Below are 144,179 nucleotides of genomic sequence, written 5' to 3' on the forward strand. Positions count from 1 at the left end.
TTTCCAGGTGAGTGGTGAAGTCTGTCTGTATGGTGGTTACTATCCAGTGTGTCCAGGTCTCCATATATTTCCCAGTGGTATTGGTGGCTCCTGAGTGGAGTTCTTCTATAGCCCTGAGGTCCTCCATTTGGTTGAACCAGGCTCTTAGGGGTGGGGGTCTGTCCTGTCTCCAGTATTGAGGGATGATCTGCTTTGCTACATTGAGGATCCTAATTGTCAGGGATTTTTTATACCTAGATCTGGGTGTTGTCGTGTGGTGTAACAGCATCGCCGCTGGGTCCAGCGGTGGTGGTGCATCTGACAACCTCGACAAGATATCGTGAATAGACTTCCAAAATGGTGTTATCTTACGGCAGTCCCACCATAGATGTAGTGTGGTGCCTGTAGCCTCTCCACATCTCCAACACAGGTCGGAGTGTGAGGGGTCTATGGCATGTAATCTGTGTGGGGTGCGGTACCAGTGGCTCAATAGTTTAAATGCCGTCTCTTGCGTCTTCGAAAAGGTGGAGCAGTGGTGTGTTAGATAGCAAATTTTGTCCCATTCTGTCTCTGTAAATGTCCTCCCCAGGATCGTTTCCCATGTTCCCTTAAAGGCTGGAGTCTCTGTGGGGGTCTCCCTCTGTAGCAGTGAGTACAGGATAGAAATGCTGTGGGGAAGGGGGTCTGGTTGGATACAGTAGTCCTCGAAGGTGGTCGGTTCCCTAGCGTAGTTCTGTCCTCCGGGCAGTGAGTCAATGTAGTTCGAAAGTTGTTTGTATTTGAAAGTTTGCATGAATGTGGGGTGTGTACATTCCGTCAGTTGTGTGAGTGTTTTCCGTCCGTTATGTGTGTGTATGTGGTGTAGTCTGGGGATTGGGTTGTGTATGAGGTCTCTGAAGGCCTTTGGATCCAGCCCGGGTGGAAAGTCTCGGTCATGGATGAGTGGTAGTAAGGGTGAGGGGTGTCGGGTGAGGCCATGTACCCGGGACGCTCTGTGCCATACCCGTAGGGTATGTTGCGCCAGAGAGGAGCATCCCCGACCCAGGCCCCCTCCGGAGCACCATGGTAGGGTCGACACCGGCCCTGCTGTCTCCGTCTCTTCCACCGTTTTCCATTGTTTGTGGACGTTGGTCTTGGTCCAGTCTAGGACCCTCCGTAGGTGTCCAGCCGTGTAATATAGATAGAAGTCGGGGATGGCCAACCCCCCCCCTCTCCTTAGGTAGAGTGAGGGTCTGGTACTTGAGACGTGGTCTTTTCCCGTTCCATATATACGCGCTAGTCAGCGTGCGTAAGGCAGTGAAGAATCTTTTAGGGATTGTTATGGGGAGTGTCTGGAATAGGTAGAGTAATCGTGGGAGAAGGTTCATTTTAATTACCTGAACCCTTCCCAGACACGATATATGTGGGTGAGACCATTCGGCTAATTCCCTTTTGAAAGTGTTCAGCATAGGGGAGAAGTTTTCTCTGTATATGTCTTCTTTCTGTCTAGTTAGCCATGTGCCTAGGTAACGTATTTTATGTTCTGCCCATTGGAATGGGAAGCTGGGGCGGATGGGGGTAATTCTGTTGTCAGGTAAGTCTACATTCAGTATGTGGGATTTGGAGTAATTTATTTTGAGGTTGGAGATGTGTCCGAATGTCTTGAAGGATTGCAGAATGTTGGGGAGAGAGATCTCCGGTTTCGTAACGTAAAAGAGGAGGTCATCCGCGTATGCGGCCACCTTGTGATGTGTGTCTCTTGTGCGTATGCCCGTTATGTCGTGGTGTTCTCTGATGGCTATCATAAAGGGTTCAAGGGCAAGGACGAAGAGCAGTGGGGAAAGTGGGCAACCCTGACGGGTGCCGTTGTATATCGGAAATCCGTCCGTCAGTGCCCCGTTTACTATGACATGAGCCGTGGGCCCATCATACATGGCTGTGATCCAGTCCTGCATGTGGGGTCCCAGACCTATTTGACCCAGGATCTGGAATAGGTACTCCCATCCCACTCTGTCGAAGGCCTTCTCCGCGTCCGTGGACAGAAGGAGAAGGCCTCCGGCGTCACAGGTCTTGTTGTGCATAAGGGCAAGGGTTCGAATGGTATTGTCTCGCGCTTCACGGTCTGTGACAAAACCGACTTGGTCGGGGTGCACCAGTGCGGGGATGTGTGGTTGCAGGCGACCGGCAAGCATCTTCGCCATCAACTTAATGTCGCAATTGATGAGGGAGATGGGCCTGTAGTTCCCGCAGTGCTCCGCGTCCTTGCCCTCCTTTGGAATGATAGTAATGTGTGCTGTCAACGCCTGTTTGGGGAAATGGTGACCTTCTCTAATCGCGTTAAAGGAGGCCAGCATAGGTTGGTACAATTTGTCTGCGAAGTGCTTGTAGTAGCAAAGAGGCAGGCTGTCGGGGCCCGGACTCTTGCCAGGTTTAGTTCCTTTAATCGCCCTTGATAGCTCCTCAATTGAGAAGGGTTCATCAAGCTGGTCGGCCACCTGTTGATCTAGTACGGGTAGTTTATGGGTCAGCAGATATTGTCGGATGGAGTCTTTTAGGTGGGCGGCCGCCATCTCCGACTTCGGTCGGGGAAGCGAGTAGAGTTCTGAGTAGTAGGTTTTTATCGTTTGCATGATTTCGGATGGTAGGCGGCGCGTCACTCCCTGTTTGTCTCGTATTTTATTGATGTATGTCATTTGGCGCCGTTTCGCCAGCATCCTGGCTAAGAGCTTGCCGCTCTTATTGCCGTGTAGGGAAAAAAAGGCCCTACGTCTAAGGGCTTCTCTATGGTGTTTGGACTGGATCAGGGAGGTCAGGTCTCGTCGCAGTTGTAGGAGTTGTGTGTGAAGGGACGGGGATTGGTTTTGTTTGTGAAGCGTGTCGTGTTTGTGTATGTCTGTTATGAGTTCTGTGATTCGGGCTTCCCGTTGTTTCTTGAGTTCTGCACCCTTTTGTATGAAGTGTCCCCGTATGACGCTTTTGTGTGCTTCCCATCTGATTGTCGGTGAGGTGTCCTCTGGTGCGTTGTCCTGAAAGTATTCGGTCAAAACTCTGTCAAAGTGTGTGGTCATGTCTTGGCGTGATAGCAGGTATTCGTTCAGTCTCCATTTGGTCATTGCGGGTCTAAGAAGTGGGGATCGGAGGGTGATAAGGACTGGAGCGTGGTCTGACCAAGTCGCTACTCCAATCTTTGCGTCTCGTATTAAGGAGAGGTGATAGTGTGTGGTGAGAAAGTAGTCTATGCGAGTGTATGTCCGGTGGGGGTGGGAGTAGAATGTATAGTCCCGTTCGTCCGGGTGATGTGCCCTCCATCAGTCAATTAGTCTGTGTCTATTCAGTAGGGAGGTTATTGCTCTAAGGTGTTGTCTGGGGAGGTGGGAGGTGCCCGTGGAGCTGTCCCAGGTTGGGACTATGGCAACGTTTAAGTCGCCCCCTATTATGAGGACCCCCTCTGTGAAAGCGTGAAGTTTCCGCAGAGTGCTTTTAAGGTAGCGGTGGTGTTTGTAGTTCGGTGCGTACAAAGTGGCAAAGGTGTAAAGGTGGTCGGATATTGTGCCTTTTACAAAGAGGAATCTCCCTTCCCTGTCGGTCATGCTTGCCTTCTCCACAAACGGTATTTTCTTATTAAATAGTATCGCCACCCCCCTGGATTTTCCTTCGTGGAAGTCACTGTAGTATCCTGTTGGGAAGTGATGGTTAGTCAGCTTGGGCCTGTCCCCATCTCTAAAGTGGGTCTCCTGTATCATTACTACAGATGCTTTCTGCGAGTGAAAGTCCCTCAGTGCCCCTGACCTTTTCTCCGGTTTGTTAAGCCCTTTGGCATTTATGGAGAGGACAGTGAGGTCGCACGGTAGTAGTGGTCCGTCGGTCATCGTGGGGTGTGTGTACTTGTCTGTGTCGGGTCCGGTCAGTGCGTGTCGTGGGTCAGTCGGGTCGACCGGTAGAGGAGGGGAAGGAGGGAGGGGGAAGGGGGGGGGAGGACAGGTACGGGGCAGGAAGGGAAAGGGAATCTAGGTGGGGAAACTATGTACAGTGAACCAAGCAGCCACTCGGTGGTGGCTGTTTAAAGGTCGAGCGTCGGGGGACAAGGAGTGGTGGGGTCCACCAGTGGTCCACCAAGTCCCGTCCACCTATCTGTGGGCGCTCTATTCCTATTGGGGAAAACGGAGGAGGTCGAGGGTCTCCGTGTGAGTCCCGCCCGGGATTCCCGGGGTTGTGTGGCCTCCCGTGCCCTCACACCCCTGGCTCTCGTGTGTCGGGTCTCACCTGGAACCTCCAGCCCCCCTACGGCTTCAAATGTGGGTGGTGGGTGAGTGATTGTTAGTTTCATCCTCGTCCTAAACTCGTATCGGCCTGAGGCCCTCAGTGGGTAGGGTTTGTTTCGTTGGGCGTTTGGTATTGGTGTGGCGTGTGGCCCGGTGGGCAAGTCAGTGAGCATCAACAAACAATAATAGTTGAAATAAACACATTAAGTAAGTATAACAGTTTAAATGAACTTATTAAACAAGCATATTGAACAATTTATCTACCTTAGAAAAAGTCCCGCTTCCCCATTCCTCAGGATTGGTTTCGGTTTTCCCATGCTACTCTACGGTTATAAGTCCTATTCTGTTCCCTTGGTTTGTGAGGAGGTTAGGACAGTATGCGACTCTCATGGTGTGGGTGGGAGGGGGTACCCCGTCCGTGATTTTAGCGGTTGTCGGGGGTGGGTTCAGATTCCAAGTTTGCATTCTTTAGCGTCTCGCACCCATCCCTAGGTCGAGGTAGGCCCTGTACTCGTCCTCCGCCCTCTGGTTTTGGTGTTGAGTTAACTCCCCTGTTGCTATCAAGGAGGGGGGTCGTGCCCCGGGTGAACCGCACCAGCATCGGCCCCCGCCTCAGCTCCCCCACCGGTTCCTTGCAGGGCGGTATCACCTCCGCGGTACGGTCCAGCCAGGGACGCCCCCCTCGCCCCTCCGCCAGGGGGGGTTCGCTAAAGTCGACTTAGGTCGTGTGTCTGGGCTAGGGGGTAGTGATGGTGGGCCGGTTAGGATTTGCTCGGGTGTGAGCTACCTGTCTCTCACGGAATTGTATCTCTAGCGGGGTCCCAGGCTGCCTCAGGGCATGTAGCTGGTTACAACTACATATCTAACAAAATATACACAAGGTGTATAGTTGTGTAGGCGCTTCCAACTTAAAATAGACAATAAAAGTAAGTGTGACAGAAAGGTGTAATCCCTTAACACCTAAAGGTAAAGTGAAACAATTAAAATAATTCACACCCACTTAGAAAAATATACAGAGTAAAAAGGATATACCACCTATTGCAGATATAAATATGGTGGTTACATCTGTAAAACAAATGAGACATACATAGTGTTTTCCATATAAGTAAAAACAAACAATTGTATCATATAAGGATTGAACTCACAAGGATGGAGCCTCTTAGGCTCTATGTACTTCGCTCTCGGGTGCCTATTCAGGCTTTCGATAATTTTCAGTTGAAGACCCAGACTCCACAAATTCAAGAGTAAATAAGGGTTTATTAATTGATGAAATATTATATTAAAATATTAATAATATAGGACAAAAAATAGGCAGATATATGTATAAAATACAGCGTGGTATGGTACTGCAATAATGGCCAAAATTAAAAGCAGAAAAGCACCACAGCATATACACAAAATAACAATACCGCCAAATGAAAGTCCCTTTTTACTGGGACTCCCTTTTTACTGGCGGTATTGTTATTTTGTGTATATGCTGTGGTGCATTTACTTGGTGGAAGTTTATTAACACCTCCCTCGGATTTACTTTTATTCCATTCTACTTTGCATTCAACACACATGACTTCTTCTATATAATCCTTAACCAAGGAGACTGAACAACAGCAACCTATTTAAGTATATATTATTGTTTCTGTCTAGTTCTATTTACTTGTTTTCTTATCCTATTCTGGGGCATATTGCCTATTTTCTGTTTTTCCTATAATCTCTCTTAAAAGGTTTATCCTCTTTTACTGCCTATAACTTCTTTTATAGGTTTACCTTATTGCAACTTTATCTAGAACCTATAATCTCTTATAGGTTTATCCTCTATTACTGCCTATAACTTTTTTTTTTTTTTTTAATACTTCTTTATTCAAAAATTTTGTTTTTATATTACAAAACAGTTCAAAAAAATACATACATACAGACATACATATTACATATTACACCAGTTAATATAAGTAGATCATACTATGTAGAGAGAATACATTCGTTGGGATGCAACAATCCATCGCCCATACAAAAAAAACAAAAAAAAAATAAAACCAGGAAGTCATTAATATGTAATAAACAAAAGTCTGTGGAAATATAGTAGGAAGTATATCCCTGAAAATAAACACAAATTTAGATACCATGTCCATGTGGTAATTTCTACTGACTGATTGGAATTGCATCATCCAGACCCCTATCACCCCCCCATCACCTAAAAAATGTATGAATTACCATAAAGTAGGGAACAGTTTTTTAGCCAAAATGAATACCAGTCTCTTTTTTTTGAGACCACTGACCGGGTATTAAGAATATCATTTTCCATTGTTAGTTGAAATTTAACTTGATTAATTAGGGAAACCTTCTGAAAAGGCTCAGAAGATTTCCACTGTCTCGCTATGATAATTTTGGCTGCAATAAAGCAATGAGTAGCTAAACAACTATATTTACTTGATTTAAAGGGCCAGTTCAGATGGAGGAGGGCCGAGGCTGGGTTTTTGTTTATATCGTTAAATGATGCCTCATTCAGAGATATTTCAGAAAAGATATTAAAAGTCCAGGCCCATAATGGCTTAAGTGCTGGACAAAACCACCATATATGGATAAATGTACCTGAATAGGTGCCACATCTCCAACAAGTTGAGTCTTGAGAAGTATACATTTTGGCCAATCTTGTCGGAGTATAATACCATCTGTACAGTAGCTTAAAGTGGCACTCAGTCAGGTTTAAGCCATGGACAAATTTGTTTACCAAAATTAAAGAAGAAAACCAGTCGTTTGGGGAAATCACTAAATTAAGTTCATTTTCCCATAATTTAACCAGTTTGTGAGGAAAGGAATCTAAACCTTTAAAAAGCGAGTTAGCGGGGGCGGGGCCGGACCGCCGAGCTGGATGGTCGCATGCCAGACCAGCTCCTGCAGCCTAAAGCGAAATCCCACGGAATCTTACCGTTTTAAGGCACAAAATCGACCAGCGACGGCGGCCCCCACCGGGCGGAGCACCCTGGAACCAGGGTGAGGCTGGCCCAACGGGCTTCAGTCCCCTGGAGGAGGAAGCCGATCTGACTCCACTGCGGCCTACTCCGGAGGCGAGCGGGGCGGACGGCCGCTGCCCTGCCGCACACCGTCCAGCGCTCAGAGTCAGACCAACGGGGAAACCGGCCCCGCACCCCCCCCTATGGACCGGGGGGGTGATCCCGGTCCACACCCTCGGGACCCGACCACCGATAGGTATAACTGTTGAAGCAGCAGGGCCACCATAACCCGCGCTCCAGACACAGACACCAAGATGGCGGAGGCCACGTGGGATGGAGTGCTGATCAAAACCTCCCCAGGCTGCTCATACACAGCGGCGGCTCACCACAGGCACAAGTCCTCGTAGCACAAATACACCTGCAAGCACCCCTGCATCTCAGTATGCTGCCTACCTCGCAGAGACAGTACCCTCAGAGGCCTACCGCAGGTCCCCGGTGTGCCTTCACTCCTCCAAGCAGGGCATCACACCGCCCCACAGGGACATTAAGAACCCATCACTACCGCTGCACTGGGGGGCCCACCGGCACAGGAAGAGGGAAAAATGGACCGTCCACATTGCCGCTGTCAGAGAGAGTCTCGCATGCAGAGAGGGCACAGCGGAGATCTCGCCAAGCACTACAGCATGTACGCCCTGATACCACACACCAGCAGCTGCAGAGGGGAGACATTTCCCGTCCATCTGAAGAGGGACTTGTTCTAAATGAATGACTTACCTTTCGCCACCTTTCCCTCCGGAACCATATGATGCCTGGTGCTATGCCCCATCACGATGCCTGCCTATGGAACACCATAATTATGAACACCCAGCTTGTGGATCTCACCAGCTTGTCTCTTACAGACTGTCACTTATTACAATCACAAACATATGTTTAACTGATGTTTATCCCGATCAATGACAAATGCAGGATTTGAATAGGCACACTTAATTTAACTAGGCAACGCGACTTCACTAGAGACGGTCACAATATTCAACACACGACCCACCAGTTTTACTTTACTTATTTACTTTACGACCTGACTGGTCGGACCGCCTGTCACTGCTCCCTACCACGTGAAACATGCACGCCATACCAGAGCACAGTTAACCGAGTAAAGCAAGACTGCAGCTAGGGCCCGAGGTTTAAGCGACGAAATCCAACACACTCACCAACCCTAAGCTAATGTAACCAAACGACTGAAGAATACACTATTGCTGACCAGCACGCACTCAGCTTGATTTTTATATTTTCACTTTATGCTTTGTTTGACTCTCGTACAATAGTCGACCTAGAAAGGCATTACTGACGGAACAACATGTTCATAACTTATCAAAAAAAAAAATGTGCGGAAAACCTCATGCCATAAATGTAAAACTACTATGTGTATGCCTTTTAAAATGCTGTTGTGGCACTGATAAATGCTATGTTATTCCTTGCACAAAGAAAATAAAGAATAAAAAAAAATAAAAAAATAAAAAGCGAGTTAGCAACCGAAATAATCTTGGGTACAGTTTGGAAAGAAAATAGAGTTTGCAGCTCTTTAGCCCATGGAAAAGAAGATTGGACAACATGTTTCAGAATATAATGTTTGATACGGAAGTAAGTAAATAATTCTTTAGATGGTTGTAATGATATTGATGTTACAAAGTTTTGGAGTCCAGTAGCCAGATCAGCAATGTTTTCTGCCAGAGGTAGCCACTCGTTACCCAGGTGGTTGAGCCCCTGAGCCTTGAGTGGCCTTCTGGTCTTAAGCAGAGATGGGAGACTGGAACAGAGAGATGATAATCGTTGTGAGGCAAGCCGAGGTCAGTGGGAAGGAGAAGCAGCAAAGTCAAAATGGTCCAAAATCAGCAACAGTTAGGAGAAACAGGAACAAGCTTGATTAGAGAGTACAGGAACCACAATAATCTGGCAAAGGTACAGAGACAGGAAGTGGCTTTTATAGGCCAAGAACCAGACACATGACCAGACACAGCTGAAGAGACTTGTCACTGATACCAATGCTTATAGAGTCAAGGTTACCAGATCTCAGGTTTAGCAGCATGTAAACCAGGGTTCGAAACCCAGCAGAGTCAGTTCCTCACAATGGTATATGAAAGTTATCTGCTATCTGTTGAAAGGGTAGAATATTATCACCCATCATAATATTCGATAAAGTTAGTGTATCTTTGTTAGGCCAGTGTCTCAATGATAAATCCTCTACATTGGTTTCTAATATATTTAATTTACATGTTCTAGGGATTAAGTTAGTTAAACCCAAAATTTTCTTAATTTCAGCCCATGTTTCCAGAGAGTGGGCCAACCATATTAAGCAATTAGGCAAGTCTCTCAAGGATCTGACCAAATATAAGAATAGAGACTAGAAGCATGTAAAGCTTCGGATTCCATTTTATGCCAGGGTTCAGAGAAAAATTCTGGTTCTTGTAAAATGTATATATGTCGTATAGTATTCGCATAATAAAGATTAGTGATGCTTGGGAAGTTTAGCCCTCCCTGGGACAGTTTTTTTTAGATATTTTTTTTTACTTATTCTAGGCTTTTTATTTTTCCAAATGAATTTATTAATAGCAGATTGGATCATTAATAGCCAAACCTTAGGGATTTTGAGAGGGACCATTGAGAACAGATACAACCATTTTGGTAAAATATAGGAATTAATAATATTATTTCTACCTGTCCATAGGGTTTCTAAGTTTTTCCATTTTTAAAAGTTTTGATTCATTTCTTTCATTAACTGCATAACGTTCCTCTCCATTATGTGGGAGGCGTTAGCCGGGAAACTGAGACCCAAATAATTGATTTCTGTGTCACTCCAAATAAATTGATATTTTTGGGATAACCTTTCAACCTGTATCGGAGATAAATTGATGGTTAAAGCAGTGGATTTTGATACATTTAGCTTAAAATTAGAAATATTAGAAAAATCATCTATTTCTTTCATTAGTGCAGCTAATGAATCCTCCGGAGATGTAAGAATGACCAAAGCATCATCGGCATATAATGCGATCTTTATGTCCTGAAATTTAGTGGGGACCCCCTTTATTAAGTGATTGTTTCTAATGTTAACCGCGAGAGGTTCGAGAGATAGAATATACAGAAGCGGTGAAAGGGGACACCCCTGTCTTGTTCCGTTTTTAAGATCGAACCAGGTCGAAATAATATTGGGACCTACGGTTCTGGCAGAAGGAGAAGAGTACAGTACCATAATTGCAGTATATATCCAACCTTTAAAGCCATATGCCTTAAGGAGTTCTCTCAAGTAGTCCCACCCGACCCTGTCGAACGCTTTTTATGTGTCCAAAGACAGGGCCAGGAGGGGCTCCTTATGGACTTTAGCTAAGCCGATAATATCAATGAGCTTTCAAGTGTTATTTGATGCCCATCTTCCGGGGATGAACCATATTTGATCTGGGGGAATCAATTTAGTAATAACAGATTTCAATCTCTCAGCAATAATGGCGGAATATATTTTCATGTCTACATTGATTAGTGCAATCGGTCTGTAGTTTCTTGGGTCCCTACTATCTTTTCCAGGTTTTAAAATTGGGACAATATTTGATTGTAATAATTCCTTTGGTATGGCCTCATTTTCTGCGGCTTGATTAAACATTTCAGTAAGAGGTTTAAAAAGATAAGATTTCATATATTTATAATATAAGTTTGTAAAGCCATCAGGACCAGGAGTTTTATTTGTAGCTAATCTATCAATTTGGAATTGTACTTCTTCAAGTGAAATCTTTTTATTCAAATTGGTCAGATCCTGGGAAGAAATTCTCGGAATTTGGGAACTTAATAAATATTCCTTGGTGTCCTTGGTTTCTGGGGATAGCCTTAGATTGTACAAGTCTTGATAGAACTGGTTAAACTTTTGTCTAATCTCAGATGGGGTGGAGTATACAATTTGGTCAACCACCAGTTTTTCTACCCTATTTTTAGCATATTAATTACGTAATCTCCTAGTTAGACCTTTACTCGCTCTATTGCCCTAGATATAATGGTTTAATTTTAGTTTATTTATATTTAGCTTATTTTTTTACTCTTCTTTTAAATTGATTTGAGTTTGTAAATCTTTTAAATGAGTTCTCAACTCCGGAGAAGATTGTAATTTATTCTTTTTAGAGCATGAGTAGAATTCAATATATAAATCAGGCAATTTTGTGCCGTTCTTTTTCTTAAGAAAATGGTCTATTTTAATTATATAGCCCCTCATTACGTATTTATGAGTGCACCAGTTTATTAAAGGGGAGGTATCTCCCAGATTATTTTCTGCCCAAAAATATTCCAATAATTTGGTTAGATCCTCCCTATTACTTGAGTCCTTTAAAATGGTGTCATTCAGTCTCCAAGTATTGCGATGAAGAGGAGGAGAATTACCAAGATCAAAGAGGACAAAACTATGGTCTGACCATGTGTTTTTCTTAAGATTAATACGATTAAAAAGCGGAATTGTATTGGCATTTGTTAAACAGAAGTCAATCCGGGAGTAAGTACCATAGACCCCAGATAGATGGAAAAAATCTTTTTCGGAGGGGTGCAATAATCTCCACATATCGTATAAATTGTATTGCTTACAGATATTATTTAGTTTTTTAGCTTGTTTAATAGGTCCTTTGTTATTAGACGAGGTGGACAAAGTAGTTCTATCCATGGATGGATCACTAACACAGTTAAAATCCCCGGCAATGATCAAATGTCCCCTATTAATTTTATCAACTTTATCCATTATCAGGGAAAATTTGGTCATTGGGTCAACATTAGGTAAATAAACATTGACCAATGTAAAGACTCTATCTTCGATCTTACATACCAGAATTATAAACCTCGCTTCTGGATCTAATTCAATATGTAGAATATCGAAATTGATGTCTTTTCTAAATATAATTGCCACACCCCTTTTTTTTATTATTTGTTAGTGAGGCCTGGATCACAGTTACAAAATTTTCTCCACCCCATGTTTGTTTGGTATCTTTAAGCCAATGCGTTTCTTGTAGAAAAGCTACCTGTATGTTTAGTTTTATCAACGAGTCATACAATCTATGCCTTTTCTTATTTGTGTTAAGCCCCTGGACATTCAAGGATAGAAACTTCAACATAGGAATACATAAAAACAATATTTTTTGACTTCCTGAAAGAAACAAAACCAAAAATAACGTATCACACTGAAAAGGAAAAAGAAAGAAAAATAAAACCCAACACATATACTATCTGACGTAGGGCACTGAGTAAGACCCACATCAACAGTCATCCATTTAGGTAAAAACCTAATGCTGTAGTAATCATTGAAAGCCATATTGGCGCAATGAAAATCGAGTAGCAAAACTACACAAGAGTGGAAACCCCAAACCATGCCTGAGTTAGAAACCTGCCACTGAGATGCCCTCCCTCTTTCATAGTGTCACTCTCCCTTATATATGGAGGAGGGGGAGAAAAGAGGAGAGAGAAGAAAAAAAAATCAATAATTTTTAATTTAATTTGTAGATACCTTCATTGGTCTATCATTGTCTTATAGATGGTGCATATAGTATAAATCTATTATGTGCAAGCTATAATAGCTAATAACTTAAGCTTGTGAAAGAATTAATACATTTGTGATATATTAATATACCTGAAGCAACAAATAAATGTTGCCTTTTGAGGTGTTAGTTAATTCGCAACAATTTTACTTTAGATCATATACAGTGATAGTGAGACTGCTTAAACATGAATATCCTTCTTATAATACAACACAGGTAGAATACCTATAGTAACTGGTTAACCTATTTAATAAAATTATATAGTATAAAAGCACCAAGAGTAGTAAATAAATATTGCTTTTTCAGGTATTAATTACTACACAAAAGTTTTACCTTAGTGAATATAAAGTAGAAGTAAAATATCTCGTAAATAGATATATTTCTTATGAGAAAAAAAAAATATATTTTTAATTACATTTGGAAATGCCTTCATTTGTCTATCATTACGTTAATCATAGTGCATGTAATATAAATCTATTTTGTGTTAGCTATTAATAGGTAGTATATTAAACTTGTGGAAGGATTCAAAGATTTGTGATATATAGAACCACCTAAAGCATCAAATAAGTGTTGCTTTTTAAAATATTGGTTAGTTCGCAAAAATGTTGCTTTAGTGCATATAAAGTGATAATGACATTACTTAAACATGAATATCCTTCTAGTGGAACGACACAAGGAAAGTGCCTGTAGTGACTGGACTAAACTAATTAGTACAATTATAAAAGCACCAAGAAAAACGAGTGAGCATTGCTTTTTCATATGTTAATTACTTCACAAGAGTTTTACCTTAGTGAGTATATAGTGAAAATAAAATGTTTCATAAACGATTGCTTTTCTTATAATGCAACAGAGAGGAAAACAAAAAAAAAGAAATCTACAAATTCCCTCCCTTCCCTTTATCTTTTTTTTCACTTTTTCTCTTACTCTACTTTCTGACCTCCTATATTTACATTTACCCCCTACAATATAAAGTTATAGATCTACAGCAGTAATTTGTTATTTTTGAGCCAATCTGTTAAAGACGCATTGGCCTCAAATATTTCTCTTTTGCCTTCATATGAGAGGCTAAGTTTTAGGGGGAAAAGCCACTTGTATTTTATATTGTGGCTTCTCAAAGATCGGGTGGCAAAGCTGAATGCTTTTCTTTTTGTTCTGGTTTCAAAGGATAGATCCTGAAATACTTTGACTTTCTGAAAGGGTCCTTCGGAAACTGGATTGGTTCTTGCAAATTTCAAAATGGTTTCTTTGAAATCAAACGAGAAGAAACATGCAATAATATCTCGAGGAGAATCATTTTGAATTACTTGTGGTTTAAATGTCCTGTGGCATCTTTCTATTATCAGATCTGAAGATTTAAAAGGGACACCCAATATAGATAGGTACTCCATCACAGATTGCTTTACGTCCTCTTGTCTGCCTTTTTCTGGAATGTCTCTAAAGCGTAGATTTTTTCGCCTAGATCGGTCTTCTAAATCAGATAATTTATTTTGTAAATTTACAATGTCCCGGTGTGTCTTATCACAATCTTCTCTTAAATTTTTAACTTGAAAATCTAATTGTTTAAGGTGGTCTTCAAAAATTTCCATTTTTGCAGCGAGAACTTTTATTTCAGTTTTAATATCCAGTTTGATTTCTGCGGCAGTTGAGGCCAGTTCAGCTTTAAACTCATCAAGATTGAGCTTAAGACTAGTTTGGAGCAAGGAGATAGTTATTAAATCTTTATCAGGATTTCTTATTGGATCTGGCTCCAGGCTTTTCGAAGTCAGGCCCATATCATTTAATCTCTGTTTGGAGTTCTTTTGTTGCTGGGGAGAGAAGTATGTTGTTAGTGATTTATCATGAGTTTATCTTGGGTGGATTCTTTTTTGTCTTTCCTTGTAGAGGGTTTGGTTTCGTGTGTTTTTTTCGTAGCCATATTGTAGCAATTCACCGCTTATGGAGAGAACAAGCCCCTACCAGTCGATCTTTATGCAGACTTGCTATTTTATGGGCTTCAAATTTTTTACACGTTTTGTTGAAATTTTCTCTTATTCTCCTCTCTTTCTCTTCTTATTTCTTGTTTCTTCTTTCTCTCTTCTCCTTTTTCTTTTACTTTCTCTTTCTCCCTGCTGCCTTCTGTTTCTTTCTCTTTTTCTTTTCAGCCCCTGTCCTCCTTTCCTTTAAGTTTCTTTTAAATGTGGTCTTTTTTTTTTCTGTTAACTATGGTATAATTAGCTGTTCTATTTCTTTTAGCCTTTACTCCTTATTGCACAACTATAAGTGTCTCAATTAAGTCTAGATACCTGTAGCCTTTTTACATTACGGTGTTTCTCTCGTTTTTTTTCCTCCTTCCCCCCTTTTTTTTTTCCCTTTTCCTTATTGACCTGAACTGAGCTGAGGACACAGAATGTAAATGTCAGCACTTTGAGTTTAAATTTAGTTTCACCCAATTGAAATATAAGTTTATACTCACTGCCACAAAGAGCAGCTAGAATGTGGAGGTTTGAATTATAATATGCAAAAATCTACTTCACCATGTTGTTCCTGGCATTTGTATAAAAACACACGTGATTCTCTCTCGACGGTACTTCCATACGATTACAGAGTAGAGAAGTAAATAAAAAATGTTTTCGGAGTGCAGCGCTCAGAACCTTGAGCGTATAGTTTCGAGGTGTATCGCAAATGCTGTTGTTTCCCTTTCCTTCGTCACCAAACCTCCCTGAAGACAATCAATTGGGGAGAGAAACTGTTTGTGTGATCTTCTCTTACACGGCAGAGAGAGAGGCATTCAGACGCGGCTACCTCGGCAGTGCATGGCGGGCTCCCCTCCTACTCCGTCATCCCGGCGAGCGTACATACGCACGTCCACACGTCATGACGCCAACTGCCTATAACATTTTATAGGTTTACCGTATTGCAACTTGGGGCATATTACCTAAATCCTGTTTTCCTATTTCTCCTGTATATCGAATCTATAATCTCTCTTATATCTACAATTATATGATATCCTGTGTTTACTAGTATGTCTAAAAGCTCTAATAAAGACCCTGCAATTAACCACAGTTTAAGTCTCATCCCTGACCTGCACAAGATCATGACAACACTGCTCAGTGCTACATACAACCCTGCAAGCATGGGCAAATGGTAGAGATCCAGCTGCCAAAGCATTGCTGGAGTTGCACGACAGATAGGGATCTACCTTTTGCCCACCCTTGCAATAGTGGGGCCCAAAACCATTATTGCACCAGGGCCCTTTCTACTTTAGTTCTGTAACTACTGATGGGAAAGTTGATTTCCACTGGTGAGATTTTTTGTTGTTGCTTGTTTGGCATATTTTGTCATAATTTTTTTTTAAAAAGGGAAGTGACCTCCAGCATACAGCGTCCTTTAATTCTATCTTTCTGTCTATTTGATGTCCGTAACTTTAAAACATTTTTTTAGTATTGTATGTTTAAAAGTTCGACACAAGATGTTGGCACTGGGGTGCACCTGCAGCTGGAGCCCAAGATGTAAGCAGGGGCCACAAGACGTATTTACAAATCTGCAGTACTGACTGTTCAGTGCTACGTGGCTTCTAGGCACCACATACATAAATAGCAAATATACTGAAAACATTTACAATGGTGTTGTGCCCCCCCCCCCCCAATTCAAATGTGGTACTGACCTCTCTGAGTAGAGGTGCTAAGCCACACCCTCATTTTAAGCCCCACCCTCATTGCGCCTGGTAACCTGACTGAGCTGGAAGGTGAGCAGACACAGGTGAGGGGGCTACATAAAGGCACAGGAGAGGGACTAAAGAGGCATAGGAAGGAAGGAGAGCTACATAATGGCATGGGAGGGGGTGGGACTACATACAGGTACAGGAGGGAAGAGGGCACAGGTGGGGAGGGGTGGGCTAAAGAGTGCATAGGAGGGGGAGCACAAAGACACAGGTGCTGGGGAAAAGGGCTCACAGAGGGTCTGGGGGGCATAGAGCGACACAGGAGCTAAGGGGAGACAAAGTCACACAGAGTGTCTGGGGGCACGTAGACATACAGAGGGGCTGGTGGGACAAGGAGGAACCTAGAAGTACTAGGGTGGGGGGTGGGGCAAAGACGCACAGTGGGGCTGGGGAAGCAAAAAAAGACACACAGAGGGTCTGGGGGCAGGTAGACACCCATAGGGGCTGGTGGGACAAGGAGGAACCTAGAAGTACTGGGGGGGGGGGCGGCAAAGACGCACAGTGGGGCTGGGATAGCAAAAAAAGACACACAAAGGAGTTGGGGGAAGAAACAGACACCTGCTGGCGGAAGAGAGAGGCCAGCCGGCTTGCCACAGCAGCCAGACTGCCTGCCAACCACAGCAGCCAGCCCGGATCGGCCCTGGCGAGACACATGGTCTGCAGCTCTGCACCTGGCGGAGTTACGGACTGAATATCATGGCCATTGGTATTTTAGGTATTTTAGTCTGGGAAGGTTTCTCACTTAAATAGCCTATCATTCCACACAGTATCACCCCCTACACACACATTGTCACATTGTTTTTTTTGATTTAGCCCTGACTCCCACACTAAAAGAGCCCACAAAAATGGCCAGATTTACTTTTAAGGAGTTAATCCAACCAATAATAATAATAATTAATAAACACTGTTCTTAGATGGAGTAACCCTTGCTGGCGTGCCTTCCCAGCAATTAAAGGATCACTATAGTGTCAGGAAAACAAATCGGTTTTCCTGACACTATAGTGCCCTGACGGTGCCCCCACCCTCAAGGTCCCCCTCCCGTGGCGCTGAAGGGGTTAAAAACGCCTTCAGCCACTTTCCTTAATCCAGCGCTGGGCTCCCTCGGCGCTGGTGACCTCTCCTACCCGTCTGACGTCACCTCATCCCCCCCTGCTCCTACCTGAACCCCCCAGTACCCACCTCAGCCCCCAGTACCCACCTCAGCCCCCCTGTACACCCACCATGGCCCCCCCAGTACCCGACTCCTACCTCAGCCCCCCAGTACCCACTTCAGCCCCCCGTACCCACCTCAGCCCCCCAGTACCCACCTCAGCCCCAGTACCCACCTCAGCCCCCCCTGTACCCACCATGGCCCCCCCAGTACCCACCTCAGCCCCCCAGTACCCACCTCAGCCCCCAGTACCCACCTCAGCCCCCCTGTACCCACCATGCCCCCCCAGTACCCACCTCAGTCCCCCAGCTCCTACCTCAGCCCCCCAGTACCCACCTCAGCCCCCCAGTACCCACCTCAGCCCCCCAGTACCCACCTCAGCCCCCCAGTACCCACCTCAGCCCCCCAGTACCCACCTCAGCCCCAGTACCCACCTCAGCCCCCCCTGTACCCACCATGGCCCCCCAGTACCCACCTCAGCCCCCAGTACCCACCTCAGCCCCCCAGTACCCACCTCTGCTCCCACCTCAGCCCCCCTGTACCCACCTCAGACCCACTGTTCGTACCTTAACCACCCTGAGAGACAGGAATTAGGGTATTGGGTATTGTAAGTTAGGAGGTCTGCTCTATCTTTTTTGGTGATGGTATTTATAGTGGTGTTGAGGCGGGTTGGTGAGTAATTTTTATAAATACATTTTTCTTTTAGATAATTTGATTGTTTGTTAAAATCTTCTATTTGGGAGCAATTCCTTCTGAGACGAAGGAATTGGCTTTGAGGGGCACTTTCCAACCAAGGTTTGTAATGGCAGCTAGATCTTTCGATAGCTGTGTTGACGCAGACCTTTTTAAAGAATGTTTTGGTGTGGATGGTGTTGTCTGTAATGAAGATGTTGAGGTCTAAAAAATTTATAGATTCCTTACTTGTTTCGTGGGTTAGGGTAATGCCTCTATTGTTGATGTTGAGGTGGTGGATAAAAGAGTAAAAAGAGCTTCTGTGCCATCCCAGATAAAAAACAAATCGTCTATATATCTAAAATATGTTACAAGGTTCATACACCAAGCTTGCCTTCCCCATATGGCTGTGGATTCCCAGTCGGCCATAAAGAGGTTGGCGTAGCTTGGCGCGAACCTTGTACCCATCGCAGTGCCTTGTTTTTTGTTTTTTTTTAAATCTTTCTTTTTGTTGTGCATGGTATGACTTTATGGTGACAGCCACAATAGTATTCGTAAGCGGAAACAGGCATAACATTCAAAGCATGGCATACAAATATACTGCACAATTTTTTTAAGTTTTGTTGAGAAAAAGCGTTTTTACAAGTATGACATTTGAGTATTGGCACATTTTTAAGATGTCAAAAGAAGTACAGTATTACCAGTGGAACACACATATGCTGAAATAAACCAAGAAATTCTCATACACCTTTAGTGAGTACCCTTCGCCCTCACAACAAACAGAATATACATACAATATAAGGTGGAGTATCTTCTTGTTTAAAATGGATTTAAAGTAACCTAGAGATGAAACAAAAAAAGACACATAATGGTGCAATATTGTCTAAATCTCCTATGAATATCAGGGAAGTATGTGGAAATAAACTCACAAAGCAGGAGCCTATAGTGTAAGGCTCAATCTTCCAGCGTTGTGGGATTTAGGTTCCCACTCCCTTCTTTATACTGCCCGGAGGTGATGAATAAGGTGATATCCTCTCACAGGTAAGTTATAGTAGTAAAAAGTGCTTTATTGATAAAGTGCACAAAAAATATAAAAATCACAAGACCTTACTGTTGAAGGAAATCTTGTAGAGATTGTCTCTGATAGCAAAACGCGTTTCGCCTCCTATGGAGGCTTCCTCAGTTGCTGTGGATCTTTGCTGTAAGTGTTCTCTTATGTAGTTTGAATTTCGCGCCCTTTTTCCTGACTTGATTGTTTGATCGCGGCATTTTTCCTTCCGCGTTCCACGGGTGGAACGCATTAGTTCGGGCATTTCCGGTTTCGGCACTTGCGTTCCAACAGTGGAACGCATGCGTTGTGATTCCGATTTTCATGTGATGGAATATGTCTCTGCGATCTACTTTGCTTCATTTTCGGCTAGCAGTTCATTATGCCCATAATCAGTCTCATGAGAAGCTGGCAGTCCATTTTAAACAATTATTATGGTGCAAGTAAGTCTCTCAAAAACTGAGTTTTAGTAGAGAGAGTAAAAATGAAGTAAATACATATACTGGATTCAAAATTATGCAAAATACAAATATAGAGAAACTTTTAAATGAACAGACAATATAAAAATACGCTGTAAAATTACTATATAGATCTGATGGTATAAAAGAAAACTAAATAGATAAGACATATGGGTAAAAAGAATATTAATAGTGAAGCAAGAATAAAATAAGCTTAAAAGCATTCCTAAAATAGACTTAAAATGAAAAACCTTTATAAAGAACCTGCTATAAAAGGAACTGGGTGTTTAAAAATGGCAAACCTCAAAATCTAAATTCAGGCCATGGGGGATAAGAGTTTTAAAAGTGTATATAAATTTCATTTCTTCTTTCCCTAATGTTTTAATATAATTGCCCCCTCTCCAGTCTCGTTTCACTTCCTTAATCGCACAGAAAAATAAATTCTCTGGGTTTTGATTATGAATTTCTTTAAAATGCTGCGACACACTATGGGTTTCCAAGCCATTTTTAATGTTACGAATGTGTTCAGCAATTCTCACTTTGAGAGGTCTAATAGTTCTCCCTACATACAGGAGATTGCAAGGGCATTTTAAAATATATATAATACCCTTGGAGTGGCACGTGAGGTGGTCTTTGATAGTATACGGTTTCTGAATAATACTTTCTAAGTCCTCAAGGTGTCTTCTTGTTTGTTTAGTTGTTCTACATGGGAGGCATGTGCCACAACCATAGAATCCTTTAAGATCCTGAATAGAATGCTTAGGTTTAGTGGGGTTTAGGTGACTCTTAACTAATATATAGAGTATGTGATCCTAGGTTTTGAAGGTAAAATTTTATATAAAATTGGATCGTCTTTTAATAAGTGCCAATATTTATTTATGGTCTTATGTATACGTTTATTGTGTCCGTTATAGTTACAAATGAAAGGAACTTCGTTGGTGTTGGTTAGTATTTTCTTTGGTTTGTATTGAATGAGTTGGTTTCTTTTTAGTTTACCTACATCTTCTAGATCCTGATTCAAAGATGTTTCGTTATATCCCTTTTCCATAAATTGCTGTTTAATGTACTGGGCTTGCTCTAAGTAGTCACTATCTAATTTGCAGTTCCGACGAATCCTTAAAAATTGGCTCCTAGGGGCATTACTTAGCCAGGGTTTATGGTGACAGCTTTTAGTATCGATATAACTATTGGCATCCACTGGTTTGAAGTAGTTTTTGGTGACTATCATGGAATCTTGAATCCTGATAAAAATAATTCATTTTATATCTTAACACTAACGACTACGGAATCAATTTAACCAGCACTTATAGTGAACATAATATTAATTTTATGGACCTTGACATCAGGATTCAAGATTCCATGATAGTCACCAAAAACTACTTCAAACCAGTGGATGCCAATAGTCACCATAAACCCTTAGATTTTGAGGTTTGCCATTTTTAAACACCCAGTTCCTTTTATAGCAGGTTCTTTATAAAGGTTTTTCATTTTAAGTCTATTTTAGGAATGCTTTTAAGCTTATTTTATTCTTGCTTCACTATTAATATTCTTTTTACCCATATGTCTTATCTATTTAGTTTTCTTTGTACCATCAGATCTATATAGTAATTTTACAGCGTATTTTTATATTGTCTGCTCATTTAAAAAAAGTTTCTCTATATTTGTATTTTGCATAATTTTGAATCCAGTATATGTATTTACTTCATTTTTACTCTCTCTACTAAAACTCAGTTTTTGAGAGACTTACTTGCACCATAATAATTGTTTAAAATGGACTGCCAGCTTCTCATGAGACTGATTATGGGCATAATGAACTGCTAGCCGAAAATGAAGCAAAGTAGATCGCAGAGACATATTCCATCACATGAAAATCGGAATCACAACGCATGCGTTCCACTGTTGGAACGCAAGTGCCGAAACCGGAAATGCCCGAACTAATGCGTTCCACCCGTGGAACGCGGAAGGAAAAATGCCGCGATCAAACAATCAAGTCAGGAAAAAGGGCACGAAATTCAAACTACATAAGAGAACACTTACAGCAAAAATCTACAGCAACTGAGGAAGCCTCCATAGGAGGCGAAACGCGTTTTGCTATCAGAGACAATCTCTACAAGATTTCCTTCAACAGTAAGGTCTTGTGATTTTTATATTTTTTGTGCACTTTATCAATAAAGCACTTTTTACTACTATAACTTACCTGTGAGAGGATATCACCTTATTCATCACCTCCGGGCAGTATAAAGAAGGGAGTGGGAACCTAAATCCCACAACGCTGGAAGATTGAGCCTTACACTATAGGCTCCTGCTTTGTGAGTTTATTTCCACATACTTCCCTGATATTCATAGGAGATTTAGACAATATTGCACCATTATGTGTCTTTTTTTGTTTCATCTCTAGGTTACTTTAAATCCATTTTAAACAAGAAGATACTCCACCTTATATTGTATGTACATTTTTAAGATGAACCACAAAGTTTCCACAATAGTCATAGCAGCTTGCATCGACATATATCAGCATATAATGGAGTTTAAACAGTGGCATGCATAGTCACACAGGTTTCTCTCTATATTTATGCAGGGTACAACAGTTATCGGTTATTGTCTAGCTAAACAAAACATCCAACTTAACCTTTACGATAAGGCACTGTAATATTGTAACACGCTTGGTATGAGTTAGGTTTTATATTTGAGGAACCAACAGAGTAGTATGTGTGGCTTGGAAATATAATTTGAGATTAATGCTAGACAGCGCTGCTCGGTTGTCTCGAGTGTGTTAGGGAGGGGGATGAACAAGGGACGTATATTTCCTACGCTTCATGGAGGGAGAGGGGGGACAGGTTGTCATTAGCTGGAGAACATAAGGCAAACAAGCATCAAACTTAACCATGTCCCTAGTCAATAAGGCAATCGGGTCCGGCATGTCGGGTACTTCTGGCGTGACCTGTGCAGCAGAAGGTACATCCGCGATCAGCCGACACCCATCAACGGGAAGTGCAGAGACCTTGGTAGGTGAGTTGCAAAGTCCCACAACGCCGTCCGAGTGATCTGCCATCGGTGTGGAGGCTTGCACATGTAAGCACTGGTCAGCTGTATCGTCCCTGATCCGGGCTGTAACGCAGGTTTGGTGTTAGCTGGGTGTGTGCCGGTTGGCCGTTCGCCCCTGCTCGTCAGTCTTGCCTTAGTGGAGCCGGCGGTGCGGTGAGCGGGAGATGACTTTGGGCTTCCATTTTGATTGTGGTGCCATGTTGGTTGTGGGCATCTGTGGCCCTGAAGGGTGGTGGACGGTCCGCCGGAGCTTCCCGTGGGTGGCTGTGGTGCCTTTGCATGGCTTCCAACAGGCCGCTTCGTGCGGGTAATGCCCTTTTGTCGCTTCATCTGCTGAGTTCCAGCACCCTGCACGCTCCTCCGCATCGGCAGCGCTGTGCATGGGTGTCCCGGCTGCTTTTTAGGGGGTGCGCTATGATTCTTTGCCGGTGAAGAAGGCATCGATCTGGGATGTGAGCGCCTTGCCTCCATTCGTTCCCAGAAGCGCAGGCAGACAGCATCAAATTTAGCCTTGAAGGCCGTCGCCCATTCCTCAGCGGTTTGCTGCTGCAGGTCAGTAACCCCACCGTCGGCCATCATGGCTGGGCCTCGTGGGCCAGACTGTGTGGTGTGGCGCTGAGTTGCGTCCCAAAGGTGGGTGCTCGCAATATGCTGGTGGACTGGGATAACCCCCACCGGTCCAGAGGGGGGGGAACTGGGACCCTTCCATACCGAGGTCCTCACCCGTGGTGGGGGGAGAGCGGCCGCCTCTCCCGCTCCCACCGGTTGGGTAGGCCTCCTTCGCTTGTCCGGTATCTTTTGCTCATTTCGCCGCTTGATGGGTATCATTGCCCTCCGCTTGATGTTCCCTGTCTATTGCTGGGTCTTTTGACCCGATTAGTCTCCGTTTTGGACGGGAAAGGTGGCTTAATTTTCAGATTTGTGCCGGAGCTCCTGAGGTTGTCAACCACTCGGCTCTGCGGCCAGGCCCCGCCCTCGCAGTGCCTTGTTTTTGTAGGTAAAAGGAGTCAAAAAAACAAAAATAGTTGTTGGTTAAAATTATATTACTACCCCAATAACATCAACACTCATTTGAAAGAAAAATCCAAATTTTACCCTTCCTACTGCAAATCTGCACCCCTCATCATGTTCGAAAAACTTGTGTTAAAAGACTTTGAAAAAATTAAATATAACAAATATGACTCACACAACCTCACCCATGCCGAGCGCAACACACTGAAACAACTACAAGAAGACAAAGATATTGTCATAAAGCCGGCAGATAAAGGAGGTGGGATCGTTATCCTATCTAGCAAGATGTACATAGATGAGGCACATAGACAACTACACGATACGGAAACATATAACCAACTACCCTCTGACCCCACCCCTACCATCCAAATTACCCTATCCACTTTTTTACAAAAAGGCTTGGATTCTGTCATCCTAACCAAAAACAAATACAACTATCTTAATATCAAATACCCTAAACTCCCTGTCATATATTTTTTTACCAAAGATACATAAAAATATTAATAACCCCCCTGGCAGACCCATTGTGTCAGGGATAAATTCCCTACTCTGCAATCTGTCAGAATACATTGACATACTCCTCCAACCATCCGTTAAATTAATGCGCTCTTACCTAAAAGACTATGTCACTACTACGTTTTTTAGACAAATTCAAATGGCAAACTAATTAAATTTTAGCTACTTGTGATGTCCAATCCCTATACACGATTATACCCCACCATATAGGATGCCAGGCAATCAGAGACATTTTAACTAAAGAAAACAGAATCCCCCCAGCCCAAATAGATTTTATTTTAGAAGGTATTAATATAATTTTAACCAACAACTATTTTTGGTTTTTTGACTCCTTTTACCTACAAAAACAAGGCAATGCGATGGGTACAAGGTTTGCGCCAAGCTACGCCAACCTCTTTATGGCCGACTTGGAATCCACGGCCATATGGGGAAGGCATGCTTGGTGTACGAACCTTGTAACATATTTTAGATATATAGACGATTCGTTTTTTATCTGGGATGGCACAGAAGCTCTTTTTACTCTATTATCCACCACCTCAACATCAACAATAGAGGCATTACCCTAACCCACGAAACAAGTAAGGAATCTATTAATTTTTTAGACCTCAACATCTTCATTACAGACAACACCATCCACACCAAAACATTCTTTAAAAAGGTCTGCGTCAACACAGCTATCGAAAGATCTAGCTGCCATTACAAACCTTGGTCGTCTCAGAAGGAATTGCTCCCAAATAGAAGATTTTAACAAACAATCAAATTATCTAAAAGAAAAATGTATTGAGAAAAATTACTCACCAACCCGCCTCAACACCACTATAAATACCATCACCAAAAAAGATAGAGCAAACCTCCTAACTTACAATACCCAACCCACCACCAACCCCATGCCCCTTTCTGTTGTTTTCAATTTGAATAACAAAAGTGGCCATGTCAAAAAAATTATCAAAAAACATTGGCACCTCTTAAAAGAAGACAAAGTACTTAAAAATATTATACCTGACAAACCTAATGTTGTCTTTAGAGGTGCCCCAAACTTCAAATCCATTTTAACCACCAATTTACAAAAGAAACCAAACCTACTTTTAATTCTTTTATGCCCAATACCAGTGGCTTTTATAAATGTAAAAGATGCATCGTATGCAAAAACACAGACCCCTCCGTCCCTTCCAAAACCACCAGTTTTAAATCTAATATCACTAACAAAACCTATAAAATTAAAGATTTTATCAGTTGCGATACCAAAAATGGCATCTACTTGTTGGAGTCCCCTTGTAGTCTCCAGTATGTAGGCATGACCACAAGAAGTCTTAAAGTGAGACTGAGTGAACACTGTAGAAATATCAAATAAGGCTACCTGAATCACTCAGTCTCCAAACACTTTTATACACATAATAACGACATAAGACACCTTAAATGCATCGGCATAAAAAAATGTATAATACCATGGAGAGGTGGTAACATTAAGAACATATTAGGTAAAGCTGAGATGGAATGGGTTTTTAATCTAAAAACTCTTACCCTATCTGGTTTAAATGTTGATTTTGACCTGTTCAATTTTATTTAAATTTCTATATACAACCCTTATCTACATGCTTTTATTCTTTATGTTTGGACCTAACCAACCCTCATAATAATATTTTTTAATTTTTCATCTATGCCTTTCCATTTATGTATCTTGTATTCTGTGTTATTTTTTATTTAATTTAATTTGTATTTTATCTATTATTTTCATTTAACATCTGTAATATATTATTACTCTGGGGTATAATTTAACCCCTATTTAAATCATTATGTTTGTGATTATATTACCCCCTTTTCATGCATACTCCATTTACATATATCTCTGTATCTCTGTACCTTTAAACCATCTACTTATGTGTTATTTATTTTTTCGATATGTGACGTATTTTTTTTTTATATTTGTTTTTTATGAACTTTATAAAACAACTTTTTTTTTTTTTTTACTTTTAAAAAACAACTTTCTCACCCTCGTTTTTACATTTAAATAATTTAAATGGACTCATCACCTTTATAACATCACTCCCATACTTTTGAATCCTAATTTTTAAAAGTGTTTTAAAAAATTGTCTCTGATTGGCCAATTACAATTTTGGCGCAATTTTCTAATTAACATAGCCCTATTTAAACAACCCCTGCAGGTTACTACTTTTATCCCATTCTGAAGAAGCCACTTATGGTGAAACGCATTTATGGGTATTAATTCTGTATTTTATTGTGTATTTTAGATCAATAAAAGTTTTTTGGCTACTTTATTGTACCAATCCTCTTTTTATTGCACTCTCTATGCACTTTAAACTTTTTTTTTTTACCTATTCCTGGCATTTTAACCTCTCCTGGTTACTTTTACTTCCACTGGCAATTTTAAAGTTCCAGTGCTCCAAGAAATCCTAGGTGGGGATCATACCACCAGCGCCTATCCATAGAGCAGTACCTCTGCTCTATCTTTGTATTATTTTATTTCCTCTACTACTCTCTTAACCTATCACAATTGAGAGCACTATTGCTGCTTTTTATTCTTCTATATTGGAGCCTTCAAATGTGAGTTTTTTACCTCTACTTATCTGCACACTGAACCACATCAAAATTGAGAGCACTATTGTCGCTTTCTGTCTTTCTTTTCCGAGTTCTGGACTACCAGAAGTTCTGGACTACCCCCTCCCTACATATCCCATAAGTGGGGATTATACCGCTGTACGCAAACCACACCAGAGCTGGCCATAGCTCTCTTGAATGTGAGTTCTCTACATTTTGTTACCTATCACACCCTGAACTTTCCTACTATACCATTAGTCGCCTCTACCTCTCTTGTATTTACATATACCGAACGGTCTACACTAGACGCATCCACAGAGGAACTCTATCAAGTATCCTAGACCATCTATTGGCACCCTAGCAATACTTTACTTGACTATCTACCCTTATTTGGCGCAGCCCTTCCATATCTTTTTATAATAGACAATCAGTCTGCTTAAACTAATAACACACAAAGAATTACATGTTGCCATGTTTTTATTGAACACACCATGTAAACATTCACAGTGCAGGTGGAAAAAGTATGTGAACCCCTAGAGTAATGACATCTCCAAGAGCTAATTGGAGTGAGATGTCAGCCAACTGGAGTCCAATCAATGAGATGAGATTGAAGGCGTTGGTTACAGCTGTCCTGCCCTATAAAAAACACACACCAGTTCTGGGTTTGCTTTTCACAAGAAGCATTGCCTGATGTGAATGATGCCTCGCACAAAAGACCTACGATTAAGAATTGTTGACTTGCATAAAGCTGGAAAGGATTATAAAAGTATCTCCAAAAGCCTTGCTGTTCATCAGTCCACGGTAAGACAAATTGTCCATAAATGGAGAAAGTTCAGCACTGATGCTACTTTCCCTAGGAGTGGCTGTCCTGTAAAGATGACTGCAAGAGCACAGTGCAGACTGCTCAATGAGGTGAAGAAGAATCCTAGAGTGTCAGCTAAAGACTTACAAAAGTCACTGGCAAATGCTAACATCCCTGTTAGCAAATCTACAATACGTAAAACACTAAACAAGAATGGATTTCATGGGAGGATACCACAGAGGAAGCCACTGCAAACAAAACATTGCTGCATGTTTACAGTTTGCACAAGAGCACCTGGATGTTCCACAGCAGTACTGGCAAAATATTCTGTGGACAGATGAAACCAAAGTTGAGTTGTTTGGAAGAAACACACAACACTATGTGTGGCGAAAAAGAGGCAGAGCACAACAACATCAAAACCTCATCCCCCCAGCATACAGAGAGCCCGCGCGGGAGGAAGCATGGAGTCAGAGTGGGAACTCTGACTCCCATCAGGCTGAGCCACCACAGGACCCCAGAATTATGTACGGGGCGGGGCCTGACCGGGGAACCGAGCAGACACGCTTTTCGTGAGCTCCCGAGACTGGACCCGATTTTCGGCGTAAAACGAGGGGAAACCCACCCAATCTGGACCCTCAGCACACCTAAACTGCCACTGAGACAACTGGGGTACGGAGGGGCACTTTTCAGACCCATTAACCCGCTGGGAATCCGGGCTAAGACTTTGGGGCCTACATCGCATGGTGGTGGGGAGAGACGGCTGCTCTCCCAGCCTACCAAATTAAGCAGCACCCCGCAGCATCGGGCCCTTCTACCCCCCCCCTGGGACCAGTGGGGGTTATCCTGGTCCATTTAAGCAAACACCTTAAGCTAAACTCGGCTGCAGCAGGAGTACACTGTTGAATGCACGAGACACTGCGACAAGCAGACGCACCTAAAATGGCGACTACAGGCCATGCGGCAGAGCACGCTCCCACTCAACCTCATGAGCGACTGGACGCATTGTTCCGCCGATTCTGGGAGAAGCTGTACAGCCGGACGGCACCTTTGACCCCGCAACACGGAGAGAAGGTGAGGCGGCCTCAGACAGAGAGACAGGGCGGGCTGACCCCGAGGAAAGCCCCTGTGCACCGACAGACGGCCCAACCATCCAGGCAGGGGAACAGAAGGAGATCCCCTCCTATACACCGGCCACACCGCAGGAGAGCCGCCCGCCGCTGGCGGCGGTTTACCACCTGGGCCCTCCGTAGCGCCCGTCATGGGAATGACCCGGCCCCGAGTGGCAACCGCGTTCGTGGCCACATGGTGCGTACCCCACTTGCTGCCAGGAAAGAGGGAGAAGCCCCCTACCGCAATCACCTCCACTCCCTGATGACCCATCTGAAATCTCTGCCGGAATCCAGGACCAGAGACATCCCGAACGGCCGACACGCGCCCGACCGCACTAAAAGAGCCTTCAGAACGGGCATAGGGTGAGGCAAGTTGGACTTATACAGGCCCCGGCCCACAACCAACAACCCAGCATAAACCGCAGAGACTTACTTTATGCCGAACTGAATTAAAGAATTTCTTGCATGCCTCCTTTAGTGGTAATCAGACCAAGCCGCATGTATCACAAACCACATACCTACCAAGGGAACACACTCACCTGTCACAATCAGCAATTTGCAGGCACCACACAGACAGGTAACGCACCAGCTGGAACCCGAGAATGCCCTGCTCAGCAAACTCGGATAGTGTAACTCCACTCACAAGAACAGCGGTAAAGCCGCAGCATGCTCACACATAGTATAACACACATGCATTACTCTTTTTGTCACGCATTGTCGCAACCTGATCTAACGAATGCTTGTGCTCCATCACCTAGGCAGCGATTTAATTTAATTTAATTATCATAACGTAATAGCTAGTTATGCCCTTCTTCTTGTTACTAAGCCTGTTGTACAGTGTTAGCGAGTTTTAATCTATGCTATATCATAACAGTTACTCGCCTGTTGCTGTTGAGAACAGATGTTATTAAGCCATGTCTATCACATTGAATGTTCATCACCTTGACCTTTTTACTTTTTTATGTACTCTCTCTTAAGCGACAACTGTTTAAGCGACAACTGTCTAAGCGACAACTGTCTAAGCGACAAATGTCTAAGCGACAAATGTCTATCATTCTAATTTTTTATTTTTTATTTTATTAACCACGCTTGTATAAACCTGTTTACATGACGTTCTAAAAAAACAAAAAATATGGCAGTCTTTCTCAGAGGTGTATTGTCCACCACCTTGTTATACTAACCTGTGTTACCCCACAATGCTTCCTCTTTCTCTTCTGTACCCCATGACGCATATGCCATAATAAAAGAAAGATTTACAAAACCTCATCCCAACTGTGAAGTATGGTGGTGGGGGCATCATGGTTTGGGGCTGCTTTGCTGCGTCAGGGCCTGGACGGATTGCTATCATCGAAGGAAAAATGAATTCCCAAGTTTATCAAGACATTTTGCAGAAGAACTTAAGGCCATCTTTCTACCAGCTGAAGCTCAACAGAAGATGGGTGTTGCAACAAGACAATGACCCAAAGCATAGAAGTAAATCAACAACAGAATGGCTTAAACAGAAGATAATACGCCTTCTGAAGTGGCCCAGTCAGAGTCCTGACCTCAACCCGATTGAGATGCTGTGGCAGGACCTCAAGAAACCAATTCACACCAGACATCCCAAGAATATTGCTGAACTGAAACAGTTCTGTAAAGAAGAATGGTCAATAATTACTCCTGACCGTTGTGCATGTCTGATCTGCAACTACAGGAAACGTTTGGTTGAAGTTATTGCTGCCAAAGGAGGTTCAACCAGTTATTAAATCCAAGGGTTCACATACTTTTTCCACCTGCTCTGCAAATGTTTACATGGTGTGTTCAATAAAAACATGGCAACATGTCATTCTTTGTGTGTTATTAGTTTAAGCAGACTGTGATTGTCTATTGTTGTGACTTCGATGATGATCAGATCACATTTTATGACCAATTTGTGCAGAAATCCATATCATTCCAAAGGGTTCACATACTTTTTCTTGCAACTGTAGTCATTTTTTAATAGTCCTTAAGAAATTTCCTGTATAGAAATGAAATGTTGATCGTTTTATTTACTTATTTACATGAAATAAAGGAATACAAAGATGGCCTATCCTATTAAAATATATATTTTTCAGAGGAAAATGCTATTATTTTAATATCTTACTAAGTAAAACTCCCTTAAAATCGAAAAATAGATCCAATTTATTCCTTACTAGGGAAATATTCAGTGAGTATAAATGTCAAACTTTGTTCATTAATAAATAAAAAATAAAAATAGCGTCTGTACCATTTGATCAGGACAGTAGATAGAACGATACCTATTGCGCACTAAAACTGTAACAACGTAACCAGAACCTTTTCTACAACACTCGCCATCTTCTCCCATTACAGCCATCATCTCCAGAGACATATCAACCCTAGAACCAGCAGCCACCAAATCCATCTCATTCTGTATTTCTAATGTATGCCAATACCCATCACTCTAAGCTTCTCAGACAGGTTATTCACTAAATTGAGAATTGTCAGAATTAAAGTCAATTAAAATGTTCACTTTAAAGTAGCTGAACTCAAAACAAAGCCGAAATGCAAAGTTTTTCCAGTTGAGTTATTTTTTTTTTTTTGTCAATCTTTGTTTTTATTGAGGCGTATGATGGTTCAGTACAGAAAGTAAAGTAATTGGTTAATGCATGTAAAACATACAGTTTGCATAAGTGATGTACACAATAGTTGCATGTATTCCCAAGAATAGCGGCCTCTCTTTTTTTTTTTTTTTTTTTATATATTTTAACAGTAGAGTTGTCATTACAGGTTAAACAAACTAAGCAATTAAAACAATGAAGGTGTGCTGAACGAAGTTGAATGTGACCTCGTTGGTAGAACAGTAGCACTATTACTAGCAGCAACACTACCAGAAGTATCATTATTACAGGCTAAGCAAGCTAGACAATGACGGTTCGGTTAACTGAGTGGAATGTGACCTCGCTGGTAGGACAGTAATATTATTGCTAGTGGTGTCGTCACCATTAGTATCATTATTACAGACTAAAGCAAGCTAATCAAGCTAAACAATAAGGGTCCGTTTAATTAAGTTGAATGCGATCTCGTTTGAATAACATTAGTATTATTACTAACAGCATCATTACCAGACTTTGAGCTATGCGGAGGCTAAAGATTAAGTGGCTAGGAGGCAGAGAAGGAAAAACAGGGGGAGCATGCAGACATTATATACTGTGTATGATTTGCTGGGCACATGCTTAGATGTGAGGTGGTTAACATCACCCCTTAGGCCCTTATAGCTGCACCTAGAGGACAGTAGTAGGGCTGAAGCGTTAAGACAGGAACATTTTATATTGTACAGGCTAACCCTTGCTGAATCCTGCCTATCACAAGGGGTCATGAGAGGGACAACAGAATCAGCAAAATTAAGGTTTCGCCGTTTAGTGTGGGCTGAAGTATATTCACACTGAACTAATCACAATTAGAAAATGTATGCAGAAGTCCCAATATACACAGTAATTGCTTAGGTTAATTATGTCCCGCTTGGTGCTGCATGTTGCCCAGTGTAACATGCCCGCTACGTCCCGGTGAGCATAGGTCCTGCTAGCTGCGCCCCGTGGTGTGTGTGGTTAGTCAACCATGCTGATAAAAGTAGCTTACATAGATGTTTCGTCCGGCTGTTTCAAAGATTTTGGCCCAAGTCCAGGTTAAGCACTTGTAAGTCCGCGTGGTAGTAGCTAGCGTGTCCGTTACTTATCCCCTGCCCGTCTGTACACTCAACCGGGCCTGCTGTTGCGTCTCGAGGTGGATATTGCTAGTCTTCAAGTTTCCCCAGTGTTGTGGTGGCGCTTTTCAGCCTTCAGCCTGAGGCCTTTATAGGCGCTCGTGCCCTTGATCCCTTCAGCAGGATCGAGGGCCCTGGGTTCCGATCCCATTCTTCCCCCAGGGTGTATGGCAGGCTTCAGAGGGGTTCCTCTGTGTGAGCACCCAGCCCAGAAGAAGGGCGAGCGGTCTCGTGGGCGGTGTCGTCCTCGTGAGTAGTGCAGCGTGCAGGGTCTTCGGTGCTTTGTGCCTGGAGTGTCTCCGGGCTTGAGTCCTTCGTTACAGTGTGGGCCGTCATATGTGTGCCGCTTTGTGTTCCATGCCAGGTGGAATCTGTAAACAGCCTTAGACTCCGCAGGTCGGACCCAGCACACGTGGCCTCCGCCATCTTGGCTCTGGGTTTGCATGGTGGTCCAGTAATGCCTCCGAGTGTAGGCTTGGAACTAGGACCGGGATAACCCCCCCGGTCCGGAGGGGGGGGGAACAGGACCGGGTCCGCCGTTGTGCCTTGTGCATGACGGGCTCCGTGGGGCAGGATAGTGAAGCGGCGGCCGTCCGCTCCACTCACCGCCAGGCCGGATCCCGCTGGTTGCTGCAGGTAATCCTCCTCCGGGGGACTTGAGCTCCGGGAGCAAGCCTCTCCCCGGCTCCGGTAGCCCCTCTTCATTGCAGGTCGCAGTGCTTGGTCGTCTGGGTCCGAGAAAGCCACAGTTTATAGCGTGGATGGGGCATGTTAAGCAGGAGCTGCTCTCCCCTGCGACCGCTCGGCTCGGCGGCCCGGCCCCGCCCCCTAGAGTTATTTTTTGTTATACTTTTAATTCACTATAACTGAATTATAAATAAAAGTGTAGAATCTGCATTTGGCCACAGCAATAGGCAACATGCACAACATCAGCTAGAGCACCAGATTGCACCCACATCATCATATTGCACCCACAGGACTTTTCACATCACAGCACCAGGTTGCACTCACAACCTCCCACAGCACTTTATAAATGCCAGAAATAATAATAATGTGCCCCAGAGAGGGTTCTCACTAACAGAGGCCATCTCAGTATTAGAGCAGAGCTTTCCAAACTTTTCACATTGGTGACACACTTTTTCAGACATGTATCCATTTCCGACACGGTGATGGTCGAGACAGCGTTTTATTTCTTCTCTTCTATTTGCCCTTCTTTAGATCCCCTCTCCTGAGCCCTTGTTCTGTCCCCCACCCCTCCTATGCCATTTTTTAGTCCTCCCTTGCCCCTTGTGCCCTTGTTTTTCCCCTTCCCTATGCGTGCTCAAACTCACCTCACTCCATGTAGAGTGGCCGAGCAGGTGGACCACTCGTAGATGAGCTTCTGTTTCTCCTACCCAGTCTGATAGGAAGCAGTTCTGTGCTCTCAGTGAGCACTTCCTGTTAGACCAGCTCGGCCACACTACATGAAGCGATAGCAGGAGGGTAACTCTGTGCAATGTGCTCCCCTTTCTGTCGGACACCTCTGTGCGACACATTCAAACAGTGTGGCCGACACATGTGTTGCACCACAAAATTCAGAAAGCTGTGCATTAGAGTCTTTTATAAAAATAATCCATCTTCACCTGTGTGTCTCTTAACTCCACTTTTGTGTTTCTTATCCCATTTTTCTAATGTCTTAACTTGTATCTTACCACCCATTTAGTGTATGTTATCCTCCATTTCTTTCCCCATTCTGCCCACAAACATTCACCTTTTTCTATATTCTTCCCACTTTGTGTCCCCTAACTTCTCTATTATAATCAGACATACAACAGTATACAGCCAGCATTTTAATCGTATTTGCGGTCGTTTCATTAGACACACACCTACCACTTTCTTCATATCCCACCAACTTCTGCCCCTTTTCCCATATCCCCTTAACACACACCTTTAACTTGCTCCATATTTTGCACCACACCATAAATTGCTCCATATGCCCCCTCACCTTTTCTAATACTTCCTATGGAGGATCCACGAAGGACAGCAGGAGTATGGGGAAGGAGGAGCCAAGCATGACAGCAGGAGGATCCGGAAGGAGGAGCCAGGCAGGACAGCAGAAGGATGGGGTAGAAGGAGACAGGCAGGACAGCAGGACAATGGGAAAGGAGGAGCCAGGCAAGACCGCATTAGGATTGGGAAAAAGGAACCAGGCAGGACAGCAGGAGGATGGGGAAAGTGGATTCAGGCAAGACAGCAGGAGCATGGGGAAAAAGAAGCCAGGCAGGACAGCAGGAGGATGGGAAAGGAGGAGCCAGGCAGAACAGCAGAATGATGGGGAAAAAGGATTCAGGCAAGACCGCAGGAGCATGGGGGGAAAAGGAGCCAGGCAGGACAGCAGGAGGATTGGGAAAGAGGAGCCTGGCAGGACAGAAGGAGGATGGGGAAAGAGGAGCCAGGCAGGACAGCAGGAGGATGGGAAATGAGGAGCCAGGCAGGAAATCAGGAGGATGGGGAAGGAGGAGCCAGGCAGGAAAGCAAGAGGATGGGGAAGGAGAAGCCAGGCAGGACAGTAGAAGGATGGTAAAGGAGATACCTGTCATGACAGTAGGAGGATGGAGAAAAAGGAGTCAGGCAGGAAAGCAGGAGGATGGGGGAAAAGGAGCCAGGCAGGATATCAGGAGGATGGAATGGAGGAGTCAGGCAGGACAGCAGGAGGATGGGAAGGAGGAGCAAGGCATGTCTTAACTTGTATCTTACCACCCATTTAGTGTATGTTATCCTCCATTTCTTTCCCCATTCTGCCCACAAACATTCACCTTTTTCTATATTCTTCCCACTTTGTGTCCCCTAACTTCTCTATTATAATCAGACATACAACAGTATACAGCCAGCATTTTAATCGTATTTGCGGTCGTTTCATTAGACACACACCTACCACTTTCTTCATATCCCACCAACTTCTGCCCCTTTTCCCATATCCCCTTAACACACACCTTTAACTTGCTCCATATTTTGCACCACACCATAAATTGCTCCATATGCCCCCTCACCTTTTCTAATACTTCCTATGGAGGATCCACGAAGGACAGCAGGAGTATGGGGAAGGAGGAGCCAAGCATGACAGCAGGAGGATCCGGAAGGAGGAGCCAGGCAGGACAGCAGGAGGATAGGGAAGGAGGAGCCAGGCAGGACAGCAGGAGGATGGTAAAGGAGATGCCTGTCAGGACAGCAGGAGGACGGAGAAAAAGGAGTCAGGCAGGAAAGCAGGAGGATGGGGAAAATGAGTCAGGCAGGATATCAGGAGGATGGGAAGGAGGAGCAAGGCAGGACAGTAGGAGGATGGGGAAGGAGAAGCCAGGCAGGTAAGCAGGAGGATGGGGAAGGAGGAGCAAGGCAGTGCAGCAGGTGGATGGGGAAGGAGGGGCCAGGCAGGGCAGCAGGAGGACAGGGAAGGAGGAGCCAGACAAGATATATCAGGAGGACAGGGAAGGAGGAGCCAGACAAGATATATCAATAGGACAGGGAAGGAGGAGCCAGGCAGGTTATAAGGAGGATGTGAAGTAGAAGCCAGTGAGGAAAGCAGGAGGGTGGGAAGGAGAAGCCAGTCAGGACAGCAGGATGGTGAGAAGGAGAAGTCAGGCAAGACATCAGGTGGATGTGAAGGAGGAGCCAGTGAGGACAGCAGGTGGATGTGAAGGAGGAGCCAGTGAGGACAGCAGGAGGAATGAAAGAAGAAGCCAAACAGAAGAGCAGGAGGATCCTATGTGAATAAGTTTTCCCCTCAGGATGTACTACAAATCAGCGATAAAGTATTACATGCATTTACAGTAAAATAAACACCAGTACCCAGTATGCATACCTGGATGGTCAGGTTGCACTTCTCTTGCTGCTCCCCCACTGGATCCACATCACCTGAGAACAGAGCACAGCACAGAAAAAAAAATAGCGGCCTTTGCATTGCTGGCATTTCTGCAATATCGGCACCGGCCATACAACCTTATATACCGGCTGTAACAGATCCACTGGCACCCCGACTGGGTACCTCCGTTGAAAGATGCTCCTAGCGCTTCCAGAGGACTCCAAGCACTCCACCAGACACCATAAGCACCGCAGGTTGCAGCTATCTCTTCAAAACGAAGCAGGAACAAGCTCTTACAAGAGCTCAGTGATTATAGCAAGGGAATATGCCTAGCATAGCAATCCCTTGTAGCAGATTCCCCCAATAAGAGACAGGACTCAAGTTGAGGGTAAAAATAGAACTCTCTGGCTGCTAGCTTGCAGCCCTTTTTATTAGGTGCTCCCATGAAGGGGAGGGACACACACAGTAATGTACATTAACCAATCACACAATAGTTACATCCCACACATAGCCCTCCCCTCTACCTGTAAACTAATTATCTGTACACACAGGAAAATACAATTATCCTAGGTAGGGAAAATACAGTTTTTACACAACATTCATAACTCCCAAAATATACATCACATTCGCATAAAAATACATATTCACAATCAATCCATTCAGGGGAACAACATACTCAAAAATCATACGAATTGGACCAGGGGTTCAAAAGTTAGTACAAATGTGCATTTGACCTTCTGGAAGCATGGTTTTTAGAAGCTCAAACTAGTTCCCCAGAATCCTCTATCCTGGAGACAATGGAGAAGCTGATTTAATTATATCCAGGGACAAACACAGCCTCCATTAAGCACATGTTACCAGCAACCACCAAAAGACATAAAAATACATAACTCCTGTTATACTAAACAGAACCCCCACATTCAACCCATCCCCAGATGGCTTGGATCTGAGCGCTCAACATATCCAAACAGCGTTTAGATGCCACAAACACAGTTCAAACGCCATGGGGTTTAAGTTTCGTATGGGCTGATGAGAGGGCCCATAATCCTGGGGCAGCCCAATAACCCACAGTATGCCCAAATACCGTGCATAAAGGGCCAAATCGCCCAGGGACCGTAGTCACAGGGTAAGAGGCGGGCAAGCAGCCCCCTCCAAACCACAGTGGCGAAGTGGCTTTCGCTACATATCTTCCCATTCGGGGATAGACTAACCAGGTACCTGACCTTCTGCCGGTCAGTACCTAGATTAGTCGGGCAGCCCACCCATAAAACAAAATTAGCAGAGTAGCCCACCCACAAAACAAATTTAGCAGTGTAGCCCCCCCACAATAAAGAATTCACAGAATGGCCCACCCACGGTACATAGTTCACAGAGGGTCTAACCCACAAAACAAATTTAGCAGTGTAGCCCCCCCACAATAAAGAATTCACAGAATAGCCCCCCAACAATAAGTCATACTGGCCTGTAGGTCCCAAGTTGTGGGGTGAAACTGTGGCACCCTCGGCCTTGCTGGGCAAATGGCTGTGAGTACTTGGGGGCCAGATGCCCGATGTGCTCTGCTCCGGGGTCAGAGCTGGGGTAGTCTCAGGGTAAGGAAAAAAGGAAGGACAGAGGCCAGCGGCGCTCTGCCCAGTTGCCAGCTCTTCCGCTGAGGCAGCCTGTAGAAAGTCAGCCTCAGGGGAAGGAAACAAGGGAGGACAGAGGCCAGCGGCGCTCTGCCCAGTTGCCAGCTCTTCTGCTGGGGGGTCAGGGAACAAAGGAGTTGACTGGGGAGGAGAAATATCACTTACCTCCCCCTGGTACTCCGGCTGCTGCTGGGGGGGGAGGTCGATGCTCTCCACTTTCTGTAACTCCAGCTCTAGTTGGGGATCTGGGCCGGTTGCCCAGCATCCCTGTAGGGCCGGTGGAGAGATTCAGGGGAACAACATACTCAAAAATCATACGAATTGGACCAGGGGTTCAAAAGTTAGTACAAATGTGCATTTGACCTTCTGGAAGCATGGTTTTTAGAAGCTCAAACTAGTTCCCCAGAATCCTCTATCCTGGAGACAATGGAGAAGCTGATTTAATTATATCCAGGGACAAACACAGCCTCCATTAAGCACATGTTACCAGCAACCACCAAAAGACATAAAAATACATAACTCCTGTTATACTAAACAGAACCCCCACATTCAACCCATCCCCAGATGGCTTGGATCTGAGCGCTCAACATATCCAAACAGCGTTTAGATGCCACAAACACAGTTCAAACGCCATGGGGTTTAAGTTTCATATGGGCTGATGAGAGGGCCCATAATCCTGGGGCAGCCCAATAACCCACAGTATGCCCAAATACCGTGCATAAAGGGCCAAATCGCCCAGGGACCGTAGTCACAGGGTAAGAGGCGGGCAAGCAGCCCCCTCCAAACCACAGTGGCGAAGTGGCTTTCGCTACACCGGCTGTGCTAGTAAAATACCAGTTAGGTGGCAACCCTACATGTGAGAGATTTATCAAAGAGTCTGTTCTAAAGAGTGGTACAAAAATGGAAAAAGGGAGGAGTCACCATTAGAATATGCCTGCTGGTTCCAGTGGTTTCATGATGATTGCCCCAATTCTAGTTCTTTTGACCACTCTTTATAACAGAACACTATGATATATGTTTTCTCCACCAATGCAGTGTGTGTCCTGTCTGCACCTGAACTGGATTGTGACGATATTTGATAAATCCTAAATATAATGGATTGGCTAGTGATGCTTCCTTGGTCCCCTATGATAGGATGCTTTAGTGTCTTAGTTCTCGATTACTTGAAGATACAAGTTCCTAAAAATCCACTTATCCATCTTTCTATATAGCTAGCTAAATATGCTTTCCAGCTTGGGCCATATAAAATTATGTATATCTGTTGCTACAGTCGAAATAAAATATAGTTAAAATACTATATAAAGGCTCTGCACTCACTACTAAATCCAGAATAGAACCTATGTGATCAAAAGAGACACAGTGGTGGTAATGGGGAGAAAACAGGGTGTAACCCCTAATTAAAGGACCACTATAGGCACCCAGACCACTTCAGCTTAATGAAGTGGTCTGGGTGCCAGGTCCATCTAGGATTAACCCTTTCTGCTGTAAACATAGCAGTTTCAGAGAAACTGCTATGCTTACAAATGGGTTAATCCAGCCTCTAGTGGCTGTCTCATTGACAGCAGCTAGAGGCGCTTCCGCGCTTCTCACAGTGATTTTCATATAAACTCATATAAACTCAAAACAAAAGCACATGTGGTATACTAAAACATATAATTTTAAAAAGGCCAATTTCAATAAATTAAGAGCAGCATTACAATATATTGACTGGCATAAACTAGTGAAAAAACAACACTGAGGATCAATGGATCATCTTCCAACAAATATTAGAAATGTACATTTCTCAGTATGTACCATTGGGAAATAAATATAAAAGAAACAAATTAAAAGAAATGTGGCTTAGTAGAGAAGTAAAACAAGAGATTAAAAATAAGAAAAGGGCATTTAAAGCATTTAAATCGGACAAATCTGATGCATCTTATAAAAGATATAAGGAAGCAAATAATGCGTGCAAAAGGGCAATTAGATTTGCTAAACTTCAAAATGAAAAAATGATCGCTAAAGAGAGCAAAACCAACCCCAGAGCATTTTTTTTTTTAATACATAAATTCTAAAAAAAAAAACAAGAATGAAAGTGTAGGTACACTAAAAACTGAAACGGGGATGTTAGTTAATTAAGACAAGGAAAAGGCAGGAATTTTAAATAACTTTTTCTCCTCCGTATATATTAAGGAAGAACCCATGGCTATAGATGTGTAAATGATTGCTACTAAAAACTTGCAGAATAATTGTAATTGGTTAACTCAAGACAAGGTGCTGCAGCAACTAAAGAAAGTTAATATAAACAAAGCTCCAGGGCCTGACGGTATCCATCCACGGGTACTTAACCCCTTAAGGACCAAACTTCTGGAATAAAAGGGAATCATGACATGTCACACATGTCATGTGTCCTTAAGGGGTTAAGGAACTAAGTGTAGAAATAAGTGAACCTCTGTTTTTAATCTTTCAAGATTCTTTTCTTTCAGGAAGTGTTCCGGAGGATTGGAGGAAGGCAGATGTGGTTCCTATATTCAAAAAGTGTTCAAAATCCTTGCCTGGAAATTATAGACATGTGAGCTTAACTTCTGTGGCTGGGAAAATATTTGAAAGGTTATTAAGGGATAATATTCAAGAATTCCTTGAGAAGAACACGTTTATCATCAAAAATCAGCACGGTTTTATGAAGCACAGGTCATGTCAAACTAACTTGATTGCGTTCTACTCAGAAGTAAGTAGAAGTATAGATCAGGGTGTTGCAGTGGATATGATCTATTTGGATTTTGCCAAGGCATTTGATACAGTTCCACATAATAGATTAGTGTTCAAACTCAAGGAAATCGGTCTAGATGAAAATGCTTGTTCTTGGGTAGAACATTGGCTTAAAAACACAGTACAAAGAGTTGTCATTAATGGTAAATTTTCAAGCTGGACAGAGGTGGCAAGTGGTGTCCTTCAGGGGTCTGTTCTGGGACCCCTTCTATTTAACATGTTTATAAATGATCTTCAAGACAGCGTTGAAAGTCATGTTTCGGTGTTTGCAGATGACACAAAACTCTGTAAAATAATACAATGTGAGCAAGATATTACTTTGCTGCAGAGGGATTTAGATAGACTGGGGGACTGGGCACTCAAATGGCAGATGAAATTTAATGTTGAAAAATGCAAAGTTATGCACTTCGGCGTAAAGAATACACTAGCAACGTATACCCTTAATGGAAGCGAATTAGGGAGAACACGAAAAGGACTTGGGAATTGTTATACGACAAACGACAAACAGACGACAAACTATGCAACAATGTGCAATGTTAATCAGCAGTGGCCAAGGTCAGTAAGGTATTGTCATGCATGAAAAAGGGCATTCATTCTCGGGGCAAGAATATAATTTTGCCTCTTTATAAATCACTGGTAAGACCACATATTGAATATGCTGTGCAATTTTGGGCACCTGTTCTAAAGAAGGATATTATGGCACTAGAAAAAGTGCAGAGGCGGGCTACAAAATTAATAAAAGGAATGGAACATATCAGCTATGAAGAAAGGTTAACAAATTTAAACCTATTTCGTTTAGAAAAACGTCGCCTGAGAGGGGATATGATAACAATATACAAATATATTTGGGGCCAATACAAACCATTGTGTGGAAATCTATTCACAAACCGGACTTTACATAGGACACGAGGTCATGCGTTTAGACTGGAAAAGAGACTATTTCGTCTAAGGCAAAGGAAAGATTTTTTCACTGTAAGAACAATAAGGATGTGGAATTATCTGCCTGAAGAAGTGGTTTTATCAGAGTCCATACAGATATTCAAACAGCTACTAGATGCATACTTGCAAAAACAGAATATTCAAGGATATCATCTTTAAATGTAGGGTAATAACTGCTTGATCCAAGGATAAATCTGACTGCGATTCTGGGGTCAAGAAGGAATTTTTTTCCTAACTTGTTGCAAAATTGTGCTTCAAACTGGGTTTTTTTACTTATTTTGGATCAACAGCAAAAAACAAATGTGAGGAAGGCTGAACTTGATGGACACAAGTCTCTTTTCAGCTATGTAACTATGTAAGAAGACGCCAGCGTCCATAGGAAAGCATTAAGAATGCGCATTCAGCCGATGACGGGGAAAGGAGGAGTAGAGTTCCCCGCGCCGAGGGAGCCTGGCGCTGGAAAAAAAGGTAAGATTTAACCCCTTGCTCTCCATCCAATGCGGCAGGGGCATCCTCAGAGCACTATAGTGCCAGGAAAACGAGTATGTTTTCCTGGCACTATAGTGGCCCTTTAATTGGTAGGTAGTAAAAAGAAACAATGCTAAAGAAAAAGTGAAAAAAAAAAAGACAAAAACTACCAGCAGGTGTCTCCCAGGAGATGCAATTAGTAAGTAATATCGAGGTGAAGCCTTTTCACTGTAACATATAGTGATTATAAAACTTAACTTATAAGGTTTATAGTTAAAGGGATTCTCCAGTGCCAGGAAAACATATCTGTTTTCCTGGCACTGGAGGACCCTCTAGTGCCCCTCTACCTCCCACCTTGTCTTGAGTTAACCAATTACAATTATTCTGCAAGTTTTTAGTAGCAATCATTTGCACATCTATTGCCATGGGTTCTTACTTAATATATACGGAGGAGGGGGGCGGAGCCTGCGCTCGAGCTGAATGGCCGCATAAGGAAAGAGCTCCCCGGCTGAAGGCTGAAAAAACAGCATATACAGCGGCTAAACAGCACAAAACCCCGCCGAATAACCGGTGCACCTACCATGTCACAACGAGGGGCACGAAAAACGGCAGAAGCTAAAGAGAAGCACTCCTTCTTCACGGCCAAACCGGCTAATCCAAAAGCCACGGTGCAGGCGATCCAAGATGGCGACGGAAGTGGAGAGGAAGAAGATCGCGACAGGCCACAATCCCCTCAAAACACTATCCGAATCCATGGGGAACAGTTCCAGAAAATGTTGGATGATATGGCGATCAAGATCCAAGCTACAGTGAAGTCCGCTATTGCAGATCTCCGCCGCGACATTATGGAACTCGGAACCCGCACAGCCCACATGGAAGGCAAAATGGCGGACTTTGCCGAAGCCCACAGCAATTTAGCTGCAAAAATGGAGGAACTAGAAGACCGGATTGACAGACACGAAATAAAAGCTATGGATCTGGAAGATAGATCGCGACCCCAGAACTTGCGGATAAGAGAGGTCCCGGAAGATGTCCCACCGATAGAACTAATGGCGTACCTCACGGGACTGTTCCAAGCCATGGCCCCCGACATACCACACAATATGTTTCTTATGGACAGAGCCCACAGAGTACCGAAGCCCCAGCATTTACCTGCGTCCACTGCACGCGATGTACTAACCAAGCTTCACTACTATCATGTCAAAGAGGCCCTTCTCCGGTCCAAAAGACCGACACAAGCCCTGCCGGAGAAATACAAACACATCCAAGTGTATACAGACCTCTCCGCAGAGACACTCCGACGTCGAAGATCTTTCCGAGCTATAACCACAGAACTGCGGAATAAGAAAATACTATACCGCTGGGGCTTCCCGATAAAGCTACTAGTATTGAATGAAGGTAAAACTCATGTCGTCTCGGACGAGGCAGCGGGCATCCGCCTGCTACGAAGCTGGGGCATTAACATAGAGAAACCGGCTGAAAGGCCCAAAAGATCAGCAGACATTCAGCCAGAATGGCAAACGGTCAAACACACTAAATCCTCCAAGACGCCAACGGGCAACTGAAGGCGTTAAGCAGAGCCCTCCCGACCCTCAAAGATCCAAACCTCGGCACAGACCATCATGAACTTTTACGCTATATTGGTCCAAGCGGACAGTGCATTTATATGCATCATGGACTCTAGTCGGAGATGGGTAATATGTCAGAACAATTCAACGTGTAATGGTTGTATTAATTGTATTATTTGATATGTGGAAAGTAAAAAAGGGGGCAAACATATCCACCATGAGGGAAAACGGGAGAGCAAGAAGGGAAAACGGGGCGGAACACTGTAATTAGAGCGCAGCGACAGTGTCCCCAATAAGGCCATTGTAAGGCCATTGTTAGGCCCGGGCCACATCAACCCTAACTCCCTATTAACAGCCACAGGGCACATAGTTGTTTCCCCTCCCATTACAGAAGATGTCCGACGGGCTTGCAACATAGTCACGGAGAGCGCTGCATATACCAGGCCACATATTCGAAGCCAACAGGTGGGACAGGGCATATGCATGTCCGTGGTTCAAAACCAGAAGGGGTTTCTATCCTATAAACGCAGACAATTCATTTCTTTAATTAAGCTACAATTCAGAGCCAGAGGCTCTGGGGCACGGGTACCAGTGCGGCCGGCAAGCTAGACCTGGACCCCATCACCCCCTCGCAGGTTAGAGCTAGTGGGAGAACTAGCGGGTTAACTACATCACTAGGTACCATTAGGGTATATACGTACCAGTTAAATTTATGTTTATGTTTATACTTGTGTATATATGTTAACTGTTTTTTTCATATGGTCACGACAAACAACATAGGAGTGACAACCTATATTAGGTTGCTATGGGGCAGAGGAGAGGGAACGTATGTAGAAGGGAATTCACGCATAGTTATTTCCAGAATAGGAACACGCAACAGGCATATATGGAATATAAGGACTATCTTTAATGAGCACACAGGCTCCAGCCAACTACAGGGGACCCACCTCAAGGGCGTCCCACAAAATTTACATAGGACACAGGTTTATGACACCGCGCTTATACACCGTCAACATTCAGTATGAAACTATACTCCCTCAATACACAGGGTTTGAATATCCCGTACAAAAGGCATGTTCTAGACAGAGAACTTAAAAAGACACAGGCTGATGTGGTTTACCTGCAGGAAACCCACTTTAGGACAGACGCACACCCACAACTGAACTCACGCTTATATCCTCACCAGCTTCACGCCACTACAACTCAGAAATCCAAAGGGGTCTCCATACTCCTGAGGACCTCACAGTAGTATCACACAGCCACATCCTAGACCCCGGGGGAAGATACATCATCTGGCAGTGCTCCATAAATGACGCAGACTACACGTTAGTAAACGTTTACTCACCTAACACCAACCAGAGAAATTTCCTACACGGGGTTCTCACCAAAGTGGAAAGGGTGAGGAAAGGCACCCTCTTGTTGTGCGGAGACTTTAATCACATATTTGATCCTTTGTGGGACTCCACAAGACCATCCTCTTCTCCAAATTATAGCTCCCTAAAAAAACAAAGCAAGGCCCTTAGAAACCTAGTATCATCATTCGGTCTTAGAGACGTGTGGAGAGCCCTCCACCCAGGGGAAAGGACATACTCACACCACTCGAGAGTACATAATACGTACTCTAGAATAGACGGCTGTCTAATGCACGACTCCGCTATGTCCAAAATAATAGACTGTGAAATCACAGCAATAAACTGGTCAGACCATGCACCAGTGACACTAACAATCGCTAACACATACGACTACAAACATAGGAACCCGTGGCGTCTTAATGAACATTTGCTGAACGACACACAATTTTGTACACAAATGGAGGAGGAACTAAAACATTACTTTAACACGAACTGCACATCAGTTCAAAACCCCCACACACTCTGGATGGCACATAAGGCGGTGATGAGGGGCACATTAATAAGTAGAGCTTCTTACATTAAGAAACAAGCCGAAAAAGAATTATCTCAGTGTAGTCAGCAATTGGAGAAGCTACATAGAGTTAATCAAACACAGCCATCGCAAGAATGCAAACAGAAAATAGCGTCCCTACAAAATAAACTTAATGGGATCAGACTACAAAAGTTTGGTCTCATGCTAAAAAGGTTAAAATCACATTCATATGTACAAGGCAACAAGGCGAGCAAACTTTTAGCCCAACATCTAAGGGAGAGACAGCAACAAACTCGTATAGCCCACATAATAAATAAAGATGGACATAAACTTCACATGCCCACCGAAATTTGCCAAGAGTTCGCGCAGTACTACGGCCAGCTCTATAACCTCAAAGACGACCCAAACACCCCAAACCCCACGACGTCAGGCATACAGGCCTATCTAAAGGAGATCCCTTTACCTTCCCTGAATGACACCCAAAAATCAGTACTAGCAGCCCCTTTCACAGAACAAGAAATATTAGACTGCATTGATTCCCTCCCCACAGGAAAAGCCCCAGGCCCAGACGGCTACACAAATGCCTATTACGCAAAGTTCAAGCACCTCCTAGCTCCCTACCTCGCCACAGCATTCAATCATGCGCAACGCACAGGCGCTTTCCCCCCGGAATTCCTGGCAGCTAGAGTGATAACCCTCCCGAAACCCGGCAAACCTCCAACAATCTGCCAGAATTTCCGCCCAATTTCCCTACTGAATTCAGACACCAAGCTATATGCAAAAATACTAGCCACCCGACTTAAGACCATTCTCCCTACCATTATTTCAGACGACCAAGTGGGATTTGTACATGGGAGACAGGGGTCGGACAACACACGGAAAGTAGTAGACATCTTACAGACCATACACATGGACCGGACTCAGGGGCTTATAGTTTCTCTTGACGCGGAGAAAGCATTTGACAGACTGAATTGGCTTTTCCTAGACGCTGTTCTGACGAAATTTGATTTCCCCCACGAATATCAAGTGGCGATTAAGGCCCTGTACAGCTCCCCAAATGCTTCAGTATCAACATCAGGATTTCAGTCCGCCCCGTTCACCATATCAAATGGTACACGTCAGGGGTGTCCCCTGTCTCCTCTCCTTTATGTCCTTGCCCTTGAGCCATTGGCGGAGGCGATCAGACGCAATCCTAACATACATGGTATAGTGATTGGCGAGCGGGAGTATAAACTCAATCTATTTGCGGACGATGTCCTGCTAACTCTGGCTCAACCAAACATATCACTCCCAAACCTACAGAAAGAAATACAAAACTACAGCACCCACTCCGATTATAAACTTAACGTTAACAAAACACAAGCGATGGGAATAGGCATCGAGGGCGACACCATGGAGCGTCTACGTAAGGCGTTTAAATATGACTGGAGACAGGACTTCCTAACCTTCTTAGGCATAAAGTTGACGAAATCCCCCAACTCTCTTTTTGCAACAAACTATCAAAAATTATTCAGGGAGATAGAATCTATACTAAAATCTTAGGAAGGGAAATACATAACATGGGTGGGCCGCTGCGCAGCTATAAAAATTGTGATACTCCCAAAGATACTATATTTATTCCGCACACTACAAATTAACGTTCCCGCGAAATTCCTCAAAGCCCTGCAGACAACCCTGTTGAGATTTAGCTGGCAGCACAAGAAACCAAGGGTTCCTTGGAAACTTCTATCCCGCACGATCCGTGACGAAGGACTGGGATTCCCTGACGTTCGAGAATATCACAGGGCCACACACCTAGCCAACATCATTGGGTGCCACACGCAGCCCCATACCCCACAATGGGTGGCTCTGGAATCCCACAGACTAGGAGGGAAACATCTCCCTTATTATCTATGGGTGCCAAAGGAGCTACACCCTTACACCCCCAAAATACTGCCGACCACCAGACTGATGCTAACTACTTGGGATAAACACAGACTCAGGGTTTGTTCGACATCCCAATGGTCTCCGGCGACACCTCTGAGAACCCTTCACATACTGAACCCTTCGTTCAATTTTAAGATATGGGCGGCACACAATATAACCCACTTGTATCAGGTAACACACCGAGGGGCTCTTAGAAACTTCCCAGACTTGAAAACAGAGTTCCATGTCCCACAAACAGCACACTTTTCGTATCTACAGATGTACCACACACTTAAAGAGGAGAAACATCAGAACAAGGGGATGGTTGGGATGTCACAGATGTCGAGGTTCGAACACAAATGTTTAAAAACACAGCAACAGAAAAAAACCCTCTCATTCTGTTACTCCACACTCATAGAAGAACCACAAACACAACTCTGGGGGTTCCAAAGAGAATGGCACAAAGATCTTGAAAGAGACCTGTCAGCTCAAGAGTGGGAAAGGGCCTTTACAGCACATAAGGGTTTATCGGCTTGTGCCTCACACCTGGAGCTGTCAAGGAAACTTTTATACAGGTGGCATCTGACCCCCAGCAAATTGTCCAAAATGTACAACACATCAAATAATAGATGCTGGAGGTGCCAGAGAGCCACAGGGGACACAATCCATATATGGTGGAGATGCCCACAGATCCAACCTTTCTGGGAGAGAGTAGCAGACATAATTTCACACAGTACAGGGAGACATATCCCACGCACCATAGAAACGTACCTGCTGCACATCATACCACTTGACCTGCCGAAACCAACACGTAAACTGACGTTCCTCATACTAATAGCAGCGGCGACGCTACTAGCAAGAAACTGGAAGTCAGAGAAGGTACCAACGACAGAGGAACTGATGCACCTAATCTCCACAAATGTGGACTACGAAAAGTACACAACGACTCAGACACTTACAGGACGCACCAAGTCCCAAATGCACGACTTATGGCAAACATTCAAAAATGACTCCCCTGGAACCATTAGAGTCAACGCGTATGACCCCATCTAAGCATGCTAGGACAGGGTACTTTGATGAGCTTGAATACGGGGCCAAGTTTTGCCCAATATATGATGCAGATCAGGAGACTGAGAGGTCATCGAAAGGCAATGGGTCAGGCTGGTAGTAGCACACTCGCATGGGTAACATAGCCACAGAACCCCACAGGGCAGTCGCATGAATCACACCACAATGACCATATGTTGTAGGTTAAATTTGTTATCTGTAAATAGTTTAAATATAGTATGTTTTATCAAAAAATAGTATGTTTTATCAAACTGGAGACAGAATCTGAGTGGGCTACCATCATTACCAAACACGGATGCATAGGTTGAAAATGTGTTAACACTTGAAAATGTGTTGCCTCCTGGGGCAAGAAACATATGACTATGTACTTAATCTCTGTACTCAGCATTGATACCCCTCTCCCTTTCTTACTTCTGTACCCCTAATTCCGATTGAAACTCTGCAAAACATACAATAAAAATTGTTGATTTAAAAAAAATATATACGGAGGAGAAATAGTTATTTAAAATTGCTGCCTTCACAAAACTCTTCACCAAAATATTAGCCACCCGACTTAACAACCTGATGCCTACACTAGTGCACCCCGATCAAACAGGGTTCATACCGGAGCGAGAGGCTCGAGACAGCACCCTGAGAGTCCTCGCTATACAACATTTAGCGAGACAAAACAGATCCCCACTCCTTCTATCCACGGATGCCGAAAAGGCGTTCGACCGAGTAGACTGGACATTCTTGAAAACGGCGATACGTCTCTTGGGGTTTAACGTCAACATACAGAAATGGATCGGAGCGATCTACAGCACCCCGACGGCGGCGGTACGCGTCAACGGAGCCCTGACGGAGTCCTTCCCAATTCGAAACGGTACGAGGCAGGGCTGCCCCCTATCCCCGCTATTGTTCGCACTAACATTGGAACCCCTGTTGGAGGCAATCCGACGAAATATTAATATCTCAGGCTACACTGGGAAAACCGCCACCCACAAGGTTGCAGCGTACGCTGACGACATGTTATTCTTCATTACACGCCCAAGACTCACCTTACCTTGCCTAATGGACGAACTTGAAAAATACGGGCACCTCTCGGGCCTCAAACTTAACCTAAGCAAATGCGAACTGCTCAACATCACGGACCCGACGGGGGAACACAGAGATATAGCCTTGACCTTCCCGTTCCAGTGGTGCCAAACCCAAATGAGATACCTGGGGATATGGGTGATGGCGCACCCCAACACCACCTACCAGAAAAACTTCCTTCCACTCCTCACGCGCATCCAACATGATCTCCGAACATGGAATTACCCACACATATCGTGGTTCGGCCGCATAGCGGTCATCAAAATGAATATACTACCCAGACCTATATTTGTTCCATACCATCCCAGTGGCATTTCCGATGACCTTCTTCGCGACACTAAAAACCGCATTCCTGACCTACGTCTGGAGAGGATGCAGACCACGACTAAGATATGAAATACTATGCAAGACCAGGAGACAAGGCGGGCTGGCACTCCCAGACTTACGCAAGTACCACCAAGCGACAGCCCTACAACGGATACTGGAGTGGCACACTAACCCAAGATACAAACAGTGGGTTACCTTGGACAAGGAATCATGCGGCCGATCCATTTTCGCATCCCTATGGAATCAGAAAACGCCACGAAACAACTATCCCTGCGCACCCTCCCCGGCGAGCCAAACCCTCCGAACATGGTCAACAATGAGGAATACGGCGACCATCTCCCCAACACCCAGCCCGATGACCACGCTAACGCACAACCAAACACTAGGAGGAGGACTACCGATCAAGGCCTGGGACTTTCTACAAGGGGCGGACTTCATCCCACTCGCTAACCACCACTGGACTGACCCCCCTGGAACAACTGATGGAAGGCCCACCAACGCCCATGCGCAGATTCAGATACTCCCAGCTGACACATTTCTATCACACACTACTGAACAAACAAGAGGTGCACAGAACCCTCACGTGGTTTGAGGACATCTGCGACAAAAAAACACCAATCCAGAAACCAACGGCGACGCTCTACCAATACCTAATCACGGATGGTCAGCAGGCAACACGAAGAAAATAAAGAAAAATGGGAAAACATCACCGACCAAGTCTTCACCGACGCACAATGGGACAAAATTCTCATCTTTCATCACAAATCTACGATTAGTTCAAAATACCAAGAAATGAACTATAAGCTATTGACATTCTGGTACAGAACCCCACATCGCACATACAAACAACTCAGCTGACTGAATTACACAAAGCTAGGACATAAGACACATGAAGGAGAGGAGGGAGAACAACATAACTGGGATGGACCTGGGAGCCCATCACACACTGAAAACAAACGCCACTCGCTCCAACCACCCACGACTACAAGACAACCTTGTCACGAGAGCTACACCTACATATCAATTACTGTTTACCCAAAAATACACTGCGCAGAATGCAGTTTACAAAGGAGCACAAATTAAGGGATCGGAACCTCGGAGCCCTTAGGAACCACCGACATATGTGCCCATATGGATATTTCATACACATCACTAATACCTTTATATGCAAACCCAACATAGGACCTACGTAACCCACACGATCCATACTGCGAAAGCATATTACAACCAGATAATCTTAAACAAAAAACACAACAGTGTACCCCACCTGAGAAGACCTAATCTCCTCATGAGAAGATAAACCTCTATTAGGACCTGCGAGTCCACTATATTTCAGATATATGCTCTCATATGTGACCTGTGTGTCACCACACTGTATTAAGATACTCAATAATCCTCCTAATTGAACAAAATCGCAACACTCATATGGGACCTGCGAGTCCACACTGCTTTTCGAAGTAATGATGAGAAATATACAATAAAAATATATTTACGAAAACACTTGGGAAAGCCACAAACACCAAAAAAAACAAGTTGCTCACTGCAGGGTACCACAAGCAATTAGAACTGAAAGAGACAAAGCAACAATACCTAAATCGGACTCCAGATGCTTAAGAAGTATAAATATACACAGTCCTGTAAAAATACCCTGTGGCATTACACTTTGTATAAGTGAATAATAGGTTTCAACTCTCATCTCTGATTATTAAACGGTTAATTGAAATTGCTGCCTTTTCCTGGTCTTCATTAACTAACACCCCCGTTTCAGTTTTTAGGCCGCCATTCGACAAACGAACATGTGGCGGCAACCATTTTAATTCAGCTGAAGTTTTACCTTCTCCAGACTTCAATGCATTCGACAATTTGAATGCCGTTCGACAATTCGAACACCATTCAACAGTTCATTCGACAATTCGAATGGTTGGCGTTCGTCTGTTTGAACTGACTTTAACATGGAAAATAGACCGGTGTTCTATCATTTCACTATAACTTGTCAGAATTCTATACCGGAAGTGACGTTTCCCAGCTGGAGGAGGAGGAGGCGTAGAAGGTCAGGTAGGTGAAATTTTCAGCCACAGTACGGGGAGAAGAGGCCGCCCATTGCGCATGTGAAAAACCAAGCAGTCGTCCACCGGGACACACTGTGCCTGGACCAACAAGAGGGGGTGTGCGGTAGGGGATGTAACGGGCCAGTGTGCACGCCGGCTAAGTACTCCCGTCATGCACACAGAGCGGGATACACCGCATGTGCGCACCAGCGTCCAGGGAGAGCCGAGCATTTATCCAATCTCCCTGCCCCACACTGCAGACGCGCCTACCCAGCAAGGACAGCCTCGCGCACAGACATCGCACGTGCGCAGTATGGGGGTAGGGAGGTCTGATGGTCCCTTTCACTGTCAAATCTCTATACCCCATACTGCACACGCGCGCACAAAATCAGCTGTGGCTTGCCTGCGGACACCGCGCGTGCGCACTTAGGGGTATAGATATCTGATGGCCATTTGTGCTTCTGAGAAATCTCCTACCCCTTAGTGCGCATGCGCTGTGTCCGATCCTCAAGTGCATCCTGACATCTATCAGGTCAGTCTCGCTCCCAACACTCAGCCATCCGGGGGAGGGGGGTCTGTGCAGTATGGGGGGGGGGGGGGGTTGTGCAGTGTGAGGTGGTCTGTGTAGTATGGGGGGGTCTGTGCAGTATGGGGGGGTCTATGCAGTATTGGGGTGGTCTGTGTAGTATGGGGAGGGTTTGTGCTGTATGGGGGGTCTGTGCAGTATGGGGTGGTCTGTGCAGTATGGGGGGGTTGTGCAGTATTGGGGGGTCTGTGTAGTATGGAGGGGTTGTGCGGTATGGCAGGGTTTGTGCAGTGTGGGGTGGTCTGTGCAGTGTGAGGTGGTCTTCTAATTCTAAAATTATGGGGGGTGGTCTGTGCAGTATGGGGGTGGTCTGTGCTGTATATTGGGGGGTTTGTGCTGTATATTGGGGTGGTCTGTGCTGTATATTGGGGGTGTCTGTGCTGTATATTGTGGGGGTCTGTGCAGTATATTGGGGGGGTCTGTGCAGTACATGGTGGGCTTTGTATTAGGGGGCTGTGCGTTAGATGTAGGAGGCAGTCTATTAGGGTGCTGTGCGTTAGTTGTGGGGATGGGTGGTTGTGTGTTAGATGTGGGGGGGGGGGGGGCAGTGTACTAAATAGGGGGCTGTGCAGTATGTGGGGCCTGTGTGTTAGATGTGTACAGCCCTAATTTGACTACAAAACATTTATTTCAGAGATCTCAGACGCCATGGCCTGCTTTTTGCTACAAAAGCCCAGCCATCTAGTCACTCAGCAGGGGTGGATGAGAAACTGCACCCCAGCCAGAGGGACTGTCCCACATCTGCAACCAAATCCGTCTGTCACTGAATTCTGTAATCTCCGTGTCTTTGTGCATTATGTATGTATAGTACTCCCAATTCTTATATTTAATATGGTGTGTCTCTCACAATCTTTGTGTCTGTCTGCTGTAAATATGTGGCACGCAAGTCTGCATGCACTGTGTCTGTTATGCCATTTTACTCTAACCATTATATTTTTGTGTATGTCACAACTTTGACAAGCATGTTCTCCTATGGGGCACGAAGTACATAAAGAGGAATGAAGAAGCCCATGTTTGAGGCTCGCGTCCAGGGATGGATTATTGAAGTGGCACCTGTCATGTGATAAGTTTCTCCTGTTTGCATGGCGATATCAACATTGTGTACTGTGATCAGAGGTAGGTAACCTTAGGCAGTCCAGATGCTGTAAATTACATCTTTGCCAGCATTATGGGAGGTGTATTCCAAAACATCTGGAATACCGAATGCGTATGAAGTATGAGGTTCGTTGCCTCACTGCATGCCTCGTCGTTCTCCTACTATCCAGCCTTGTTAAAAACACAATATGACAAATAACATTTTCTATTTCGGGTAGTATGAGAGAGAATTGTTCAGACGTTGAAAGCCTATGATCTTCCCATCTGGCCCACTTGGGTAGGTAACCTTGTGTGCCACAGGTAGCCAAATCTGACCTACTGCGTTGTCAAATGGCCAAGCAACAGTGTTCCTGGACAACGTAAAGTTTTTGTCATGATGATTATTATTATTGTTAGAGGTACATAATAGAGAGAAGAAAAAGGTATGGGTCCCTTGATAATGGACCATCCAACTAAAAGGGCCTAAGCCTAATTATAATTACAGAAAGTTGTTCCCAAAGGATGTTGGATAGCCTTGTTTAATTAAAGAGCTTACGTTTAATATAAGTTTACAAAAAAAAAAAAACAATTACAAATGTAGGAACAACATATTGAAACAAGAACTTAAAGACAATGCCCTCTCATATTTCCAGTGCTAAATCATATAGGGAAAATCATTTATTAGTTGCTAGGGTATTAGTAGAGTGGCATGTCCACTAAAAGTCTTAAAGTAGGAGCAAATTTGTCTCTACACAGGAGGTAGTTAATATAAGTCTACCTGTATCCACAAAGAACCACAAAATGTTGCAACTAGTGTTAACCTCTTGTGCCTCAGTGGCAACACTATATCGATAGTAGTGTTACAGAGGAGAGCTCAATATTATACAGTGAATGGAAGTATGAAAAGTGTAATTCAATCTGGATCGTGCACACAGCATGCACGTTTACCCCCGAGTTACCCAGACACCCTGAAGGATATGACTCCCGACTACACTCTAATGGAACTATGACATGCTGAAAAATATATAGCCGATGTGTAGTTATAAGGTACAAAATCCTACAGGTAGTAACCCAAAATCTGGAGGAGAAAACCACAAACCAAAGGGCACACAGAGGGTTTGGAGGGGGTTAGAGGTGCACAGAGGGCTGGGAAAGGGGAAAAAGACACACAAAGTGTGTGGGGACGCGTCTCCGAAAAGGGGTTTCAGACGCTCGACAACCATGTACCACTGCCTGCGTTAGGGAGACAAAATGGCCATTCACTAGAGCACGTGTGTTCAGTTAAACAAATCGCAGCCACCAAGGGAAAGCACTTGAGCTAATTAGTTCTTTGAAGTTAACAAGCCAGGGGATGGTCGGGGGGTAAAAAAGAGAGAGACTCGTCATTATTCAGGAAACAGGGGGTGGGGGGAGATGGATAACCGAATGGAGAGGGGAACAAGACAATTCAAGAACGGACGGTTCACTTGCTGCCCAATAATTTCCATCCCTTGACAAAGTGCCATTTTAATGATATAATCAATGTTATTCACTTCACCAGTCAGTGGTTTAATTGTTGTGGCTGATTAGTGTATAGTGAAATTGATCCAATTTTTGATTACTGTTCGCAATGTATGAGACTCATACAAACACCCTTTCCAGGAAGGCATGTTCCCTTTTAACATTTGCTGACTTTTTTCTATTTTCTTTCTAACTTTTTTTCCTCTATCTTTATTTCTATTAATCAATTGATCTTCATGCCATCTATTATGCACATTATCCACAATTATATACTGAATCAATTGGAAATAATAATACTTTTATTGGAATAAATAACAATGCTAATATGATGATTCCAGCGAAGTCCATCCATGTCTATCTCCAGCTTTAAATCCTATCGGAAACCCAGTCAAAATCTTTGAATAGCTCCAGCTCTACATCAGATAGTGACTCAGACTCGCCTGGCGGTGTCAGAATGGGGGCGCATGATGTGTACATTCTATTAAAGTAGCGGACGTCGTCTGGTCCCTCGATGGATGGTACGCATGGCGGCCTGACACTCTTAAACAATAATGCGAACCAGTCTATTTGCTGTTAAAAATTCAAAAAGTTTAAGGGAAAAGGATGAGGAAGATAAGTAGTGTGTACTCTTATACAATCAGTAAACTAAGAATATAGAATAATAGATATGAAAATAGGGGTGGCTTTTCCATAGGGACAAGGAGATGCTGGGTATAATTTTCCTATGATCCCTGAATGATTAAATATAAAATACCGTATTTATCGGCGTATAACATGCACCTTATTTTCAGAAGGAAATTCCAGGAAATTTCCCCCCCTCCCATAGTGTTCCCCCCTCATCCCATAGTGTTCCCCCCCTTTCCATAGTATTCTCCCCCCTCCCATAGTATTCTCCACCCCCTCCCATAGTGTTCCCCCCCTCATCCCATAGTGTTCCCTCCCCTTTCCATAGTATTCTTCCCCCCCTTTCCATATTATTCTCCCCCCCATAGTATTCTCCCCCCCCCCCTCCCATAGTATCCCCTAGTGCACTTTCCCTCTTGTCCCATATTTACTTACCTGTCTTGAAGCGTGGGCCGGCTTCACAGCGCGCACCGCGGTACTGGAACTTCAATTTCAGGTACCGGTTTCCGGCGGGACTGTAAGGAAGTGTGCACACAATGTGCACACTTCCTTTCAGTCCCGCCGGAATCCGGAAACTGAAATTGAAGTTCCAGTACCGCGGTGCGCGCTGAACACCGGCCCACGCTTCAAGACAGGTAAGTAATTATGGGATATCGGCGTATAACACGCACCCACGATTTTCCCCCTATTTTCAGGGAGAAAAAGTGCGTGTTATACGTCGATAAATACGGTACATGAACTCCAGAAATATTGTATATTTGGTTAAAAATCTCAACTAAAACCTAATATTTATTTAGCTGCTAGAATGCGTCTTTCTATTTGACATACTTTAAAAAAAGGGTGGCTCTTCAGATCCCAGGCATCATTCTCGCTGGCTCCTAGACGGACTTTGGGATCTTTATGCAAAAGCTGTAAAAGAAAATTTAGAAAAATGGAAAATGTTATTTTAACTGAAAAAAAACTGAGAATTAAAGGCATTTTCTTGCAGGTTCTGTAAAATCTTATTTTATGAGCTCAGGCTGTATATGTTAGTACAGAGCTCAATGAACAGAAGGCACCATATCGCCATGGCATCGTGTTCTGGTGCCCGGACATAGCTCTGCCCTGATCGATGGTATTAGTCATGCTTATTATTTCATTCACCACATGGAATTCTAACCTGTTTTATTCTGTAACTAGATCCATGTGTTTGTGACTGCTTGTTGTTCTCTGTTACAATCTAACACACCGAATATTCACACAGGACCAGCTGTGTTTCCAGAGCCTTACAAATCAAACTGCCCGAGCCCACATTCACACACAATGGAATCATTATAGCATGATAAGCCATAAGAGTAGTACTGCTTAGAAGCAGGAACTTTAATCCTGGAGGGTCCAAGAACGAGCTAACTCAATCTATCTAAATTAGAAAGCACTATGTGTTGGCAACTTACACTTCTTAATATTGATCGTGCTTCTGCAGTCAGGAACCTCGGATAGTTCGGCGTTGAATAGACAATATTATACCTCACCTCTCTTCTGTTACCTGAGAAGGGATACTAATAGAAAAACTACAGTTAGAAAAAGTGCAGGGTTGGCATGGGATCTACGGTGGGTAATGTCTAATGTAAATGGTTTGCCAAAGCAGAACCAATAAATATAATATAAATAAACTGAGAGAGTATTATAGGGTAAAAATTAAACAAAGTGGACAGCACACTTGTGTGATATGAATCTAGAAAAAAAACATTCACCACAATAGTTAACATTCTAGTGGTGTGTGCGGATAAATAAATAAGGACATGGGCATGTCGGGGGACACAGAGAGGGGAGGAAGGTCAACAAAGCACTGGAGCCAGTGTTCGTACAAGCCCTGTCAGGGAGAGCGGGGAAGCAGGGCAAGAGCACAAGCAAGAGTGTTTGCTGAGAAAGTCACCCAACGATCGTCCAGACACCAGGTGAACCTGCAAGACAGTTGACTCCAGGGATATTTCCATCCCACATATGTTGAATTACCTGAGCCAGTTCCATATAGGCTCATTAAGTGTAATGCAACAATAACATTATTTTTTATATTTATTTTATGTTCAAACTGTATTACACTATTTGGAGTATTTCCCCTTACAGAGACATTTGGGATATCATATACATGGTATATTCCTTAATTTTTTACCCTTACACACCACTAGTGCTCACTATTGTGCTAAATGTTTATTTCATAGATTGATATCACACAAGTGCGTTGTCCACTTAGTTTAGTTTTTATGTCTGAATATATTTGTAAAATGTACTGATTGTTTTCACTGTGGAGATTAGCAGCACTTATCGTTACATCTACACAGCGCCTGTTTGTACCATACATCTGTTTTTTTTTCTATAGGGTTAAAATAAGTTTGGATAAAGTGAAGAGGGAGTTATTGGGTTCTGATATTTAGATACACAGTATAATGAGCTGTAGTAGTTATGGTGCTCAGGTTTCCCTTTAACCCCTACCAGTCTACAGTTTGAAATGCTATCACTATTATCAATGGACTGTTTGACATCACACAAGGTATTTTTGGTTTATAAACGAGGAATCCTACAAATTGGTAAAAATTAGCTTTTCTTACCATTCCACACAGCATTATATAAATAACTGCACCGAGACTCCACCAGTCAATAGATGTTGTGTATGGTTTACCGCAAACCATTTCCGGTGCCATGTAATGCAGGGTGCCACAATATGTTCTGTCTTGTTCTCCATATCCCATCCCTCAGAAAAAGAGAAAAGATAAATGTGCATCGGTAAATATACTGATAGATGTTGACACTTCCTTTCAGTCCCGCCGGAAACCGGAACCTGAAATTCAAGTTCCAGTACCGCGGTGAGCCCTGTGCTGCCGGCCAACGCTACAAGACAGATCTGAGACTTTAACTTGTAACAAAAGACTAAGACAACATCAGATGGTACAACATCAGATTCCCAGTAGACAGGAATAAGCCCTATGAAGTATTGGTAATTTTAAATATTTTAGAGTGCTCTCACCATTTTATATTTCACTTTGTTTCACTTGTATATGTGTTGAGTGGTGCACATAGGTGATAGCAGCACCAGATTTTCACTTTTCCCAACACTCTGTTTCTATTGTATGATACCGATAGATGTTGCTGATATACAGTATATGTTATAAGTGATATTAGAATATTGCTGCAAGGAGTTGGTGCATTGCAGCTGCAGATTCTCTCTGTAATTTTGTATAAAGTTTTACATGGTGTTTACGAATCTGTGGCTGACAAGCCAACCAATCAGAGTGCTCTAATGAGAATTCAATGTGTGGGAAAGCCTTTATAAAGGCAATTCCCACTTTAAAGCTTCATATTGCACTAGCCCTCGCAGGACAAAGAAAGATTTATTTAAGTTGTGTCAGGTTTATAATTTTGTGGGCAGGTTTTTGCAATTGGGATTTGTAAGTGTTACATTGCAGGATGATGGATACTAAAGTAGCCTTTTTGGGGCTGAAGATAAGATTTACAAGAAAAAAAGACTTCAGAAGAGAAGTATAATTTATTTTCTTTCAAAGATATTAGTTTTAATGCCTCCCTCCCAATTTTATTATAATGAAAGGGGTTGGTAGGTGTAATTCATTGTAAAAGAGGGGATTGGGGACCCAATAGTGACAATCAATTTTGGGGGAGGGTTGGACAATGGCATGTTCAACCCCCATTGTTTAAAGGGACACTATAGTCACCAGAACAACTACAGCTTATTGAATTTGTTCTGGTGAATAGAATCAATACCTTAAGGCTTTTTGCTGTAAATACTGTCTTTTCAGAGAAAATGCAGTGTTTGCATTACAGACTAATGATAACTTCACTGACCTCTCCTCCGATAGCTGTTAGAGATCATTTCTAGGTCATGGCTGCCTAAAATGCATCCAAACATTCAGTGTCTTCTCCCTCTACATGCAGACACTGAGCTTTCCTCATAGAAATGCATGGGTTCAATTCATCTCAATGAGGAGATGCTGATTGGCCAGGGCTGTGTTTGAATTGTGCTGGCTCTGCCCCAGATCTGCCTCCTTGACAGTCTCAACCAATCCTATTGTGAAGCATTGTGATTGGCTCTGGCAACAACTTCTGATGATGCCAGCAGGCAGCTTGCTAGTCTGAGACAAACAGCATATGCACAGCTACAGCTTCAGGCTTGAATACAAGTAAGATTGTGCTATATTTAGGGAGGCATGAGGGGCCCAGGGGGGCTAGATGGTGGTTTTAACACTATAGGGTCAGGAATACATGTTTGTGTTCCTGATCCTTTAGCGCTCCTTTAAATATTTAGAGCCCCTACCCAGCACTAATGAATGTGGTGGGGACATTAGGTTCTCCCAGTATAAAATGAGTAGCCTTCCACCAACTGTCGACCTGCATTATTGATTTTTAGCCCCCCACCAAATGCCTACAGGTGGGGATACAAGGGACTATGTGCTCCCAATTATTTACTATGGACATTGGCTGCCCAGTCGCTAGTTTTAAACAGTCCCTATGGCAGTTAAGGGAAGGGGGAGGTTTTAAACTTCCTTATAGTCATATGGGGATCTTAATGGTCCCCACAGGGTTTTTATTTATATATTTTGACCAACTGCAACATAATTAACCCTTGCAGTTGCCAAGGCTTTAACTATTTTCATTCTGGTTTCTATAAATGCCTAGGGGAAAGAATTTTGGAAAATTTGGCTGCATTTCTGACAAAATTCAGTCAGATGGGTTTGCCCCATTAAGTACGAAGCCAATCGGACTTTAGTGAGTAACGGTTTGTGTTTCATACATACTTTTAATTCGGTTTGCAGTTGGATGTTATCTGAAAGTCAGGGGTTGTATTTACCACAAGGCAAACAAGGCATTTGCCTAGGGCGGCACTTTCAGGGGGGGGCGCTAAAAAATGCCACCCAAGCTCCCAGAAAAATGCCTTGTTTGACTCGTATTCTGGAGCTGTCCACCTTATTGTGAGTGAGTGAGTGAGTGAGTGAGTGTAGCTGTCAGTGTGTGTCTGTGAGTGATAATGGGTGTGCCTGTGAGTGTGTGTGTCAGTGTGTGTATGTAATTTTATGTGTATCTGAGAGTGTGTGCCTGTTAGCGAGTGGGTGTGTGTCAGTGTGTGTCTGTCAGTGAAAGTGTGTGTTGGTTAAACAGTGTGTGCCAATGACTGTATGTGTGTGCCAATGACTGCGTATCTGTCAGTGAGTGTATATTAGTGCATGTATCAATCGAATTGGGGGGGCAAATTTAGATATTAGGGGTGGCCGAATTTAGTCGTGCCTAGGGCAGCACAAATCCAAAATACACCACTGCTGTAGGTAAAGTAAAATTCTGCAACTTTGTGAGAAATGACTTTTGTTTAATATAAACTAATTTTTACCTTGTTTACCAAGACCAAAGTCTGTAATTTTGGCAAATCCATCTATGTCAATTACAATGTTTTCCAATTTGAGATCTCTGGATTTAAAATACAGAAAAATAGTTTTTATTTTTTTCAATATCACTAGAGGCACTTGAATTACATGTTTTTTTTTTTAGCCTTTTTAAAGATTAGATTTAAAGACTTAACTATTATAAGACAAACAGTTAACATAATAACATAACTAATCAATCAAACCACAGACATCATTTTGATCACAATACATTAAAATAACACAGATAATATTTATGGGGACACTATGTATGTATACATTTGTTATACACCTACCCTTAGAAGGGTGACTTGATGCTGTCTTTACAAAATTGTGTCCAATTCAGGTACATATACACATAAAAAATACAGAAGATATAAAATCTTTTACCTGAATTGGACGTACTACACGCAATTTTGTTAAGACAGCATCAAGTCACCCTTCTAAGGGTAGGTGTATAACAAATTTATTGAATGATCCATTCCTAAGGTGAACTGCTGTTAGCGTTTTTCCCTTTCTATTTTACTATACAAATTTGTGGTGGGTGAAAGGGACAGAGTGTTGTAGCGTTTTGCAATTTACCATAATAACTACCTAAGCGCCTGCAACACACAGCTCTTTGTTCACTATGTATGTTCAACTTTATTTTTTCCTGTACACTTACCTGTGAACAATATCGTTTTGATGCAAGAAATCCAGGCCGAGCACACAACACGCCGCATAAAACCTGTAGAAAAGAGAATAAGTTCGTTTCATTTTAGGGAAGGAAATGAAGTTTTTTTACCATTGAAAATTTTGATTCCACCAATCCTGTGTCAATCTGTGCTCAGATATATTTCCTGCAATGTCTTGTATCTTCTGTATTAACAGTCAGCTTAATCTGTTTTTGATTTTGTTTTCAAATTTCTAGTCCACCTTAAAGGAACACTATAGGGTCAGGAACACAACCCTGTATTCCTGACCCTATAGTGTTAAATCCACCATCTAGCCCCATGGTCTCTCTAAATAGAGTAACATCATACTTGTATTCAAGTCTGCAGCTGCCTCTGACCCTGATCTGCCTGCTTGGCTGACATAGTTTTCCTATAGGATTGGCTGAGACTGTCAAAGAGGCAGATCAGGCTGTAATGTAAACACTGCATTTTCCATGAAAAGACCGTGTTTACTGCAAAAAGCCTGAAGGGAATGATTCTACTCACCAGAACAGATACAATAATCTGCAGTTGTTCTGGTGACTATAGTGTCCCTTTATTACATTTGGTTAGGATGTCTAGCTTGGTGTCACGAGTCCATGAATATTGCCTGGTTTTCTGATCTCTGCAGTTTGGTGCAGTACCTCATACTGCCAACACCTTTCTGTGGTGCTGTTGCAGGCTGCTGTCCTCAGACTGAAGAGATCTGACTGTCCCCAGCAGGCCTTTCCTTAGGATGATGTTCTCCCTATTTAGTGTAGCCCAGCCCTTTCTGTGTCAATTCATTGGATTTGTTATGGAGTTGCTCCCTGTGTCCTGCTCCTGGAGATCCTGTGTCCAGAAGGTCAGAGACCCAGAGGCCTCCAGTTTCCTCATATTAAATTTCCCTTTTCTCTTGTTTTGCATTTGTGTTACCCACTTGTTTTCGTGTAGCTAACATACTTGTTATCTTTCCTCATTGCTTTGTATTTATATGGGTATTAATTTCCTACTTACAGTGATTGCTGCTGCAGTCAGCACCCTTTACCAACCAAACTGCGACAATCCGTTTCCATAATCCCAAAACTATTGTTACTTACACAGCTCTGGTTGTGGAAAATGGCTGAAAGTTGTTGTTCCTAATATCGGTCATTAAGTCCCCACCAGCGGCATACTCCATTAAAAAACAAAAATGACCCGGAGTCTGGAAACTTGCCAACATGTTAACAAGGAAAGGATGCTGTACTTCGCTCACAGTCTGTAGGATTTCCTTTTCACATATAAGCCTTGGAAATAAAAATGGAATAATTCAACTAATCACTTTTTTTTTTTGCTGTGCAAATAACAACATTCATACTTGTAGTCCCACGACAACATTTACAAGCCTAGCAATAAGAAATTGTATAAAGCTTCAGCATGGCATGTAGAGTAAACGCACATTTTTAGAATATAGTAATAACAAGCTAGAGTCATGTCTGGGTATATATTAAGATAGAGGCTTGCTAACGAGTAGCTTTTCCAGACACGGTGACAACTGATGAAGTAACATAGGGTAAGAATGCCAAATCACATGCTAAGCCATTACCCAGAGGAGTACTACTGCATCTAAAAGCTCTACCAGAGTGTCTCATCCACGCAACATAAATTATACGAAAAAAAAAATACAAAAAAAATGTAAGACTAAAGTAAAGTCAATGATAACATTTTTTGACTGAACAGCTGAAGGCAGAATGGGAGTTGGAGTCCTTCAGGAATCCCAGCAAAGCTCATACAGGAGGTGTAATGGCTATATGCTGTAGTGAGTCCCATGTTTAGCCAATTCCCAGTCTCTGGATACGAAGAATAGCTGTAATAGAACGGTGAGGCAAGGCAACTCCATAGCCCCAGGCCTTTGTGTAGGCCTGGATCCCTGATCCACGGGCTTGAGAAATGAAAAAGTTGAAGTCCTTCCCATCTAAGGGACAGCAGAAGAGTGGTATGGTTTATCGCTGATTGCTGGTGTGGTTGATGCAAGGTGAGTAAGCCCTTATTGACCTTCAGCCCAGGAGTATCGTGGAAACGAGGAGCAGTTGCTTGCGGTTGAGTAATGCCCACAGGGTCCTGTCACCATCTCGCGTCTGTCGCCTCTGATCTCGAGATCGGGAATTCAGCCGGGACAGTTTTTCTCGGGCTGTTAGCTTAGGCCAGAAGTCGTTAAAGATAGCTTCCAATATTATCATAGAGTGCTCAACGGGGTCACTCCAGGGCTACTCTGTCATATTTACAGCATGCCCCTGATGGGAGAGTACCTCCACCATCCTGCATTCAGAGTTGCGTTCCAATACACTGCTGTACGATTCCAGACAGGTGACAGGTAGCGCAGTGGGGACCGGGATAACCCCCACCAGCCCAGGGGGGACACAGTAGGTCTTTGCAAGAGAGTTGTGCTTCACAGGTCAGAAGACTGGCCGCCTCTCCTGCCTGGTGCCTTCACTAAGCCTCATCGGCTCCGCCGGAGATAAAGGCATCGGCACCTCTAAAAACCGGACCGTACCATTCAGTGTTAGCAGCTGGTAGGGCACCGAATGTGTTGATTGTGAATGCAGATTGCCTCAAGAATAGGCTTAAAATAGGAGTATTGTGAGGAGCACTGTCAAGATGCAAATAGAAACATGGAATGTGACCAATAAGAACCATTCGGCCCATCTAGTCAGCCCAATTTTCTAAATACTTGTATTAGTCCCTGGCCTTATCGTATGGCTAGGATAGGATTATGCCTATCCCATGTATGCTTAAACTCCTTTACTGTGTTAACCTTTACCACCGCAGTTGGAAGGCTATTCCATGCATCCACTACTCTCTCAACAAAATAATACTTTCTGATTTTATTTTTAAACTTTTGTCGCTCTACTTTAAGACTAAGTCCTCTTGTTGTGGTAGTTTTTCTTATTTTAAATGGCAACCAGCTACCATGAGGCATAGGCCTTGCCCCCAATTAATCACTTTTTTAAAGGCAACTCTTGCACACAAATAAAAACTGACAAATAGTATCACCATCCAAAAAAATAATCAAAAAATTAGGATGATAAGTACCCTCCATTTACTGACCTTGGGACTCTTTTAGTTCCAGTTATGTCTTGTTTTTTTTGGGCTTTTAAAGCAAATTTGCTCTTTGTACGCTTGTACTCAACAAGCAGAACCTGAAATGCAAAATACATATATATATATATATATTGTTACCTAGCATTTATCTTGACACCTTTTATATTGAAAGTGGAATTCACACCATAACCCACCTTTCCAAATGCTCCTCTTCCCAGCACACAGAGACAATCAAAATCCTGAATGCTCAGCCGAGCTCCTTGCTGAATACTGCAAAGAAAAGAACACGTTTTAAATATATTTAAAATTACATACAGTCCCCTCCCCCATGAAAAAACAAAGACCCAAAACAAAATTCTCCTATAACACACAGTATATGTTAACAGCATTGATGAGAAAGATGAATATCTCAATACCCCTCTGATGATGATGGATTTTTCACATCTGCTTCTGCCAATGGAACAGCGTCACGAACTAAACCCTTTGGTGGTCCAGTGGTTTCTTCTGCAATGTTATCAATATCAATAACTGCATCTTTCTCTGTTGATGTTTGGATGTTTTTTTCCATATCAGTAGCAGCACCAGGTGGTGATGATTCCACTTTCTTATTGTCCACTGCTGACACTTGAGGCGTGTCAATTACTACAGCCTGCTCTGGAGCTGGTTGGATTATCTTTTCTGTATCTTCATCGTCAGCTGGCAGCAATGGCTTCATGCTCTCAGAGTCCTCTACTGGTAGTGATTGAGGATTAATAGCTGCATCCTCCTCTGGAGGTGGTTGGATTGTCTTTTCTGTATCTTCATCGTCAGCTGGCAGCAATGGCTTCATGCTCTCAGAGTCCTCTACTGGTAGTGATTGAGGATTAATAGCTGCATCCTCCTCTGGAGCTGGTTGAATTGTCTTTTCTGTAATTTCATCAACAGCTGGCACCGATGGCTCCACGCTGTCCGTGTCCTTTACTGGCAATGGAGTAGGGTCAGTAACTAAATCAACTTCTAGAGCTGGTTGGATTGTCATTTCTAGCAAGCTTACAATAGCTGGTGGTAATGGTTCCATGCTCACAGAGTCCTCTACTGCTACTGGCAGTGGAGCATTGTCAAAAATTCTAGCTTCCACTGGAGGTGGTTGGATAGTTTCTTCACTAATGGTGTTGATAGCTGGTAGTGTTGAATCCACATTCTCAGTGTCCACTACTGGTACATTGTCAATAGTTGTAGCTTCCACTGGAGGTGGTTGGAAGGTCTCTTCTGTAATGGTATCAGCATCAGGTGTTAATGGGCGCATGCTCTCAGTGGCTACTGGCAATATAGGATTGTCAGTAACAACATCTTCTTCTGGAGCTGGCTGGATGGTCTTTTCCGTTTCAGTATCCACAGCCGGCGCCGATGAATCCACGCTCTCAGTATCCGATTCTGGCAGCGAATGAGCATCAATAGCTGCATCCTCCAGTGGAGCTGGTTCGGTGGTCTCCTCTATAAAAGTAGCACAGAACATAACTTGAGTATTGTATATGATACACAGAGATCAATAATGGATTAATTGCTTACATCATAATCCAAAAACTCTAAAGTAAAAAGCATAAGAAAAAAAAGAAGGAACACAATCTCCAAGCCTAGAACTTTATTTGAATGTATTAATTGTGAGTTATGGTTTATAATATTACAATAACCAATAATACCAATGTCGTTAATGGGAATGGCATCCAGTGAAAATGATGATCTTCAGGTAGGTATAAGTAATTTAATCTGTGTATACTGTATATGTTATAAGATGTACATCCTGCAGTATGGTTGTTAGAATGGATGTATACGTATCAGTTTCTCTACCTGTAAGATAATGAAATGTGAAATCCCACACTGGTTACTGAGTGCATTCACACTGCTTGACAAGCTTGATGTGTTCTATCACACTGGGGGCTAGTACTGGGGTACAAGGGTTCGCCGCTTGTCAGTAACCAATCAATAATCATTTCTGCCTGATAGATGCCTTTAACCCCTTAAGGACACATGACGTGTGTGACACGTCATGATTCCCTTTTATTCCAGAAGTTTGGTCCTTAAGGGGTTAAAGGCCCATGGGCAGTTTGCTATTTAATACGAGGCATGTTAAACATACACTTACCTTGTTTTGAGGAGATTAATTTCTTAATTGTTTGAAGCTTTGGCCTTTTCTGGGTGAAAGGACTGGAAAACGTCACCTATTCCAAAACAAGGTGAAAGAGTTAACTGCAGGAAGTAAATGATAATATCTTATTTTGCCAAACCAACATAAAAACAGACACACAAATGGAAAAGTAAACAGCTTCAAATCTGTTCTTCTACAGCTAATCACAATAAGTGAAGCCCTTTGTTTAGACAGTCTATAACTTAATATAGTGTCCTTTATCTAAAAAAGTCAAAGATTGCTAAAGATGCTATAAGTGGTAATGTAGGTAATATGACGTATATACAAAGGTTTATTCAATAAATGGCAAATTGCATGAATTGAAAACAGAGTCCCTTTAAGCTAAAAATCCAAGTTACTACTATTGCTGACTTAAGGAATGCTTTCAAATCACCTATTGTTACCTAAGTTGTGCATTTCAGTTTACACTTCAGTACAGTTTGATTTATATTTATACACTTATTCACTAAGTGTGAAAATCCACTATCTTTTAATTGTAAAGTTGTGTAACGTAATCATTCTTTTGTTTTCTGTATTATTACATTAAAATATAACTATAAATTTATCGTGGCCAGAGATTGATTCTCACCTTGATGAAAAGGGTGCCCTGTGGTTCCAGTTGTAGACACAGTTCCTGTTTGGGGTTCAACAGGAATTCTTCCAACTTCAGAGTCTTTGTGGCACACAGTGATCTCTGATCATGCCAATATAAGGATATTTCTAGCTCCCGAGACTATGTAAAAATTAAATGAACGATAGATATTTAAACAAAAAAAGTTTTTGGCCAATCATGTTTTCGTAAGGAACCATTTCCACACATTTAAACCACATTTTACCATTTTCACATTAAAAAAAAACAAAATTATTTTTCATCAATATATTGAGGTTAGTAAATGAATAGATATAAATTTGTTTAAAGTGTTATATTCTTTGCCCTATTACTAGCCACACTACTAGTCTTCCATGTGTGTGCTTGACACAGCAGGACTTGCTAACTTTGAGAGATTAATCGCAGTTCATTCCAGGTCAGGTGTACAGAGCATTAAGCAGACCCAGACGTGGTGGGTATGTAAACATAAAATCAGTTTGCACCTATACATTTTCTATCCACATGGCAAGCTTGTGTATTGGGGAAAATAAGCAATTAAACAACGTGGTTAGTTAATGCTTGACAGAATGCCTTTAACTAAAAAGTTATAAAAAGTCAAGGTGGCAAATGTTTTCTAAAATATGCAATATATCACAGATTGTTTAAAAAATCCTTTAACAATATCGAGAGAAAGATAAACTAACCCAATGTTAAACAACTCTACATTTTAACTGTCTGACACATTAAGGTCCTAAAAGGTTTAGAAATAAGAGTTCAATTAGACAACTCTTTACAGGATTTGAAGATTTATAACGTATTAATTCTACCTGGGGCCAAAAATGAATTCAAGCTAAAAAAAATAATACACGCATGCCATATGTACCTTATCTAAATCCAGTTTAAATGTCTTATTCCAGGATGGGTTAGAAACAGTTTTCCAACTTGTTGAACCCACTGGAATATGATCGATCTTCAGCTGAGTACGGACTTCACCTGTAAGGAAATTTCAGGAACTAAACTTAAAAGGCTAAGAGTATTTTAATTTAAAGAACATTTCTACGTAGCTTTGGTCAATACACAGACAATATAAAGGTTCATCTATTAGCTTTACACAAAGCTCTAGAGGTTTGCTTTCATCAAAGGAGTCTAATCTCCTGTATTCTGTAAAAAAAGCAAAATAAAATAAAAAAACTAGACAACTTTATAGTCAGCCAGGTAATACAGTCTGAATATAAGCAAAGAGATATATGTGAAATAACACTAGAACCAATTCACTAAAAACATGTTGAAAATGATGTTCCTGCTGTCGGTCTTTTTTGTCTAACAAATAATGTAAAGAATGGAGTTTGTACGATGAGTGAGTCCAAGTTTATATGTGGGTAGAGTAGTTTGGTGTTGACCTGCTACAAATTTTGAACAGGATATAGATCGATATTGTGGTTTTGATTTTCATTTGGATAGCGATGTTTATTGTAAATACATATTGGCCACAGATTTGGAAGAATTGTTTTACAGAGGTGTCTTCAATAAATAATTTGTGTAACCAATCCAATAGAATCAGGTAAGTGAGTTTACGATAAATAAGGCCATTGTAGGGCATAAGGCCCGTCTACCAACTTAAAATGTAGTTTGTGAGCTGCTGTATAGAGTAATGTTAAAAATGTCTTATTATGGAACAATGGCCATCAAACGATCTGAACAGGTGTTGCAATGTAGAATAGTACGGCAAAGTAGCAGTAAAAAGCTTCTTTTTCTTTTTAAAACTACTTTGCTATACATTGCAACACCTGTACAGATTGTTGGCTGACTAAAACGGTCTACTTGGTTTTTACTTTGGAGCAGCGCCATTTTTTTTTGTAAATCTCAAGACTGAGATATCTAATGGATTTCCCTGATTCTGAATAGTCTCACTACGCTAACACATGGAAACCTACAGCATGACAACAATGTGGGACTAGGAGGTTTCCCACTGCAGCCTCGGTTTGGCACAATGGAAGAGGTCCCATGCTGCAGTCTTGGTTTGGCACACTGGATTAAGGAGGTACCATGCTGCAGCCTTGTTTTGGCACACTGGATTAAGGAGGTACCATGCTGCAGCCTTGTTTTGGCACACTGGATTAAGGAGGTACCATGCTGCAGCCTTGTTTTGGCACACTGAATTAAGGAGGTACCATCCTGCAGCCTTGTTTTGGCACACTAGATTAAGGAGGTACCATCCTGCAGCCTTGTTTTGGCACACTGGATTAAGGAGGTACCATCCTGCAGCCTTGTTTTGGCACACTGGATTAAGGAGGTACCATCCTGCAGCCTCGGTTTGGCACACTGGATTAAGGAGGTACCATGCTGCAGCCTTGTTTTGGCACACTGGATTAAGGAGGTACCATCCTGCAGCCTTGTTTTGGCACACTGGATTAAGGAGGTACCATCCTGCAGCCTTGTTTTGGCACACTGGATTAAGGAGGTATCATCCTGCAGCCTTGTTTTGGCACACTGGATTAAGGAGGTAACACCCTGCAGCCTTGTTTTGGCACACTAGATTAAGGAAGTATCATCCTGCAGCCTTGTTTTGGCACACTGGATTAAGGAGGTAACACCCTGCAGCCTTGTTTTGGCACACTAGATTAAGGAGGTATCATCCTGCAGCCTTGTTTTGGCACACTGGATTAAGGAGGTAACACCCTGCAGCCTTGTTTTGGCACACTAGATTAAGGAAGTATCATCCTGCAGCCTTGTTTTGGCACACTGGATTAAGGAGGTAACACCCTGCAGCCTTGTTTTGGCACACTAGATTAAGGAGGTATCATCCTGCAGCCTTGTTTTGGCACACTGGATTAAGGAGGTAACACCCTGCAGCCTTGTTATGGCACACTAGATTAAGGAGGTATCATCCTGCAGCCTTGTTTTGGCACACTAGATTAAGGAGGTATCATCCTGCAGCCTTGTTTTGGCACACTAGATTAAGGAGGTACCATCCTGCAGCCTTGTTTTGGCACACTGGATTAAGGAGGTAACACCCTGCAGCCTTGTTATGGCACACTAGATTAAGGAGGTATCATCCTGCAGCCTTGTTTTGGCACACTGGATTAAGGAGGTCCCATCCTGCAGCCTTGTTTTGGCACACTGGATTAAGGAGGTCACATCCTGCAGCCTTGTTTTGGCACACTGGATTAAGGAGGTACCATGCTGCAGTCTTGTTTTGGCACACTAGATTAAGGAGGTACCATCCTGCAGCCTTGTTTTGGCACACTAGATTAAGGAGGTACCATCCTGCAGCCTTGTTTTGGCACACTAGATTAAGGAGGTACCATCCTGCAGCCTTGTTTTGGAACACTAGATTAAGGAGGTCCCATCCTGCAGCCTTGTTTTGGCACACTGGATTAAGGCGGTAACATCCTGCAGCCTTGTTTTGGCACACTGGATTAAGGAGGTACCATCCTGCAGCCTTGTTTTGGCACACTGGATTAAGGAGGTCACATCCTGCAGCCTTGTTTTGGCACACTGGATTAAGGAGGTACCATGCTGCAGTCTTGTTTTGGCACACTAGATTAAGGAGGTACCATCCTGCAGCCTTGTTTTGGCACACTAGATTAAGGAGGTACCATCCTGCAGCCTTGTTTTGGAACACTAGATTAAGGAGGTCCCATCCTGCAGCCTTGTTTTGGCACACTGGATTAAGGCGGTAACATCCTGCAGCCTTGTTTTGGCACACTGGATTAAGGAGGTACCATCCTGCAGCCTTGTTTTGGCACACTGGATTAAGGAGGTATCATCCTGCAGCCTTGTTTTGGCACACTGGATTAAGGAGGTCCCATCCTGCAGCCTTGTTTTGGCACACTGGATTAAGGAGGTCCCATCCTGCAGCCTTGTTTTGGCACACTGGATTAAGGAGGTCACATCCTGCAGCCTTGTTTTGGCACACTGGATTAAGGAGGTACCATGCTGCAGTCTTGTTTTGGCACACTAGATTAAGGAGGTACCATCCTGCAGCCTTGTTTTGGCACACTAGATTAAGGAGGTACCATCCTGCAGCCTTGTTTTGGCACACTAGATTAAGGAGGTACCATCCTGCAGCCTTGTTTTGGAACACTAGATTAAGGAGGTCCCATCCTGCAGCCTTGTTTTGGCACACTGGATTAAGGCGGTAACATCCTGCAGCCTTGTTTTGGCACACTGGATTAAGGAGGTACCATCCTGCAGCCTTGTTTTGGCACACTGGATTAAGGAGGTATCATCCTGCAGCCTTGTTTTGGCACACTGGATTAAGGAGGTCCCATCCTGCAGCCTTGTTTTGGCACACTGGATTAAGGAGGTCCCATCCTGCAGCCTTGTTTTGGCACACTGGATTAAGGAGGTACCATCCTGCAGCCTTGTTTTGGAACACTAGATTAAGGAGGTACCATCCTGCAGCCTTGTTTTGGCACACTGGATTAAGGAGGTCCCATCCTGCAGCCTTGTTTTGGCACACTGGATTAAGGAGGTACCATCATGCAGCCTTGTTTTGGCACACTGGATTAAGGAGGTACCATGCTGCAGCCTTGTTTTGGCACACTGGATTAAGGAGGTACCATCTTGCAGCCTTGTTTTGGCACACTGGATTAAGGAGGTACCATGCTGCAGCCTTGTTTTGGCACACTGGATTAAGGAGGTACCATCTTGCAGCCTTGTTTTGGCACACTAGATTAAGGAGGTCCCATCCTGCAGCCTTGTTTTGGCACACTAGATTAAGGAAGTATCATCCTGCAGCCTTGTTTTGGCACACTAGATTAAGGAGGTACCATGCTGCAGCCTTGTTTTGGCACACTGGATTAAGGAGGTAACACCCTGCAGCCTTGTTTTGGCACACTGAATTAAGGAGGCTTTCTTGCAGTTTATACTCCACATATATTGAAGTGCTACAGTTTCCTATGAGGTTTGCTACATAGACCCTCCTGTGTTATACACCCCTGGGTATGACATTATGTCAAGGATTTTACTGGTGATCTGAGAGGTGGGCCTATCTTATTTATATATTTTTTGTCACACTATTCCATGTTTTCTACTATACAGTAACGTTTGTGTATTATTGTATTTGTTTAATACTATTAGCATTTATTATGAATGTACAGGATTACATAATAATGTACTGTTATATATCACAATGTCATTGTTAGATACATGTAATAATAATATTTAATGGCAATTAAATGGATGATAAAAAATTAACCCAAAACAGTGCATTAACAAATAATCAGGAAAGTCCAGAGCATAAAATTGAAAGTCAGGCTGTGAGCTGTGTTCAAGTCTCAGAATGGTAAAGCCGCAATCCCAAAGAAACAATGAAATCATCAATGAGTAAAGTAGTCGAGATCTCGTCTACTGATTAGATAAGACGATAATGTAAGGGGTGTTGTGAGCCAGTATTCTCCCCATGGACCAGGAGGACGTTTCAAAAGGCAACTTGTAACTTGTTTAGAGGAGGATATAAAGTTGACAGATAGGATTCCCAGCTTGAAGAATCTTTGGTAAATGTTTCCTTCACTTTTAAAGTTTAGAGTCACTTCATTCAGAATTTGTAAAATAATTTGTTGGAAAAAGGCAATTGCGGAGGGATATCTGGAAATATGTTTTGTAAAACTGATCTCCTTGACAACACTTTCAGTATTGTGATTGATTGGCAGGGTCTTTGTGAAGGACGGAGAATCCTATTAGATAATAATATTTGTATTTCGCCTCCATTCTCCCCAAACAGGAACATTACAGAGTTAAAGGATCCAAGATTCCTATACAGACCTTGTCTAACCATGTTACTGGACCTTGTCAAATGTTACTGGACTATGATTATAAATTCTGTCAGTAAATGGTGGGATATGTAGTTTAACAATTGTAGCAGGGAAAGGTTCGATACCCCAGATATTGAGCACTGTTATTGAGCGTCACTGTACACATAACGGGATTAATAAGATAAAAATCACTGTACTAGAAAAGTCAAAAGTCTCTTGGATGTTCTGATTGCTGCCACGGTTGTTTCTTCTGATCCGGTTCATTAATAAGAATCTTCCTCGACGTGGACTCCTGCCAGGGAGAACATCTGACGGGTCCTTTAGTCTGCCAGGTACATTCTCCAGAATACCGTGACAGCCCTTTACTCGCACTTTCAGAGTACCTGTCAAACAATCAGAATAAATATTGTAACAATGGCTATTACACTTTCACATTGATGTTAAAGAAAACTTTGTGTTTGGTCAAAGTAGCACACACAGAATATGAAATGATTAGGCAGCTTTTACATCTTTATCAGAATATAAATCAACCAAAACTGAACTTACAAACAGATAAAAACTCAGTAACTTCAGTTAGTCCCTGCTTGGTAGTCAGACAAGGTTTATCTCACTGGTGCCATTAGAGAGGAAACGTATACTATTTGCATTATTAGATATTTCTAAACACTCACAGGAGTAATTCAGAACCAAAATGCAACAAGTCCACGCTATACAAGTTGGAACCCCTCTATGCAAAGTGAACAAGGAGTCCATGTCTGGATTAACCTTTACACTTAGTGGGACTCTAAGATAATAAAAAAAAAAAAAAGTAAAACTGAATTCATGAGAATACCAAAAAAGTGCAAATTCTCAGTAACATGTCATTTTCACATATTCAGATGATTATAAACTGTGTCTTAGACAGTAAGTAAAGTCATTTATCTAATTTCCCATTAGTAAAATATTCCTCAAAGTGTAATGCTTAACTTGTTTACTTAGTTTATGCTATTAATTCACTCAATAAAAAGTTATGCAGAAAGCTAGCTCAGTACATTTGGAAGAATGATGCTAAGAGTTACATATTGTTATCATTTAAAATGTCACCGGTCACATTTAAACTTGCATACACGTCACATAGAATAAATCCTGCTGGAATATCAGTAGACTAACTGTGAGTTTCCTCCAGTCAGACTTCACACAGATGGAAACATGCTCGGATATTTCAATGTTAAATATTCTTGTTTCGTTTATTCCCAGATCTTTCAGAGACAAAACAACTTACCGGTTAGTGCTATGGACTTGGATTTGACTGAACCAAGGGACAGTTCCTCGGTGGTTATACTCTTCCTATGGTGGCCATCAGGAAGTTCTTTCACTCGTTCCTGCAAGGAATATTTAAGGAGGTCCAGCTTTTCATTTGACGCCTGTAGTATTGATTGTGCCTGTTAAAAAGTGAAAAAAAAAGATAAAGGATCAACAGAACGACAGACATTATCTGCTGGCAAAAATATCTGGAAGCTGCTGTCTAACATGAGCTGATGTTCAAGGTTAGACACACAAGTCCTACAAGTGTGGCTCATACTTTCACTGTATTTATAAAGGGTGTTATAATTCCACATCATGTTCAATGTATAAAACTCAGGATGAATCACTAAAGTCTGAAATCTGAACTGCAAATATTTAAACTAAAAATAGTGATCTGGAGAAATTCCATCTCGGCTTTAGTCAGAGCTTATCTAGGTTTGTTTCAGTTTGGTAATTCAGATTTTTATTTCCTACAAATCAGTTTATTGAAAAAAACCCGTATTTAACTTAAATGCTGAATGGAAAAGAAAAAACTAGTTAGCATAGATTTCCATAGATTGATATTATGCTATTGGCTTTTAATAAAACTAAATGGGAATTAAACAATTGGGAGAATTGTAAATAAAGCACCATAGAGACAGAATAAAATACAGAACAAATGGACCAATAAAGACTTCAAACAATTAAGGTCTCAGAAGAGAGAATATAAATTATTCATAAAGCAGATTCTGTTGGCGCTTTATAAGTCATAATACTATACCATGGCTACTTGGCTAATGCCAATAAACTGCAACTTCCAACCCCTTGACAGACATTGGAGGCCCATTATTCATTCTGGGGATGAAATGGTTAAGAGAATACACTTTGTAACTGACCTCAACAAGCGGCTTTCCATCCAATTTCTGGATGGCATGTTTGGCTCCTTCAGCCACGGCACGCTCGATCGCAAATCGGTGGCTCAACTCCTCAATGCGTTTCTCCAATGGACTTATTGTAGGTGTTTCTAGGACACAAATTATTAAATTTTATTATATTAATGGTAAAAAGGAAATCGACATGGTAGTTTCAGGTGTTACAGTATTAAACGGGTAATTTCTATAAGGTTTCTCTACATATTTCTATATGTCTCAGTGCACTGTTTCAAAACACAAAACATTTTAACCGCTTTCCGACCACAGACAGAAATTTCCCATCAAGCTTGTCATTGCCTAAAGGAACCTTGATGGAAAAGTTCTGTCATTTATTAAAGTTAACCCTGGATCACCGCAATCGCGGGGTTAACGCTCCTCTGGTCTGTCTCGGTATTCAACGCAGACTGGGAGCCCCCGATCGCACTGTCCCTGCAGCTGTGATCGCTCTGACAGCCTCTGACTCTTCCTCGGCCAGTGTGAAGTGCATGGAGACGGATCAGTGATGATCTGCTTCTCCCTGTAAATAAAAGTTTTTAAGTTAAATCCCACCCCCTTTCACCTGCTTTAATATAATTAACCCCTTTCATGCCAATTGATCACTGACTACAGTTGCCAATTGGCAGGGACTACATTTTACAGTCATCAGCTTTTTATTTTTTTAAACCCTGAGGGTTAATTTTTATCTTTTTGAATCCTCAGGGGTTATATTTATTCTATTAATTCATTAAAATATTTTAAAATTATATATTTAGCTAGCTGGGGTGGGCGGAAAATAGTGGGGAATTGGTGAATTCGGTGTTAGGCTAGCTTGCCTGCTAAAGAGCTCCAAAGTGGGACATGGACACATCAAAACACCATGAAAATTCACACTTAAAAACCTGAACTTGTCACGTCTCGTTTACAGCACTGTAACATCACAAAATAGTGTCTAGGTCATACATTGGGCATATTGGTTTACTCAGAAGATGTAACTGAGCATACTTTTGGGGATATTATGACAGTGACACATATCAAGTGTAAGAAATATTTTTTTTCCTTTCACCACAAACATTGGCATAAATTCGTAAAAAAAAAGGTGACAAGTTAGGGCACAATATACGCCATATAAAATACCCTGGGGTATCTGCTTTATCAAATGAAAGCCCTTTGTGGGGTTATTTAAACAGTCAAACTGCTATAATACTCCAAAATGAGACATAGGCCCGTCAAATCATTATATGAAAATTCTAATTATAGAAACTGAAATAGCCTTGTCTCTTATATGGCATTGTAGATTCACAGAATAGTGCCAAAGGCATACAATGGGGGTATCGTTATACTCAGCAGATGTAGCTGAACACAATAGCACACACTAGCTTTACGAAATACACATTACAAAACCGTTGTTATTGGTGTATATGCCAAAATAGAGAAAAAAAACACTTTTACTCCAATATTTAGCAGAGATTGGCGATGAAATCGCTACGTTAAAAGTGTCAAAATAATCTTGGGTAAATAGCCTGTTATAATAAAACACAGTAAAAAAGGAGGAATATTGGTAAAAGGTGCTCAAATCACCAAGTGTGAGTCACTCCAAATCACACAGAAAGTGTATAAAGCAATATCGTAAATAGTATAGTGAGAGCAAGTAATTATACACCAAATATAAAATAGATAAAATATATTAAACAGGCAATATTACCATATGTCTTGGATGTCCTAAAAATATAAAATAAAGGACATAGTATAGCCTGTATAAAATGAATGAAATGAAATAAATATAAAATTGACCACTCACGTGGTGCTGAGCCTTAAATAGAGGCTCAGACTATAAGCGCCTTTTTATAATTTCCTGGAGACCGCAATGCTGGAAAGGCAGGTTAAGTTTATCTCTGTCAGAATCCCCTTGTGTCAATTGATGAAAACCAAGTCAGGAAGTACAGGAACAAACTTTATTTGCATAGCATAGCATATAATGGAATCTCCCAAGAATATTGCACTAACGCGTTTCGACCGTTATAGTCTTTATCAAAGTGCTGTAGTGTGAAACAAATTTAGCGTTTAAATACATTAAAAAATGCGCGCATTGTGATTTCTTCGCCGGTTTACTTCCGGTTTCCGGCTGTTACTCCTCGTCATTTAATTTCCGGCTTCCGGTCACGTTGCGTGTCACAGGGCATTTCCGGGTCAGCGGTCATGTTCCCTTTGCGTTCCAGCGAAACTCCGGTTCCGGTCAGCATCAATGAGTTTTTCTCAAATATCTTTTGTACCATGTCCATAATGTAAATAAACAGTGTAAAGAACATCCATTTTATACATATTTATCCATGCTTTGTACTGCTATTCGGAACTTTGGTGGGGAAGCTTATTGGAATAAAATATTTTACTAATTTTAACACAGTAAAAATTATTGAAAAGGATTACATATATATAAGAATATGTCATATCACGGAATATATAAAAACAGGCGAAGAAATCACAATGCGCGCCTTTTTTAATGTATTTAAACGCTAAATTTGTTTCACACTACAGCACTTTGATAAAGACCATAACGGTCGAAACGCGTTAGTGCAATATTCTTGGGAGATTCCATTATTTGCAAATAATACAAGAAATAACATTTGAATCATAGCTGAATTCCCTTTGTCTGACACTTCCAAGAGCTGTATGTTTCCCCGTAAACCTAGCTTTCTATAAGAGAGCAGAACACAAACCACATTCACAATACACAGAACATATGACATCACTGAACCTTTACCTTTATGTTGGAGAATCAACATGCGCAAAATTTCTATTTTTCTTTTGCTGTCATGGAGTATTTTCTGAGCATCACTGAGATGTTTCTGATCCTGTAAGCAGAAAAATCAAATGGATAATTAAGATAAACAAAGACTGGACGTTTAGGTTTATTACCCCACACCACCATGTATACATGAGCTAAGTTTAATTTTCACTGTCCCTTAAAACCCTTTTGAAGAGACAATGAAGTCACCAAGGCGCTTAATCTCAGTGAAATGGCCTGGGTGCAGAGTTCCTTTCCCTTTTAATCCTGCAATGTAAAACAGTGCAGGTTTTTTTTAGAAGTTATTGCTAGGTTAAGTTCACCTTTAAAGGCTGTCATACTGACAATGATTAGAGGTGCTTCCACAGCAACAAGTAAAAATCGGTCATGTGTCGCGGAAGCTCATAGAAAAGCATCAGATCTCCAATGCAACCCAGGAGGAACATTGGATTGGACCATCAAGAATGATGCCACGTTTCCTCACTGATGTTGCGGGATGTAGAGAGGTGGAAAAGGTAAGCAAAACTTTACTATTATTTTGTATTGCACATGAGGGGAGGGGGACGATGACATGTATTTGACTAAGATCCAGCGCACTCATCCATTCACCAAATAGCAATCTCAAGGCTCATATAATGTAGTCGCTTTATTTAAAAACACCTAACCTGGGCAAAAATAATGGGAATTTAGTTACAGTATATGATCATACATTGCATAAGCCTGCCACAACGTCAATGTACCCCATTCTTGGCTGGTCCTAATCTAGCAACCTAATGTATGCTCTTATGAGATTAATCCACCTCAACTAGGCAAAAACATTGGAGTTGTGGCAGGCATATGCAACGTATGATCATATAATGTAACTAATCCCCCATTATTTTTGACTAGGTAAGGTGATTTTAAATAAAACGGCTACATGTTAATACTTAAATTATTGTTTAGTGAGTGCGCTGGATCTTGTATGTTGTATGAATTGGCCCCAGCAGCACCCTTATAAGTATGCATGTTTAGATGAGTGCCTCCCTCTTGGTTTCTTGTATTTGACTAGGGACAGGGGCACCTCAGCATTAGGGATACAGGTTTGTATTTCTAACACTGTAATGTTCCTTGCATTTCTCCTCTATTGTTGGTCTTCACCTAGAGATTTAATATATTTCCCTCTTTACCACCAAATTACTTCACATTTTCAGAACCGACACACTATTTACAACAACGGCAAAAGGAAAGCTAACAAAAAGGATTTAGCAAATGTGGAAACTATACATCAACATATTGTACCCCTCCGCTATTAACAAACTATTTGAAGACAACATCATGGTAGATGGAGAGGATGTTAGGGAATACTCGTTTACCAATCTTTACCTTGATCCCTACCTTATCTGAAATGCCAGCCCCTTCTAATTAGACAGAATGTGCTCTCTGGGACGTTTCAATTTATCCTGTATTTTACTTTCATTCACTCTTATGGTATTTACTTATGGCTGCCTATTCCTTGTACATCCTTTATATCCTTTGCTATCATGTCTTTCCACGTTTTTTTTTCTCACCCACGGTTTTGTTTCTTATTTCTCTTTCACCATCTATCCACCCCCCAATATGTCTTGTAAATACATCAAATCAAAATAACTAAAAAAAAACGATAGTTGTGTATATCTTTGTACTTAAAAAAGTGGAAGGAAGAGCCTTGTACTATTCAGCTGAGAGAGAGCCGTAGGCGAACTCCACAAAATGATGTATTTTAATTTCAGTCCGATCCAGGAGCAGAAAGAGTCCATTAGCTCCTGGATCCCCAGCCTGCTATCAACTAAAATTAGCTAGGATCCCATCACGAGTGGGAAAAAGTCACACATTGCAGAAAGTGGAAGGAGTTTTCTAAAATGCAAATAAATAAAGATATAGTTTATCTTTAAGATAAAATAAAATATGCCAAACATACTTTGGAGCGGTCGGTAGAATACGCCTTTATCAGCTTTTCTGCTTCGCTCTTAACTTTGTACTCATCTTCGAGTTGTTTCTCAAAAGTGGCTAACTTGTCCTCATCTGGTGAGGAGAATGAATCACTATCAGAAGCAACTGGAATCTGGGGACCATCTGCAAATTAATAATAAGACAAAATAAGAATTACAAATGGCAGCAGACAGTATCACTCAATCGAGGTTAATGAAAGACAGACATCGAAAAGTAAAACCACGATAGCTGAAGCCAGTCATGATAGCAGCATCTAGTCTACAGTAAGTCACAAAGTGGATATAAAAATGGTGTAAGCAGGTTAATGATGGGTAGTTTGGTTACTTTAATGGGATATGTGATATGTATCCAATATATATTTATATATTTACAACACACACACACACACACACAAAGTGTTTTAATGTACCTGGGTGTGCCCCTGCTCCTTGCTCGATAACATCGATTACTTGTGTTCCGCTGACCTGAAAAGGCAGAAATTAAAAGAATCAGAAAAAGTCTCTTTGCCAGACGAACAGGATCACAAGTTATTTGTGGCTCTCAGCGTGGTTACTATGTGCTGGATTGTCTGCGAGGAATCTCTGGTCCTGTCTGGTGTGGTAGACTCTGCTTCTATTGATCTGGTGCCGATTGCCTGTTCCTGTGCTGCTAGTATTAGTGTCTCAGTGCTGTCTTTCAGTCCGGATATATTTATTATATACATATACAGGATATATGTGTGTATAAGCATCCTAATAACAATACTCTATAGTACTTTCACTTGACATACCACTAACTGAAATGAATAAGGGTCAAGGAATTCATACCACAAAAACCGATACAGTAACCATATGCTGTCACTGTGCTTTGGACATTAAAACTGGAGCCATGAAAGGGTTAAATATTGAAGAAAGAATAAAATGATAGACCTGAGTGTAACCTCCCCAGTGTTCACCATTACTAATCAGATAACATGTTCAATCTGTATTCTCTTTATCCCCCATCCTGGACTACACTGGGGAATTGGTTAACATAATAAAACTCAGTTAATTATATGTAGAACTGGAATCTTATACAGAAAATCAAGTCTTTTACTTACATCACAGCATACACATGGAAAACAGGAAAAAATTGTTCTACTATTTGCCATCTTTAGCCACGTGATCACCACAGCAGCTAAGCAGTGACTACTGTTTAAGCAGTCTGTACTGACTGAACTGTGCTCAGCAAGGATGATGTCACAGTGATGTCACAGCGAACAATCAGACCAGCTGTAGCTATCTCTGCCTTTCAATACTCCGTATAGGAGGAAATGCCCTAAATACCTAAAAATATAAATAAAATGCATTCCCCAGTGGAAATTAACGGTATATATATATACACACACGCACACATATACACATACACACACACAGTGAGGGAAAAAAGTATTTAATCCTCTGTCGATTTTGAACGTTTGTCCACTGACAAAGAAATGATCAGTCTTTAATTCTAATGGTATGTGTATTTTAACAGTGAGAGACAGAACAGAACAAAACAAAATTGCAGAAAAACGCATGTCAACAAAAGTTATAAATTGATTTGCATGTCAATGAGTGAATTAAGTATTTAATCCCCTATCAATCAGCAAGATTTCTGGCTCCCAGGTGTCTTTTATACAGGTAAAGAGCTGAGATTAGGAGCACTCTCTTAAAGGGAGTGCTCCTAATCTCAGCTCGTTACCCGTATAAAAGACACCTGTCCACAGAATCAATCAATCAGATTCCAAACTCTCCACCATGGCCAAGACCAAAGAGCAGTCCAAGGATGTCAGGGACAAGATTGTGCACCTACACATGGCTGGAATGGGCTACAAGACCATCGCTAAGCAGCTTGGTGGTGCGATTATTTGCAAATGGAGGAAACACAAAATTACTGTCAGTCTTCCTCTGTCTGGTGCTCCATGCAAGACCGCAAAAACACAAAGCCAAGGCAACAAAGGAGTGGTTCAGTCTCCAGACGTTAATCCCATAGAAAATCTGTGGAGGGAGCCGAAGGTTCGAGTTGCGAAATGTCAGCCTCGAAACCTTAATGAATTAGAGAGAATCTGCAAAGAGGAGTGCGACAAAATCCCTCCTGAGATGTGTACAAACCTGGTGACCAACTACAAGAAATGTCTGGCCTCTGTGACTGCCAACAAGGGTTTTGCCACCAAGTACTAATTCGAAGAGGTCAAATATTTAGCAAAACATACAAAAAGATGGGGTAGACCGCCAACTCCAAAAGAGGAGGTGGGATCTACTCCAATCCACAGATACCTCCAAATGTAAGTATAGCTAAAAAAATGGTGGGGACCTTTATTGACAATCAAAAAAATATATATAAATTCAATTAAAGTAAAGGCAAAATTGCTAGATACCCAAATGAACTCCAAAAAACAACGTGTAGCAATCATGAGAAAAGTGAAAACTTCACCTAGTTAAAATACCCGGTAACTAATGGCATGAAGACAAAACACAGGTAATTAGGGGCTAAACGTAGCTCATACTATATGGGCCTTAATAGATCCCCAAGTAACGTCACGTTAACCCCAGACACCTGATGGTACTGTTGGAAACACCTCTAAAGATAGTGAGGACCCAACCCAATAGCCAAACACAAAAATCCCAGTAACTGTAAAGGAGGTAGAAGTCACTGGATAGGTTCCTATGGGTACTGGTCTACTAATTTAAATCAGTCGCAGAGGCGGTAGCTAGTGGACCTTACTAAGTATAAGTGGTAAACAGCCGGTATACTGAAGTGGCTGCTAGTAGCTGGGTGCAGAACTCAGTTGATCCATAGAAGTGAACGAAATTGGAAAAAGAGGATGGACTTCCCCCCTAGTACATACCAAATTGCACCAGTGAAACCCATATACGGTAAAACGCCCTGAATGAAATAGCCTAGAGACACTGCACCCTAGTATGCCCTAGCCAGCTCACTAACTGAACTTAAAAATGGCAAAGCTACCTGCTGCTTCGAGGCATCCTCAAGCTATCCCTCATAAGTAGAACAGAGGAGCACAGTCCACTAACTTCGTTAGGTACACATAAGTACAGGCATCATGGTAACCCAGTTAAAGATAAAAATAAAGAAAAAAGAAATAGTTCTAGCAAATAATATGCATCGGCATGGTACAGCTCGAGGCGCGTTTCGGCGTTTACATACACCTTTGTCAAGAGCAAGCCGGTAATTGAGAGGAAGACTCCTTATAAAGGGACGGAGGGAGACCCCTCCCCTTGTCAGCGTCCAATACGGACTGGTGGGTGGATCAGGAGGCAAGACGGGGCGTGTGAAAATTCCCTCTCCCCGCCCATACTACCAATCAAATGGCGGTAATTTTCCAGTTTTTCCAGTTGAGCTATTTTTTTGTGATATGTATAATTCAGTTATAGTGAATTAAAAGTAACAGTGTAGAATCTGCATTTGGCCACAGCAATAGGCAACATGCACAACATCATCTAGAGCACCAGATTGCTCCCACATCATCATATTGCACCCACAGCACTTTCCACATCACAGCACCAGGTTGCACTCACAAAACCTCCCACAGCACTTTATAAATGCCAGCAATAATAATAATAATAGAGAGACCCCTCTCCAGGGCACATTAACAGAGGCCATCTCAGTATTAGAGCAGAGCTTTCCAAACTTTTTACGTTGGTGGCACACTTTTCAGACACGCATCCTTTTCCGACACGCAGTTCTGTGCTCTCAGTGAGCGATTCCTGTCAGACCAGGTAGGGGAAACAGAAGCTCGACAATGCTACACGAAGTGATAGCAGGAGGGTAACGTTGTGCAATGTGCTCCCCTTCCTGTCGGACACCTCTATGCGACACACTCAAATTGTGTGGCCGACACACTAATGTGTTGCACCACAAAGTTTGGTAAGCTGTGCATTAGATAGTCTCTTTTAGAAAAAAAAATCTATCTATCTTCACCTGTGTGTCTCTTAACACCACTTTTGTGTTTCTTATCCCATCTTTAGTCTTAACTCGTTTTGTGTATCGTACCACCCGTTTATTGTGTTATCCTCCATTTTTTCCCCATTCTGCCCAAAACCTCCTCCATATTCACCCCACACCTTTTGTCCCTTTTCTCATAATCTGCCCTCAAACCTTCACCTTTTTCTATATTCTCCAAACTTTGTGTCTCCTTTCTCAGTCCCCCGTCCCCAAACTTCTCTTATATAATCAGACATTCAACAGTATTTTAATCGTATTAGCTGACTTTTCATTAGACACACGCCTTCCACTTTCTTCATATCCAACCAACCTCTGCCCCTTTTCTCATATCCCCTCCACACACACACACACCTTTAACTTGCTCCATATTTTGCCCCACACCATAAATTTCTCCATATGAACTTCACCTTTTGTCCCTTTTCTAATTCCTCCTCTAGAGGATTCAAGGAGGACTGAAAGGAGGAGCTAGCAGTGGCGTCGCTAGGGTGGGGCATCCCTACATCATGCTGTGCCCCCCCAAAAGGGCAACTTGCTGGCCATGTGTTTAAATTCTATTCCCTCGGACTGTAACAGTCTATTACAGTCCGAGGGAATGCAGTGCTGGGTATTGTCTGTGGAAAGATGCTGGGGCACTGACAAGCTCCGCCCTCAAACCAAGCCCCGCCTACTGCACATAAGCCCCACCCCCGCAGTTCAGCAACACCCCTTGCTGCTGTGTGTGTGTGTGTGTGTGTCTGTCTGTCTGCTAGTGAGAAAGGTTGTGTGTTTGTGTGTGTGGACTCAGCAATCTGTGTCTGTGTGTGTCTGTGGATGGACACCGCAGTCTGTCTGTGTGTGTGTGTGTGTCTGTGGATGGACTCCGCAGTCTGTGTGTATGTACTCAGCAGTATGTGTTTGTGTGTGTGTGTGTGTGTATATGTATGGACTCAGCAGAATGTGTGTGTGTGTGTATGTATGGACTCAGCAGTCTGTCTGTGTGTGTGTGTATGGACTCAGCAGTCTGTGTGTGTGTGTGTGGACTCAGCAGTCTGTGTGTGTATGTGTGTGTGTGTATGGACTCAGCAGTGTGTGTGTGTGTGTGTATGGACTCAGCAGTGTGTGTGTGTGTGTGTGTGTGTATGGACTCAGCAGTCTGTGTTTGTGTGTGTGTATGTGTGTGTGTATGTGTGGACTCAGCAGTCTGTGTTTGTGTGTGTGTGTGTGTGTGTGTGTATGGACTCAGCAGTCTGTGTTAGTGTGTGTGTGTGTGTGTATGGACTCAGCAGTCTGTCTGTGTATGGACTCAGCAGTCTGTCTGTGTATGAACTCAGCAGTATGTGTGTCTGTGTATGGACTCAGCAGTCTGTGTGTCAGTTTATGGACCCAGCAGTCTGTGTGTCTGTGTATGGACCCAGCAGTCTGTGTGTCTGTGTATGGACTCAGCAGTCTGTGTGTCTGTGTATGGACTCAGCAGTCTGTGTGTCTGTGTATGGACTCAGCAGTCTGTGTGTCTGTGTATGGACTCAGCAGTCTGTGTGTGTGTCTGCCTGCTAGTGAGGAAGCTTTTGTGTGTGTATGGACTCCACAGTCTGTGTGTGTATATGGATACAGTGCCAACTATGGCACTGTATCAAGGGAAATGTGTTTGTTTTTTTAATAATCCCTGGTGGAAAATAATAAATCCTCCACCAGGGATTATTAAAAAAACAACAACACATTGTGTCGGGGGTGGGGCTTAACATGCGGCAGGGGCGGGGTTACACTGCGGCGAGGGCGGGGTTAAATGTGCCCCCCTACTTTTGTCCCTGGACCACCATGTGCCCCCCATAAAAATGAATCCTAGAGACTCCACTGGGAGCTAGACATGATAGCAGGAGTATGGGGAAGGATGAGACATGCAGGACAGCAGGATAATGGGGAAGGAGGAGCCAGGCAGGACAGCAGGATAATGGGGAAAGGAGGAGCCAGGCAGGACAGCAGGAGAATGAGAAAGGAGGAGCCAGACAGGACAGCAGGAGGATGGGGAAGCAGGAGCCAGACAAGACAGCAGGAGGATCTAGAAGGAGGAGCCAGGCATGACAGCAGGAGGATCCAAAAGAAGGAGCCAGGCAGGACAATGGGAAAGGAGGAGCCAGGCAAGACAGCAGGAGAATGGGAAAGGAGGAGCCAGGCAAGACAGTAGGAGAATGGGAAAGGAGGAGCCAGGCAAGACAGCAGGAGGATGGGGAAAAAGGATTCAGGCAAGACAGCAGGAGGATGGCGAAAAAGGAGACAGCAGGAGGATGAGGAAAAAGGAGCCAGGCAGGACAGCAGGAGGATGGAAAAGGAGGAGCCAGGCAGGACAGCAGGAAGATGGGAAAGGAGGAGCCAGGCAGGAAAGCAAGAGAATGGGTAAGGAGGAGCCAGGCAGGAAAGCAGAAGGATGGGGAAGGAGGAGCCAGGTAGCACAACAGGGAGATGGAGAAAAAGTTGTCAGGCAGGACAGCAGGAGGATCCTATGTGAATACGTTTTCCCCTCAGGATGTACTGCAAATCGGCAATAAAGTATTACATGCATTTACAGTAAAATAAACACTGGTACCTAGTATGGATACCTGGATGGACAGGGTGCACTTCTCTTGCTGCTACCCCACTGGATCCACATCACCTGAGAACAGAGCACAGCACAGAAAAAAAATAGCGGCCTTTGCATTGCTGGCATTTTTGCAAATCGGCACCGGCCATACTGTGGCGAAAGTAACCTTGCCACTGGTTTTTGGAGGGGCCGGTTTGCCAGCCTCCTGCCCTGCGACTATGGCCCTGGGATGTATTGCGCTTTACAAACTATATTTGGGCATAATGGATTTTTGTATGCTGTTCCTGGCCCTTTAAATACTTTGGAGTAGTGTTACAACTTTTAAACTGGCACTTCGAATGCAGTCGAAGTGCCGAAGTCGTCGACAAGGCCGCCATTCGACAAACGAACACGTGGCGGCGGCCATTTTAACTTATTCGATTGCGGTCAGGTGACCCATACCTACATCGACACCGCGGCTGGAGACTAAGTCCCGTTCGAAGATGCGAACGCTCGTTCGAATGGGACTTAGTCATTTTCTCGTTGTAAAATAGACCGACCACACAGCCCAAATCCATGGAACTGTTTTGGGCATGAAAATGTGCCTGCGGTCGGTCACAAAGGACTTGCGACTAACTTTTGAACTAATGGAAGGATTTGCATGATTTTTGAGTATGTTCATATTTCAAGTATGCTGATTATTAATATGTGAAGATGAATGTATAGTTTTAAAGTTATAAAATGTATAAAAATGTATAAGTTTTAGCTTGGAGATAATTGAGTAGATACAGTAAGAAACTCAGAAGAGGAAGGAGACGTCTGTCACTCAACAAGGTAGGTATATCTATACAAACCAAGGTAGGAGAGTAGTCGAAAAATAATAATACTTTATTAATAACACAAAAACATAGTGTAAAAACTAGAGCACAAACAGAAGAATAATCACTCCACCCTATCCATAACTACTAGTCTAGTCCAATATGACAGACCGTAGTGGTTGGAAGGGAGGAGAAGGGTATCAGGGGAAGGGGAGGGGGAGTGGGTAAGAGGAGACTAGGCTAAATAAAGTGTAGGGTGCCTAGAAAAAAGTAAAGCTAATTCCAATTCCTACAGTGCAATATCGTAGATGACCAGTCAGGATCACTAATAATTGAAAATAAGATCTGTTGACTGGATCATTAGGCGTAATGTGACACTATAGTTGTTGGCCACTAGGGGTCACTAGAGAAATAAATCCTAGACCTATTGGTTTACTTCATTCACAAAATAATATCAAGTGTCAATGTGTAAACAGATAGAAACATTACAGTATCGGAAGATTGAACAAAGTGTAACATATCTGTCAGTATTGCAATTTGCTGGTACTGACAGAGCACTACAACTGAATAAAACCGTTGCGTGCTTGGTTACTCCTGTGCTGGAGTTTGGTTTACTTCATTCGCAAAATTGTATCAAGTGTCAATGTGTAATCAGATAGAAACATTACAGTATCGGAAGGTTAAACAAAGTGTAACATATCTGTCAGTATTGCAATTAGCTAGTACTGACAGGGCACTACAACTGGTTAAAACCGTTGCGTGCTTGGTTACTCCTGTGCTGGAAGGGTGTTAAGTGCATATACGATTGTGCGGTATTAACACCTGGCAAGGACAGTTATTTATTAGGTCTACTGCGTGGTCTCTTACTCACCGTGCTTGATAAGATTATATGTATCAGATTGTACAATATAATCACAGTATCTAGTTTGCAACGGTAGTATACTCGATACGTGATGTTATCTGTTACTCCTGTGTGACATACAATTTAAGCGTACGATCTGTCAGTGCGCTAACAGTGCTTAAATTAGCAAGTATAGCTCATATGACACAATAAATAGATTTAGAAAGACATAGAATAGGAATAGTGCCTTCATGGGCACTGGTTATAGTAAAGAGAGTATGCCAATAGAGCGGCACAATAGTAAATAGGTAAAAGATATTGCATATACTGTGGAATAGTTTAGATGAATCAGTACCCAGATCGGTATGATAATTACTTTCCAATTCATATACTGTGGAATAGTTTAGATGAATCAGTACCGGTATGATAGTTACTTTCCAATTTAACTTGGTCGATATGTTAGATTCCCAAACGTTAAGTTCTGAAAGGATTATTAAGTATGATCGGTAGGTAGTATCCTCAGCTAACACACTCGGTCTATTATCTGCCTATAGGGCTGTTAAACAGCCAAGATAAACTTTAGTAAGGCAAGTGCTGAGACCAGATCGTCAGATACTTGGAGGAATAGAGTCTAAGTGGGGAATGACGGAAAGTAGACGACGATGTCAAGATGATGTCGGTGTAAACCCGACGCGCGTTTCGCCTGGATTAGAGGCTCGTCAGGGGGAACTTGCTCCCCAGGCAAGTAAAGTTTAAAAAGCCCGCCCTTAGTTCTCATTGGTTGTCTCGGAGCACAGGGGGGAGGGGGCTTGATGAGCTGGTACGGTGGCCAGGAGTGCTCAAAACGGATATATCAAACTTCTATAGATCCCTTAGTGGAGGAAAAGTTCCATAATTAAGGGTTTCTAGCAGTACCCAAATAGGGCATATGTAACACTATGTAGTGAATGCTAGTAGTACACTAGCCAGTCTGCAGACTAGACGTATAAGGTCTAGCAAGATAATGAGCCCATAGATATAAAATGTATAGATAGGCATGCTAGGCTCATGCTATAGTAAAGACTGCATACTAGAAAAAATAGTATACTGGTGCCAATCTTGAGGATGATGTAATACATATTCTGATAACTGAAAACATGGACATTAAGGCAATAACTAAAAAATGATCGTCATCATTAATGATAGTGGACTTAAGCCCGATGTTGAAAGCTACTTAATTTATGAATGGTGTAAAACTGATTTCCTCATTTAGACCGAGAAGAGCCAAGGTCTTAAATAAAAAAATCCATTGCGATTCTTTTTGCAGTAGAACTTTATTAAAGTTGCCCTTCCTAGGATTGGGAAAGAGTTTTTCAATTGCTTGAAATTTCAGAAATTCGGATTTGCCAGCATGGAAGTTCTGGATGTGTCTTGCCACTGGGGATGGACGCCACGTGTTGTAAAATTCTGCGTCTGAACTGCTGAAACGTTTTTCCAATGTATTGGATTCCACAGTTGCATGTGATTAGATAAATAACCCTAGTGGTGCTGTAGTTCATGGTGATATGGGTTTGTGTATACGTAGTTGATTTTGAAGGTAATATGAATTGGCAGGCCTTGCAATGGCCGCATTTGTAGGTTCCCTTCGTGTCTGTTAGCCAATTCGTGGCTGGTGAGGGAGATGATAAATGGCTGCGAACCAATTAATCTTGTAAATTGCGAGGTCTGCGTGCTGTTACAGAAGGGTAGTCAGGTAGCACGTTGGATAATTCAGGGTTATGTAATAATATGGGCCAGTTCTTTCTAAGAATCTTGGACATAGGTGCCCAGCCCTGATCGAAAGTCGCGATACAGCGTGGGGCCTTTTGTTCCACTTTGGGCTTGGTGGAATGAAGACTTAAGTTCCTATCCACATCACATACCCGCTGGAATGCCCTTTTTAAAACTCGGTTCGGGTAACCAAGTTCCTTAAAGCGCGATCTTAATATTTTGCATTCATCGTAAAAGGTTTGGTCAACCGAGCAGTTGCGCCATGCTCGTAGATACTGTCCATAAGGAATGGAAGCTTTTAATTTATATGGATGGTGACTATCCCAATGTAACAGACTATTAGTCGAGGTGGCTTTCCTAAATAGTTCTGTTTGGATAGTCCCGTCTTGTTGTAGCAAAATCTTAAGATCTAAAAAAACTAATTCATGCTCATCAATAACATGAGTTAGTTTCAGATTGATGTTGTTGTCATTGAGAGCCTTCACAAATTCTTCAAAAGCAGGAACAGAACCTGACCACATGAGTAACAGATCATCTATATATCTGTGCCAGCTTATAATGTATTGATGAAAGTGGTTAAAACGGGATGTCAAAACAATGCACTGTTCCCACCACCCCAAAAATAAGTTGGCGTAAGTATGGCGGTCCCGGAGATCTGTAGATAATACTGGCTATTGAAAACAAAATAATTATGTTTGAGAATAAACTCCAGGGTGGCTAGAATGAATGTGATTTGGGGCTCGCTATATGCAGCGTTATCCAAAAAGAATCTGCATGCACGTAGGCCTGCCTCATGTGGAATGTTTGTGTACAATGCGACCACGTCCAGACTTGCCAGCTGGGTATAAGGTGGAACTGTCATGTCCTGTAGTTTTCGAAGTGTGGATTTGGTGTCTTGTAAGTAGGATGGTAGTTTAAGCACCATAGGATGAAGAATTTTCTCAATAAATTTACTGAGGGCTTCGGTAAGGCAGTTATTCCCAGATACAATGGGTCTGCCAGGAGGGGGACGAATGCCATTGTGTAACTTTGGCAGACAATAAAATGTTGCGATGGTAGGATTTTTGTGCGTTAACAAGTACCGGAATTTGTCTTGATTAATAACCTGTTTGACCAAAGCGTAATTTAGGAGTGTCTCTAGTTCACCTATAAACAGACTCGTGGGGTCAGAGGGAAGGGTTTTATAGTGAGTAGAGTCACTCAGATGTGCCATGCACATGGTGACATATTCAGACCTGTTCATAAGAACTATATTGCCCCCCTTGTCGGCTGGTTAGATAATAACCTCTGTTAGTTGTTGTAAGTTTATTAAGGCCTTGCGTTCCATATAGCTTAAATTGCTTCCAGTTGAGACTTGGTCAGTAACTATAATACCGATCTGGGTACTGATTCATCTAAACTATTCCACAGTATATGCAATATCTTTTACCTATTTACTATTGTGCGGCTCTATTGGCATACTCTCTTTACTATAACCAGTGCCCATGAAGGCACTATTCCTATTCTATGTCTTTCTAAATCTATTTATTGTGTCATATGAGCTATACTTGCTAATTTAAGCACTGTTAGATCGTACGCTTAAATTGTATGTCACACAGGAGTAACAGATAACATCACGTATCGAGTATACTACCGTTGCAAACTAGATACTGTGATTATATTGTACAATCTGATACATATAATCTTATCAAGCACGGTGAGTAATAGACCACGCAGTAGACCTAATAAATAACTGTCCTTGCCAGGTGTTAATACCGCACGATCGTATATGCACTTAACACCCTTCCAGCACAGGAGTAACCAAGCACGCAACGGTTTTAACCAGTTGTAGTGCCCTGTCAGTACTATCTAATTGCAATACTGACAGATATGTTACACTTTGTTCAATCTTCCGATACTGTAATGTTTCTATCTGTTTACACATTGACACTTGATATTATTTTGTGAATGAAGTAAACCAATAGGTCTAGGATTTATTTCTCTAGTGACCCCTAGTGGACAACAACTATAGTGTCACATTACGCCTAATGATCCAGTCAACAGATCTTATTTTCAATTATTAGTGATCCTGACTGGTCATCTACGATATTGCTATTATTACTCTGTAGGAATTGGAATTAGCTTTACTTTTTTCTAGGCACCCTACACTTTATTTAGCCTAGTCTCCTCTTACCCACTCCCCCTCCCCTTCCCCTGATACCCTTCTCCTCCCTTCCAACCACTTCGGTCTGTCATATTGGACTAGACTAGTAGTTATGGATAGGGTGGAGTGATTATCCTTCTGTTTGTGCTCTAGTTTTTACACTATGTTTTTGTGTTATTATTAAAGTATTATTATTTTTCGACTTCTCTCCTACCTTGATTTGTATAGATATACCTACCTTGTTGAGTGACAGACGTCTCCTTCCTCTTCTCTGCTAATTCAATTAGGGTTACCCCCTTGTCTGTCCTCTTGTAAATATTATTATCTGGCCACTTTTTTCTGTTTATACAGTAAGAAACTCAATTATCTCCCAAGCAGAGGGGAGGGAATATGTGGGATGCAACCGATATTTGATTGGTTAATGCCTAATTGCTGTGGGTGTCTCCCTTGCAGGGGAGCACTGCATAAAAGCAGAGTACCTGCCATTAAACATCAGAGTTCTTCTTCACCCTCAATCTAGAGTCCTGTCTCTTATTAAGGGAATTGCTATATCACTACAAGGGATTGCTATGCTCTGCATGCTCCCTTGGATAATCACTTCTAGGCTCTTTTAAAGAGCCTGTTCCTGCTTCACTCTCTTGGGAGGAGAGGTTCACCCACTGGAACCTGGAGCCTTGTCGTAGGTCCAGGGTGGGTAGGAGACGGCAAGACCCCAACTAAGCTGTGGCGGTTCGTGGGGTCTGCGGTGGTTGCGGTGTCTGCGGAGCGCTTGGAGCCCTCTGTAAGCGCTAGGAGCATCCTTCAACGGAGGTACCCAGTCGGGGTGCCAGTTGATCCGTTACACATACAACCTAAATACCGGCTGTGCTAGTAAAATACCAGTCAAGTGGCAACCCTACATGTGAGAGAGTTATCAAAGTGTCTGTTCTAAACAGTGGTACAAAAATGTAAAAAGGGAGGAATAACCATTAGAATATGCCTGCTGGTTCCAGTGGTTTCATGATGATTGCCCCAATTCTAGTTCTTTCGACCACTCTTTATAACAGAACACTATGATATATGTTTTCTCCACCAATGCAATGTGTGTCCTGTCTGCACCTGAACTGGATTGTGACGGTATCTGATAAATCCTAAATATAATGGATCATCCACTATGATAGGATGCTTTAGTGTCTTAGTTCTCGAGTACTTGAAGATACAAGTTCCTAAAAATCCACTTATCCATCTTTCTATATAGCTAGCTAAATATGCTTTACAGCTTTGGCTATATAAAATTATATAGATATCTGTTGCTACAGTCAAAATAAAATATAGTTAAAATACTATATACAGTATATACTCGAGTATAAGCAGAGTTTTTCAGCACATTTTTTGTGCTGAAAAACCGGAACTCGGCTTATACTCGAGTCATAGTCTGTATTATGGCAATTTGCATTGCCATAATACAGACTGGGGGGAGAGGGGGGCTGGCAGAGCTGTAACTTACCTTTCTTGCAGCTCCTGTCAGCTTCCTCCTCCTCCGCGCCGTCCGTTCAGCACCTCTGTCAGCTCCCATTTCTCCACCAATGCAATGTGTGTCCTGTCTGCACCTGAACTGGATTGTGACGGTATCTGATAAATCCTAAATATAATGGATCATCCACTATGATAGGATGCTTTAGTGTCTTAGTTCTCGAGTACTTGAAGATACAAGTTCCTAAAAATCCACTTATCCATCTTTCTATATAGCTAGCTAAATATGCTTTACAGCTTTGGCTATATAAAATTATATAGATATCTGTTGCTACAGTCAAAATAAAATATAGTTAAAATACTATATACCGTATATACTCGAGTATAAGCAGAGTTTTTCAGCACATTTTTTGTGCTGAAAAACCGGAACTCGGCTTATACTCGAGTCATAGTCTGTATTATGGCAATTTGCATTGCCATAATACAGACTGGGGGGAGAGGGGGGCTGGCAGAGCTGTAACTTACCTTTCTTGCAGCTCCTGTCAGCTTCCTCCTCCTCCGCGCCGTCCGTTCAGCACCTCTGTCAGCTCCCAGTGTAAGTCTCGCGAGAGCCGGCTCTCGCGAGACTTACAGTGTGAGCTGACAGAGGGAGCTGCACGGACGGCGCGGAGGAGGAGAGAGCTGACAGGAGCTGCAAGAAAGGTAAGTTACAGCTCTGCCAGCCCCCCTCTCCCCCCACTGAACTGCCAATGCCACTAGACCACCAGGGAAGGAGCCCCCCTCCCTGGCCAGCTAGCAAGCAGGGAGGGGGGACGAAAATAATAATACAAATATTATTAATAATAATAATGAAAAAATATTGAAACAATAATAAAAAAAATAATAATTAAAACAAATTTATATAACAAAAAAAACCAATTAGTATTAAAATAATAAAAAAAAAATAAAAATGGCCACCCCCACCAAGGCTCTGCACACAGTATCACACACACAAGCAAACTGCACTCATACACACACACTGCATTCATACACACACTGCATCACACACACAAGCACACTGCACTCATGCACACTGCATTCATACACACTGAATTCATACACACTGCATCACACACACACACACACACACAGCACTGCACTCATACACTGCACTCATACACTGCACTCATACACACTGCACTCATACACACTGCACTCATACACACACACTGCACTCATACACACACACACTGCACTCATACACACTGCACTCATATATACACACACTGCACTCATACACACACACTGCACTCATACACACACACTGCACTCATACACACACACTGCACTCATACACACACACTGCACTCATACACACACACACACACTGCACTCATACACTGCACTCAAACACACACACACTGCACTCATACACACACACACTGCACTCATACACACACACACACACACACACACTGCATTCATACACACACACTGCATTCATACACACACTGCATTCATACACACACACTGCATTCATACACACACTGCATTCATACACACACTGCAAATAAATATTTAATGAATATAATTTTTTTAGGATCTAATTTTATTTAGAGATTTACCAGTAGCTGCTGCATTTCCCACCCTAGTCTTATACTCGAGTCAATAAGTTTTCCCAGTTTTTTGGGGTAAAATTAGGGGTCTCGGCTTATATTCGGGTCGGCTTATACTCGAGTATATACGGTAACTCATTATAGAAAGGCTCTGCACTCACATAACATTAAAAACAAGTTGCGGGGATATTTATGGGATAATAATAGTAAACAGTGCCCACTATTTCAATTCTCAGATTCCAAAGATCGTTATCGTGTAAGTGAAATGTATTTCATATAAATAAAATCACAATTTGTTATTAAAATAGATACAATTTATTGTGACATTTTAAATAATAATAATGAATAACATGCGTGACAATAATCAATTAAATTTTCAGTATAACATGAATATGCAATACAAATGGTAATATATTTTCCAACGGTTAACACAGCTTAGAATCTACAACATTAGTTGTCAAGAAGATTTATGATGGGCTTCACAGAGAAAAAGTTTCACACAGAAAACAGAATTCCTCAGAGTGCAGCGTAAGGTCGTAACAACTTTAGCTGATAGTTAGAATAACCCTTTCAATGCTGGCTAGACCTCCTAGGTAATTAAGATCTATTCTTATGTAATTTTAGATAAAATAACATTTAACACAGTTCATTAGTCACTTCCTGGAACCATCCAATAAAAGAAATCTATCAAATTCTACAAGCTGAATTTTAATTTGCCTAAACAGATACTCTATCTTCTTTTAAAATAAATCAATACGCCTGGATAAATATCACGACATGCTATCATGTGATAATAATCACATTAATATATATAATTATTATTAATCCCATCTGCAGATTGGGATGCTATAACCATATATATTCTTTAGTAACTAAGATGTCTGAATATCGAAATCTGATCATGATTTATCTAGTCATATATCATGCTATTAGAAAATTTCAATTAATTTAAATTAATTAAATGAAGCCAGTATAATTACCAGTTAAGTAGAAATTCTCACCAGATGTTCTCAGGTAGTTAAGTGTCAAGGAATGTTTCTTTCTCGCTCTGACTCTGCTTGCTACTTACTGCTTGCTTCCGACTTTCTTGATTACCTCTCTCTTCCTTTTGTCTTAACTTTTAAAGGAACAGATTCTCTGTTCGTCACTAGGTGGTAGACCAATAGAAACATTGGAGGTGTGATTATCTTCTAAATAACAATTTTAGTATTTGGTCTATAGAGGGCAGTCTCGTCCCACTAAACATACCTATCCAGGAAAGAGTTAACTTTTCCTGGTGGCTATTTTGACGTCATTTTCCTTATCTTTATGGTTATTCATAATTTAAGTTTTCTGTCAGATCAAACCGTTTTCTTGAATTTTCTTCAGACTATGTGTCTGCAATTCCTACTGTAATTTCTAATATGACCGTTCGTAAACTATTTCTGACCCCTTCAATACAATGGGATCTTGTTAGATATAGAAAGTAAAATTTAATTATTTAATCTTCTCTGTCACAAATGTCTGGGTTTTAGAATTATTCTATTCCATTAGCATTTTAGACAGTCTCTTATCACTTGGTTTGTTTATACTATACATTCCTTTAGCTCTGGCAAGTGGTTAGTTACAGAAGGGATAGAAATTTCGTGTCTCTTTGTTAACTTGAAAATAACAAGATGGAGTCTGGTCTGTTCAGAGTGACTTCAGAATATACACTTTTAATTTCTATCATAGCACAAAATGTCTGCCGATATAAATACCCTGACAAAGTGCCCTTTAACCCCTTAAGGACACATGACGTGTGTGACATGTCATGATTCCCTTTTATTCCAGAAGTTTGGTCCTTAAGGGGTTAAAAACAAAAAAATAAAATAGTCAGAGCACTATATCAGTTTAGTATATATCCTCTTTTTATAAAAATGGCCATTGATTTCCAATCAATCCCAGACGGGGTCCCTCCTGTACTATATACGTGTTTGGTAGTGTTTGGTAAATGGCTTGAAGGTTTAGTAATACATCTACAAATTCGATATTCCTGGATGGGAGGCGGTGTCGCACATGAGAGCTACCCACATTGTAAATAGTTTCTTTCCCCAACATCATATGTTATAGGTTTCAATACAGACAAGCAGGTACTGTTTAGCCACACAGTCACCACCAACCTTCACACACACACACAGCACAATTCTACAGATCCACAGCACAACATACCCCATATGTTACATAAGATGTAATAGCATAATAAAGAGTACATGGGGTGGGAGAAGCCAACTCCTGAGACGTGGGAATAAATCTATTTAACATATGTGTATGTAATGTATGCCTACATAATATATGAATATGTGAACAATTACCCAAATTGAACAATAGAATGCAATATCGATTTTTTGTTACTGTCTAAAGTTGTAAAGTGCTGTTGAACAACTACGATGCCACTTAATACACGCTTTGACGTCATCAAAGTTGTTGTAACCTGTGTATCAATAACAATTGTAAAAGCCGAGTTCTAATATGTACCAGAGCCTGTTTCATATTTTATGTTGCCCTAAAGGCACATTATACTATGGGTTACCATTTTGTTTATTGTACTGCGCTCTATATTATGTGTTTAACTTATTGACGTACTACAAAACGAATGACGATGTTATGAATGTACCGAAAACCGGTCAATTATGTCGACAAAGTAATACCTGCTTTATAAATTCAATTTTCCCATTTCTTTTCTGTACCCCATACACTTTTACAAAAAACAATTGTTTCTGACTGTCCTGGGACAGCAGGGAGCGGTGGCCATCTTTGATGTGGCGAATCATGGCAGTACCCCAGTTTTGTTCTCGCAGAACCCTAGGGTTCCGCGGAACACCAATTGGAAAACGCTGCATTAGAATGAAATAAATGTAATGTTAAATGAAAACCACATTCATTTATCACATTTTCTTTTTGCCCCCCCACAATATTATTTTAAAGGCGCCAACAATTTCAGCTGCATTGTACAACAGATTCACAAGATATATAAATAAATTAAAGGGACACTCCCCTGCCCAAATACAAAATAAATAAAAATCGCTGTTTTGTAGATATAGCCCATATGCAAAAATGCATATGTTTAATTAAGCATTTTTGCTTGGGGTATATCAAAAATCAGCTGTAGATCCTTTGTCGTTCTCTATGTTGTTCTCACGCCAAAAAAAAAAAAATATCAATAAAATACAAGTTGAAAAAAAAAATGAAAACAGTTTGCTAAACCTGCAGACCTCTTGTCAGCATCCTTTGCAAGCTCCATCCCCCTCACCCCCCCCTTCTAACCCCGCCAGACTTTCTGTGTCTGTCCAATCACAGACTTCCCAATGCAGCTCGATGAGAAGTCTTTGCAAGGCAGGTGTTCTAGGCAATTGCTGCTTGGCTTGGCTTGGCTGACAGAGGGTGATAGGACTGGAAGAGAGTGATGGAGGTGGCTGGACTGGCAGAGAGTGATGGAGGTGGCTGGACTGGCAGAGGGTGATAGGGATATAATAATGAAAAGAGGAGCACAACCAATAAAAATGCAAAAAAAGTTATTGTACAGGCACACATATAACAAGTATCAACAAGGACATCATAGAGTGTCAATATACTTAAACATATCTACCCAATATGTAAGCAATGACTAGGACCAAAGAAAAAAAGATCAAAAAGAAGAAAATTCTGATCTAAATAAATCAACAATACGTGGTGTAACCACTGATGCAACAGAGCAAGGTTATGATACCTGTATAAGATAGTGAACCAAAAAATACATAACAAACACAGACCCTATCAAGGAACATGAGAAGAGGGTGAAATAGCCCGCAATGTTTCGGCACTATCAGCCTTTATCAAGGGAGCATGCTTCGCCCTCTTCTCATTAAGCTTTTTGAATTTTTATTGGTTGTGCTCCTCCTTTCATTATTAAATGATTATATTAGTAGCTCTTTGGAAATTGAGCTTTTGGAGTGAGCACCCTTTTTGTGTATTAGTTTTCTTAGTCCACCGTTAATGGCTATTAATCGGGTGTGCCTATCTTTCTTTTGTTAATACAGATGGTGATAGGGATGGCAGAAAGTGGATGGCAGAGGGTGATGGGGTGGCAGAGGGTGGATAGCAGAGGGTGATAGGACTGGCAGAGGGTGATAGGCCTGGCAGAGGGTGGATGGCAGAGGGTGATGGGGTGGCTGGGCTGGCAGAGGGTGGAACAGACGGTTACTCACCAGACTCTCCGGCCGCCTCTCACAGAGAGGCAGTGAGTGAGAGTATGTATGTCAGAGAGTGTGTGTCTCAGTCAGTCAGTGAGCGAGTGTGTGTCTCAGTCAGTCAGCCAGCGAGTGTGTGTGTGTGTGTCTGTCAGCCAGCGAGTGTGTGTGTGTGTGTCAGTCAGCGAGTGTGTGTGTGTCTGTCAGCCAGCGAGTGTGTGTGTGTCTGTCAGCCAGCGAGTGTGTGTGTGTCTGTCAGCCAGCGAATGTGTGTGTGTCTGTCAGCCAGCGAGTGTGTGTGTGTGTCTGTCAGCCAGCGAGTGTGTGTGTGTCTGTCAGCCAGCGAGTGTGTGTGTGTCTGTCAGCCAGCGAGTGTGTGTGTGTCTGTCAGCCAGCGAGTGTGTGTGTGTGTCTGTCAGCCAGCGAGTGTGTGTGTGTGTCTGTCAGCCAGCGAGTGTGTGTGTGTCTGTCAGCCAGCGAGTGTGTGTGTGTGTGTCAACGAGTAAGTGACATGAGAGGGCGGCAAAATGGATCTTTGTCTAGGATGTCAGAAATCATTGCACCGGCCCTGCATGTAGGCTCTAAAACTTACCTTTAATCCAATGCCTGGTCAGTCTCTTGGGACCAGACACTCCGCCCTAGAAAAGATGACTGTTGTCCAATCCAGTGGTTCCCATAGAAGTGTAGTGGGGAGAGGGGCACAAGGGAAAACTGGAAAAATTCTCCAACTATTCAGCTCTTTTTGATATTCTAGTTAACATTTGCAATTTTCTTATCATTTCTCTAATATTCCTGTATAGCGAATTAACCCATGAATATTTACAATATATAAGGCAAACTTACTAATACAATGTCCTTTCCATTTCCGCTGGGAGTTCAGATTACTGAGTTACTTACGGCAAATCGTCCTTGATCAGCTTATGAAAGGATTGTTGAGGCAGTGGAGTTCCTTCCAAGATAACTTTCCTAGTGTAAAGAGCAAGACATGTCAATGAAGGTTTTTAATGATTTAAAAAGGTTTTACTAAATAAATAGTTTCATTAATCACCACAAAAACGGTTGCACCCGTGTATCACTTTCATACTGAAGTCTTCACATTCTATTTATTATAATCAGTAGCTTACACACAAAGGAGGAAATCTTGGCACAAGGATTTACACTGCTGGAGTCTGCAAGTCCATACTGAATTATAAAAACAACCGAGACGTAACAACACATTGGTTGGGACTATAATAACTCTTAAAGCTGCACTGTCATGCCATTCCCCAATCGCTCCTCTTCTCTTCCTCGCTCAGGATCTGTTATTTTTTCCCAAACTGATCTAGTTTTCTTTAAAGGAACACTATAGTCACCTAAATTACTTTAGCTAAATAAAGCAGTTTTAGTGTATAGATCATTCCCCTGCAATTTCACAGCTCAATTCACTGTCATTTAGGAGTTAAATCACTTTGTTTCTGTTTATGCAGCCCTAGCCACACCTCCCCTGGCTATGATTGACAGAGCCTGCATGAAAAGAAAACTGGTTTCACTTTCAAACAGATGTAATTTACCTTAAATAATTGTATCTCAATCTCTAAAGTGAACTTTAAATCACATACAGGAGGATCTTGCAGGGTCTAGCAAGCTATTAACATAGCAGGGGCTAAGAAAATCTTAATTAAACAGAACTTGCAATAAAGAAAGCCTAAATAGGGCTCTCTTTACAGGAAGTGTTTATGGAAGGCTGTGCAAGTCACATGCAGGGAGGTGTGACTAGGGTTCATAAACAAAGGGATTTAACTCCTAAATGGCAGAGGATTGAGCAGTGAGGCTGCAGGGGCATGTTCTATACACCAAAACTGCTTCATTAAGCTAAAGTTGTTCAGGTGACTATAGTGTCCCTTTAAAACATAATTAAACATAGTTATAAGAGCTTCCAAATCACACACAGAAGAGAAAATAGCAGAGCCAGTAAAAAAATTTAATTTAAAAAAAAAAAAGGGACAAAACTTTTTTTAGATACATACATGATAAAAGGAAAGTAAAACAAGGTTTAGTTAGATTCAAAACAAAAGAAGGAAGGTAGAAGAGGATAAAGGTCTAGCTGACTGCCTCAATGAATATTTTTGTTCAGTATTTACAGATGAAAATGAAGGAAATGGGCCTCATTTAGGGAAAGGACAAATGAGTCATATGTTACATGTGAGTTTACAGAGGAAGAGGTTCTATTTCAACTGCCAAAAGTAAAGACAAATAAGTCAATGGGACCTGATGGAATACACCCAAAGTTATTAAAAAAGCTTAGTGGTGTACTAGCAAAACCATTAACAGATTTATTTAACCAATCATTGTTAACAGAAGTAGTCCTAGAAGATTGGAAGTTTGCGAATGTTGTGCCCATTCACAAGAAAGGTAGTAGGGAGGAGTCGGGCAACTATAGGCCAGTAAGCCTTACTTCAGTAGTGGGGAAAGTTATGGAAACCATGTTAAAGGATCAGATTGTTGAACATCTAAAAACACATGGATTTCAAGATCAGAGACAACATGGGTTTACTTCAAGGAGACCATGCCAAACTAATCTTATTGATTTATTTGATTGGGTAACTAAAATAATAGATCAGGGTCTTGCAGTAGACATTGCTTACCTAGATTTCAGTACGGTTTTTGACACTTGCACATAGAAGGCTTATCAATAAACTGCAATCTTTGGATTCCAATATTGTTGAATGGGTAAGGCAGTGGCTGAGTGACAGGCAACAGAGGGTTGTAGTCAATAGAGTATATTCAAAGCATGGGCTTGTCATCAGTGGATCGCCGGCGGGGGATACCCACCGAACAGGCAAGTCCCTTGTATGGTGGGGACGTACTACGCCGCCCGTCGGCGATTAGAGCCGGGTCCCCAAGGACGGCATAGTACGCCAGCCGTCCTTAAGGGGTTAAATGAATGAGCTTACTATCCTGAAATCTGTCTAAAGACACAAGCAGGATATGAATTCATTTTCCATTTCCCATTAACCTTTTTAAATATAACCAATACCTGCATAACTTGATTTTAACCATCAGTCACGTTCAGCCATGCCTTTAAGGTGGAATATTTCAAACTGTGTGCAAATCAGAAACATTACAAAAAACAAAAACAAAAACTAGCAAAGAGAAATACAGACCTAGGAGAATTGTTTTATTATTGAAAATGATATCAAGCCATATCATCTTCACCTTTATTTCAATAAAAAAAAAAAAGGAGGACAACACATAACAGTATAAAGTAATCTGCACACAGGGGATACGTTTCCTACGTTCGCTGTTTAGAAGTGACTGGAGAAAGAAGGGATTGGGGGCAGGGCCGGACTGGGGACACGAAGCAGCCCTGGAAAAAAAAAATCTATGGCAGCCCCATAAGTCATTGTGCACACACATATCTATATACACACACACACACCGGTATATATATATATATTATTGGAATATTTATTTTTCAATTCAAAATATTAGTCCTTTTAGGGTAATTACAGTTGCAAGAAAAAGTATGTGAACCCTTTGGAATGATATGGATTTCTGCACAAATTGGTCATAAAATGTGATCTGATCATCATCTAAGTCACAACAATAGACAATCACAGTCTGCTTAAACTAATAACACACAAAGAATGAAATGTTGCCATGTTTTTATTGAACACACCATGTAAACATTCACAGTGCAGGTGGAAAAAGTATGTGATCCCCTAGACAAATTACATCTCCAAGAGCTAATTGGAGTGAGATGTCAGCCAACTGGAGTCCAATCAATGAGATGGGATTGGTCACAGCTGCCCTGCCCTATAAAAAACACACACCAGTTCTGGGTTTGCTTTTCACTAGAAGCATTGCCTGATGTGAATGATGCCCTGCGCAAAAGAGCTCTCAGAAGACCTACGATTAAGAATTGTTGACTTGAAAAAGCTGGAAAGGGTTATAAAAGTATCTCCAAATGCCTTGCTGTTCATCAGTCCACGGTAAGACAAATTGTCTATAAATGGAGAAAGTTCAGCACTGCTGCTACTCTCCCTAGGAGTGGCCGTCCTGTAAAGATGACTGCAAGAGCACAGCGCAGACTGCTCAATGAGGTGAAGTAGAATCCTAGAGTGTCAGCTAAAGACTTACAAAAGTCACTGGCAAATGCCAACATCCCTGTTAGCGAATCTACAATACGTAAAACACTAAACAAGAATGGATTTCATGGGAGGATACCACAGAGGAAGTCACTGATGTCCAAACAAAACATTGCTGCACATTTACAGTTTGCACAAGAGCACCTGGATGTTCCACAGCAGTACTGGCAAAATATTCTGTGGACAGATGAAACCAAAATTCAGTTGTTTGGAAGAAACACACAACACTATGTGTGGCGAAAAAGACACCAACATCAAAACCTCATCCTAACTGTGAAGTATGGTGGTGGGGGTATCATGGTTTGGGGCTCCTTTGCTGCGTCAGGGCCTGGACGGATTGCTATCATCGAAGGAAAAATTAATTCCCAAGTTTATCAAGACATTTTGCAGGAGAACTTAAGGCCATCTGTCTACCAGCTGAAGCTCAACAGAAGATGGGTGTTGCAACAGTACAATGACCCAAATCATAGAAGTAAATCAACAACCGAATGGCTTAAACAGAAGAAAATACGCCTTCTGAAGTGGTCCAGTCAGAGTCCTGACCTCAACCCGATTGAGATGCTGTGACATGACCTCAAGAAAGCGATTCACACCAGACATCGCAAGAATATTGCTGAACTGAAACAGTTCTGTAAAGAACAATGGTCAAGACTTACTCCTGACCGTTGTGCACGTCTGATCTGCAACTACAGAAAACGTTTGGTTTAAGTTATTGCTGCCAAAGTCAACCAGTTATTAAAGCCAAGGGTTCACATACTTTTTCTACATGCACTGTGAATGTTTACATGGTGTGTTCAATAAAAACATGGCAACATTTAATTCCTTGTGTGTTATTAGTTTAAGCAGACTGTGATTGTCTCTTGTTGTGACTTAGATGATGATCAGATCACATTTTATGACCAATTTGTGCAGAAATCCATATCATTCCAAAGGGTTCACATACTTTTTCTTGCAACTGTAAATTATACAGTAAGGCATACTCACATGCAGACACAGCCAATCTTACTGATGCACACAAATAAGCTCATTGACAGACAATCTAAATGACACACACAGACAAGGTTACTGGTACACACACAAGCTTACTACAGACAAGCTCACTGCATACACATGCTCACCACAGATAGGAGCAGACATACCCATGCTCCCTACAGACAAGCTCACTAACACACACACAATCCCAACAGACAAGCTCACTGACACACATACAAGCTCACTCACTAGCCGGCACACACAAAAACTCACTAGCAGGTGCATACACACAGAAGCTCACTCCCTAGCAGATGCGCACACACATACACAGAAGCTCACTCACTCACTAGCAGATGCGCACACACATACACAGAAGCTCACTCACTAGCAGATGCGCACACACACAAAGACATCCACACACACAGAGGCAGGCACCCACACACACACAGGGACAAGCAGACAGCCACACACACCCCAAAAGCCTCACACACACAGGCAGATAGCCACACACTCACACAGGCAGATAGTCATACACACACACAGGCAGACATTCATACATACACACAGAGGCAGACAGTCACACACAGTCATACATACACATAGAGGCAGACAGTCACACACACAGGCAGACAGTCATACATACACACACAGACAGTCACTTACAGACACACTGACCTGCTTCTTACCTCCACATCCCTTGGAGCTCCTGGAGACTGGTTGTTGGAGAAGCAGGGACTCCTTCCTGCTTCCCATGCTGCATTAACCAGCCCCCCCCCCCCCGCCGCACGCTAAGCCCCGCCCCAATTATTATTATTATTCCGTCCGGCCATGTGTGAGCTGTGCCGGCCGCCTGGCTCCCCCTGCTTTCATGGGGTCCTGTCCGCACAGCTCACACGCAGCCGGCCGGGATTACAGGAGCCTGTTCAGTTTTGAATGGGGCTGTCAGCCCAGCCCCAGGTGCCGAGGCCCACCGGGAAATTTCCCGGTATCCCGGTAGGCCAGTCCGGCCCTGATTGGGGGTATTCTTCACGTGACAGCTTACAGATTGGTGAGTGCAGGCAGACACTTAGCAAGAACACCAATCATTCTACTTTCAATCTTCCACCCTGTGACACAAATAAGTTAAATAAGGTTTGACAATGTTAGAGTTTATGAGTTTCTCTTTACCGTACCAGGTGTTGTAAACCTTGCCATGCATTCCCCGGATATCACAGCCAAATGTCATGTGTCCCCTGAAAGTAAATATCACTGCAAGGAACTTTGACAGGAAGAAAAGAATAACAGATCCCGAGAGAGGGGGAGAAGAGGAAGAGATTGAGGAAAGGTAAGTTCGGCATGACAGTGCCGCTTTAAATACGTTGACTTTCCTTGAAAATTGTCACATTTTTTAAAATCTTATAATGGCAGCACAATTAGAGGCTGGTTATAAAATGGAGCAAACAAAACTATTTTAGAGGGATTTCACCTTTATTAATATGAATAATGGTTAATAATAGTCCTTACCTTCAGTCAGTTGTGTCCTATCCAGTGTGATGTTTGCTGCAAACAGATGTGAACATAGTTGTTATAACAGAGACAGATAAACAGTGACAAACAGGTACAACAACACATAAAACATTATGTATGTGTAAAATGTGTGGGAGTTAGCAGAATTTGGCAAATTGCTGTTGACACTAATTAGGCTACTATCTCTCAATTCAGAGACACTAACAGAGTTATTTACTAAAGAGGGCATTAAAGTAAATTTCAAATATAAGGCCAGAGAAGCTGAACTGGAAGCATACATTTCTTTCCAGCTGAATTTTCCAGTGTGGGTATTTTGATCTTAAAGGGGCACTATAGTCACCAAAACATCTTTAGCTTAGAGGAATCCAGAGGAATCATTACCAAATCTTATTGAAAAATTTTGTGAATACAGTAAGGTCTCTAACTACAAAATTAATATAGAAAAATATATGATTCTTCCTACAAATATAAAAAAAAAGATCAACACAATCTGCTCAAAAGTCTCTATAATTTTGATTGGATTAAACATAGCTTTTCATATTTAGGTGTTAAAATCACCCCCAAAAATCTAAATAGACTACGGTACGGTAATTGAAATAAACTTTCTAGAGATGCTAAAATCAACAAACCCTTCACTTAAAGAATGGAGGAAGGTGGAACTATCATGGTCGGGTCGCATCAACCTTGTTATCAGTATCATTCTCCCTAGATGGTTATATATCTTCCAAATTATTGGCTTATGTTACAATCTAGCCTAACAAATTTCATATGGAAAGCAAAGCAACATAGGATTAGCACAAAGATTCTATCAATGAATAAGAACAAAAGAGCTATAGAATTTCCAAATATGAAAAAGATATATCAAGCCAGTATAATGACCCATATATACCAACTACAAATCCAAAAACATAAATAAAAGAATGAATTATGTTGGATCATAATCATTTATCTTCAATTATATGGAATGCAAAAAGAAAAAAATGTTAATTTCTTATCTAAAACAACAAAGTAGTATTAAGTGAAATATTAGAATCCTGGATAACTATCAAAAAGATAACTTAAGAATTTCCTAGAAATTAAAGGAGTACTATAGTGCCAAGAAAACAAACTTGTTTACCTGGCACAATATGGTCATTAGGCACCCTCACGGCCCCCCTCCCGCTGGGCTGAAGAGGTTCAAACCCTATGGGGTTTTGGGTGACACTGGATGTCTCCATGCATAGAGTGAGCATGCCCAGTGTCAGGCGACCAAAAGTTGAGTTAATCAGATGAGAAATGAATTAGAAAACTGGAGGATCAGACAAATGAGTGGGTTGTAGGTATACAGGTCATTAACTTATGGTAACAGAAGAGGAACGACTTATTTGGAATTTTGGTAAACAATACAGTAGCACTGGAGATAAGGCCAGAAGAATGATTGTCTGTATGCACTTACCTGGTCCTGGGAGCTTCTCTCTCTTTTCTCCTGCGCTGCTGTCTTCAAAGAGCGCGGGGAGGAAGTGACATCATCGCGTGTGACCTCACTTCCTCGAAGCGCTGGGAGGGGAGCGAGAGAGGGAGGGAGGGACATCTCCACCGAGAGGCAGCAAATGGGGGCCTACGGCGTTGGCATAGTGGGGAAGCCAACAGGCCCCCTCTTTACTAACACGGGTCCCAGCTCATTCTGGGACATTAAATTGTCCCAGAATGAAAGTGCCCGGGACACGGGACAGACCCATAAAATGCGGGACTGTCCCGGACGATCCGGGACACAGGGGCACCCTACCCACATCTGTCTCAGTATATTAACCCCTATCTGTCTCTCTGTCTCAGTATATTAACCCCTATCTGTCTCTCTGTCTCAGTATATTAACCCCTATCTGTCTCTCTGTCTCAGTATATTAACCCCTATCTGTCTCTCTGTCTCAGTATATTAACCCCTATCTGTCTCTCTGTCTCAGTATATTAACCCCTATCTGTCTCTCTGTCTCAGTATATTAACCCCTATCTGTCTCTCTGTCTCAGTATATTAACCCCTATCTGTCTCTCTGTCTCAGTATATTAACCCCTATCTGTCTCTCTGTCTCAGTATATTAACCCCTATCTGTCTCTCTGTCTCAGTATATTAACCCCTATCTGTCTCTCTGTCTCAGTATATTAACCCCTATCTGTCTCTCTGTCTCAGTATATTAACCCCTATCTGTCTCTCTGTCTCAGTATATTAACCCCTATCTGTCTCTCTGTCTCAGTATATTAACCCCTATCTGTCTCTCTGTCTCAGTATATTAACCCCTATCTGTCTCTCTGTCTCAGTATATTAACCCCTATCTGTCTCTCTGTCTCAGTATATTAACCCCTATCTGTCTCTCTGTCTCAGTATATTAACCCCTATCTGTCTCTCTGTCTCAGTATATTAACCCCTATCTGTCTCTCTGTCTCAGTATATTAACCCCTATCTGTCTCAGTATATTAACCCCTATCTGTCTCTGTCTCAGTATATTAACCCCTATCTGTCTCTGTCTCAGTATATTAACCCCTATCTATGTCTCTCCTTGCTCTCCTACTTGTGTCCCCTCCATCCCTCACTTACCTGATCTGTTGGCTGATTAAAGGCTGGAGCTGAACTTGCTGCCTGATAGAGTTCAGAGCTGCTCCCCTGCGGAATCAGAGAGTAGAGAGAGGGGGAGGTGATGTCACTTCCTATCTCTGCCTCTCTCCACACAGCGCCACCTACTGGCCGGCGCCGGTATTGCAGTGGAATTTCAATCAGCAGCGTCTGGGAAACCATGGCAACCGTGCTAGGCATCCCGTCACCATAGCAACCAGGGAGGATGTGAAATGCTGATGTCAACATACGTCAATCAGAGTACTAGCCGAGCAGGAATACTTCAGAGGCCCCTTTGGAGGTGACTACAAGAAGGTATTTATTTGAGGAGGTTTTTGGATAGTAATGTCACTTTTATTATAATTTTCATAGAGCAGATCTATTATATGCATAGTGAGTATATACACCAGAGCACTATCACTTTAATTATTTAGTCTAGACACTGAATTGAATTGTGTTTATCACATTGATATTGCATTATATATTCACAATGCTCTTACAGCAGATTATTAAAATACACTTTAGCTTATTTAGCACTAGCACTATTTAATCTGTCTCCACGTTGGAATTAGTGTAGGACCCACCGATATTGGGGTACTGTGAAGTATTGGAGGGTTTAACACAATATGGCAATACGGTGGAACTGAATCTTCATATTTGTTCGCTAAGATGATTTTGCAAAACATTATTTTTATGTGTGCGCTGTACTTAATCTGTAATATAATAATAATAAGAGCTGGAATACTAGCTGGTCAAGATTACTAGCAAAGCTGGAGTACTAGCCTAGAGCTGGAATACTAGCCGAGAGCCACAGTACTAACCAAGCTGGAATACTACCCGAGAGCTGGAATGCTAGCTGAGCAGGGGTATGAGTACTAGCCAAGAGCCGAATTATTAACCGAGTCGAAATACTAGCCAAAACCGAAGTACTAGCCAAGAACCAGAGTACTACTCGAGATGGAGTGCGAGCCAACAGCCAAAGTACTCGCCAAGTCCCAAAGTACTACTTGATCTGGAGTACTAGCCAAGCAGGAGTACTAACCAAAAGTTGAAGTACTACTTGAGCTGGAGTAGTAGCCAAGAGCAAAAGTACTAGCCAAGCAAAAGTACTAGCCTAGCAAAAGTACTAGCCGAGAGCCAGAGTACTAGCCAAGAGCCGAGGTAGTAGCCAAGCTAAGGTACTAGCCAAGAGTAAAAGTAGTAGCCAAGCAAAAGTGCAAACCATGAGCCGAAGTACTAACCAAGAATCAGAGTACTAGCCAACAACCAAAGTACTAGCCAAAATTAAAAGTACTAGGCAAGGAAGAATACTACTCAAGAGCATAAGTGCTAGCCAAGCAAAGTACTTTCCTAGCAAAAGTACTAGCCATGAGCCAGGAGTACAACCAAAGAGCAAAAGTACTAGCCAAGCAAAAGTGCTAGGCGAGCAAAAGTACTTGCCATGAGCCAAAGTACAAGCCAAGGGCCAGAGTACTAGCACAGAGCTAAAGTACTACCCATCAGCCAAAGTCCTAGCCAAGACCAGGGGCGGACTGAGAACCCTCAGGGCCCCCGGACAAAATAAATCAAGGGCCCCCTTACAGACCCCACCCATGCTCCGCAGCAAGCCCCACCCTTGCCTCCATGCCCCGCCTCCAGCCACACCCTACACAATCTTTAGACACAAGGAACAAAAGCGCAATACGATTTAAACAAATGCAATATAATTAGCAAATGCAAAAAATGGTGCAAAATAAATAACAATAATCCCCTCGAGGCCCCAGTAGAGACTACAATTGAGGGCTAATGGGCCATGGAGGGGGGTCTTTCTAGCAGAGGCTATCTCAGTGTCCTTTAAAGAATGTGTTAGAAAGAATCCCCTCCAGGCCCCATTAGAGACTACAATGGAGTCTAATAGGCTTGGAAGGGGGTCTTTCTAACAGAGGCTATCTCAGTGTCCTTTAGAGAGTGTGTTAGAAAGAATCCCCTCCAGGCCCCATTAGAGACTACAATGGAGTCTAATGGAGCTTGGAGGGGGGTCTCTCCAATACTCTCCTTCCTATTCACAATATAGCAACACAACATAGCTCGCTGATACCTAGGCCAAGTTGGCTCCTCTTACCTCAATTACGGTTGCTGGTTGGCAGTCTGTGGGTTTGGTGGCTGCGGCTGGCAGGCTGTGGGCTTGCTGGCTGCGGCTGGCAGGCTGTGGGCTTGCTGGCTTTGACTGGCAGGCTGTGGGCTTGCTGGCTTTGACTGGCAGGATGTGGGCTTGCTGGCTGTAGGCATGTGGCTTGCTGTAGGCCTGTGGGTGGCTGTGGGCGACTGTGGGTAGCTGTGGGCCGGCCGGCTGCTGGCCTGTGGCTGATCGGCTGCTGGCCTGTGGGCAGCTGCTAGCCTAAGGGTGGCTGTGGCCAGCTGCTGGCCTGTGGCTTGCTGCTGGCCTGTGGCTGATCGGCTGCTGGCCTGTGGGCAGCTGCTAGCCTAAGGGTGGCTGTGGCCAGCTGCTGGCCTGTGGCTTGCTGCTGGCCTGTGGCTGATCGGCTGCTGGCCTGTGGGCAGCTGCTAGCCTAAGGGTGGCTGTGGCCAGCTGCTGGCCTGTGGCTTGCTGCTGGCCTGTGGGCTGGCTGGCCTATGGGCTGGCGGCCTGGCCTGTGGGCTGGCAGGGGGCCTGTGGGCTGGCTGGCTGGCCTGCTGGCCTGTTGTGGCTTGCTGCTGGTCTGTGGGCAGCTGCAAGCCTGTGGCTTGCTGCTGGCCTGTGGCTGACCTGTGGCCGGCTGCTGGCCTGGCCTGTGGGCGGGCTGGCTGGCCTGTGGGTGGCTGGCTGGGCTGCTGGCCAGTGGTGGCCGGCTGCTGGGCTGTGGCTGGCTGCTGGCCTGTGGGCAGCTGCTAGCCTGTGGGCGGCTGTAGCCGGCTGCTGGCCTGAGGCCGGCTGCTGGACTGTGGGCTGGCTGTGGCCGGCTGCTGGCCTGTGGGCTGGCTGGCCTATAACTTGGCGGCCTGGCCTGTGGGCTGGCTGGTCGGCCTGTGGGCTGGTGGCCTGACTGGCTGGGGGCCTGGGGCTGGCTGTCCTGTGGGCCGGCTGGGGGTCTGGGGCTGGCTGGCCTGTGGGCTTGCTGGTGGCCTGGCGCCTGTGGGCTGGCTGGCCAGCTTGCCTGTGGGCTGGCTGGCCTGTGGGCTGGGCAGCTGCAGGCCTGTGGGCGGCTGTGGCCGGCTGCTGGCCTGTGGCTGACCTGTGGCCGACTGCTGGCCTGTGACCGGCTGCTGGCCTGTGGGCTGGCTGGGGGCCTGACTGGCTGGCCTGCGGGCTGGCTTGCCTTTAGGCTGGCTGGCTGTCCTGTGGGCCGTTTGGGGCTGGCAGGCCTGTGGGCTTGCTGGTGGCCTGGCACCTGGGGCTGGCTGGCCTGTGGGTGGCTGTAGGCAACTGTGGGCGGCTGCTGGCCTGTGCCTGGCTGCTGGCCTGTGGGCAGCTGTGGCTGGCTGCTGGCCTGTGGCTGACCTGTGGGCGGCTGCTGGCCTGTGGTTGGCTGACCGGCTGCTGGCCTGTGGTTGGCTGACCGGCTGCTGGCCTGTGGCTGACTGGCCGGCTGCTGGTCTGTGGCTGACTGCCCGGCTGCTGGCCTGTGGCTGACTGGCCTGTGGCTGGTTGGCTGCTGGCCTGTGGCTGGCTGGCTGCTGGCCTGTGGGCCTGACTGGCTGGCCTGTGGGCCTGACTGGCTGGCCTGTGGGCCTGACTGGCTGGCCTGTGGGCCTGACTGGCTGGCCTGTGGGCCTGACTGGCTGGCTGCCCTGTGGGCCGGCTGGGGGTCTGGCGCCTGGGGCTGGCCTGGCCGGGGGCCTGTGGGCTGCCTGGCTGGGGTCCTTGGGCTGGCTGGCCTGTGGGCTTGCTGGTGGCCTGGCACCTGTGGGCTGGCTGGCCTGTGGCTGGGGCCTCTGGCTGGCCTGTGGGCTTGCTGGTGGCCTAGATGGCCTAGTGCTGGCTGACTGGCCTGTGGCTGACTGGCCTGTGGCTGGCTGACTGGCCTGTGGCTGGCTGACTGGCTTGTGGCTGGCTGGCTTGTGGCTGGCTGGCCTGTGGCTGGCTGGCTGGCCTGTGGCTGGGGCCTGGGGCTGGCTGGGGGCCTGTGGCTGGCTCGGGGGCCTGTGGCTGGCTGACCTGTGGCTAGGGCCTGTGGCTGGCTGTGGCCTGTGGCCGGGGCCTGTGGCTGGCTGGCCTGTGGCTGGGGCCTGTGGCTGGCTGGGGCCAAGAGCCAAGAGACAAAGTACGAGCCAAGAGCCAAAGTACGAGCCAAGAGCCAAAGTACGTGTCAAGAGCCAAAGTACTAGCCAAAAGCAAAGGTACAAGCCATGAGCCAAAGTACTAGCCAAGGGCCAGAGTACTAGCCAAGATCAAAAGTACTACCCATGAGCCGAAGTACTAGCCAAGTTAAGGTACTAGTCAAGAACCAAAGTACAAGCCAAGAGCAAAAGTACTAGCTAAGAGCAAAAGTACAAGCCGAGAGCCGAAGTACTAGCCGAACTGAAGTACTAGCCAAGAGCCCAAGTACTAGCCAAGAGCTGAAGTACTAGCCAAGAGCTGAAGTACTAGCCAAGAGCCTAAAGTACATGCCAAGAGCCTGAGTGCTAGCCAAGGGCCAGAGTATTAGCAAAGAGCCAAAGTACTAGCCAAAAGCAAAAGTACAAGCCATGAGCCAAAGTTCTAGCCAAGGGCCAGAGTCTTAGCCAAGTGCAAAAGTACTACCCATGAGCCAAAGTACTAGCCGTGAGCCGAGGTACTAGCCAAGCTAAGGTACTAGTCAAGAACTACAGTACTAGCCAAGAGCAAAAATACTATCCAAGAGCAAAAGTACAAGCCAAGAGCAAAAGTACTACCCATGAGCCAAAGTACTAGCCGTCAGCCGAAGTACTAGCCAAGCTAAGGTACTAGTCAAGAACTAAAGTACTAGCCAAGAGCAAAAGTACAAGCCAAGTGCCGAAGTACTAGCCGAGCTGGAGTACTAGCCAAGAGCAAAAGTACTAGCCAAGAGCAAAAGTACTTTCCAAAGAAAGTACTACATAAAAATGGAGTACTAACCAAGCTAAGGTACTAGTCAAGAACCAAAGTACTAGCCAAGAGCAAAACTACAAGCTAAGAGCCTTAGTACTAGTCGAGTTGGAGTACTAGCCAAGCGCCAAAGCACTAGCCAAGAGCAAAAGTACAAGCCAAGAGCAAAAGTACTACCCATGAGCCAAAGTACTAGCCGTCAGCCGAGGTACTAGCCAAGCTAAGGTACTAGTCAAGAACTAAAGTACTAGCCAAGAGCAAAAGTACAAGCCAAGTGCCGAAGTACTAGCCGAGCTGGAGTACTAGCCAAGACCAAAAGTACTAGCCAAGAGCAAAAGTACTTACCAAAGAAAGTACTACTCAAATTGGAGTACTAACCAAGCTAAGGTACTAGTCAAGAACCAAAGTACTAGCCAAGAGCAAAACTACAAGCTAAGAGCCTTAGTACTAGTCGAGTTGGAGTACTAGCCAAGCGCCAAAGCACTAGCCAAGAGCCGAAGTACTAGATGAGCTGGAGTACTAGCCAAGAGCAAAAGTACTACTCAAATTGGAGTACTAGCTAAGAACCAGAGTACTAGCTAAGAACCAGAGTACTAGCCAAGAGCAAAAGTGCTAGCCAAGAGCAAAAGTGCTAGCCAAGCAAAAGTACTACCCATGAGCCTGAAGTACAAGCCAAGAGCCAGAGTACTAGCCATGGGCCAGAGTCCTAGCCAAGAGCCAAAGTACAAGCCATGAGCCAGAGTAGTAGCAAATAGCCAAAGTACAAGCCATGAGCAAAAGTACCATCTAAGCAAAAGTACTAGCTGAGCAAAAGTATTAGCCATGAGTTAAAGTAATAGCCAAGGGCCAGAGTACTAGCCAAGAGCAAATGTACTAGCCATGAGCAAAAGTACTAGCTGAGCTAAAGTACTAGCCAAAAGCCAGAGATCTAGCCAAAATTAAAAGTACTGGGCAAGTAAGAGTACTAGCCAATAGCCAAAGTACGTGCCATGAGCCAAAGTACTAGCCAAGGGCCAGAGTACTAGCCAAGAGCAAAATACTACCCATGAGCCAAAGTACTAGCCGTGAGCCGAGGTACTAGCCAAGCTAAGGTACTAGCCAAGAGCAAAACTACTAGCCAAGAGCAAAAGTACTACCCATGAGCCTGAAGTACATGCCAAGAGCCTGAGTGCTAGCCAAGGGCCAGAGTACTAGCCAAGAGCCAAAGTACTAGCCAAAAGCAAAAGTACAAGCCATGAGCCAAAGTACTAGCCAAGGGCCAGAGTACTAGCCAAGAGCAAAGGTACTACCCATGAGCCAAAGTACTAGCCGTGAGCCGAGGTACTAGCCAAGCTATGGTACTAGACAATAACTAAATTACTAGCCAAGAGCAAAAGTACAAGCCAAGAGCAAAAGTACTAGCCAAGAGCCAACGTACAAGCCAAAAGCAAAAGTACAAGCCAAAAACCGAAGTACTAGCCGAGCTGGAGAACTAGCTAAGAGCCAAAGTACTAGCCAAGAGCAAAATTACTAACCAAAGAAAGTACTACTCAAATTGGAGTACTAGCCAAGCTAAGGTAGTAGTCAAGAACCAAAGTACTAGCCAAGAGAAAAAGTACAAGCCAAGAGCCGAAGTACTAGCCAAGCTGGAGTAATAGCAGAGAGCCAACCTAAAAGCCAAGAGCAAAAGTACAAGCCAAGAGCCGAAGTACTAGCCAAGAGCCAAAGTGCTAGCCAAGAGCAAAAGTACTAGCCAAAGAAAGTACTACTCAAATTGGAGTACTAGCCAAGCTAAGGTACTAGTCAAGAACCAAAGTAGTAGCCAAGAGCAAAAGTACAAGCCAAGAGCCGAAGTACTTGCCGAGCTGGAGTAATAGCAGAGAGCCAACCTAAAAGCCAAGAGCAAAAGTACAAGCCAAGAGCCGAAGTACTAGCCAAGAGCCAAAGTGCTAGCCAAGAGCAAAAGTACTAGCCAAAGAAAGTACTACTCAAATTGGAGTACTAGCCAAGCTAAGGTACTAGTCAAGAACCAAAGTAGTAGCCAAGAGCAAAAGTACAAGCCAAGAGCCGAAGTACTTGCCGAGCTGGAGTACTGGTACAAGCCAAGAGCCGAAGTACTAGCCGAACTGGAGTACTAGCCAAGAGCCAAAGTTCTAGCCAAGAGCAAAAGTACTACTCAGGTTGGAGTACTAGCCAAGAAACAGAATACTAGTCAACAGCCAAAGTGCTAGTCAAGAGCAAAAGTACTAGCCGAGCAAAAGTACTACCAATGAGCCTGAAGTACAAGCCAAGAGCCAGATTACTAGCCAAAAGCAAAAGTACAAGACATGCGCCAAAGTACTAGCCAAGGGCCAGAGTACTAGCCAAGAGCCAAACTACTAGCCATGAGCAAAAGTTCTAGCCAATCAAAGTACGATTCAAGCAAAAGTACTAGCCAGGAACCAGAGTACTAGCCAAGAGCTAAAGTACTTGCCAAAAGCAAAAGTACTAGGCAAGCAAAGTACTATTCAAGCAAAAGTACTAGCCATGAGCCAAAGTACTAGCCAAAAGCCAGAATACTAGCCAAGAGCCAAAGTACGCGCCAAGAGCAAAAGTATTAGCCATGAGCCAGAGTACTAGCCATGAGCCGAGGTACTAGCCAAGCTAAGGTACTAGCCAAGAACCAAAGTACTAGCCAAGAGTAAAAGTACTAGCCAAGCAAGAGTTCTAGCTAAAAGCTGAAGGACTACTTGAGCTGGATTAGTAGCCTAAAGCCAGAGTCAACAAGTACTACTCGAGCTGAAGAACTAGTCAAGAGCAAAAGTACTACCCATGAGCCTGAAGTACATGCCAAGAGCCTGAGTGCTAGCCAAGGGCCAGCGTACTAGCCAAGAGCCAAAGTGCTAGCCAAAGGCAAAAGTACAAGCCATGAGCCAAAGTACTAGTCGATCTGGAGTACTACCAAGAGCCAAAGTACTAGCCAAGAACAAAAGTACTAGCCGATCTGGAGTACTACCAAGAGCCAAAGTACTAGCCAAGAACAAAAGTACAAGCCATGAGCCAAAGTACTAGCCCAGCTGGAGTACTAGCCAAGAGCCAAAGTACTAACCAAATAAAGTACTACTCAAATTGTAGTACTAGCCAAGCTAAGGTACTAGTCAAGAACCAAAGTACTAGCCAAGAGCAAAAGTACTACCCATGAGCCTGAAGTACAAGCAAAGAGCCAGAGTACTAGCAAAGGGCCAGACTACTAGCAAAAAGCAAAAGTACAAGCCATGAGCCACAGTACTAGCCAAGGGCCAGAGTACTAGCCAAGAGCAAAAGTACTAGCCAAGAGCAAAAGTACAAGCCAAGAGCAAAAGTACAAGCCAAGAGCAAAAGTACTAGCCCAGCTGGAGTACTAGCCAAGAGCAAAAGTACTAACCAAAGATAGTACTACTCAAATTGGAGTACTAGCCAAGCTAAGGTACTAGTCAAGAACCAGAGTACTAGCCAAGAGCAAAAGTACTAGCCAAGAGCAAAATTACTACCCATGAGCCTGAAGTACTAGCCAAGGGCCAGAGTACTAGCCAAGAGCAAAAGTACAAGCCAAGAGCAAAAGTACTAGATGAGCTGGAGTACTAGCCAAGAGCCAACGTACTAGCCAAGAGCAAAAGTACAACTAAAATTGGAGTACTAGCAAAGAACCAGAGTACTATCCAACAGCCAAAGTTCTAGCCAAGAGCAAAAGTACTAGCCAAGCAAAAGTATTACCCATGAGCCTGAGTACTAGCCATGGACCAGAGTCCTAGCCAACAGCCAACGTACAAGTCATGAGTCAAAGTACAAGCCATGAGCCAAAGTACTAGCCAAGAGCAAGAGTACTACTCATGAGCCGAAGTACTAGCTGTGAGCCGAGGTACTAGCAAACTTAAGGTACTAGTCAAGAACAAAAGTACAAGCCAAGAGCAAAGGTACATGCCAAGAGCCGAAGTACTAGCCGAGCTGGAGTACTTGCGAAGCGCCACAGTACTAGCCAAGAGCAAAAGTACTACCCATGAGCCTGAAGTACATGCCAAGAGCCTGAGTGCTAGCCAAGGGCCATAGTACTAGCCAAGAACCAAAGTACTAGCCAATAGCAAAAGTACAAGCCATGAGCCAAAGTACTAGCCAAGAACTAAAGTACTACCAATGAGTTGAAGTACTAGCCGTGAGCCGAGGTACTAGCCAAGCTAAGGTACTAGTCAATAACTAAACTACTAGCCAAGAGCAAACGTACTAGCCGAGCTGGAGTACTAACCAAGAGCAAACGTACTAGCCAAGAGCAAAAGTAGAAGCCAAGAGCCGAAGTACTAGCCAAGCTGGAGTACTAGCAGAGAGCCAACGTAAAAGCCAAGAGCAAAAGTACAAGCCAAGAGCCGAAGTACTAGCCAAGAGCCAAAGTGCTAGCCAAGAGCAAAAGTACTAGCCAAAGAAAGTACTACTCAAATTGGACTACTAGCCAAGCTAAGGTACTAGTCAAGAACCAAAGTACTAGCCAAGAGCAAAAGTACAAGCCAAGAGCCAAGTACTAGCCGAGCTGGAGTACTGGTACAAGCCAAGAGCCGAAGAACTAGCCGAACTGGAGTACTAGCCAAGAGCCAAAGTACTAGCCAAGAGCAAAAGTACTACTCAGGTTGGAGTACTAGCCAAGAACCAGAGTACTAGCCAACAGCCAAAGTGCTAGTCAAGAACAAAAGTAATAGCCGAGCAAAAGTACTACCAATGAGCCTGAAGTACAAGCCAAGAGCCAGAGTGCTAGCCAAAAGCAAAAGTACAAGCCATGAGCCAAAGTACTAGCCAAGGGTCAGAGTACTAGCCAAGAGCCAAACTACTAGACATGAGCAAAAGTTCTAGCCAATCAAAGTACTATTCAAGCAAAAGTACTAGCCATGAGCCAGAGTACTAGCCAAGAACCAGAGTACTAGCCAAGAGCTAAAGTACTTGCCAAAAGCAAAAGTACTAGGCAAGCAAAGTACTATCCAAGCAAAAGTACTAGCCATGAGCCAAAGTACTAGCCAAAAGACAGAATACTAGCCAAGAGCCAAAGTACACGCCAAGAGCAAAAGTATTAGCCATGAGCAGGAGTACTAGCCATGAGCAGGAGTACTAGCCATGAGCTGAGGTACTAGCCAAGCTAAGGTACTAGCCAAGAACCAAAGTACTAACCAAGAGTAAAAGTACTAGCCAAGCAAGAGTTCTAGCTAAAAGCTGAAGGACTACTCGAGCTGGAGTAGTAGCCTAAAGCCAGAGTCAACAAGTACTACTCGAGCTGAATAACTAGTCAAGAGCAAAAGTACTACCCATGAGCCTGAAGTACATGCCAAGAGCCTGAGTGCTAGCCAAGGGCCAGCGTACTAGCCAAGAGCCAAAGTACTAGCCAAAAGCAAAAGTACAAGCCATCAGCCAAAGTACTAGCCGATCTGGAGTACTACCAAGAGCCAAAGTGCTAGCTAAGAGCAAAAGTACTAACCAAAGATAGTACTACTCAAATTGGAGTACTAGCCAAGCTAAGGTACTAGTCAAGAACCAGAGTACTAGCCAAGAGCAAAAGTACTAGCCAAGAGCAAAATTACTACCCATGAGCCTGAAGTACTAGCCAAGGGCCAGAGTACTAGCCAAGAGCAAAAGTACAAGCCAAGAGCAAAAGTACTACCCATGAGCCTGAAGTACAAGCCAAGAGCCAGAGCACTAGCAAAGGGCTAGAGTTCAAGCCAAGAGCCAAAGTACTAGCCAAGCTGCAGGACTAGCCAAGAGCCAAAGTACTAGCCAAGAACAAAATAACTAGCCAAGAGCAGAAGTACTAATCGAGCTGGAGTACTAGCAGAGAGCCAACGTAAAAGCTAAGAGCAAAAGTACAAGCCAAGAGCCGAAGTACTAGCCGAGCTGGAGTACTAGCCGAGATCAAAAGTACTAACCAAAGAAAGTACTACTCAAATTGGAGTACTAGCCAAGCTAAGGTACTAGTCAAGAACCAGAGTACTAGCCAAGAGCAAAAGTACTAGCCAAGAGCCAAAGTACAAGCCAAGAGCAAAAGTTCAAGCCAAGAGCCAAAGTACTAGCTGAGCTGGAGTACTAGCCGAGAGCAAAAGTACTAGCCAAGTGCAAAAGTTCAAGCCAAGAGCCAAAGTACTAGATGAGCTGGAGTACTAGCCAAGAGCAAAAGTACTATCCAAGAGCAAAAGTACTACCCATGAGCCTGAAGTACTAGCCAAGGGCCAGAGTACTAGCCAAGAGCAAAAGTACAAGCCAAGAGCAAAAGTACTACCCATGAGCCTGAAGTACAAGCCAAGAGCCAGAGCACTAGCAAAGGGCTAGAGTTCAAGCCAAGAGCCAAAGTACTAGCCGAGCTGCAGGACTAGCCAAGAGCCAAAGTACTAGCCAAGAACAAAAGTACTAGCCAAGAGCCGAAGTACTAATCGAGCTGGAGTACTAGCAGAGAGCCAACGTAAAAGCTAAGAGCAAAAGTACAAGCCAAGAGCCGAAGTACTAGCCGAGCTGGAGTACTAGCCGAGATCAAAAGTACTAACCAAAGAAAGTACTACTCAAATTGGAGTACTAGCCAAGCTAAGGTACTAGTCAAGAACCAGAGTACTAGCCAAGAGCAAAAGTACTAGCCAAGAGCCAAAGTACAAGCCAAGTGCAAAAGTTCAAGCCAAGAGCCAAAGTACTAGCTGAGCTGGAGTACTAGCCGAGAGCAAAAGTACTAGCCAAGTGCAAAAGTTCAAGCCAAGAGCCAAAGTACTAGCTGAGCTGGAGTACTAGCCAAGAGCAAAAGTACTACTCAAATTGGAGTACTAGCAAAGAACCAGAGTACTATCCAACAGCCAAAGTGCTAGCCAAGAGCAAAAGTACTAGCCAAGCAAAAGTACTACCCATGAGCCTAAAGTACAAGCCAATCGCCTGAGTACTAGCCATGGACCAGAGTCCTAGCCAACAGCCAAAGTACAAGCCATGAGTCAAAGTACAAGCCATGAGCCAAAGTACTAGCCAAGAGCAAGAGTACTACTCATGAGCCGAAGTAATAGCTGTGAGCCGAGGTACTAGCAAACTTAAGGTACTAGTCAAGAACCAAAAGTACATGCAAAAGTACATGCCAAGAGCCGAAGTACTAGCCGAGCTGGAGTACTTGCGAAGCGCCACAGTACTAGCCAAGAGCAAAAGTACTACCCATGAGCCTGAAGTACATGCCAAGAGCCTGAGTGCTAGCCAAGGGCCATAGTACTAGCCAAGAACCAAAGTACTAGCCAAAAGCAAAAGTACAAGCCATGAGCCAAAGTACTAGCCAAGGGCCAGAGTACTAGCCAAGAACAAAAGTACTACCAATGAGTCGAAGTACTAGCCGTGAGCCGAGGTACTAGCCAAGCTAAGGTACTAGTCAATAACTAAACTACTAGCCAAGAGCAAACGTACTAGCCGAGCTGGAGTACTAACCAAGAGCCAACGTACTGGTTAAGAGCAAAAGTACAAGCCAAGAACCGAAGTACTAGCCGAGCTGGAGTACTAGCCAAGAGCCAAAGTGCTAGCCGAGATCAAAAGTACTAACCAAAGAAATTACTACTCAAATTGGAGTACTAATCAAGCTAAGGTACTAGTCAAGAACCAAAGTACTAGCCAAGAGCAAAAGTTCAAGCCAAGAGCCAAAGTACTAGCCGAGCTGGAGTACTAGCCAAGAGCAAAAGTACTAGCCAAGTGCAAAAGTACAAGCCAAGAGCCAAAGTACTACATGAGCTGAAGAACAAGCCAAGAGCCAGAGTAATAGCAAAGAGCCAGACTACTAGCCAAAAGCAAAAGTACAAGCCATGAGCCAAAGTACTAGCCAAGGGCCAGAGTACTAGCCGTGAGCCGAGGTACTAGCCAAGCTAAGGTACTAGTCAAGAACCAAAGTACAAGCCAAGAGCAAACGTACATGCCAAGAGCCGAAGTACTAGCCGAGCTGGAGTACTTGCGAAGCGTCAAAGTACTGGCCAAGAGCAAAAGTACTACCCATGAGCCTGAAGTACATGCCAAGAGCCTGAGAGCTAGCCAAGGGCCATAGTACAAGCCATGAGCCAAAGTACTAGCCAAGTACTAGTCAGTATGTGGGACTACCAATGAGCCGAAGTACTAGCCGTGAGCCGAGGTACTAGCCAAGCTAAGGTACTAGTCAATAACTAAACTACTAGCAAAGAGCAAAAGTACTAGCCGAGCTGGAGTACTAATCAAGAGCCAACATACTAGCCAAGAGCAAAAGTACAAGCCAAGAAACAAAGTACTAGCCGAGCTGGAGTACTAGCCAAGAGCCAAAGTGCTAGCCGAGATCAAAAGTACTAACCAAAGAAAGTACTACTCAAATTGGAGTACTAGCCAGAACCAGAGCACTATCCAACAGCCAAAGTGCTAGCCAAGAGCAAAAATACTAGCCAAGCAAAAGTGCTACCCATGAGCCTGAAGTACAAGCCAAGCCCCTGAGTACTAGCCATGGGCCAGAGTCCTAGCCAACAGCCAAAGTACAAGCCATGAGCCAAAGTACAAGCCATGAGCCAAAGTACTAGCCAAGAGCAAGAGTACTACCCATGAGCCAAAGTACTAGCCGTGAGCCGAGGTACTAGCCAAGCTAAGGTACTGGTCAAGAACCAAAGTACGAGCCAAGAGAAAACGTACATGCCAAGAGCCGAAGTACTAGCCGAGCTGGAGTACTTGCGAAGCGTCAAAGTACTGGCCAAGAGCAAAAGTACTACCCATGAGCCTGAAGTACATGCCAAGAGCCTGAGTGCTAGCCAAGGGCCATAGTACTAGCCAAGAACCAAAGTACTAGCCAAAAGCAAAAGTACAAGCCATGAGCCAAAGTACTAGCCAAGTACTAGTCAGTATGTGGGACTACCAATGAGCCGAAGTACTAGCCGTGAGCCGAGGTACTAGCCAAGCTAAGGTACTAGTCAATAACTAAACTACTAGCAAAGAGCAAAAGTACTAGCCGAGCTGGAGTACTAATCAAGAGCCAACGTACTAGCCAAGAGCAAAAGTACAAGCCAAGAAACAAAGTACTAGCTGAGCTGGAGTACTAGCCAAGAGCCAAAGTGCTAGCCGAGATCAAAAGTACTAACCAAAGAAAGTACTACTCAAATTGGAGTGCTAGCCAAGCTAAGGTGCTAGTCAAGAACCAAAGTACTAGCCAACAGCAAAAGTGCAACCTAAGAGCAAAAGTTCAAGCCAAGAGCCAAAGTATTAGCCGAGCTGGAGTACTAGCCAAGAGCAAAAGTACTAGCCAAGAGCAAAAGTACTAGCCAAGTGCAAAAGTACAAGCCAAGAGCCAAAGTACTAGATGAGCTGGAGTACTAGCCACGCACCAAAGTACTAGCCAAGAGCAAAAGTACTACTCAAATTGGAGTACTAGCCAAGAACCAGAGCACTATCCAACAGCCAAAGTGCTAGCCAAGAGCAAAAGTACTAGCCAAGCAAAAGTGCTACCCATGAGCCTGAAGTACAAGCCAAGCCCCTGAGTACTAGCCATGGGCCAGAGTCCTAGCCAACAGCCAAAGTACAAGCCATGAGCCAAAGTACAAGCCATGAGCCAAAGTACTAGCCAAGAGCAAGAGTACTACCCATGAGCCGAAGTACTAGCCGTGAGCCGAGGTACTAGCCAAGCTAAGGTACTAGTCAAGCACCAAAGTATGAGCCAAGAGCAAAAGTACATGCCAAGAACTGAAGTACTAGCCGAGTTGGAGTACTAGCCAAGAGCCAAAGTGCTAGCCGAGATCAAAAGTACTAACCAAAGAAAGTACTACTCAAATTGGAGTACTAGCCAAGCTAAGGTACTAGTCAAGAACCAAAGTACTAGCCAAGAGCAAAAGTACAAGCCAAGAGCAAAAGTACAAGCCAAGAGCCAAAGTACTTGCCAAGCTGGAGTACTAGCCAAGAGCAAAAGTTATAGCCAAGTGCAAAAGTACAAGCCAAGAGCCAAAGTACTAGATGAGCTGGAGTACTAGCCAAGAGCCAAACTACTAGCCAAGAGCAAAAGTACTACTCAAATTGGAGTACTAGCCAAGAACCAGAGTACTAGCCAACAGCCAAAGTCCTAGCCAAGCAAAAGTACTACCCATGAGCCTGAAGTACATGCCAAGAGCCTGAGTGCTAGCCAAGGGCCATAGTACTAGCCAAGAACCAAAGTACTAGCCAAAAGCAAAAGTACAAGCCATGAGCCAAAGTACTAGCCAAGGGCCAGAGTACTAGCCAAGAACAAAAGTACTACCAATGAGCCGAAGTACTAGTCAATAACTAAACTACTAGCAAAGAGCAAAAGTACTAGCCGAGCTGGAGTACTAATCAAGAGCCAACGTACTAGCCAAGAGCAAAAGTACAAGCCAAGAAACAAAGTAGGCCGAGCTGGAGTACTAGCCAAGAGCCAAAGTGCTAGCCGAGATCAAAAGTACTAACCAAAGAAAGTACTACTCAAATTGAAGTGCTAGCCAAGCTAAGGTGCTAGTCAAGAACCAAAGTACTAGCCAAGAGCAAAAGTTCAAGCCAAGAGCCAAAGTATTAGCCGAGCTGGAGTACTAGCCAAGAGCAAAAGTACTAGCCAAGTGCAAAAGTACAAGCCAAGAGCCAAAGTACTAGTTGAGCTGGAGTACTAGCCAAGCACCAAAGTACTAGCCAAGAGCAAAAGTACTACTCAAATTGGAGTACTAGCCAAGAACCAGAGCACTATCCAACAGCCAAAGTGCTAGCCAAGAGCAAAAGTACTAGCCAAGCAAAAGTGCTACCCATGAGCCTGAAGTACAAGCCAAGCCCCTGAGTACTAGCCATGGGCCAGAGTCCTAGCCAATAGCCAAAGTACAAGCCATGAGCCAAAGTACAAGCCATGAGCCAAAGTACAAGCCATGAGCCAAAGTACTAGCCAAGAGCAAGAGTACTACCCATGAGCTGAAGTACTAGCCGTGAGCCGAGGTACTAGCCAAGCTAAGGTACTAGTCAAGAACCAAAGTACGAGCCAAGAGCAAACGTACATGCCAAGAGCCGAAGTACTAGCCGAGCTGGAGTACTTGCGAAGCGTCAAAGTACTGGCCAAGAGCAAAAGTACTACCCATGAGCCTGAAGTACATGCCAAGAGCCTGAGTGCTAGCCAAGGGCCATAGTACTAGCCAAGAACCAAAGTACTAGCCAAAAGTAAAAGTACAAGCCATGAGCCAAAGTACTAGCCAAGGGCCAGAGTACTAGCCAAGAACAAAAGTACTACCAATGAGCCGAAGTACTAGTCAATAACTAAACTACTAGCAAAGAGCAAAAGTACTAGCCAAGCTGGAGTACTAATCAAGAGCCAACGTACTAGCCAAGAGCAAAAGTACAAGCCAAGAAACAAAGTACTAGCCGAGCTGGAGTACTAGCCAAGAGCCAAGATCAAAAGTACTAACCAAAGAAAGTACTACTCAAATTGGAGTGCTAGCCAAGCTAAGGTGCTAGTCAAGAACCAAAGTACTAGCCAACAGCAAAAGTGCAAGCCAAGAGCAAAAGTTCAAGCCAGGAGCCAAAGTATTAGCCAAGCTGGAGTACTAGCCAAGAGCAAAAGTACTAGCCAAGTGCAAAAGTACAAGCCAAGAGCCAAAGTACTAGATGAGCTGGAGTACTAGCCAAGCACCAAAGTACTAGCCAAGAGCAAAAGTACTACTCAAATTGGAGTACTAGCCAAGAACCAGAGAACTATCCAACAGCCAAAGTGCTAGCCAAGAGCAAAAGTACTAGCCAAGCAAAAGTGCTACCCATGAGCCTGAAGTACAAGCCAAGCCCCTGAGTACTAGCCATGGGCCAGAGTCCTAGCCAACAGCCAAAGTACAAGCCATGAGCCAAAGTACAAGCCATGAGCCAAAGTACTAGCCAAGAGCAAGAGTACTACCCATGAGCTGAAGTACTAGCCGTGAGCCGAGGTACTAGCCAAGCTAAGGTACTAGTCAAGAACCAAAGTACGAGCCAAGAGCAAACGTACATGCCAAGAGCCGAAGTACTAGCCGAGCTGGAGTACTTGCGAAGCGTCAAAGTACTGGCCAAGAGCAAAAGTACTACCCATGAGCCTGAAGTACATGCCAAGAGCCTGAGTGCTAGCCAAGGGCCATAGTACTAGCCAAGAACCAAAGTACTAGCCAAAAGTAAAAGTACAAGCCATGAGCCAAAGTACTAGCCAAGGGCCAGAGTACTAGCCAAGAACAAAAGTACTACCAATGAGCCGAAGTACTAGTCAATAACTAAACTACTAGCAAAGAGCAAAAGTACTAGCCAAGCTGGAGTACTAATCAAGAGCCAACGTACTAACCAAGAGCAAAAGTACAAGCCAAGAAACAAAGTACTAGCCGAGCTGGAGTACTAGCCAAGAGCCAAAGTGCTAGCCGAGATCAAAAGTACTAACCAAAGAAAGTACTACTCAAATTGGAGTGCTAGCCAAGCTAAGGTGCTAGTCAAGAACCAAAGTACTAGCCAACAGCAAAAGTGCAAGCCAAGAGCAAAAGTTCAAGCCAGGAGCCAAAGTATTAGCCGAGCTGGAGTACTAGCCAAGAGCAAAAGTACTAGCCAAGTGCAAAAGTACAAGCCAAGAGCCAAAGTACTAGATGAGCTGGAGTACTAGCCAAGCACCAAAGTACTAGCCAAGAGCAAAAGTACTACTCAAATTGGAGTACTAGCCAAGAACCAGAGCACTATCCAACAGCCAAAGTGCTAGCCAAGAGCAAAAGTACTAGCCAAGCAAAAGTGATACCCATGAGCCTGAAGTACAAGCCAAGCCCCTGAGTACTAGCCATGGGCCAGAGTCCTAGCCAACAGCGAAAGTACAAGCCATGAGCCAAAGTACAAGCCATGAGCCAAAGTACTAGCCAAGAGCAAGAGTACTACCCATGAGCCGAAGTACTAGCCGTGAGCCGAGGTACTAGCCAAGCTAAGGTACTAGTCAAGCACCAAAGTATGAGCCAAGAGCAAAAGTACATGCCAAGAACTGAAGTACTAGCCGAGTTGGAGTACTAGCCAAGAGCCAAAGTGCTAGCCGAGATCAAAAGTACTAACCAAAGAAAGTACTACTCAAATTGGAGTACTAGCCAAGCTAAGGTACTAGTCAAGAACCAAAGTACTAGCCAAGAGCAAAAGTAATAGCCAAGTGCAAAAGTACAAGCCAAGAGCCAAAGTACTAGCCGAGCTGGAGTACTAGCCAAGAGCAAAAGTACTAGCCAAGTGCAAAAGTACAAGCCAAGAGCCAAAGTACTACATGAGCTGAAGAACAAGCCAAGAGCCAGAGTAATAGCAAAGAGCCAGACTACTAGCCAAAAGCAAAAGTACAAGCCATGAGCCAAAGTACTAGCCAAGGGCCAGAGTACTAGCCAAGAGCAAAAGTACTACCCATGAGCCGAAGTACTAGCCGTGAGACGAGGTACTAGCCAAACTAAGGTACTAGTCAAGGACCAAAGTACGAGCCAAGAGCAAAAGTACAAGCCAAGAGCAAAAGTACTACCCATGAGCCTGAAGTACAAGCCAAGAGCCAGAGTACTAGCAAAGGGCTGGAGTTCAAGCCAAGAGCCAAAGTACTAGCCGAGCTGGAGTGCTAGCCAAGAGCCAACGTAAAAGCCAGAGCAAAAGTACAAGCCAAGAGCTGAATTACTAGCCGAGCTGGAGTACTAGCCAAGAGCAAGAGTACTACCCATGAGCCGAAGTACTAGCCGTGAGCCAAGGTACTAACCAAGCTAAGGTACTAGTCAAGAACCAAAGTACGAGCCAAGAGCAAACGTACATGCCAAGAGCCGAAGTACTAGCCGAGCTGGAGTACTTGCGAAGCGTCAAAGTACTGGCCAAGAGCAAAAGTACTACCCATGAGCCTGAAGTACATGCCAAGAGCCTGAGTGCTAGCCAAGGGCCATAGTACTAGCCAAGAACCAAAGTACTAGCCAAAAGCAAAAGTACAAGCCATGAGCCAAAGTACTAGCCAAGGGCCAGAGTACTAGCCAAGAACAAAAGTACTACCAATGAGCCGAAGTACTAGTCAATAACTAAACTACTAGCAAAGAGCAAAAGTACTAGCCGAGCTGGAGTACTAATCAAGAGCCAACGTACTAGCCAAGAGCAAAAGTACAAGCCAAGAAACAAAGTAGGCCGAGCTGGAGTACTAGCCAAGAGCCAAAGAGCTAGCCGAGATCAAAAGTACTAACCAAAGAAAGTACTACTCAAATTGGAGTGCTAGCCAAGCTAAGGTGCTAGTCAAGAACCAAAGTACTAGCCAAGAGCAAAAGTTCAAGCCAAGAGCCAAAGTACTAGTTGAGCTGGAGTACTAGCCAAGCACCAAAGTACTAGCCAAGAGCAAAAGTACTACTCAAATTGGAGTACTAGCCAAGAACCAGAGCACTATCCAACAGCAAAAGTACTAGCCAAGCAAAAGTGCTACTCATGAGCCTGAAGTTCAAGCCAAGCCCCTGAGTACTAGCCATGGGCCAGAGTCCTAGCCAACAGCAAAAGTACAAGCCATGAGCCAAAGTACAAGCCATGAGCCAAAGTACTAGCCAAGAGCAAGAGTACTACCCATGAGCTGAAGTACTAGCCGTGAGCCGAGGTACTAGCCAAGCTAAGGTACTAGTCAAGAACCAAAGTACGAGCCAAGAGCAAACGTACATGCCAAGAGCCGAAGTACTAGCCGAGCTGGAGTACTTGCGAAGCGTCAAAGTACTGGCCAAGAGCAAAAGTACTACCCATGAGCCTGAAGTACATGCCGAGAGCCTGAGTGCTAGCCAAGGGCCATAGTACTAGCCAAGAACCAAAGTACTAGCCAAAAGTAAAAGTACAAGCCATGAGCCAAAGTACTAGCCAAGGGCCAGAGTACTAGCCAAGAACAAAAGTACTACCAATGAGCCGAAGTACTAGTCAATAACTAAACTACTAGCAAAGAGCAAAAGTACTAGCCAAGAGCAAAAGTACATGCCAAGAACTGAAGTACTAGCCGAGTTGGAGTACTAGCCAAGAGCCAAAGTGCTAGCCGAGATCAAAAGTACTAACCAAAGAAAGTACTACTCAAATTGGAGTACTAGCCAAGCTAAGGTACTAGTCAAGAACCAAAGTACTAGCCAAGAGCAAAAGTACAAGCCAAGAGCAAAAGTACAAGCCAAGAGCCAAAGTACTTGCCAAGCTGGAGTACTAGCCAAGAGCAAAAGTAATAGCCAAGTGCAAAAGTACAAGCCAAGAGCCAAAGTACTAGATGAGCTGGAGTACTAGCCAAGAGCCAAACTACTAGCCAAGAGCAAAAGTACTACTCAAATTGGAGTACAAGCCAAGAACCAGAGTACTCGCCAACAGCCAAAGTCCTAGCCAAGCAAAAGTACTACCCATGAGCCTGAGTACTAGCCATGGGCCAGAGTCCTAGCCAACAGCCAAAGTACAAGCCATGAGCCAAAGGACAAGCCATGAGCCAAAGTACTAGCCAAGAGCAAGAGTACTACCCATGAGCCGAGGTACTAGCCAAGCTAAGGTACTAGTCAAGAACCAAAGTACTAGCCAAGAGCAAAAGTACAAGCCAAGAGCCGAAGTACTAGCCGACCTGGAGTACGAGCCAAGACAAAGAATTAGTCAAGTGCAAAAATAGAAGCCAAGAGCCGAAGTACTAGATGAGCTGGAGTACTAGCCAAGAGCCAAAGGACTACTCAAATTGGAGTACTAGCTAAGAACCAGAGTACTAGCCAACAGCCAAAGTGCTAGCCAAGAGCAAAAGTACTAGCCAAGCAAAAGTACTACCCATGAGCCTGAAGTACTAGCAGAGCTGGAGTACTAGCCAAGAGCCAACGTAAAAGCCAAGAGCAAAAGTTCAAGCCAAGAGCAAAAGTACTAGCCGAGCTGGAGTACTAGCCAAGACCAATAGTACTAGCCAAGTGCAAAAGTACTACTCAAATTGTGTACTAGCCAAGCTAAGGTACTAGTCAAGAACCAAAGTACTAGCCAAGTGCAAAAGTACAAGCCAAGAACCGAAGTACTAGATGAGCTGGAGTACTAGCCAAGAGCCAAAGTACTAGCCAAGAGCAAACGTACTACTCAAATTGGAGTACTAGCCAAGAACCAGAGTACTAGCCAACAGTCAAAGTGCTAGCCAGGAACAAAAGTACTAGCCAAGAACCAAATACTAGATGAACTGGAGTACTAGCCAAGAGTCAAAGTGCTAGCCAAGAGCAAAAGTACTACTCAGATTGGAGTACTAGCCAAGAACCAGAGTACTAGCCAACAGCCAAAGTGCTAGCCAAGAGCAAAATTACTAGCCAAGCAAAAGTACTACCCATTAGCCTAAAGTACAAGCCAAGAGCCAAAGTACTAGCCAAGGGCCAGAGTACTGGCCAAGAACAAAAGTACTACCAAAGAGCCGAAGTACTAGCCGTGAGCCGAGGTACTAGCCAAGAGCTAAACTACTAGCCAAGAGCAAAAGTACAAGCCAAGAGCAAAAGTACTAGCCGAGCTGGAGTACTAACCAAGAGCCAACGTACTAGCCAAGAGCAAAAGTACAAGCCAAGAACCAAGGTACTAGCCGAGTTGGAGTACTAGCTAAGAGCCAAAGTACTAGCCAAGAGCAAAATTACTACCCGAAGAAAATACTACTCAAATTGGAGAAAAAGCCAAGCTAAAATATTCGTCAAGAACCAAAGTACTAACCAAGAGCAAAAGTACAAGCCAAGAGCCGAAGTACTAGCCAAGCTGGAGTACTAGCCAAGAGCCAAAGTACTAGCCAAGAATAAAAGTACAAGCCAAGTGCCGAAGTACTAGCCGAGCTGGAGTACTAGCCAAGAGCCAAAGTACTAGCCAAGAATTAAAGTACAAGCCATGAGCCAAAGTACTAGCCAAGGGCCAGAGTACTAGCCAAGAAGAAAAGTACTACCCATGAGCCAAAGTACTAGCCGTGAGCCGAGGTACTAGCCAAGCTAAAGTACTAGTCAAGAACTAAACTATTAACCAAGAGCAAAAGTACTAGCCGAGCTGGAGTACTAACCAAGAGCCAACGTTCTAGCCAAGAGCAAAAGTACAAGCCAAGAGTCGAAGTACTAGCCAAGCTGGAGTACTAGCCAAGCGCCGGAGTACTAGCTAAGCATGAGCAGTAGCCAAGAGCTGAAGTACTAGCCGAGCTGGAGTACTAGCCAAGAAGCGAAATACTAGCCGAGCTGAAGTACTAGCCAAGAGCATGAGTACTAGGTGAGCAGGAGTACTAGCTAAGAGCTGAATGACTGCCAAAGAGCTGGAGTAATAGTCAAGAGCTAAAATACTAGCCGAGCTGGAGTACCAACCGAGCTTGAGTACTTGCTAAGAGGAGGAGTAGCTCCCAAGAGGTGGAGTACCATCCAAGAGCTGGAATACTAGCCTAGCAGGAGTACTATCCAATAGAAAAAGTACTAGCCAAGAGCTGAAGTACCAGCCGAGCTGGAGTACTATCCAGGAGATGGAGTACTAGCCGAGCTGGAGTATTAGCCAAGAGCTGAAGTACCAGCCTAAAGCTGAAGTACCAGCCGAGCTGGAGAACTACCAAAGAACTAGCCAAGAGCCGGGTACTTTCACGATTCCGGGAACCAAACACGCTAACAGGTCACAGAGAGGAAGGGTGCTATACCGGTCCTTAGAGTGGCCGGGCTAAGCACACAAGAATGGTCAGGAGACAAGCCAAGTAAAGGGAGCCAGAAAACAGGAGAACGAGAAACAAGCCAAGGTCAAAGGAGAGGAGAAGATAGGATAATCGGAATAACGAGCAAAACAATCGGTAACCAGAGAACAACACGAGAAGACTGCACTACAGGTATCACAAGACCACAATAGGGCACTGAGAGACAGGAAAGGTAAGTATAAATACGCTAGGTTTAATTCTGATTGGATAACTGCCAATCAGAATTAACAATCACACGTGGGAGATATCTACGCCTCCCAATGTGATTGTGGTACTGTTGCTTTAACGCCGGGTCACTCACGTGACCCCGGCGTTTGCATAAATTAACGACCTTCCAGCGTGCAGCGTTATACATGCTGCCGCTGGGAGGCGTGGAGGATGCGAGCGGCGAGCCGCGGAGAGGAGACGTGCAGCCTCCCCTCATAGCCGCCCGTGGACCCCTGACATAACCCCCCCGAGGACCGCCCAACGGGCGGGAAGCCGAAGGCTTCAAAGGAAAACGCGCATGAAACCCAGGACCGCTGCTCAGGGCCGTAACCCTTCCAATCAACCAGATACTGCAAGCGACCCCGAGAAAAACGAGAATCAAGCAGAGCAGCCACTTCGTACACGTCACTAGAGACAGCGCGGAGGGAATCCGGACGACTGAGAGGAGCAGAGAATCGATTACAGAGCAGGGGCTTCAAAAGGGAGGTGTGAAAAGTGTTAGGTATACGCATGGAAGGAGGCAAGGCCAGGGAGTAGGACACAGGATTGACCCTACGCAACACCTTGTAGGGGCCAAGGAACCTGGGCGCGAATTTCATCGAGGGGACCCTGAGGCGGAGATTCTTAGAGGACAAGAAAACCCTATCACCCGGGACATAAGAAGGAGCAGCACTTCTACGACGATCAGCAAATCTCTTCTGAGTAACAGCCACACGAGAAAGAGTAGCATGGACCTGATCCCACATCTTCCGTAAGGAGGCGAGGTGCTCGTCCAAAGCGGGTATTCCCTTGTCGGAGAATACGCCGGTAAGGACAGAGGGTTGGAACCCATAAGCGACCAAAAAAGGACTTAAGCCAGTGGACGAATGAGTCACAGTGTTCCTGGCGAATTCAGCCCAGGGAAGGAGGTGAGACCAGTTGTCCTGGTGTGCGTTCGTGAAGCAGCGTAGATATAACTCCACAGATTGATTCGCCCGTTCGGCAGCTCCATTAGATTGTGGATGATAGGAGGAAGTAAATGACAAGGAAATCCCCATCTCAGCACAAAAGCCCCTCCAAAACCGAGAGACAAATTGAGGACCCCTGTCGGATACGATATCCTGTGGTATACCATGCAAGCGGAAAACCTCTTTGGCAAATACCTGAGCCAACTGAACCGCAGAAGGTAGTTTTTTAAGTGGAATAAAGTGTGCCATCTTAGAGAACCTATCAGTCACAGTCAAAATCGCTGTCATTCCATCGGATGAAGGAAGATCCACAATAAAGTCCATGGATAAGTGGGTCCATGGTTTCCTGGGTACGGATAGAGGCATTAGGAGTCCCGGGGGTTTAACAGTAGGGGACTTACACTGTGCACACACACGACAAGCCTGCACATAATCCACTACGTCTTGCTTAAGTGAAGGCCACCAAAACTGTTGAAGGAGACCCTTGTATGTTTTGGTAACCCCTGGGTGACCAGCCGTTTTGGCGGTGTGAAATAGAGCTAACAATTTTTTTCTATCTTTTTCTTTCACGTATAACCTATCAAAAGGTGTCTCAGAGGGTGCTTGGGTTTGGTATGCCTTGATACCATCAAGGAAAAGGGACGAAATAACCAAACGGGTAGCGGCTATTATCTTAGACGTGGGTACAATGGGTTCAGGAGCGGGGGCAACAGACTCCAAAGGTTCGTATTGTCGGGAGATAGCATCAGCCTTGACATTACGGTACCCAGGCCTATACGTGATAATGAACTGAAAGCGTGAAAGAAATAAGGACCATCTGGCTTGACGAGAGGACAACCTTTTAGCATCAGCTATATAGGAGAGATTCTTATGATCAGTTATAACCAGGATTTTGTGTCTGGCTCCCTCTAATAAGTACCTCCTCTCTTTAAAAGCCATCACAATAGCTAATAGTTCCCTGTTGCCGACGTCGTAATTCTTTTCCGAATCAGATAGTTTTTTAGAAAAGTAACAACAAGGATGGAGGGGTTCGTTATAGAATAGGTTGTGATAATACAGCTCCTACACCTGATTCTGAAGCGTCTACTTCCATTACAAAGGGAAGGGAAGGATCGGGATGGTGTAGGACAGGGGCAGTGGAAAATGCCTTTTTGAGAGTCTCAAAGGCTTTAATGGCTTCAGGAGTCCAAACCCTGGGGTGCAAACCCTTTTTAGTCAGTTTAGTGATAGGAGAAATGACTGATGAAAAGTTTTTAATAAACCTGCGATAATAATTGGCAAAGCCTATATTGCCTTAAGGCCTTGAGGAAGAGGCCAAGACAACATGGCTTCTAATTTTGAAGGATCCATGCTGAACCCCTGTTCAGAAATGATGTACCCTAGGAATTGTACTGATTTTTGATCAAATAAACATTTCTCCAATTTACAATAAAGACCGTTTTGTAGCAATCTCTTAAGTACCTTCCTCACATGGGCATGATGAGACTCCAAATCAGGAGAAAATACAACTATATCATCGAGATAGACCACGGCACAGACGTGTAGTAAATCTCTAAGGACATCATTTATGAGGTCCTGAAAGACAGCAGGAGCATTACACAGTCCAAAAGGCATAACTAGATACTCGTAATGCCCACTGCGTGTATTGAACGCTGTCTTCCATTCATCATTTTCTTTTATACGAACCAAGTTATAAGACCCCCTGAGGTCTAGTTTGGTAAAATATCTAGAACCTTTGACACGGTCAAACAACTCAGTAATGAGAGGGATAGGATACGCATTTTTAACTGTTATATTATTCAGGCCCCTATAGTCTATACATGGCCTTAAATCGCCCTCTTTCTTGGCAACAAAAAAGAAACCAGCACCAGCCGGAGAGGAGGACCTTCTGATAAAACCTTTACGTAAGGATTCCTGTATGTACTCCTCCATGACCTGGTTTTCTTTCTCAGAAAGCGGGTAGACCTTGCCCCTAGGAGGCATCGTTCCAGGTAACAGGTTTATGGTACAATCATAATCCCGGTGTGGGGGTAGTTTATCAGCTTCCCTTTTTTCAAAGACCAATGCGAGGTCTGCATACACAGGAGGGACACAAACAGAAAGTGGTTTAGCTGTAGGCACATTAAGTAAACAAACGGGACGTAAATGGGCCATACAGTCTTGTTGACAGGATTCCCCCCAGGAGAGTATATCTAAACAACCCCAATCAAGTACCGGGTTATGCTTAACTAACCAGGGGAAGCCCAGTATGATGGAAGCTGTAGGGGAGTCAATTATTTGGAAGGTTATCCTTTCTTTGTGTAAGGCACCCATGGCCATAACCATTTCTTGGGTCTCATGGGTCACCAAAGGTTTCTCAAGTGGTCTACCATCTATGGCCTCAACGGCCAAGGGTGTGACCTTTTGGATCAAATTCAAGGCTGCGGTTTTAGCAAAGTTCTCATCGATAAAGTTGTCTGCAGCACCTGAATCGATCAAGGCTTTAGTTGTTACAGTGGTTTGATTGACCAAAAGAGTAACCGTAATGAATGGTCTGGAGATGGACACATGAGGGGAAAAAACCATAACACCCGAGGCCGACCCCTCTCTAGGCCTTAGGTGCTGAAGTTTCCCTGCAAACTAGGACAGTTTCTTCGGAGATGCCCCCTCTTTCCACAATAAAGGCACAAGCCCTCCCTTCTGCGGTACGTTCTTTCAGCTTTAGATAAGCCTACAGCACCTAATTGCATGGGTTCGGGAGGTGGTTGATTAGGGGGAGGTAATGCTAATAGTGCAGTACTGGGTAAAGCAGGTAACCCCTGTGTATTCATCCTTCTTTGACTACGCCTCTCTCTTATACGGTTGTCAATTAAAATGATATAATCTATATCATCATCCAGAAGAACAGGCAATTCTGGATGCTATTTTGTCTAATATGTAAGCGGCCAAACCCTCCTGAAAAGCTGTTACGAGGGCATCGTTATTCCAAAGCACTTCAGCTGCCAGAGTGCGGAATTCAATGGTATAATCCGCTACTGATCTATTGCCCTGTCGGATCCTAAGCAGATCTTTGCCAGCAGAAGCAACCCGGCCGGGCTGATCAAATGTACATTTAAATGCTGTTAGAAAGTCTGCAAAGGACATTGGGGACGTATTCTCCCACATGCGGTTGGCCCATGCTAGAGCTCTCCCGGACAAATGGTTGATCAGAAAAGCAATTCTGGTTCTGTCAGTGGGGTAAGAACGCGGATTCATCAATTCATCAATTTGGTTGAGGAAACCACGGCACGATGCTGGATCACCGCTATAGCGCTGAGGTGGCGTCATGTGAACCACGTGAGCAGGAGCGGGTACTGGATCAGGACTGGGTTCTGGCCCAGCAGCAACAACTTCTTGAACGGCAGGTTGCAAGTGGGCAGTACGAGCCAGTATGGTTTGTAAAGCCTGGGCAAACTGATCCATACGATGGTCTAAACCATCCATTCTAGCCTCCTGATTAACTAGGAGCTGTGGAATGTCAGCAGGTTCCATTATGGCCCTGTTGTAATGTCACGATTCCGGGAACCAAACACGCTAACAGGTCACAGAGAGGAAGGGTGCTATACCGGTCCTTAAAGTGGCCGGGCTAAGCACACAAGAATGGTCAGGAGACAAGCCAAGTAAAGGGAGCCAGAAAACAGGAGAACGAGAAACAAGCCAAGGTCAAAAGAGAGGAGAAGACAGGATAATCGGAATAACGAGCAAAACAATCGGTAACCAGAGAACAACACGAGAAGACTGCACTACAGGTATCACAAGACCACAACAGGGCACTGAGAGACAGGAAAGGTAAGTATAAATACCCTAGGTTTAATTCTGATTGGATAACTACCAATCAGAATTAACAATCACACGTGGGAGATATCTACGCCTCCCACTGTGATTGTGATACTGTTGCTTTAACGCCGGGTCACTCACGTGACCCCGGCGTTTGCATAAATTAACGACCTTCCAGTGTGCAGTGTTATACATGCTGCCGCTGGGAGGAGTGGAGGATGCGAGCGGCGAGCGGCGGAGAGGAGACGCCGCTTGCCAACAGGTAGGAGGAGAGACCACGGGCGGCGATGGACTGAGGGTGAGTGCTGCAAGTTGCGTGCAGCCTCCCCTCATAGCCGCCCGCGGACCCCTGACAGGTACTACCCGAGAGCTGAAGTACTAGCCGAGCCGGAATACTACTACAGAGCATGAGTACTAGCTGAGCAGGAGTAGTAGCCAAGAGCCAAAGTAAGAGCTGAACTGGAGTACTAGCAAAGAGCCTAAGTATTACCCGAACTGGAGTATTAGCTAAGAGCAGAAGTACTAACATAGTTGGAGTAATAGCCAATATCACATTGCTGCCTGAAAGGAAAGCTGCAGAGGAATAGGCAGAGGGGATGGTACCTGCCTGGAAGAAGGGCTACAGAGGAATATGCAGAGGGGACGACATCTGCCTGGAAGAAGGGCTGCAGTGGATTAGGCAAAAGGGAAGATACCTGCCTGGTAGGAGACCTGCAACCTAGTCAGGTGGAAAAGCTCCAGAGAGACCCCAGTCAAGCCTCAGTGACTAGGGTTGAACCGCTCCAGGAAGCGAGTTGGGTGGAGGTACTCAGTCAGAGTACAGGAGCTCCGCCACAGACTGATTTCTGCAAGAGGTACTGCGGTGGCACACATTCAGAGGACAATCACGTTTCTACTTCAACTTACAGTAAGTGATTTTACCAGTGTATTTTGACGTGTGCCTTGGTGTCAGTGTATGCATCTCTGCATGTCTGTCAGTATGTGTGTGACAGTGTATGGATCTCTGCATTTCTGTCAGTGTGTGTGCGTGTGTGTGTGTCAGTGTATGGATCTCTGCATGTCTGTCAGTTCGTGTGTGTGTCAGTGTATGGATCTCTGCATGTCTGTCAGTGTGTGTGTGTGTGTCAGTGTATGGATCTCTGCATCTCTCATGAGATTTCTGTGTGTATATATGTCTGAGGGCATCTTGTGGAAGCCACATAATGCACTGTGTTTAATTTGTGTATTTTTTTCACGTTATCTGTTCTTTCAATTGGATTTCTTATGGCTTCCAACATTGATCACGTGGATTGAAGAGATAAAGGAACAGGTACTCTAACACCTTCCATAATACTACTACTAATGACATGTATTAAATCAGCACTGTTACCGTCTGTGTACTTCATCAAATTTGCAAAGACCACTGATGTTGAATCGCTGCTGGTGGGATGATGGATGGGGTCCCTACTTTGTCTCTTACTGGCTGGGGTCCCTACTGTACTTCTCTTAACTGGGTTGTAATTTCTGTGTAATACTTTATACTTATTTTTAAAAAAATCTATTTCCAATTTTAGGTACAATGCACTCGGAATCCACATTGGATCCTGGAACTTCTCAGGTTTTGAATGCTGTTGAAAAGGTACTTTTTCTATTCTTTCTATTAAATTCTAGTTTAGCTAATTCTACAGCTGAACTGTCAACCACCCCTGAATAATGATTATTTCACAAAGATAGAATCAATATAAAATACTCATTTTGACTGTGTTGGAGTTTCACAATAATCTCAGGAGATATACTGAGACAAAGCTGTCCCTACGTTGTCTCTGTATATCTCTTGACTGGGTTGGAATATAGTATAATTCCAACACAGTCAAAAAGTGTATTTCATTCCATAACGTGGTCAGACCACGCAGATATTGCTATAACACTGGGTGCTCTATGCACAACAACGTCGTGGAATTGGAGACTTAGCCCACATTTGCTGAGGGACCCAGAATCACAGGAGGTAATCCGAAAAGACATACAAGAATACTTCGAAGCGAACGACACTGAAGACGTGTCCCCAAGCACTGTCTGGGCAGCTCACAAGGCAGTGATCAGGGGCACATGCATAAAACTAGCCACAAGAAAGAAGAAACAGAAAACGCAGAGACTGACACAATTGCTCGCCTTGTTGAGAAAACAAGAACAACAACACAAGACTACCCCAACCCAACAGATCCTAGAGCGCCTGGAAGACACCAGAAGATCAATAACGGAATTACTTCTGGACGACGCAGCCAAAGCCATCACCTGGTCCAGAAGGACGTTTTACGAAAAATCAAACAAGATGGACACCCTGCTAGCAAGGACCCTACGCCCACGACAGAGTAGAACTCATATCACCACAATCAAACACAGGGATGGAACCATAAAGAACACTCCGACGGAAATAGCACAGATATTCACAGACTATTACAAGAGACTCTATAATCATACCACGAGAGACCCCACGGCGCAAGCAGCGGCGAGGGAGAACATGACAACGTTCCTGCAAGGCCTAGACATCCCAAAGCTACCGACGGCAGCAGCAGAGACACTGAACGGAACAATTACTGAGGAAGAAATAGATAAAGCAATAACACAACTGAAAGGCAACAAAGCTCCAGGACCAGACGGATTCGACGGGGCCTATTACAAAACGTTTAGGGAAGAACTTACACCTCGCCTCGAAAGACTCTTCAATAATTTTATGGATGGAGGCAACCCAGAGAGTGGGATGTCATTGGCCAACATCATACTCCTTCCGAAACCAGGCAGGGACCCCCTATTACCAGAGAACTACAGGCCCATCTCACTGATTAACCATGACATAAAAATTTTAGCGAAAGTCCTGGCAGACCGCCTTAACCCGCACTTGAAAGCAATGATACACCAGGTGGGCTTTATACCAGAGCGACAACTGTTTGAAAATACCAGACGGAACATAGACCTCATATGGCACCAGCGAACCGTGGGCACTCCCACGGCAATCATAGCAATAGACGCCAAAAAGGCTTTCGACAGGGTCGAAATGGCCCTATCTATTCCACCTCCTCGAACACCAGGGATTCCCGGAGAAATATGTGGCCACAATTAAAGCAATGTATAATCAAGTAAATGCACAAGTTAAAATTACGGGAGCGAGGTCCACACCTTTTAAACTGAGCAACGGGACCCGACAGGGATGCCCCCCATCGCCACTATTGTTTGTACTGACCCTAGAACCGCTCTTGCAAGCCCTACGCCAACACCAACGGATACACGGCGTAACAATAGGAGGACAAGAGTTCTTAGTGTCCGCCTATGCAGATGACGTCCTGTTAACGATTACAGAACCGAAAGACTCCATGGAGGCTCTGCAAGAAGTATTAACACGATTCAGTGAATTCTCCGGTTACAGGGCTAACCTAGAAAAATCAAGTGCCCTAACAATGGGCATGTCCGCGGCGGACACGGCAGAGTTGGGGGACACATATAACATCCCAATAGCTACAGATCACATAAAATACTTGGGGATTCAACTTCCAAAAGACCCGGCCAAACTATACCACCTAAACTACACCCCGATGCTACGAATCCTCATTCACGATATGGATAAGTGGCTAGATAAACCTATCTCTTGGATAGGGCGTATTCACGCAGTAAAGATGAATGTGCTACCCCGTATTCTATTCCTCTTTCAGGCGCTCCCAGTTAAACTACTAAAATCGGATCTAGCACCGTTGCAAAAGGCAGCCGGGGACTTTATATGGCAGAATAGGCGGCACAGGATATCCCAAAACATATTATATAGACACAAACAGAGAGGAGGGTTGGGACTCCCCCACTTTTACTTTTATTATGTAGCAGCGCAATTAGCGCAGGTAGCCATGTGGCACACACCACCGACGGTGAGGAGATGGGTAGACCTGGAGTCCCTTCTCACCGGCCCAGATCTACCACAATATCATATGTGGGTATCCAGAGGAGACAGGCCAACACTGAGAACCTCTTGTCCAGCCATACATAACTCCTTGAGATTATGGGACGCGTCTGCGTCCAAATATAAACTGGCGACATCCCCTTCCCCACTTACTCCACTTCTACAAAACAGAGCCTTTCCCCCGGGAATGGCAGCCAGGGAGTTCGCGAACCTGGAAAAGGTGGGATTGCAGAGAATATGCCACATGTTTGATGGCAAAAACATTGTTACGTTCGAACAATTAAAGCAAGAAACACATCTCACCCCCAGGGACTTTTTTCGATACATGCAAATCAAAGATTTTGTACGTAGCCCCCACATACAGAGAGCAGGAACAGCCACACTAACATTCTATGAGAAAATGTGCTTAAAAGAATCCACACCATCAGGCCTCATCACGACACTGTACACACACGTTTGTGCAGAAACAGAGGAATGGGGTACATTAACATACACGGAGACATGGGAGAGGGAACTGGGAGAGGTCCTGCAGGGCGTAGAGTGGAGGGAAATATGGGAAGCAAACACTGCAGTGTCCATATGTGTTTCCCTCCAGGAACAATCCTATAAAACTATGTTTCGGTGGTATACCACCCCGGTGAAACTTTTTCATATGCACCAAACACCGACCGACGAATGCTGGAGAGGATGCGGCCTCAGAGGCACGTATCTCCACATGTGGTGGGAATGCCCAAGGGTACAAGAGTACTGGTCGAAAATATTTGACCTACTTCAACAGATACTACACAGGGCACCCGAGCTTAACCCCTGGACATATTTATTGAATAGAGCACTGGATAACTGGACCATCAGGGAACAAAAATTAATACACAAAGTAACATTAGCAGCACGTAGAACCATGGCACAGGCTTGGCTAAAGGTAATCTCCAACCTGAAAGACGTACACTTAATGGACAAATTGACGGCCACAGTGAGAGGCTCCATGTCCAGGTTTGAAAAAATCTGGGAACCTTGGACTAGTAGCGAACTCTCCCGAGACATAGATTAGCAGGGGACGACACTGGGAATCTGGACACCCCCACGCAACTCGGGAATGGCGCACTCCCCCCCCCCCCCCCCCTCTCTACCCAGATCTCCACTCTTATTACTCATCTTAGTTCTCACCTCTTTTCTCTTCTTTCTTCTCTTCTTCTTCACACACTTTTTCACATCAGGGGGGGCATTTGGCCCCCAATCCTAGAATACCACAGACAAAATGACTTCTGGCTGGACCAGGACAGCTACACTGGGATTGGTGACCCAACCTCCTACTGAACTTAAATACTTAACAACAGCCTCGTTGGCACAGATAGTTTCTTTAGAGATATATTCTGCTGGTTCGTTACTTCAGTTGTATAAAAATGTAAAACGTGTAATGTCTTTGTTACAATGCGGGCATGATAACTGCGGCCCACAGGCATACCTGTAATGCACCAGGAACGATTTCAATATTTGTATCAGCTATACCATGTATAATGTCCGCGAATGTTGTAATGAGACTTTCACACAAAAATAAAGTTTAAAAAAAAAAAAAAAAAAAAGTGTATTTCATAAAGATTCTATCTCTATGAAATAATCATATTTCAAGGGATGGGGTGATAGTGAAAATTAGTCCCTACTTTGTCTCTGTATATTTCTTGACTGGTTTTTAAATTGCTATGTCTATGAAGGATGTCGTTGCTGTTCTCTCACACATGAATGATATTACAGTCAATTGTAATCAGGACCAGCCTTAGGCTTTTAGGCCTTTCACTCAGTCATCCCCCTTCATCCATATATAGTGTGTGCATAGGGGAATTATTAAATGAATAATGATTTAAAAACAAATATTCATTCTTCCTTCCCTGTTGTTACCTTGTTGGGAGAGAGGCATGCTGATCTCTGGTGTTCCACTGTACTGGGAATCTGGTCTGCCCCTCCGCTGGGTGCAGACCATGAGTAACTGTCTCGCGAGCTCACACTTGCAGTGTCAGAGCTTTCCTGTGGTAATCCGCAGCAACGCTCTAAATGGCCTGAGCTAGGAAGACAGCTACTAATGATCTTCAGCCAACAGAAGTGCAGGCCAGAGGTGCCATACTGCCTCTTCAGCATTACAGAGGGGCAGACTAAATATGTCACATAATACTGCGAGTTGTTATGCTTTGGAGCTCTGGATTTTCCTTATTTACCTTGACCTCTTTGGAATAAAAAACATGTATCACTGAACTCCACAGCAACAAAAAAAAACCCTCACAGTACTAGGGGGTGTGTACCTGTATATCACAGAACTCCCCAACAATAAAACTCCCAGTAATATGCCTATTAGTGTATCACAGAGCTCCCCCACTATAAAACACAGAGCAATGTGCGTTTTGGATGCCAGAGCTCCACGATAATACATATCACTATAATATGATGTAAAGTGTGTGTTGTTTGTGTGTGATATTTGTAATGGGTTTATTGGCTGTGTACTGTGTGCAATGAGTATTTCATTCAGATAAAAATGTGCATGTATGCCCATGTGTATATTTTTGCAGAGTCACATGCACACAGTCCCACAGTCAGATGCACAGATTTATACATTTACATTGTCATATACAGCAACATGCACACAGTCCCAGGCACATAGTCAAACTCACAGTTGCAGGTATATAGTCAAACATACAGGTACAGGCAGTCACACACAGGCACAGGCAGTCACACACATACACAGGTAGTGGAAGGCAGTCACACACATACAGCAACACACACACACAGTTACAGACAGGCAGATAGACACACAAACACAATTACAGGCAGACAGTTTCACACTCTCACACAATTAGACAGTCACACACACAGTTACAGGTAGACAGTAACACACACATGCAGTTACACGCTGACAGTCTCACACACAGTTACAGGTAGACAGTAATACACACATGCGCTTGTATGCAGACAGTCACACACACACACAGTTACAGGCAGACATACACACAGAGATACACACACAGTTATAGGCAGACAGTCACACACACAGTTACCTCGTTCCAGGGATGAGTAGAGTCAGTGCAGTTCCTGTACTCTGATAGTTGTTGGTAAAGTACCAGAAGTTACCAGGCATCGGCTAATGGGCGTTATTTGCCCCGCCCCTGCTACCTTATTGTTTTCTTTGATAGTCCCGTGTGAAGAATTATAAAAATCTTGCACCCGGGTAGCCGGACTTGCTTTTGAACCCACTTCACAGCTAGGCATGTGTGAGCTATGTTAGCCGTATGGCGCCCCCTGCTGCCATGGCGCCCTGTGCGGCTGCACAGCTCGCACACCCCTAAGGCCGGCTCTGGCTGTGTTCGATATTGTAATCGACTTTTAAGGCTATAGTGCCAGGAGTTGAAGAGGAGCTGACCGAGAAAGATGTTGGGATCCATGAGGAATTGGTTCAGGTAAGTAAACTCACCTCTACCCCCTCCCTCCCTTTGTGTTTTAAAAATATACTAAGACAACATAAGTAATATTTTGCGTTTGTATTTTCCATGCTTTATACAACAGTGTCATAACCTGTATTTCTTCGGCATCTTGTTTTTAAAAAACTGACCCAAGTTTATCTATGTAGGTAAATGAGGAAGACAGCATCCTGAGGCTTTACAACTTGGATTCACGGTTACCTATGACAAAGGAATCGCAGGCCCATTCCGTCATGTGCTGTTAATGCTATTGGTTCACATTTCCCAGACAATGCATATGTCAGTGTTATTAAACTTCACGACTATAATACCATTGATATGGCTTATAATCTTTATCTATGCATTTTATTACCAAGTATG

This window comes from Pelobates fuscus, chromosome 13 (assembly GCF_036172605.1).
Source record: "Pelobates fuscus isolate aPelFus1 chromosome 13, aPelFus1.pri, whole genome shotgun sequence".
NCBI classification, from domain to species: Eukaryota; Metazoa; Chordata; class Amphibia; order Anura; family Pelobatidae; genus Pelobates; species Pelobates fuscus.